This window comes from Hylobates moloch, unplaced genomic scaffold (genome assembly GCF_009828535.3).
Source record: "Hylobates moloch isolate HMO894 unplaced genomic scaffold, HMol_V3 SCAFFOLD_11, whole genome shotgun sequence".
NCBI lineage: Eukaryota > Metazoa > Chordata > Mammalia > Primates > Hylobatidae > Hylobates > Hylobates moloch.
Window position 1 is genome coordinate 90595766 of NW_026652286.1, and position 113038 is coordinate 90708803.

General features: G+C 49.2%; 3 protein-coding genes and 2 long non-coding RNA genes across 9 annotated transcripts in view; 2 read left to right on the plus strand and 3 right to left on the minus strand.

Moving 5' to 3' along the window:
• Positions 1 to 9158, minus strand: part of DSCAML1 (DS cell adhesion molecule like 1) — a 385406-nt gene extending 376248 nt beyond the window's left edge. Inside the window, exon 1 of the mRNA XM_032167536.2 lies at positions 8139 to 9158. Coding sequence (XP_032023427.1) covers positions 8139 to 8610 — 472 coding nt within the window. The 5' untranslated portion in view covers positions 8611 to 9158. The remainder of the gene's footprint in view (positions 1 to 8138) is intronic.
• Positions 9159 to 10729: 1571 nt separating this feature from the next.
• Positions 10730 to 13124, plus strand: LOC131384537 (uncharacterized). Its single transcript, XR_009215489.1, has 3 exons — positions 10730 to 10925; positions 12307 to 12425; positions 12993 to 13124. It is a non-coding gene; the product is annotated as an uncharacterized LOC131384537 (long non-coding RNA).
• Positions 13125 to 33171: 20047 nt separating this feature from the next.
• On the minus strand, positions 33172 to 41012 carry FXYD2 (FXYD domain containing ion transport regulator 2). 3 transcript variants are annotated; one of them, XM_032167542.2, is made up of 6 exons: positions 40921 to 41012; positions 35714 to 35752; positions 35441 to 35515; positions 33966 to 34002; positions 33773 to 33803; positions 33172 to 33479 (listed from the first exon to the last, which is right to left on the minus strand). In XM_032167542.2, the coding sequence occupies exons 1-5, from the start codon at positions 40934 to 40936 to the stop codon at positions 33779 to 33781; spliced, it is 192 nt and encodes a 63-aa protein (XP_032023433.1). In that variant the 5' UTR covers positions 40937 to 41012; the 3' UTR covers positions 33172 to 33479; positions 33773 to 33778. The 3 variants fall into 3 exon arrangements, with proteins under 3 accessions (XP_032023433.1, XP_032023432.1, XP_032023431.1); XM_032167541.2 differs by lacking the exon at positions 40921 to 41012 and adding an exon at positions 37686 to 37776; XM_032167540.1 differs by lacking the exons at positions 33172 to 33479; positions 33773 to 33803; positions 33966 to 34002; positions 40921 to 41012 and adding an exon at positions 37686 to 37710 and having other exon boundaries at positions 35340 to 35752.
• A 5590-nt stretch (positions 41013 to 46602) lies between these two features.
• On the plus strand, positions 46603 to 51182 carry LOC131384628 (uncharacterized). The gene is made up of 3 exons (XR_009215674.1): positions 46603 to 46943; positions 49152 to 49385; positions 50032 to 51182. It is a non-coding gene; the product is annotated as an uncharacterized LOC131384628 (long non-coding RNA).
• FXYD6 (FXYD domain containing ion transport regulator 6) lies at positions 49846 to 89686 on the minus strand. Of its 3 annotated transcripts, none has more exons than XM_032167546.2 (8): positions 89362 to 89686; positions 55561 to 55623; positions 54840 to 54875; positions 54642 to 54716; positions 54006 to 54042; positions 53198 to 53247; positions 52647 to 52696; positions 49846 to 51143 (listed from the first exon to the last, which is right to left on the minus strand). In XM_032167546.2, the coding sequence occupies exons 2-7, from the start codon at positions 55616 to 55618 to the stop codon at positions 52668 to 52670; spliced, it is 285 nt and encodes a 94-aa protein (XP_032023437.1). In that variant the 5' UTR covers positions 55619 to 55623; positions 89362 to 89686; the 3' UTR covers positions 49846 to 51143; positions 52647 to 52667. The 3 variants fall into 3 exon arrangements, with proteins under 3 accessions (XP_032023437.1, XP_032023434.1, XP_032023435.1); XM_032167543.2 differs by having other exon boundaries at positions 54840 to 54878; positions 89362 to 89685; XM_032167544.3 differs by lacking the exon at positions 89362 to 89686 and adding an exon at positions 80957 to 80976 and having other exon boundaries at positions 54840 to 54878.
• Between the last annotated feature and the right edge of the window lie 23352 nt (positions 89687 to 113038).

A 113038-nucleotide genomic window follows, 5' to 3' on the forward strand; every position in this document is an offset into this window, starting at 1 on the left:
ATTTTCTGACAAAAGAGAGCAATTGGGGTATGATAATTCAGAATTATTTGGGAATCTCCCTGTCATTAGTCATTCCATCCCTCCCCCAACTAAACACCAGCAGCTCCCCACCCTAGTCGTTGAAATGACCAAAAAACACCTCCCATTTCCAATCCCCATGCAAAGTGCAGCTCAAGTGTCCTCCCTGTGTCCATCAGAAACATGGGTGGTTTTGGCGTTTGTTTTTAAGATTCTTAGCACAAACATGGTTTCTGTGACCAGCAACCAGAAACCTGCGAAGTCCAGTGGAGACGCAGCTATCCTTCAACCTCCAAGGCCCTGTGCCATCCGCTCCAGGAGAAGTTATGAGCAACAGCTGACTGTCGGACAGACTCTTTAATCTTCCAGCCCTTTCTAGACAGGGCCTGTCAAAGGAAGGTCCCTTATGGCCAAAAGTTCTTTCCAGGGAGTCGGCTCAGACAGCACAGTTGTCCCCAGAGAATCCTAGATTTAGATTGTTAATGCTTGAGGGACTTAAGAGATTATTTTGTCCAATCTCCTCCATTCACAAGGCCTAGAGAGGCGGAGTCATTTACCCCAGGGACACAGCTCACCAGCATCCCAGCTGGGGCTACAGTGCTGTCTCCAATGTTCTCTCAGTTCTGGCCACCCTGCTGTCAGAAAACTAGCCATTGTGGAACTCAGGAGCACCATGAAGCACCGAAACGATGTCATTTGAGGGTGTATCAGAGCAACTAGGGATGCTGCGTGTCCAGAGGAGGGGACTCAGATGGGCAGGACATCTGCCTATCTTAGTCGCAGGGCTGTCAAGTGGAAGAGGGCTTTGCCTTGCTCTATGTGGCCCAAGCGGTGACGTCAGGACCAGTGAGTAGAAGGTCCAAGACCACAACAGGGTTTGACTCATTCTAAGGATGAGCTCTGTAATAGTCAGAGCTGTGTGGCCAGGAATGGGCTGCCTTGCAAGGAAGGAGTCCCTGTCGCAGGAAGTGCTAGTGCAGACAGAAAAAGATGCTGGGTGGGAACGCTGCAGAAGGAGTCAGCCTCTGATTAGGGGACAGATTCCACAGCCTTAAAGATGCCTTCCAACCCTGCAAGACTTTTACCCAAGGTGATCACCTGAATCTCCCTCTCCCACCCCCGACGCAGAGGTCCCATCCTCTCTCATACCCCACGACTGCGGGAGGGTCACCCTAGTAGCAGGGTGTCCACCAGTCTTGACTCAGCAGAGTTTTCAGAGATTCCAATGAATGCTGTGACCTTAAATGAGGTCACATAAGATGGGACTGTGCCTACTGCTCTTCCCACAAAAGACTGTGGATTCCCTGCAGGTAGAATGTCCCTTTGGGGGAGTTGGTCCAGAGGACTATGGACCACACTTGCATCTGAGAACCTTGGAGGGGAATGGGAGGAGGGAGGAGGGAGCAGAGGTAGGCTTCTTCCCACTCCCACCGCCACTGGGGCCACAAGGGATCTGCCAAGTTTGCTCCAGGAAGACTATTGCCAGCCTGGCTGTGCCTCATCAGCTGTTCCCCATGATGCTGAAAAGCAAAGCTAGGAAAATTCTCCATATGTTGGGGCCCACGGAGAGGGAGACAGCCACAAACAGCTGTGAGACCTTCATCGTTCCTGTATGATGAAATGACAGTAATTACGCCTCACATTTCAGCAGAGCATTTATAAGGCTAAAACGGGTTTGCTGTGGTGTTTACATGCGTGTGTTCACATGTTGCCTCATTCCGTATACAAAGCACTGTCACATGATGTACATTTTTATGCCTCTCATTCTTATTTATGCACATATGCAGTAACAACTGCTCCGTAGGACAGCCAGGACAGGGGTAATTTTGCCCATTTTACAGATTACGAAATAAAGGCACATGAACCATTAGGCAACTTGCCCAGGTAAGACAGGCTGAGCTTTTTCAGGTCCATGGATAATGTTCTTTCCAACACACAGACACACATACACACATGCACGTGCAAACACACATGCATCTCTTTAGAATCAGTTTAATGGATATGCAACTAACTAGCATTTGAATAATTGTTGTTAATGAAGATGGTGACCTTGGAAACTGTTAGTGCAAGCATCATGTAGAGACAGGGCACAGGGAGTGGGGCAGGGCAGCTGAACGAATGAGGGGAGTAGCAGCTGGAGTGGCATGGGTGGTCCCCAAGGCTAATGCCGTTCACGCTAAAGCAGCACAGGACAAACATCTGTTCAACAAGGCACACAGGCTGTGGAGCCCACAGCCGCCCCAACATGTAGGATCCCACAGGCCATGGCCTGCCATAGGCAGCACTTGACCTCTGGGTCACATGCTGCTTCCCTGTGACAGACTGGGTCATGGGGGGAAGAGCAGTCCCAAGGTCACAGGCTGCCAAGAGTGTTCTCTATGTGCAAAACTGCCTGAAAAACAGAGGTTCATCTCAGCACGGAGAGACACAGAAATACATCCAGTGACAGTTATGAGGGCTCCTCGCTTTGTGAGGAGTGCTTACACAGGCTTTATGGCATGAACTCCAGAATAGTTCTTACTCTGGCCAACCATGGTAGAGATTTAACAACCAACCTCAGCCTTCCCTTGGCAGATATGAGACGAGCCTTTGCCTCACCTCAAATCCAAGTCTGGAGTCAACCTCAGCCCTCTTCGTTTCCACTGATGGCCAGGGGAAGGGAATGTGCTGGGCACCCCAGGGACACTCAGGTGACCACATGGCCTCAGCTATCTTACTGAAGGAGTCCTACATGCTATGCAGCTAGGTGATGGATGGAAGGAGTTGACGTACCCTGTCCTGGCCACTACTCCATCTTTCTTATCGTTATAAAGTCTAAGCCAGCTGGCTTGGCCAAAAATGTGGCTGATTAATTCAACTGCTTAGGGAAGGATCTGATGATGCATTCTGGAGAGGGGGCAGGGAGAGGAAGGTAGAGGCAACACAGAGGAAAAAGTAGAGGTCTAATGTTTATTGAGCACTAACTATGTTCTGGCTACTTGATATGCATTATCTTCTTTAATCCCATTTCATAGCTGGAGAAAGTGGGGCTCAGAGAGGCCCAAAGTCACATGGCCAGTAAGTGCAGAGCCAGGATGTGAATGAAAGATTTGCCTTGACTCCAAATTTCTACCACACTAGTGGGTTGCAACCTTTTTTATTTTTCATTCTACTCTAATATATGAAATTGGATAATGAATAAAAGCTCTAGTTGAAGCTCTGCCCTCTGGCCCTCCCCCCGCTCTCTACCTCTATCCATCCCCTGAGGCTCCACCTCACCCCTTAGGCCTCCATACCACATCCCTTGGAAACCTCTGTGGGCTCCGGTGGGCCAGGCCCCTTCTTGATCAGTGGATGTGCAGAAAAATAATCTGAGAAGGCTTTGGAGCTGCACCTGCCATAGTAGTATCCTCTCAGGGCCCTGGAAATGCAGACAAAACCATTCCCGAGGCCACACTCCCACTGCAGCATCCCAGCTGGCTCGCTGGGAGGGACCACTCAGCTCTCCTGAAGTGCTCACTCCTCAAGCATCACTCCAGGCTCTTGACACGCCCTTCCCTCAGTGACTGTAGTGCCTGTCCTCCCTCTGCCCCGCCATAACCAACCCACATACCTGAAGCTGCCCTAGGGGAGGTGGAATGAGAAGCTGGTGCTGTATCTTTCATCTCTCTGAAGCCACAATCACCTCCCAGGCTAGGTGGTGACAAACTAGGAGGGTGAAAGAGCATTCCGCCTCACTCCATACCCCCATGCCATCAGCCACTGCCCCACCACCTGCTGATGGCAGCCCTAGGCACCCAGCTCCCTGCATTCTAGGGGTGCACCCACCAGGAAGCTAATGCAGGCCCTGGATTTCTATAGCTAGTTTGCCCCTCTCTTCACCCTCTTCTTCTTCCTGCAGCATGAGAGGAGCAACTCACATCCCAAGTTTGGTCTACCTTACGGTGTCTTGGCCCATTGCTACCCATCCTACCCCAATATCCCTAGTGCCACTGTCTGTCCTTGGATAGGGGTGGTGGGAGCTCTGGGGCTGCCTTGCCAGATGCAGCCAGTGCTGAGCACTGGAGGCACATATGGAGGCAACAAAATCTAGGAGACAGAAGCATTACCAACACCAGTCCTTCTCCCAGCTCCTGCCCCACCGCCTTCCATGCAAGGAGGAAGCCAATGACTGGCTGCTACTGAGGTTGAGATCAAGATGCTACTCACAGAGGGCACAGCTTTTGGCCTGGCTAGGTGAGCATGCAAATCTATATGCAGATTATATGCAAATCTGGGGCGTGCCCTTGGATTCCTGGCACCCTGCCATCGCTGCTGCCTGTAGCTCACCCTATTCATGCACCTGGGTACCCGCTAGAATCGACCGGGCTGGGAGCTGAGAAAGTGCTTCAGGAACTAGGGGATCTTCTCTTGACTACTTCAGAGGTCCCCCAGAAAACAAATCCTCCAACATCATGGAGGAGGGAAGAACCTCGAAGCCTGGGAAGAATCTCGAAGCCTGGAACTCGTATCCCTGCAGAAAAGCTCTCTGAGCATCTGCCCTCCCCTCTCTTCATCTACAATTAAATCATCCTTCACCAGCCAGAGCAGGGTACCAAGCAAGTGGCAAGGATGGAATTCTAAGACACAGAGAAGGTCAGGAAGGCTTGAGGTCTGCACCCCTCTATCATAGACTAACAGCCCGTGGGGTGCTCTGGACAGATCTTGGCCCTGTGTTTGGGGGCTCCCAGCCAGCCTGTTTGGGGCCTGCTTCCCTAGCAAGCTCTCCCTGGGCCAAAGCCCTGTCTGCTTGCCCACCTCTTCTCTGATCCTCATCCTAAGAAAACTAAGCCTCTCCGTCCAGTCCCCCGGGATCTGTTCAACTTAAGCGCTGCCTTTGGGTCCACTGCTTACTTGCTTTTTGTTTCTAATTAGCTCCCCATTCTACTGCAGAAATATATTAAAGGCAGCTGGCTTTGATGCCCAGAAAAACGAAGCATCGGAAAGGCTTGTCAGGCATCATGGCCCTGCCAATCTCCCTCATGTTATTCTAGCAACCGGGGTCTCTCTGCCACTCAGCCCCTCCCCAGTATTCACTGGCCCTTCACCTGCCTCCCCTAAGTTGCGTTTGCCATTTCAAGATTTTAAAAACACATTTCCCCATTGCCCCCCCTTTTTTTAATTAGACACTGAACAGAATGTTGGAGATTTTCTTAATGGCCTGATGAAGGCTTTTGATTTGGCCTTCTCAAGAGAGAAGAACCATGAGTCCCCATCGGAGAAGTTGGGGTGGGAAATGAAAAAATCAATGCAATCCATTATTTTGGCTTTTAGAAAACAGGAATTTTAGTGCCGGGGAAGCTTGTTCTTTTACACAGTAAAAATGCAAATGCAGACAACACAGATGCTGGCACGCTGGATGTAACAACGGAGAGCGCCTCGCCGGGGTTCATCCGGCTGCCTAAACCTGGATTTGTTTTGGCAATAATAAGGCAGTTATTGGAGACTCGATAACCGATGATTAAAACACCTTCCCAGTTTAGTTCTGGGGAATCGGTCTGAGCTCAGGCATCATAAAAAAAAGGTATTTTGAGAGGAATGGAAATAACAGAAGCTTAAAACACATTCAATAACTGCTTAATTCCATCCAAAGGATGCTCCATCTCATCCTGTTTTCTCCTCTCCCTCCCTGCCTCCTCCCGCTCCTCACAGATGGACGTACAAATTATCGCAAGAGGATATTGTTTTCTGTAACAGGCTCGAACATTCACATTTACATTTTCCTTGGTGCCGCGGGGGTGACTGGCAACGGGAGAGAAAATACTCCAAACCCCATCTTTCTTGCTGTCTCCGCATCACATCTTCCCCAAGCCGCCTCTGCCACCCCCTACCACGCCACCCCAAGCAGAACAGGCCCCGGGGACCAGCCTGGCACCTAAGACCCAATTAAGGCACCAAGGAAAAGAAAGGCCTGTCTGGCGAGGCGCCCTGGCGCCCAACAGACGCTGGAGCCTCTGAATCGCAGGGGCACCGGGCTCTGCAGACCCAAAGGCCACCGAGGAGCCGCCACAACTGGCACCTCCAGCCCGCCTACAGGTCCAAGGTCACTGGCAACTTCCATCTCGAGTTGGACAAGATTTTGCCCCTTGGCTGTCCTGTTGCCTTCTGGGCCTTTCTCCACCCCCACCCCCATCTGCTCCCGCCCTATCAAATAGCTCGGCTTCATTTATTAATGCCAGGCTCCTGGAAGGGGGAGGGGAGCGTCCTTCAGATATTTGCTGAGGGGCCTCCTGCACTCCCCGGGAATGGGCTGTCCTGGAAGATGTCTCCAGAGAGTGTTGTGGAGGCATGGGGGAGTTGGGGACAAAGCCGGGCTAGAGTGTGGCAGCAGCTTCGGCCTGTGCTTTCTCGCCTGACAAATTGCAAAAGGGGATGGGGGTTGGAGAGAGAACTATCGAGAGAGAAAGCCGCTCCTCACCTTATGTATTTTTAATATTAATGTAATTAAAGCTGCGAGCCGAGCCAGCCTGCGGGGGCGGAGGGAGGCAGGAAGAACCTGGGGAGAGGGAGACTGGGGTTCGGGGGTGGGGCTTGAACAGGAGGCAGGCTTCTTGCTCTGCTAAGGTAGGATGAAGGAGTGCGATGCGGGGGGCAAGGGGTTAAACAGCAGAGACCAGCCTTGGTGTGTAACCCGGGGGACCCCACTGGACCTTCTGAGAAACTCAACTACTTTGTCCACGATTTTTGAGGCCACCCTTCCTTGTCCCGCTATCCGATCGCCCAGTAAATGCCAGCAGTATCTGGGCCTTCAGTCTGGCTTTGATCCGGCGGTATCTACAAATAAGGGTTATCCTCCTTCCCGCAACCCACGATGTATCGCAGTGGGCTCCTGCAGGCTGCAGATTCCAGACCCCGGGAGCACCGGCAGGGCAGGGTTGGACCCCTCCCAGGGTGACAACCCTCCACTGGAGTGCCCTTCCTCATCGCCTTGGGGTCAAGAGTTGCCGCCCGGCCAGGGCAACAGCCAGGGCAAAGGGAGAGAGAAGCCGCCCCGGGGCGAGAAGGAGAAAAGTTAGAGGGCTGAACAGGTGACGCTGAGCTTGTTGGAGCGTGTGTGCTCCACCGCGCAAGGGCGCGGAGTTCGGCCGCCTCATCTCCCGCCATCTGCGCGCCCAGGGGCACGTCCTCTGCGATAGCCTGGAAGCCAGACTACCTGCGCCTGCCTGGTCCCGACTCAGTGCCCAGGTGGCTTCAGTCGGAAATGTCTGCCCTCTTCCAACCTCCCGGTCCCGGCTGCCTCGCGGATCAGGTACGCAGCGCCCCGGCCGCAGGTCTGGACATGCCGGACACCTGGACCCACCCCTAGCAACCCCCTCTCTCCAGGAAGAGGGACACGCCCCCCAGCCTGAAGACTTGTCCCCAGGTCCAACTGGCCAGGCGCGGAAGCGGAGAATCTCGCACCTTGGGGCGCCCTGCCCGAGGTGGCCACGGTGGCGCACCAAGCCAGGGCTAGCTAGCGCCCGGGGCAGAGGGGTGGGGTGGGACCAGGGGAGGGTGACCTCTGGGTTTGGAGAACAAACTTGCTATCCGAGGGACCTCCAGCTCTCGGGACTCACTATCCCCACCCTACCTCCAGCCAATGCGCGGATAAGCGCCATGCGGTGCGCCAACATTCGCGCCAGGGCTGGGGTCCGCGGCGGGAGAGGGGCGCACGGACACAGCGGAGGAATCAGCCGCCGAGTCCGAGGGCCGAATAAGCGAGGACTCCTAGGTCAAGAGTCACGGCCTGAGGACCCCTCGACTCGGAGGGCACTCCGGGGTCCCAGTGCCACCAAGCTGCAGGAAGAGGGCAACGGCTGGGGGAGGGGTCCAGGGCAGAACTGCCGCCGGGCAGGGAGCAGGGAGATGAGGGGCTCCTTCGCCACCACCCCTACGGGCGCGCCCCAAAACGGCAGACGCGGGTGGCTGGCGGAGCGGTCGGGGGCTGACTCTCACTCGGCCCCTGTCAGGTTGCCTGCCCCTCCCCGCTGCGCCCCACCCGGGCCTTGCATCCCGGTCGGTCCCCCCAGGCACCTGGAGCCCGCCGGGCACCCCACCTCGCCGCCAGCCGCGCCACCCTGGCCCCGCCGCCTCCGCCGCCCAGCCGCCCGCGCAGGTCTCACCTTTGTGTAAAGAGTCCAGGAGCAGGAGGAAAGTTACCAGCCACATGCCATAAAGAGGCCCTATTCTCCGGGGAGGTGGTCCTGTGGCCGGCCGTGCGGCAGCGCCTCTCCCCCGCTCAGCGCGCTCCCAGCCGCCCGCACTCCGCGCCCCTCTCTCTCTGTTCCTCAGCCCAGCGCTCGGCTGCGGCGGCGGCTCCTCCCTCCTCGGCTCCCCGGCTCCTGTCATCCGCGGGGCTGGGCTAGGCGGCCGCTCTCCCCGCCCCCCCGCGGCACCCCGGGTGGTGAGCGCCACGCGAGTCCGGAGCCCAGACGGACCCCAGCCCCACATGCCCAGGAACAGGACAGGCGGCCCGGGCCAGACGGCTCCGACCCGGCTCCGCTGTCTGAGAGGCGAGGGGTCCCTGTCACCCACCGGCTTGGAGCCTGTGGTCGCACACAGGCATGTGTCATCCATGTGCCAACAGCCTGCCATGCTTCAGCCAAGGACGCCTGGTTTCTACTGGCCTAAGTCACCTGGGACACGAGCTTCCTGCCTCTTTCGGACTCAGCTTACCCCCCCCCCCCCCCGGAAGGAGCATGGACGCTCTGGGTAGAATCCCAGGCTTTTCAGTGCTGTCTGGTGCTACTCCCCACCCCAAAGTTCCTAGCTGCCCTTCCAACCCCTCGTGACTTCCGCAAGCCTGCCCTCCGGAGAACCCCAGATGAGTCCAGTCATCCCCCCTGGCACTCTTCTAATTTTCCTCAGCACTTGGCACATTGTGACTATTTAAACGATTATTCGCAATGAGCAGTTTAATGTCAACTCTACCTGTGTATCTTCCTCCTTTATCTTTACCTACCCACCCCTATAGCTTTCCTGCCTGGCAGAAATTGGCTTATTCCTTACACTCATTTTTATGAAGTTGGCATAGAATAGGACTGGAGTGAGGGCGTCTTCTCAGTGACCAAATGAATGTTGAGCACCTGCTGTGTCAGGCACTGGCTCAGGCACTGGGTCCTCAGGCATGGCTGAGCCAGGTCTGCTGTAAAGGTCAATATGGTTGGAAAGCCCTCCTTTTGTCTTAATTCCAAAATAAGAGAACCCAGAGAAGGGATCCAGGTACGCCTGAGAATGGCCTATGAGCCAGGACTGGAACTCCCTTTGCAGGGTCATGGAAGCCGCTTTGAGTATGCCCTGACAATTTGGCTGTACCTGGGCAGTGCGGAGTGCGAAGTTTGGAGGGAGAGAAGGGTGCCGCTGGCTAGCTGCATTTACCAGAGGAAGAAAATTTACTTCTTCGAAATGTGTGGCCTAAGTTCACACGGGAGGATTGGGACTCCTCACTCCCAGGTTTTGCCAAAACATCCCTAGAAATTTTAATTAAATTTTGAAAAGTATGTGTTTTTTATATGTTAAAATATACGTAACATAAAATTTACCATTTTAACCATTTAAAGTGTACTATTCTGTGGCATTAAATACATTCACATGTGCAACCATCATCACTTACCATTTCCAAAACTTTTTCATCATCCCAAACAGAATCCTGCACCCATTAAATAATAACTCCCCCTTCCCCTCCCCCAGCTCCTGGCAACCAACATTCTACCTTCTGTCTCTATGAAGCAGCTTATTCTAGGTACCCCATAAGTGAGATCATAAAGTATGTATCCTTTTGTGCTTGGCTTACTTTACTCAGCATAATGTTTTCAAGGTTCATCCTTTAAACGGGTGAGAAAATCAGGGCTTAGCTTGTTCAAGGCCACCAAGGTTGTATCAGAAGCAAGACTAGAACCCAGGCCTCCCGACTCCAGAGCAGAACTTGCTCTATAAGCTGCTGCATCCCTCGGTGGCTCAGCTCCTCATGCGAAACCACCACCCCGAAACAATTTGCAGGAGGTGTTTTGTCATCTGGAAACACAGGCATAGAACAGAGATGGGGGACAGACTGCAGGGGGTGTTCGAGACGACCCAGACCAATCTCTTTCTTTACAGATAAGGAAACTGAGGCCCAGAATGGGGAAGCCATGAGCCTGCCCGAGGTCACGCAGGGAGTGACAGAGCCCTCACGTTTCCAATCTTCTGTCTTAGCTCCCATCTCTCACCGCCCTCAGCCCGCTGCCTCATTCTTCTACCATGCCCCTTCCCTTCAAAAGGGAACGGTCATTGAGAGGAATCCAGTTATTTAAAACTAAGCCTATTGACCCAGAGCACCTGGTCAGGCCATGCCTAAAATAAACTGCTAAGGCAGACAGGATGAAAAGGGCTGCTGTCTGTTGGGAGGGGATCTGAGTGGGCCTGGGGATATCAGCACAGCTGCTCCGTGCCCCGCAGGCTGGAAGTAGAGGTGGACCCTCCTCTTTGCATCTACCCCAAGTACCTCCTACAACCTGAGTCTAGGAGGCTTTATGCTAGTTACACGCAGGGGGCTTTAAAGAACCACAACATGTGTGTTACCTGAAGGGTGAGGTCATTCATTGTGCCGGTCACTGCAGTCTGGCTGTCCCCGGGAGGAGAAATATATGTGGAAATAAAGGGGTGGTCAAGTGGGGAGAGCAGACCTGGGGACCCCCTCTGGCAAAAAGGAAGCTTTCTAATGTCACGGTTAAGAGCCTGGCTTTGGAAACAGCAAGAGATGAGTCCTCAGCCCACCTCTGCCACTTGCCAGCTGTGTGCCTGGGAAATGTATGTGTGCCAAGCTGCAGTTTCCTTACCGGTGGAATGGGGACATCCCCAGCATCTGCCTTGGAAAGTGGTAGCGAGGATTAAATAAGACAAGCCCCATGGCTGGCACATAGTGAGCACAGGTAACTATCATGAATGGGAATGGCTTTGCTCACAAGGACCTTGACCTGTGGGAACTGGGAGGAGGGAACAGCCCACTGGGGGAATGTTGGGATGATATTGTGCATTGCATGCTGTGACAAGGCCAGAGCCAAGGAGCTGGGAATCCAGGCAAGAGGCTGCAGAAACACGGAAGGTGCACACTGAGGCTGGAAGAGCCTGGTGAGATGGCTAACAAAAGAAGGACCTGAAAAACAGGCAGGTCAGGCCTCATGCTTTTTGTGTTTCCCATTGATTTTTGTTCCTCCTCAGTATCTAGGGAAATATCTTTGAAAATGACAGGTTGGCTCAGATGTATTCAGAAGTCTCCTCTTCGACAAGAGTTGTATTAGGGGTGGGCAAACCAGCACGCCAGGAAATCCTAAGGGAAAACTGAAACGCCGGGGAAGAGTCAGGCGGCGTGTTCTACCTCACGCCCACCTTAAACCCTGACAGTCCCCTCCCCAGCTGACATTTTGGAGGGGCTATATTTTATTTTGATAGAAGGGACAGTTCCCAAAATTATATGGAAAACTTCACACCCACACACAAATATATTCACGCCAGAGTGAGAACAAACACAGTTGCCCAGGCAAACGTTCATGTGTACAGGTAAACATAAACACTTAATGACAGGCACACCTGTGCTTAAATGTGATTTGAACACAATCCAGAAATTCTGCATTGGCACCTATGCATATGCTCCATTTTTTAAAGCCTCAAATTTGTGGGATTCCTTTCTAGTAGGGACACATTATCCATTTAAAAGCAGTGATCAGTTTTAATATTTTCTTGCATCAGAATGCTAGGTGATGATCTGTCTATATTTTGGCTTTTGTGCTTTTGTTTTTGTTTTTTTTAAACAATGCCAGTTGAAGCAGCTATATGAAGTCACTGGGAGGTGAGCCCTCTCCAATTCAGGTTAATCATGGATATTTAGGGGGTATTATTTTGCCATGTTATATTAAGACTAGAGCCATCATGAGAAACATCAGATGTTTTTATTGTTTAACTCAAACAATAAGCTTATATATTTTGGATACTTTTCTTCAAAAACAAAGGCATATAATTATTCTAACAAAGGCTTCATATGCCCTCTGGAATTCTTTGACAACTTGAGTATAAATAGGGTTTTCATAAAAGGAATCAATACTGAACCAGGTCAGTGTGAAAAACTTAACTTTTGGTATTATATAGCTAATTCAAGATTGACGTTCTTCATACTTACTTATCGGTTGGGGGAGGGAAAAACAGGGATCTCCCTTCTTCCCTCCCCGCAATTTAAAATTGATTTTAATATTATAGAAAGGGTCCTAATCTACAAATCAGATATCCTAGGTTCTTGTGTCACCTCTGTCTCCATAGCCAGCTGTGTGATCTGTGATAAGTCACCTTGCCTTTCTGGACCTCGGTTCCTTCACCAGTGAGGTGAAAGAGCTGGGCTGGAATGATCACCAAGATCCCTTCCTAAGACCAAACACAAGGTAAATGCAAACAAATATGCACATTCCCCCTTCCTACCCTACATAGGTGTATAGTGTGGACCCACAAATGTGTGCAGACAGAGAAACAGAAGCTTTTATGCACAGATATTCGGAAGCTAATAGGCACAAAAAAATACACAAAATAAAGTTTTGGCTTCAAATATATACACATACATCTAAAACACCATCTTCTTGAGATGGGATGAATCGTTACAATTCATAGACTGTGATGCCTATATGTAAAAAAATAGTATGTGTCATTAAACTACCCAGGCTCTCCTTAAACCAAAATTCTGTCTGCTGGGCTCAGAAGATGTCTAGGTATGCTTGCCACTTACTCTCTCATCATTTTGGATGATCATATTATGGCTGTAAGCTCACTGGAGCAAAGGGTCTAGAGCCCTGGGGCTCCGACCCTACAGATGCAGTCTCTGCGGTCCCATTGCCCTTGTTCAGGCTGCTGTCTCAGCAGTGACACCAGGATGGCTGGTCAGGGGCTGTGGAAGCCCCCAGCAAGGCAGGAGTCCCCTGAATAACTGTGGCCCCTCTCCTGCTGTTCTTTCTCAGCTCACAACTCTGAAATCGGTTGAGAAGCCAACCCAGAGAGATCCCATGAAGCCCGGATTCGACGGAGCTGAAGCTCATTGGCACATTTCTCTCTGGGGAGTGGTGAGGCGGAAGGTATGCAAACTAAGAGAGATAGGAAAAAAAAAAGTCCAATGAGCGGAGCTCAATTTGCTGGCTTCCCAAGTCTTCCAGCATTTCTTCTGGCCCATGTGTCACTCACAAATGTGCTTATCAAATTTTATGAAAGCGTCTTCTACACTGGAAAACCTTCACCTTTCTCAAGTACCCAGTGCCCCCTTTTTCACCTGTTTAAGGCTTCCCATTCGGCAGGGCCTGGTCAGGCACCCCCAGTTATCCCTGACCAGGCCTCCTCCGGTCTCCCACTGCCTCAGACATCTACTTGGCCCATGGGTCTCATCCCTTTGTCTAGAATTGTGGCTATTTATGCACGTGTCTGACTTGTCTCCTCTTCTAGACACTGGGCTCTGACCCTTTCGATTTGTACCTGCAGGCCCTAGCCTGGTGCCTCCTGGCTCTTAGGGGTACACTCAGTAAATGTTGATTTAATGACCAGATGGGCTCATTCTTACAAGGTAGCAGATATCTGATTACAGCCTCACATGCCATGCCTTCCAGAGAGATGTCCTTTAACTAGGATCAAAGTCTTAAGCTTGAAAGTTCTAGTATTGGAGTTTCTCATCTCTAAGAGTGAGCATTTGGCAGGACATTAGACCCCGCAGGAGTGCTGACCTCTAAAACCAAAGAAGTCTCAGCAGTTCCTGCTCAGCCCGCATCACTGTGCTCTTCCCAGTCGTCATCTTGACCCTGTAGGCAGCGCCTTCAGGTTCCAGAGGCTGTATGTTTTCATCCATTTCTGATTCTCACCAAAAACGATCTGGATACATATGCCAGAATTGTTTTGATCATTATATAGATGAAGAGACTGAAAGTCAGAGGAGTCCCAGAGGCAGATTTGGGATGCTTAATACCATGACACTTACACAGCTCAAGCTTCAGGTTCCTTTAGGGCCCTAGTAATGTGTTCACATGGTCAGATATGAAAACGTTTGTAGAATAATAGAGTTTAACTACAGTCAATCACGGCTGCTACCCTTTTCCACTCTGGCTTCTCGGTGGGTCTGGTGAACACTTTGGGGGGATCTGACTCTGGCTTGGGATTGGTGGAATGTATTTATATGGTTCACAGGCCATGCATGTACTTCCAGGAACACTCCTACCACCGACTGGGCCACCGCGCTTTGTGACAGGAAGTTGCAGAGCCAGAAGTTGTATCACAGTATAACTGTGGCCTCAGGTGCCTGCACCAGAGGTGTGTGTATAGCGTAGCAAAGACAAGGTTTGAAATGCATGGAGCCAAAAGCCAGCTTTTGTAAAGCTGTGAGCAGAAGTAACGCAAAAACTAATTTTTAACTTAGAAAGCATTTTTGAGGTGTGTCATTTAGTTAATACAAATATTATGTTATCTGTCTGGATTTCATGATGGCATTTGTCAGTTTTTTCAAGATTTGTAACTTGTTGCAATTTCTTTTTATCATTCTAAACTAATAATCACATTTGATTATTAATATATTAATCACATTTGATTATTAATATATTAATCATATTTGTATCTAATTTTGTATTCAAAATTTTGTATTGTTTTACTTAGAGAGGCCTAAGCTTCCAGCCCTCAATGGTCTAAGCTTCCAGCCCTGCAAAACCTGAATCCGTCCCAGGAACTTTCCTTGGGTTACACTGTGGCTGGGGACCAGGTTCTCTGGATTCTGGTCAGGGCTCCCCCCTTGCCTCAGAGGTCTTAAGTCTGTATGTCAATCATGTATTTGCACAATGCTGTTCACACAGAAGCCCCCTTGCAGAGATTTTCCTCCCCAGAGAAGAGAAAGTCAAGGCCCAGGCCCATGGTGGTGACCTTGACTTAGATGATGATAGTTCTCTTCCTACGAAGTCTGGCCATTTTACCACAGGCTGGACTTGCCAGTCCATGCGCTGGAGGATCTCAGGATGGGAGACAACTTGGTGCTGCCGTAATGCTTTCCACAGTCTCTCTGCAGGGCAGCATCCCTCCTGTCACTGAGACTGGCCACCAGCGTTGTGGACCGAGACCCTCCTCAAAGTCCAGGAGTTGCTACAATACACTAGCAAGTCCTCCAGCCACTCTGAGCAGGAGAAATGTGCGGCCCAGAAATTCCACCTGCTGGAGGCCAAAGCCACGGCTCCTGGGGTGCCCCAGTGGTGAGCGGGCTGCAATTTGGGACAGTGAGGCTGAACAAAGACATTGCCTGGAGACCACGGGGAATGTTGGCCCCTCAGCTACAGAATCTGAGAGGGGCAGTGCCTTAGAGCTCACCTCACCTGGCCCCATCTCATACCCACTGGCTTTCTACACCGACCCAACAGGTGTCAACTCAGTCTCTCAAATGCTGCCAGGGACAAGGGGCTTGCTCCCCACACAGAAGTTTATCTAATTTCATTGTCCACAGCCATGTACACATGCTTTTCTTTATCAAGCCCAAATCTGCCTTAGCTTTCTGGAGTTCAAAGGATATGCCCAATCTCGACCAAATGACAGCTATTCAAATATTCAAGAACTGCTACCGCAGGCCCCCACACCTTCCTTTTGCCAGGCTACATATCTTTTTTCTTTTCTGACATAATTTCTAGGCCTTTCTCTATTCTGGTTTCCCTCTTTGCTTATATTCAACTTTAGCAATATCTCGTCCGGGCATGGTGGCTCACGCCTGTCATCCCAGCACTTCGAGAGGCTGAGGTGGGAGGGTCACTTGAGCCCAGGAATTCAAGACCAGCCTGGACAACATATGGAGGCCCATCTCTACAAAAAAATTTCAAAGTAGCCAGGCACGGTGGTGCATGCCTGTAGTCCCAGCTACTCGGGAGGCTGAGGTGGGAGGATCTTCCGAGCCTGGGAGGCTGAGGATGTTAGTGAGCTGTGATTGCACCACTGTACTCCAGACTGGGTGACAGACTCTGTCTCATAAAGGAAAAAACAGTCTCTCTTAAAACAGAATAGACTCATGAATCCAGATGAGGTCTGAGCAGCTCCAGTCCAGCAACATGACTCCCTCAGTAGGTAGCTGATCTTCTCTTACTGTTGTCCAATGTTTTGTTGGCTTTCCTGGGCTGACATGCCAGTCACTCTGGACCACTATCCCATGAACTTCTACTGAATTGGCCTCCTCTGCCTGTAATCCTGATGTGGATTATTTGAGAGAAAACATGATCCTACTCATCATTTGGTGAAAGTTGGGAAATGGGGTGTTGCCTGGGTCAAATGGCACTTACTTACACCATGGGTGACTCAGAATGTCATCTAAGGTCCTAGCCCAGGCCCAGTGAGGGTGGCAGAGCTCAGCTAAGAATGCAGCAATAAGGTTCCCATTTCAGGCCACAATGACATTGAAACGTAGCGTCTTTACCAAACTTGACCTTATTTTTAATAAATGCAGCAGAAAACAAAAAAAGATCTAATATAGCATTTCACAAGTGTTTCATGAGAAGGTAATAGGTAAGGTGCAAAAACTGATCTATGGTCAAATAGGTTTGGAAAACACTGGAATAATCAAAGGTATATGAGTTTTTGTGGGAGGTATTTTGTTTTTGTTTTTTACTGTAGGCTTTAACACGCTGGTGGGCATCGTCAGTCTCCAAGTGGTACAGTATGAGGTTTTTGGGGATCCATTTCCTACTTCTCCCGGTTAAAAACTCTGTTCTTTCACCGTTTCTGGTCCACACCTGGCCTAGAGGAAGTACATTTTGTTGGTTTACTCATTCTTTTGGCAAGTCTGTGCCCAGCCCCTATGCAAGGAGTTCCCTGATCCCTGAAAAGTTTAGCACAGAGTCCCTGCCCTCAGGAAGCTTGCATTCCAGTGGAGTAGAAGATGTTTAAAGAGCAACACAGGGAAGCCTACATGCTCAGTCAGCAGGTCAGAGTGTGAAAGGACCTGGGGAGCATCTCCTGCAAGTGCCTAGGAAACAGTGGCTGGCAGGTGAAGGGCGTCCCAGGTCACATGGCAGAGTCAGAGCTTAGGTCCAGCGCTCCTGACAGCCTGGCCTGCGCTCAGCTAAGTGGTGTTTACCTCCCTCCCAGGCCCTGCTGCCTTCAGTCTCTTGCCCACCTTGTTCACCACTCCATCCTCAGCACCCAAGGCAGGTCTTTGATGACTGTTTGTCGAATGAAGCTATGATGATGTGGCTGGGTTACAGACTGGTTACAGTCTCACTTAGGGCAGGGGTTCGATGAGTCTGTGAAGAGAGCTGCTTAAGCTCAGAGAAAGGAGTGGTCAGTAAAAACCAAGGTAGGATGTGAGTTGGGCTTGAGCAATTGGAAGGATATGCAGAGAGGCAGGGAAAAGGCCTCCCTACAGGGTCTCAGGAAAGTCTGACTCTATGGTGTGTCTCCCCATCTGACACACCCACACTCCCGGCACACGGTAGTTCAGAGCTGTGTCCTCAAAGACTCAGTACAAACTCTGAGCTGAACTGGCTGGCTAATTGTTTGTCTGCATCAGCCAAAGTAGCTTCTTCTTTTGGCAAATCATCATCAGAGCCCTGGACTCCTACTAATAACAATGATTATAACTGAGCACTTGCTGTGGGCCCAGCACTATGCTAATTACTCCAGATGCATAATCTCAATACAACCCTATAAGACTGGTATGATTATTATCATCCCCATTTTACAGACAGTGAAACTGAGACATAGAGAAATTAACTAAGTTGTCCGATTCACACAGCGTCAGATGCTCAAGGCAGTCTAATTTCAAAGTCACCATTCTATGCATTGACATTGGTGCTGGTGGTAGTGTTTCTGCTGTTACATTTTTTAAAGTTTGAGCATGGAAAATTTCAAGAATATACAAAAGTGGGGAGAATAGTATAATGAATTACTATGCACTCATTTCCCAGATGCTACAACAGTTGACTCATGGCCAGTTTTTTGTTTCACCCATGCTCCCCTCCCATCACCATGAATTTTTCTGAAGCAAATTTCTTGTGTTACATAATTTCATCCACTGATCATTTTGTGTGCATCTCTCAAGGATGAGGCCAAATCCTCTTTCTCAATCACAATACTTTTGGCCTCCTGACTGAGAAGTTCCTTGGCCAGGGTCACCTGCTTCCCCCAAGCCATGCGCCAGATTTCAGGCTAGCCACTTCCCCACACAGCGGGCACAGAGGCAAGAGGCTCAGCGGGTAGCTTGTCCCTAGCTCCTCATCATGCAGCCTGACCAAATGGCAGCTCTCTGCCTCCTCAGAGTGAATTTTTATCGCTGAAGCCCCTGCCATCGGTCTAGTTGCTCTGCAGATGGGGAACTTGATGTGGTGGGCTGCCTGGTGGGGCTGTTGACAGAAGGATGAGTCTTTCTTGACCAGGCCTGTCCTAGGCTCCAACCCTGGCCTTGCCCCAAATCCCACTGCCTACTTCAGAATGATTTGAGGGGTGGGAGCTCTCCTCTGCCTGGGAGGAAATGACTCCCCACTCCGCCCAGCCTAAGAGCAAGAAGTAGGGATGAGATGGAGCCAAGAACCTGGAGTCAGAGATTCACTGCACTTCTCATGAGCTGGGAGGACCAAGTCTCACCTTTTTGATCTGTGGAAGTGGGAACAGAACACCGACCCTGCAGCATGGCTGTGAATGTCTAAGGAGATGGGCAAGTTTTCTCCGCAGAGTTGTTTAGCTGGAGGAGGACACAGTACCTGCCATGGCCAGCAGGTGTCGCCCAAAGACTGAGTATGAGAAACCTTTGGGCGGGATGGGGGCTCCTCCATGGAGATTATCTTTCAATATTAGAGCTGGACTTGGAAGAAGTGGAAGAAAATTCACCCTGAAGGGTTTCTCCTTTGAAAACTCAGTCTGGTTCTGGCTTCCGGAGTTTTGCAGTTTTCACCCAGGCTAGAGTGCAAAGGCGTGGTCTCGGCTCACTGCAACCTCCGCCTCCCGGGTTCAAATGATTCTCCCGCCTCAGCCTCCCGAGTAGCTGGGACTACAGATGCATGCCACCACACTCAGCTAATTTTTGCATTTTTAGTAGGGATGGGGTTTCACTCTGTAGGCCAGGCTGATCCTGAACTCCTGACCTCGTGATCCACCCGCCTCGGCCTCCCAAAGTGGTGCGATTACAGGCGTGAGCAACCGCGCCCAGCCTGCAGTTTTCAAAATATGCTCACATGAAGATACTACAGCAAGACAGACATCAACATCCCCATGTTACAGATGAGGAAATTGAGGCTTCAGAAAGCAAGTGACTTGCTAAAAATTACGCAGGCACTAAATGACAGAGCCACTAAGTGACAAAATACAGAATTAGAAGGCCTTCAGACTCTATATTCTGGGCAATCTGCCGGCATTTCCTATGGGTCAAACCTTTAGGAGGAGTCCTGAGACCGTGACTGGGCTGTCCCTGCCCCTCTGGAAAAGTTATTAGGCGCATGCCTGAAGCCCCTGGCGTGGGACATGCTATCCGATGAGAGCATTTGCCATCTCTGGGTCTCAGTGGTTCCGAAACCACATAGCTACACATGCACACGGGCACAGGTGAGGTGAAGCAGAGAGAGATCCCACGCTACAGAATCCGGGATCTGTATTTTCTATTTCCCAGTATTTGGATGTAAGAAGCTTAGCATAGGTCTCGGGGCTGGCATTTGGGAAATCCTGGACTAGAAGATAAACTAGAAGGTTTATGTTCTGTAGTTTCATAAATACTATCCGCTTAAGCTTGTCAAAAACACTAATACAGTGTCTGGCACATACTTGACAGTCAACAAAAATTTGCTGAATAATAAATGGCTGAAAAACACGCAATCACCCAGCCCAGCAGAAGCCTTGGTGAACATTGCTTCATCCCTCACCCATTTTACATGTTCGCAGCACTTTGTGGCGTATATATCTCGTTTACACACGTGATCTCGTTCAATCTCTTTAATGAGTTGAATATCACAAACCCCATCTCACAGATGAGAAAACTGAGGCTCCGAGACACTAAAGGACTTCCCCAGGGCTGCCCAGCTGGCCAGTGACGGAGCCCAGCTCACGCCCACGCCTGTCTACCCTGCTCCAGCAGCTCCGCCACTGGTCCGCCCCTGCTTCATATCCTTTCCACCACAAAGCTTGAGAGGAGGAAAAATCCATCCAGAGAGAATGAATCTTCCAGATTGTTGGGAATGTCTCAGATTTGGGAGAGGCGACCTCGGGAGTCTGCCCTGAGACCCCAGGCTCAGGAGAAGTCTTCCCTCGTTTGGTGAAGGGGCTCAGTGCAGACCTCCAGGGTGGGGCGCATCCTGGGAGGCCAGCTGCCCCGTCTGCACTCCCGGAAAGTGCAGTGTGGGAAGGGCGGGAGCTGTGGGAAGGGAGGGGAGCCCTCCTCCCCGCTGTGCCTGGCTCCTTGGGCGTGGCTCTGATGGCTGGAGAGGACATCCCACCTCCCTGGCCCACTGCTAGATGTGTCTCTGTGGTCCTCCGCGGAAGGAAACTCCAGACCTCCGCACTGGGAACCTGGTGTCTGCCTCCCCCTAGTGCCACAGGACGGGATGGTGGCGCCGCAGGCTGCTGTGCAGTGCAACACAGACGGCGGCCACTCAAATTCTCCACTACACAGGTCCTGCCCTTCACCCCAGTCATGTCTCGCAGTGAAGCCGGAGGCTGGGCTCACTCCCTGCCCCAGCCTGTGTCCTTGCCAGCCTCTAAGAACTACTGGAGGGGACCAATGGTGCCCTCCAAAACAGACCTCTGATTCTCAGCTGAGGAGGCTGAATCGCTGCGCAGGGCTCCAGATGCTAGGTCCACCCACGCACCCTCCTGGGTTGCTCTGCTCCTCCCCAGTTCCAGCACAACTAGCAACGCACAACACACACAAACTCACACACATTCACATACACACTCACATACACACACATTCACACTCACATTCACACAATCCACATACATTCACACACATTTACATACACACATTCACACATTCACACATACACACACATCACACACGTTCACATATTCACACACATTCACTCACACATTCACATCCACATTCACTCATTCACACAATACACATTCACATACACGTTCACTCACACACATTCACACACATTCACATACATTCACACATGCAATTGCACACAGTCACACACATTCACACACTCATATACATGTGCACACACTCAGGCACACACAGTCTCATACACTCATCCACACACAATCTCACACACAACACGCACTAACACGCACACACTCACATACATTCATACTTTATATTTCCCAGTATTTGGATGTAAGACGTTTAGCTCACAAACACATTCACACTCACAGAACTCACACTCACACACAATCTCACACACAAGTATACACACACACACACGCAAAGGAGAAACCTATAATCAAGAAACTTTTTTCACAAACTATCCCTGCTTTGGGCCTGGTAGTCATAGACCACCCTCCGCTGACTTTGAAGTGGGGACTCCACGGCTGAACTGGCAGAAGGCCCAGGAGGCGGGGCATCCCTAAGGCTGGGTCAGCCAAGTCTAGGCTGTGGCCCACGTGGTGCCCGGGAGTGCGTGGGGCTGGGGCCCATGGCTGCGCCAGCCTCTCCCCAGACCTGGCCAGTCTGAGGGCGGACTCAGGGGCCTTTGTCCTCCCTGCACAGTTTGTCCTGAGAAGCAAGCATGGGACGGAGCTTCCTTAAACGCGGAAGCATTGAAGGAAGAGGCCGCAGGGCGCAAGAAAAGCCCAGCGTCGCCTTAACACTAAAAAGAGCCTCAGAGGTCATCGACCTCACGCGAAGAACGTCCACAGGGTAGAGATGGCTTCTCTATTTGGGGAAACCGAGTCTCCAGGGGAGCTTGCGCATACTTAGTTCATAATTGGCTAAGCCAGGGCTCAAATCCAGGTCTGCCGATTCCAAAGCCTGTGACCTTAACTGTGAGGCCAAGGAAGAAGGGATCACGCACACCTCTGACCACCCCAGCTGCCTACCCTGACCCCATGACTTCCTTGCTCCTGGGGACATGGAGCAGGGGCAGGGGTGGTCCACCTGGTTGGTAATCAATCACTCATTCATTCCCCTAGTCAACCAGTCATGTGTGCACTCAGTAAACATGTATGGAGGGTGTACTAAGTGCCCAAAGGGGGGTGAGGCACTGGGATCGGTGGGTGAACTTTGATGCAATCCCTCCCTCATGTAGCCTATAAGCAGCTCAGATGTGAAGGCAAGCTCAGAATTCAGGGGATTCAGGGTGCCCTGGCAGGTGCCCAGGGTGCTAGAGAGAGCAGGTCAGGAACACTGTTGGAAGAGCGGAGGCCCAGCCTGGCCCGTCCCCTTCCTGCCCCCTGGGGCAGGTGTCTGCGGCCTCCAGGCTACTCCTGGATGATTTTATTAGCTGTGTTGGGAGCATATGGTCCTCAGACATGAGACCTGAAGTAGTATTTACTGGAGAGCAGAGGACACCGGGTTCCTGTGTGGGCTGGGTTTGGCACGCACTCGGTTACTGATTGATAGGCCATTCAGGAAACAAAGACCACAAGAGAATTCAGCATGCTCCTGGGTCGGGGCCAAGCCAGCCTCATCTCCTTTGCTTTGTCAAGTGTGTCTTTTTGTCTGCCTTCATCACTTGCTGGGCGCCTCTGTGTTCACTGCCAGGAGGAAGCCAAATGTGTAATTGTAGGGGCTGTGGGGGTGTACCCAGCTTTTCTCTAAGAACAGCTATCCAAGGGGCGGGAGGGAGCAAGGGGGTCAGCCACAGCTCTCCCCTTACCCCTTCCCCTGAAAAGTCACAGCTCCTTGATGTGTGAGCTGAAGCTTGGGACTTTTGTCTTGTGTATGTTTTTTCCAAAGCCAAGTCCAGAGACAGAATAGGGCCTTCCCAAGGTCACACAGCAGGCCAAGGGCAGAGCTGGCAGTAAAGCCAATTTTCCACCTTCCACAGTGTGGTCTGCGCCGAGCTGCAGGCAGGGCTTCCGGAGCCACAAATTGCTTCCCCAGCTCAGAACGTTCCCCTCTTCTCCCCTCCCTGCTGCCCTGCTCACCAGGGGGAATTCCTCTCAGTGACACCAAAGAAGCCCTTTGGGGAAGTGACAGCGAGCATTTCTTGAAAAGGGAACCAAGTTTAGACATCTAGAGACAGTAGCAGCTGTCAGGCCTCTGAGCCCAAGCTAAGCCATCATATCCCCTGTGACCTGCACGTACACATCCAGATGGCCGGTTCCTGCCTTAACTGATGACATTCCACCACAAAAGACGTGAAAATGGCCGGTCCTTGCCTTAAGTGATGACATTACCTTGTAGAAGTCCTTTTCCTGGCTTATCCTGGCTCAAAAACACCCCCACTGAGCACCTTTCGACCCCCACTCCTGCCCACCAGAGAACAAACCCCCTTTGACTGTAATTTTCCTTTACCTACCCAAATCCTATAAAATGGCCCCACCCTTATCTCCCTTCACTGACTCTCTTTTCGGACTCAGCCCACCTGCACCCAGGTGAAATAAACAGCCATGTTGCTCACACAAAGCCTGTTTGGTGGTCTTTTCACATGGACGCACATGAAATTTGGTGCCGTGACTCGGATCGGGGGACCTCCCTTGGGAGATCAATCCCCTGTCCTCCTGTTCTTTGCTCCGTGAGAAAGATCCACCTACGACCTCAGATTCCTCAGACCGACCAGCCCAAGAAACATCTCACCAATTTCAAATCCAGTAAGTGGCCTCTTTTTACTCTCTTCTCCAACCTCCCTCACTATCCCTCAACCTCTTTCTCTTTCAATCTTGGTGCCACACTTCAATCTCTCCCTTCTTTTAATTTCAGTTCCTTTCATTTTCTGGTAGAGACAAAGGAGACACGTTTTATCCGCGGACCCAAAACTCCAGCGCCGGTCATGGACTGGGAAGGCAGCCTTCCCTTGGTGTTTCATCATTGCAGGGATGCCTCTCCGATTATTCACCGAGGTTTCAGAGGTGTCAGACCATGCACAGACGCCTGCCTTGGTCCTTCACCCTTAGCAGCAAGTCCCGCTTTTGTGGGGAAGGGGCAAGTATCCCAAACCTTTCTCTCCATGTCTCTACCCCTTCTCCGCCTTTCTGGGGGGCAAGAAACCCCCAACCCCTTCTCCTTCACCCTGAGTGGCAAGTCCCACTTTTCTAGAGGAGGGGCAAGTACCCCAACCTCATTTCTCTGCGCCCCAATCCCTTATTTCCGTGCCCCAACCTCTTATATCTCTGCGCCCCAATCCCTTGTTTCCACACCCCAACCTCTTACCTCTGTGCCCCAATCCCTTATTTCCATACCCCAACCTCTTATCTCTGCACCCCAACCCCTTATATCTGTGCCCCAACCCCTTTCCCGCTTTTCTGGAAGGTAAGAACCCCCGAACCCTCTTCCCTCCATGTCTCTACTGTCTTTTCTCTAGGCTTGCTTCCTTCACTATGGGCAACCTTCAACCCTCCATTCCCCCTTCTTCTCCCTTGGCCTGTGTTCTCAAAAACTTAAAACCTTCAACTCACACCTGACCTAAAACCTAAATGCCTTATTTTCTTCTGCAATGCCGCTTGACCCCAATACAAACTCGATAGTAGTTCCAAAGAGCCAGAAAATGGCACTTTCAATTTTTCCATCCTGCAAGATCTAAATAATTATTGTCGTAAAATGGGCAAACGGTCTGAGGTGCCTGATGTCCAGGCATTCTTTTACACATTGGTCCCTTCCTAGTCTCTGTGCCCAAAGCAACTCGTCCCAAATCCTCCCATCTGACCTCTCCCCTCCTCCCCAGGCTGCTCCTCGCCAGGCCAAGCTAGGTCCCAATTCTTCCTCAGCCTCCGCTCCTCCACCCTATAATCTTTTTATCACCTCCCCTCCTCATACCGGGTCCGGCTTACAGTTTCGTTCCGTGACTAGCCCTCCCCCACCTGCCCAGCAATTTACTCTTAAAAAGGTGGCTGAGCTAAAGGCATAGTCAAGGTTAATGCTCCTTTTTCTTTATCCCAAATCAGATAAAGTTTAGGCTCTTTTTCATCAAATATAAAAATCCAGCCCAGTTCATGGCTCGTTTGGCAGCAACCCTGAGATACTTTACAGCCCTACACCCTAACAGGTCAAAAGGCCGTCTTATTCTCAAAATACATTTTATTACCCAATCTGCTCCCAACATTAAATAAAACTCCAAAAATTAAATTCCGGCCCTCAAACCCCACAACAGGATTTAATTAACCTCACCTTCAAGGTGTACAATAACAGAAAAAAGTTGCAATTCCTTGCTTCCACTGTGAGACAAACCCCAGCCACATCTCCAGCACACAAGAACTTCCAAACGCCTCAACCGCAGCAGCCAGGCGTTCCTCCAGAACCTCCTCCCCCAGGAGCTTGCTACAAGTGCCAGAAATCTGACCACCAGGCCAAGGAATGCCTGCAGCCCAGGATTCCTCCTAAGCCGTGTCCCATCTGTGGGGGACCCCACTGGAAATCGGACTGTTCAACTCACCTGGCAGCCACTCCCAGAGCCCCTGGAACTCTGGCCCAAGGCCCTCTGACTGACTCCTTCTCGGCTTAGCGGCTGAAGACTGACGCTGCCCGATCGCCTCGGAAGCCCCGTAGACCATCACGGACGCCGAGCTTCGGGTAACTCTCACAGTGGAAGGTAAGTCCGTCCCCTTAGTCAATACAGAGGCTACCCACTCCGCATTACCTTCTTTTCAAGGGCCCGTTTCCCTTGCCTCCATAACTGTTGTGGGTAGTGACGGCCAGGCTTCTAAACCCCTGAAAACTCCCCCACTCTGGTGCCAATTTGGACAACATTCTTTTATGCACTCTTTTTTAGTTATCCCCACCTGCCCAGTTCCCTGATTAGGCCGAGATATTTTAACCAAATTATCTGCTTCCCTGACTATTCCTGGACTACAGCTGCATCTCATTGCCACCTTTCTCCCCAACCCAAAGCCTCCTTCGAGTCTTCCTCTCATATCCCCCCAACCTTAACCCACAAGTATGGGACATCTCTACTCCTTCCCTGGCAACCGATCACATGCCCGTTACCATCCCATTAAAGCCTCATCACCCTTACCCCTGCTCAACGCCAATATCCCATCCCACAGCACACTTTAAAAGGATTAAAGCCTGTTATCACTCACCCGCTACAGCATGGGCTTCTAAAACCTGTAACTCTCCTTACAATTCCCCCATTTTACCTGTCCAAAAACCGGACAAGTCTTACAGATTAGTTCAGGATCTGCGCCTTATCAACCAAATTGTTTTGCCTATCCATCCTATGGTGCCCAACCCGTACACTCTTTTGTCCTCAATACCTTCCTCCACAACTCACTATTCCGTTCTCCATCTTAAAGATGCTTTTTTCACTATTCCCCTGCACCCCTCGTCCCAGCCTCTCTTTGCTTTCACTTAGACTGACCCTGACACCCATTAAGCTCAGCAAATTACCTGGGCTGTACTGCAGCTGCAAGGTTTCACAGACAGCTCCCATTACTTCAGTCAAGCCCAAATTTCATCCTCATCTGTTACCTATCTCAGCATAATTCTCATAAAAACACACGTGCTCTCCCTGCTGATCGTGTCCAATTAATCTCCCAAACCTCAATCCCTTACAAAACAACAACTCCTTTCCTTCCTAGGCATGGTTAGTGCAGTCAAAATTCTTACACAAGAAGCCAGGACCGCACCCTGTAGCCTTTTTGTCCAAACAACTTGACCTTACTGTTTTAGCCTAGCCCTCATGTCTGCGTGCAGCAGCTGCCGCTGCTTTAATACTTTTAGAGGCCCTAAAAATCACAAACTATGCTCAACTCACTCTCTACAGCTCTCATAATTTCCAAAATTATTTTCTTACTCATACCTGATGCATATACTTTCTGCTCCCCGGCTCCTTCAGCTGTACTCACTCTTTGTTAAGTCCCACAATTACCATTGTTCCTGCCCCGGACTTCGATCTGGCCTCCCACATTATTCCAGATACCACACCTGACCCCCATGACTGTATCGCTCTGATCCACCTGACGTTCACCCCATTTCCCCACATTTCCTTCTTCCCTGTTTCTCACCCTGATCACACTTAGTTTATTGATGGCAGTTCCACCAGGCCTAATCGCCACACACCAGCAAAGGCAGGCTATGCTATAGTACAAGCCACTAGCCCGCCTCTTAGAACCTCTCATTTCCTTTCCATCGTGGAAATCTATCCTCAAGGAAATAACTTCTCAGTGTTCCATCTGCTATTCTACTGCTCCTCATGGATTATTCAGGCCCCCTCCTTTCCCTACACATCAAGCTCAAGGATTTGCCCCCACCCAGGACTGGCAAATTAGCTTTACTCAACATGCCCCGAGTCAGATAACTAAAATACCTCTTAGTCCAGGTAGACACTTTCACTGGATGGGTACAGGCCTTTCCTACAGGGTCTGAGAAGCCCATCGCAGTCATTTCTTCCCTTCTGTCAGACATAATTCCTCAGTTTAGCCTTCCCACCTCTATACAGTCTGATAACAGACCAGCCTTTATTAGTCAAATCAGCCAAGCATTTTTTCAGGCTCTTAGTATTCAGTGACAGACTAATGGCCTATTAAAAACACACCTCACTAAGCTCAGCCACCAACTTAAAAAGGACTGGACAATACTTTTACCACTTTCGCTTCTCAGAACTCAGGCCTGTCCTCGGAATGCTACAAGATACAGCCCATTTAAGCTCCTGCATAGACACTCCTTTTTATTAGGCCCCAGTCTCATTCCAGACACCAGACCAACTTAGACTGTGCCCCCAAAAACTTGTCATCCCTACTATCTTCTGTCTAGTCATACTCCTATTCACCGTTCTCAACTACTCATACATACCCTGCTCTTGTTTACACTGCCAGTTTACACTGTTTCTCTAAGCCATCACAGCTGATATCTCCTGGTGCCATCCCCAAACTGCCACTCTTAACTCTTGAAGTAAATAAATAATCTTTGCTGGCAAGGCTATGCTGAACCTCCTTAGGCATGCTCTAATTAGATGTCCTAGGTGCTCCCAATTCTTAGTCCTTTAATACCTGTTTTTCTCCTTCTCTTATTCCGTTTAGTTTTTCAATTCATACAAAACTGTATCCAGGCCATCACCAATAATTCTAAATGACAAATGTTTCTTCTAACAACCCCACAATACCACCCCTTACCACGAAATCTTCCTTCAGCTTAATCGCTCCCACTTTAGGTTCCCACGCCGCCCCTAATCCCGCTCGAAGCAACCCTGAGAAACATCGCCCATTATGTCTCCATACCATCCCCCAAAATTTTCGCCGTCCCAACACTCTACCACTCTTTCGTTTTATTTTTCTTATTAATATAAGAAGACAGGAATGTCAGGCCTCTGAGCCCAAGCTAAGCCATCATATCCCCTGTGACCTGCATGTACACATCCAGATGGCCGGTTCCTGCCTTAACTGATGACATTCCACCACAAAAGAAGTGTAAATGGCCGGTCCTTGCCTTAAGTGATGATATTACCTTGTGAAAGTCCTTTTCCTGGCTCATCCTGGCTCAAAAAGCTCCCCCACTGAGCACCTTGCGACGCCCACTCCTGCCCGCCAGAGAACAAACCCCCTTTGACTGTAATTTTCCTTTACCTACCCAAATCCTATAAAACGGCCCCACCCTTATCTCCCTTTGCTGACTCTCTTTTCGGACTCAGCCCGCCTGCACCCAGGTGATTAAAAGCTTTATTGCTCACACAAAGCCTGTTTGGTGGTCTCTTTACATGGACGCGCGTGAAAACAGCCGCGGTGACTGGCGGCCTCCTGGGGCTGAGGAACTTCGGGGTGTCACTCAGGGTGACAGCAGGTAGCCCAGCAAGCCCATAGGAGCAGGACAGGCCAGGCTGGGCCTCCACTGTTCCAGGAGTGTTCCTGACCTGGTCTCACCTGCACCCTGTGAAGGGAAGCTCAGAAATCAGGGAGACTCAGGGTCCCCTGGCAGGTGCTTTGCCCTGGTCTCCCGCCCTGCCAGGGGACCCTGAATCTCCCTAAATTCTGAGCTTCCCTTCACATCTGAGGCCCCACTGCCTACAAACTGAAAATGAAATCTGCCAAAACAGGGCTTGGGGAGCCGCCACTCCTGGACATAGCTGGTCCCAGTCCCTTCTAGGCATGAGGTCCCTCCACACCTGGGGGAGACCCCCCCCGATCTCCCAATGCCACCTTCTTTGCCCCTCCAGTGTCAGGTTGAAGCTCTGGGAATGAACGTTCGAAGTTCTAAACAGGATTTCTTCCCAAGTCCTCAGTCACTCAACGGCAAACTATGAAGTGTCCCCAGCCTATGAGGCTCCTGCAGCCAGAGCTGGGAGGAGGCACTGAGTCTGAGCCCCGGCTTTCTTCCAAGGCTAGGACACTCGGGCCCCTCCGTGGCTCCTCTCCCAGTGCAGCCCTGGGCTCGGCACTGCCCTCCCAATGTCCGGGAAGGAGGCCGCTGTGGCCCTGGCTTCGAGGCCCAGGCCCAATCCATCTTCCCAGCCAGTGACTAGCTCTGACAACAGGGCCGAGCTGCTATGGCATTTGCCTCTGATCTCCGCTGGCCAGGCATTTGTCAGGCAGCCTGCGAGGAATGAAGAATGGGCGCTTGGTGAGGCACAGATTACCCGCCCCAGAGGTCCCCGCTGAATTGCAGTTCAGAGCTCAGCTGCCTGGGGCCATGGATCAACAGGGAGGCGACTAATCTCCTCCGAAGCAGCCCTGTCGAGCAGAGCCGAGGGAGGGTTGAAGCCTGGAGAGTCTGGGAGGAGACTCTACACCACCCCCTGCCCTGGGCCTTTCTTCAGCACAACACCCCTCACTCCCTCCACTCCCACCCCTGTCTGTCCAGGGGGCCCACTTCCTTCACTAGAGGCAGTGCCAGTGGAGACGCTCAGTTCTTTGGGGCACCCCTTCCTTGCTCCTGTACAACAGAGAGTTCAGAATTGCTGGTGCGGGGTGGAGATTTCTCCTGATGTCCCAAAGCATTTAGAAAAACGAGGCCCATGCCAGGGGCACCCTCACCCTGGACAGGAGATCGGCCTGTTTGAGGCTCTTCTTCCGCTGATGGGGAAGTCCAGGCCACCCAGCCAGGGAGTGCCTGCCAGAACCCAGCAGAAGCCCTCCTGCCTCCATGCCCACATGGCTCTTTCTCTGGAGCTGTGCAGAGGCTGGATGGGTTTGGATGGTGGACACTTTAGCAAGGGATAGGGGTGGGACTAGCTGCTGGCTCACAGGCTAATTCTCCTGGCCCTCCCTGGGCTTCCTACCCAGCTCTTCCTGTTCATGGGTGCTGTGAGGAAGGCCAGGACTCAGCGGATTTAGCAGAGACCCTGCAACCCCATTGCCCAAGGCCAGCACCTCTGGGCCTGGGGGCTCTGGAAGTGCTCTCCCAGGGCTGGCAGGGCAGAGCTACCTGCCCTCTCCCCAGACGGTGAAACAAGTCCAGTTTCCCTTGGGCCCTCACCTGCTCCGCTTGCGTTCCCCTCATCCTCACCTGGCCACGCCCACCTACTAAGCCGTGACTGTCACCTTTTGCTCCACTTCGAGTTCACCTGGGGAGGCTGAACAACCACCGATGCCCCATCAGTTGAATCAGACTCACTGCAGCTGGGGTTGAGAAGAGCTACTCAGGCAAAGCCTCTTTCCCCTCCCACCCCACAAACGTCCCTGCTTGACTTCTCTGTCCCTCCCCATGTCCTACTGTCGTTGATTTGCTCAGACTACAGGGTTAGAGACGTCGCCGTTCCCCACGCGTTGGGGAAGATATGTAGATCACGTGGGGTCTCTGCCTCTGGGAAGGAATGAGCACTTAAGTAAGACCCCACAGCCAAGAATTACCCCAGAGTGGGGCAAGTGCTGTACCTGGGGGGTGAACAAGGGGAATGAGAAGAGCTGAGGGCTTTCCTAGGAAATCAGGGCACCGGGCGGACCATTCAGGAGCCAGGAGCCCCTCCTCCCGGCAAAGGCCCTTGGAAAGACTGAGTTGAAAACACGCATTTGGAGGGGATTCGGCGCAAGCCACATGCTCCCTCTGGTGGTCAGAAAGGGAATTGCGCCCTCAGACGGAGGCTGTCGTGGTCGGAGTTGTGTGATTAAGAGTAATTCACCCAATCATTTCCCAGGCTTGGTAGATCTTTGTGACTCAATGCAGGTCTGAATTGTGGAAAATCCCAAAGTGAAGTGAAAGTTCAGTAACTGCCAGCCCATGTGACCTTTCTGGAGAGAGAAGGGAAATGTTCACAAGAGTCCTGGCTAGGAAGAAGGTCCCAGGCCTCTGAATGCCACCTGGGGCCATGGGGCTCCTTAAGCCTCTGCCTGCAGAGGCCACCCCCCAAACCTCATATTCAACCGGGCTAGGGGAATCTGGGTACGTGGTGGTTTGAAAAGCCCCTCAGGTTCAGACCTGATAAAGCCTTACATTTCACAAGGAGGGAGGGCTTGAGGCAGGGTCAGCGAAGGGAAGTGACTCATCCAGAGCAGGTGGAATTTCCCTCTGAGGGTGGCAGGCTGGATTGTCCTCTGTATGGAACATTCTAGAACATTCTAGAAACGTGATTCTTCTCCAGTACTCTTCTCCTGGGGTGGGCCACAGGTCTGAATACCCCCTCTTCCTGTTTGCCTTGCTGCTGCGTCCAAGAGGTTTTAGAAGCCTCCCTCCTCCTGAAAACCCCCCTGGCTGGACCTGCTCCATTCGTGTTCATTTCTCCCACCCTCGAGGGAGAGCTCAAGTGTGTGCTCTATCTCCTGCAAAGAAAAACTGAATTCCGTTTAAGGGTTTGGCCTACACCAATGAGTCCTCCTTTGGAGTGGGGTGTCACAAGGACTTGGTGCCGAGTTGTAAGTCACCTGGCCTTCCCCTGCCTGGCTCCTGGTCTCCTCTGGAGTTTCTCCCCCCAACCCCAGCCTTCTCTGTTTCCCCTTCACTCTCCAAACCCACAGGCAGTCAGTGGGGAGTCCACCTCCCTGCCCCACCAACCGCTTCCCGTCCTTTGGATGTTCGTGTGGTGGGAAGAGCTCTGGAAGGGGAGCCAGAGACCTAATTTTACCTCTGGCTCTGACTCAGGCTGGCCATGTCACTCTGGACAAGCCACGGCCTCTCTTAGAGCCTCATTTTCCCCTTCTGTAAATTGAAGATGGTCTGTTTTGCTCTCTAAGGACCCTTCCCTGCTCAAGCCTTCTGTGTTTCTAGGAGAGTTGGTGGTTATCAGGGACTGGGGGCAGTGGATTAAGACAAAGAGCTTAATTCCCAAGTGGAGCGGGGTCCATCCTGCCTCTGGCCCTCAAACACCCCCTGTTCATTTCCTGCTCCTGTAGCTTGGTTCCCCTGCCAGTTCTCCCCTCCCCTCTCTCAAAAGCTTGCAGGCCCAGATGAGGAAGCCAGACGCTAGGTGGTGCCAGAATCCCACAATCCCTCCAGGCTTAGAGGCCTCTGAGTGAAGGGAGGGAGAGGAAAGGTGGGCTCCTTCCTGAGTGCAGAAGCTCCCAGAGGCCTCCCTGCATGGCCATGGCCTTGGACTCACAGAAAGGGGACATGGGCATTAGGAGTCGGGCACATTAGGAGTCTGCACTGGGTGGAGCGACTGGCAGCATCTCAGGCTGAGGCTGCCCTGGGTGGGTCCCGGCCTGCATGGACAGGGGCTGGAGCAAGTGTGACAGTGGTCTCACTCTCACCATCTGTTCCCTGGCCCCAGGCCCTGGAATTAGCCAAGCCTCCAAATAGGTGGCCCCAAGAGTGGAAAGAGGTGGCCCGAGCTTAGTACCAGGAGGGGGCTGGGAAGAGGGCTGGCTCCTTCAGGACACGTGCAGAGGCCCAGCACCAGGCCCCCCAGACCCACCCACCCTGGCCCAGGGGTATATATGTGGAAAATGGCAGAGCACAGGAATGTGACCACACACAGGCCCATCTTGGTAGCCTGGGGCCTCTCCGCAGCAACTCCTAGGCAGGGTCGCTTCCAGGAACCCAACAGTGGCGCCTGGGGCAGAGGCCTCATGGGTATCCAATGGGCTGTGGTTTTGACCCCCTGGGCCTTTCAGACTTCCCGGGTGTATAAAAGCCAGGCTGAGGCCTCTGTCCCCAGGGCTCCTGCCAGTTCAGGGGGTGCGAGGAGTGGCCTACAGATGACAACACTGAACTTCTTGCTTTTACAGGCAGACAGGTGCCTGAGCAATTAATTGAAAAAACAAATGAGACCTGGCTGTATTTGTACTTGAACTTGGAGAGGCTGGTGGTGACAGAGGAGGGAGACAGGCAGGCAGGCGAGGGAAGCAGAGACGCCGGCTTTATTATAAGCATGAGGTGGCATGGGGCAGGAGGTGGCGATGCCACCTGGGGGTCACATTGAGTCTGGAGCTTCCTTCAGCCCAAGTGCTGGCAGTGACGGGACAAAGGTCTACAGCCCAGGGAAGAAGGGGAGGCGCCAGAGGCAGGGCCATGCTTGGCTTCCCAGCTGGCCGCAGTGCAGTGGGTGGCACCGCCGAGGCTGAGAAGACAAAGGCAGGATGGGGTTGGGCAGGAGGCAGCAGAGGTTGGGGTTTTATTTCCCCCTTGTCCATCTCACTTTTCTCCAGGGCTCCTCTGCGATCTCCTGCGGCCCACACTCCACGCCAGGCCCTTGGCAATCATTTTAAACACACGATGGGTGACAGACCACCTGGCTGATGTGTGCACGACCCTAAAATTCTTCTTTACCCAGTCCAGGAGCCAGAATTCTTCCCTGTTGCTCCCAAGCCTGCTCTGCCCTCCCACCACCTTCCCCGGGCCCTCCTAGCATACCTGCTGTTACAGCTCATCTTCAGTGATTTGCCTGGTGGGGGAAGGAAAAGCAATAGGTGAGAGGGCAGGGGGAGGGGTAGGTCTAGGGATCCCTGAGGCTGGGGATCCTCCACTGTGTCAGAGACAAAATCCTCAGCCCGCCCCTCCTTCTCCAGCCCCGACCCCCTCATCGGTCACCCCAGGCAGCGCTCACCTGCGCTTCTTATTGCCCCCACAGCGGAATCTTCTGCCTTGAAAAGAGAAAAGTAGATTTGTTTCCATGGACTAATTTTCCAAGGAGACCCTGGAAGACTCAAAATTCTTCCAGTCTCTCCTACCTCCCTCCTGCCAGTACCACTGCAGGGTCAGGCTTGGAGGCCACGTTTGACTCTTTCATTTTATTTTATTTTATTTTATTTTATTTTATTTTATTTTATTTTATTTTATTTTTTGAGATGGGGTCTTACTCTGTCACCCAGGCTGGAGTGCAGTGGTGGGATCGTAGCTCACTGCAGCCTCAAACTCCTGGGCTCAAGTAATCCTCCTGCCTCAGCCTCCCAAGTAGCTGGGACTATAGGCACATGCCACCATGCCCAGCTGATTAAAAATTTTTTTTTTTTTTTATAGATCGGGTCTCACTGTATTGACCAGGCTGGTCTTAAACTCCTGGTCTCAAGAGATCCTCCTGCCTTGGCCTCCTAATATGCCGGCATTACAGGCATGAGCCACCACACCCAGCCTTCTCTCTCTTTATATAAAGCTGGACCATAGGCATTCAAGAGCCTAAGTCAGTCAGTCAGCAAATATTTACTGGAGCAGATCCACGGTGGGCTGTTGGCATATCGAGAGCAGCAGCAGAGACTAGGCCATCATGGTGCCCCCAGCACAGCTGCCTGATGAACACCTGGAGAAGGATGGCAGCAAGTCCAAAGTGGAGCCCCTTGCTTAGGCCACCTGCCTCCTGTGCCTATGTGCTCAGCCCTCACCCGGCACTACCCTCCAGGAGCTGCCATGGGCAACACGGGAAAATGGAGAGACCCGCAGGACTGTGGCCTGAGCCTTGGGGTGGGGTGGCAGTGGCACACATGCATTAGAATTCCAGAGCCCACAGGTGTGCTTGCTGTATCTTCTTTCCATGGGTTGTGTTTTCTGTGTATTTTTCTTTGGGTTGCACAAAACAAGTCAATGTGCAGTTATTAAGCTCCTGCTGTGTGCCCCTTGGGGCTTGAGGATACATAAGTCTCTTTGTCTCCCCTAGAACACTCCGAGTCTGCACTGGACCATTCTTAGAGCGCTGTCCTGACTGCCGTGTCTTTGGATGCTAGCCCTAATCTTGTGAGGCAGGCGGGATCATCCCTATTTAACAGATGAGTTTGGGACCATGGTTAGCAGTGGGGGGCCTAGTCCCCCTGCCTGGCCCTCCGGTTACCCAGTTACCCCGTGGGTTCGCTCTCACCTCTGCGGCTCCTCCCGGGCCCACTGGAGGGTGCACTTGAGCAAGCAGGAATCTCACACTGTGCTCCCAGAGCCTGGCACCCCACGGGGCACCCATTCCCACATCCTGCAGTGGGGGGCGTAGTGGGGAGGCTCACCCCTCCCTTGGCAAGTCCCAAAAGCCAGCCTGCTCAGCGATCTTGAGAAGAGATATGCCCTGGCCAGCAGCCCTTCCCTGGAGGCCACCCCACTTACTGAGGAGGATGAGGAGTCCCACGATGAAGGCCAGTCCAGCGAAGATCAGGCCCCCATTGCGGACAGTCTCATAGTCTCCGGAAAGAGAGGGCAAAAGGAGCGGGATGGGTGGTCCCTCCCAGTGGCTGTCTCTCCCCGCAGCCCGCCCACAGCAGCCCGCGGTAACCAGGGGAGATAAGGGGCACAGAGCATGGACCCAGGGCTGGGCGAGGCAGCTGCTTGGTGGAAGGGGTCCTGAGGGCTCAGGAAGGCTGCACAGGGGCCCAGGCTTACCATAGTAGAATGGGTCCACGTCCCCCTTGGGGCTGCCGCCTAGGAGAGAGCCAGAGGTGGGATGAGAGGAGTCACCGATGGTGAGCTAGTCACAGGAACAGCTGGAATTCCCTGTCCTTCCCTTCCCAGAGGACCCTCGAGGGTCCAAGCAGGCGAGGGGAGGCTGGGAGCGAGGGTGTTGCTAAAACCATTGCCAGAAGGCTTCTGCTCTAGGCAGCTTCAGACACAGTCAACTGAGGACAAAATATCGGGTGTCCGAGGGGGATGGATCCGTGCTGTCTGGGGGACCTCTGACCACTCCAGAAGGGTGGCTCTCTCCTGCTCCTTGATTCTTACCATGGTAGAAAAGGCCAGGAGAGGCCTCTCCCATTAGACTCCCAGCAGCCTCTCTCCACAGGACCATTTGGCTGTCAGGTGCTTAGCAGGTATTTGGGAAATGCGTGAATAAATAAAACAGAAACTTAAAGTTTATCAGACAGAAGGAGGAAGCCGAGCCCAGTGTGTAGACTTGTTCAAAGTCCTAATGAAAGCTGAGACAGACCTCCTGTCCTACGTTACCATCCTCAGGGGAAGCAGATCTAGTTAAGAAACAATATATAGTGCTGGTCAGGCACCCGGCAAAAACTAACAAAACCCTAACTCATCTAACCATTATGGCAACCTTATGAGGCGTCAATGTCATTCTGGTGTAATCCACGAGAGGGTGGAAGTACAGAGAAGTAATTCCCCCACAGTTATACAGCAAGTCAGGGGTAGAGCTGGGGTTTGAACCCAGGCAGCAGGGGGCTGAGAATGGAGGTGCATAAGCCCTTTGATCTGCCACCTCTCAATGGCAGGAGGGAAGGAGCCCGTTAGAGGCAAGGTCCTGCCCCTGCCTCCGGTGGCCTCCCCTGGATTTGGAGCTGCTCAGCAGGCAGGTCCCACAGTGGTGTCCTGCAACTGAGTACACTTGCCCCGGACAGCCAGACGGTGGCCTGGCCAGGATGTGCCACAGCTGAGGGCCACTACTCTTTCCTGCCCTGCTGGAGCCCCTTCTTGCACCAGAGAAGTAGAGCTCCAGGAGGAAGGAATGCTCAAGTCAGCACCTTCCGGGCTGTGCCAAACTGTGACCCTGGGCAGTGGTGAGACTCAGGGTCTGGCAAGCCCAGCTGTCCCGAGTGGCCAGTCCTTGGGCCAGGAAAGGACAGGCCAGGAAGAGTCAGTGCCCATCCTGACAGGCCTGAGGTGCTGGGTGCTCAGGGAGGCCATGAAGGACCCAGGTCCCACACAGAAGGCCGCCAGGGCTGTCTTCCCAGATTTGGTTCAGGCCTTGTTCAAGGTCATATGGGGATTTAAGTGTCAGAGCAACAGCTAGACCCCAGCCAAGGCTTCCCCACACACCCCAGGAAACCTCCTCCTCCGTGGCCACCTGGCCTGAGCTGCTTGCTGAGACCCTCCCTGCCCAGCACCCTCCCCTTTCTGCATCTGGCTCAAAACCCACCTCTGTCAGCAAGTGCCCCTCTTGGTTTCCAGGCCTGAGTCAGTTCCTGTGACAGGAAGCCTTTGGGGAGTGTGACTTGAACTTGGGGGGCTCTCACCCCAAATCCAGTCTAGGAAGGCTGACCAGAGGGGCCTGCTCCTTCCCCAGCCAGATGGACCCCATCTGTCTCCTGCCCAAGTTCAGATGGTCTAGCAAGATGCATTGAACTCAGGGCGGGTGTGTACCAGGAGGCCGAGGAGGGACGCTCAGCCCTCCAGCTTCTATCTGCTGCCTTTCTGCCACTCAAGCTATCTTTCTTTGGGGTTAAAGCAGGATCCTCCTTTAAGTTGCAAATTTTCTTAGAGAGGAGGCCGACAGGAAGAGGGGCTGGGTACTCTGGAAGGCTGAGGTGGCAGGAGAGGGAAGAGTAGGGTCCAGCTGACCCCACAAAGGCAGGCCAATCAGAGCCACCCAGCATCGCACATGCCCGGGCACACACACCGGCACACTCACCACCGTCCATCGACAACCCAGTCATTTCCCCAGCCGAATGGGCTGCCTCCACTCCCCTCTTCCTGCTGTCTCTGCTTTTTGGAGAGTGTCTGGCTGCCTCCACGGGGTGGCCAGGGATGAGGTGCGGGCATTAAACATTAACAGTGCCAGGTAATATTTACCCTGGTCACAAGAAAAGCTGCAGTGTGGATGGAGGGGCTCCTGCTGCAGGGTGAGGACATGCATGGGGAGGCAGGGGCAGGGAGGAGCTGGCTGAGTTTCCAAACCCTCCCAAAGGAAATTTCCAAAGAGAAGGGCTGGGATGGGTCAGCAGTCGTGCTGTTCTGCCAGCTGGGGAAGCTACAGCTGGGGCGATGGGAACAGGAAAGTGGAAGTTGCACAATCTGTTCAGCGTACACTGTACTTGGGAGCTTCTGGGGGCAGTGTCCCACGGCAGCCCCCAGCCCAGGCAGGGCCCACCGCACCAGCCACCACGGATGCCACCGCTGCAGCTGGTGCTCCTTATGTGGTACTGGAGGCTTTCCTGCAGTGGTCCCTAGGAGCCTGGCCCACTGCCCCCCCCACCACATCCCTGGAGAACCGCTGAAGCTGACCAGCAGTAGATCCTCCAGAAGGGCACTTCATCTCTCATCCTATTCACCCATCAACATGCACCCTGCAGGTTACACCTCAGTCGGAAGGGCTTCAGTCATCCCCAACTAATTTATCCTTCCCTGCCGCCCCGGCACTTCCTCCTACCACCATGTGGCCTGGCTCTCGGATTGTTTCCTGGCCAGTTTACCATGGAGCATGCAGGATCCTTAAGGACGGAGCAAGACTTTCATCGCGGGGCAAACCCCCTGCGTTTATGGTTTACCAAGCACTTTCCTCATTGTTTTCTCCTCAAGCTTTATCTTTCCCATGTTACTGATGAGGCAGGTGTCTAAGGCACAGAGAGGTAGGGGCCTTGCCCAGGGTCACACAGCCAGTGTGGGGGAAGTGGAGACTGACAATCAGGCCTCCTGCTGCAGGAGGCAGTGCTTTCCACACCTTGCAGGCAGCCTCCCCACTCCGCTGTGACCTCCTTCACCCCAGGACTCCTGTGCCGAGTAGCCACAGGTACTGTAGAATCCTCGTTGAGTCCTAGTCCATTGAATTGGCCTCCAGAAAAAGCTGAAGCCCAGTGGCCACCAAACAGCCAAGGTCAGTGGCCAGCGGCCACCAGGGGAGCTTGAGCCCTTCTGAAGGGAGCCACTGTATCCATGAATCCTCCCCACGCAGGGGCAGGGCTTGGCACTTGAGTTCACACCCTGGACCTCTCACTTGCTAATCGTATGGTCTCAGTTAATTACTTCACCCCTCTGTGCCTCAGTCTCCTCATCTGTAAAATGGGCGCAGTACCCAGCTCCTAGGGTGGTTGTGAGGGGAAGTGAGATATTGCATGCAAAGAGCGTATCCCGGTGCCTGGCGCACAGTGAGTGGCATCATTGTTACTGTTATATGTGTGTTGATTGAAGAAATAACAAGCATTAGCCTTTGGCAAATGTTTGCTGTTGGACACGGAAAAGCCAGCCACCCTCCAATGAAAATGGGCACGAATGAGTGAGATGGAGAGAATGTCATGGCCCTGCAGACCAGGCGCTGCAATACCCATTCAGCTCCCTTCTGCTTCCAGAGCCAAGAAATATATATTCATGCAAACATCACAGCAGAGCCAGCGTTTGGTGAAGATGGACCACGTGCCGGGCTCTTGGCATGCACTGCAGCACTTAATTCCTGCTAACGGCGTTTCACAGATAAAGAAACTTGAGGCTGCTCATTTGCTTTCCACAATAGCCCCCGGAGGTGGCCAGGGCGTGTCATGATCCCCACTGGGTACAACAGAAAAACCGAGGGCAGGAAGGTGAAGGAACTTGCCTGAAACACACAGTTAATGGCAAACTGGACGTAGAAAGCCCAGATCCTCCAATATGTGCTACCAAAGCTACTGCCATCTCCACACAAGACAAGGGTGCTCCCTTTATTATACAGGATTATGTTATCTTATTGCATTTTGTCTATATTTGTAAGCATGGATTCTTTCGGGAATAATAAGAGATGTAAAAATAAGTGGGAAGTTAAATGAATTCATCTGTCTATCAATCTATCTATCTATCTATCTATCTATCTATCTATCTATCTATCCATCTATCTATCTATCCTTGGTGGGATGGCTGGGGATGAGGTGGGAGCATTAAACATTAACAGTGCCAGGTAATATTTACCCTGGTTGCAAGCAAAGCTGCAGTGTGGATGGAAGGGCTCCCACTGCGGGGGGAGGAGGTGCATAGGGAGGCACCTACAGATGGATGGATGGATAGATAGATAGATAGATAGATAGATAGATAGATAGATAGATGGATATGGATGATAGATCGATCAATAGATAGATGAATAGGAAGCAATAGGGAAAGCTAGTTGATGGCTGCATTTTTAAACTCTGTGTGCAAGGCACCATTTCAAGCACTTTACAGAAATTAATTTTTTTTTTGAGACGGAGTTTCGCTCTTGTCACCCAGGCTGGAGTGCAATGGTGTGATCTCGACTCACTGCAACCTCCACCTCCCAGGTTCAAGTGACTCTTCTGCCTCGGCCTCCTGAGTAGCTGGGATTAAAGGCATGCACCACCAAGCCCGGCTAATTTTGTATTTTTAGTAGAGACGGGGTTTCACTATGTTGGTCAGGCTGGCCTCAAACTCCTGACCTCAGATGATCCGCCCGCCTTGGCCTCCCAAAGTGCTGGGATTACAGGCGTGAGCCACAGCGCCCGGCCAGAAATTAATTCTTTAGTCATCACAATGACTCTTATAAGGTAAGGAAGGCATTATTATCACCCTATTTCATAGAGGAAGAAACTGAGGCCCAGATAAGTTAAATAACTTGCCAGAGGTCAGATGGCCAGAGAGTAGGGCAACCAAGATTTGAAGCCAGCAGTCTGGCTTCTGAGTTCCTGCATCTCTAATGGACGGATGGACAGACAAGCAAATGAGGCGGTTGAACAAGCTGCCTTCCCAGCCCTCGCAGCTCAGATATGCTCTGCACACGTCACAGCAGGCCGGTGACTCCATATGGAGATGCTCTATTTTGGAAATTCTGCCTCTCTTCCTTTCTGCTTTTCCTGCATTCTGGGGAGCTTGTGGGTGCACTTGAAAGCGACGGGGCTGGCAGCTGTGTTAGAGCCTGAGCAGGGAGGAGGAATGGGGCTCAGAGGACTCACCCAGGTACCTGTCCATGGCAGGAGCTGCTGGTTGTGTCCAGGAGTGCAGGAGAGCAGGGAGGTGCTGCTTGCCTGGGGCCTGGATGGAGAGTGGCACTCCCCCTCTTCACACTTCAGGTGAGCCCACAAACAGGAAGAGACACAGGCAGGGAGGAGGGGCTGGCAAAGGAGCCCTTACCTCGTGCCCACTTGCTCGGGCGGGTCGGGGCAAGGGATCCACGTGAAAGCCAGGGGAGATTCTCTGACCTCCACCTGGCACCTGAGGATGGGGAAGCTGTCAGATGCAGCAGAGCCAACCACAGCCCCCACCCTGGCCCTCTCCCTCGAGGGGCTCCATACTGCAGCCAGCCCAGGGTGCCCAAAAAGGGTATAGGAGCCAGGAGGAATCGAGGAGCCCACTCTTCCCCAGGACCCTGGGCTGGTGGCGGCTGAGGGAGACTTTCAGGGGCATGTGTGGGTCCTCTGAGCTTTACTCTGCTGCACCTCCATCCTCCAGTCCAGCTGGGCCGTTGCCCAGAGGTATCCTTCCCAAGACCCCAGTCTGTAGCTAGGCATCCCCTGAGACTGGGAGGCACAGCTGCAGCCTCTCAGAGGGGTGGGAATGGTTTTCAGGACCCTGTCCTGGGACCTGAGGCACCGGCCCTAGCTTCCTGTGTCATTCTGGTAGTTGGCAGAGAGATGGGGAGCAGCTGCGGGGCTGGGAGCCGGAGCTGTGATGGGGGCCGCTCCTGTGGCCTGCCCTTTCCTCAGCTGGGACCCCCTCACTCAGCCCGCAGTGGCTCACCCAGGCTGTGATGTCAGGCCTGCCTGCCACACCTCAGAGGGCTCAGCTGGAGACACCAGCAGCCTAATGAGGCCTCTGGGGACTGCTGGTTGGTATCCGAGGGGAATGGCCAGAAGACAGCACTGCTAGGTCCAGGGCAGGGTCAGAGCCAGAAGCCAGCAGGGAGCCGCAGGGAGCCCCACCAGGCAGGGCAGCCCACTAGGCAGGGTGTCCTACCACACAGGGCAGCCCACTACACTGCCCAGGCAGTCTCTGTTCCTCAGCCACCAAGGCCTTGCCCACAGCAAAGCCACAGTGAGCAGTCTCTGTGTGGCTGACTTGGGACCACAGGGTCTCCCTCAGGTTCCTGTAGCCGCCCTGGCATGGCCACCCCAACGCGGACACTGAGAAGCAGAGTTGGGAGGGACTGGCTCTGGCCCCAGCCTTTGACCCAGGCTCTGGTCACTCTGACTCCCGCCTCTCTGTCCCTCCTTTGCAACACTCCCTGTCCTGAGGGGAGGACTCATGACGTCCCAGGGAGCCCTCTCAGGGCTGAAATGGAGACCAGGAGGTCTAAGAGGTGCTATTTGTTATCAGGATGGGCTGAGATCGGCGCTGGGGCCCCTGAGCACATCCCTGACTCCAGGCTGTCTGCACCTTTCCCTCCAGACCACCCTGGAGGCAGGGCCAGACCTGCCCTGGGGTGGGTAACAGCTCGGCTGGCGGGCGGGCCTGTCCCATGCTCCCAAGTGGAAACCTGCCCACTCAGCCCAGAGCGGCTGAGTGGAAATTCCCCAAGCTGGGATTAGAGAAGTTGACAAACCTCGGGGCTGGGTGAGGCTTAGAGGTACCTGGTCCAAACATATTCTAAGTGGTCCAGAAAAGTGGAGCTCTCAGCCAAATCCCCCCCACCCACCCTGCCAGTATACACACTCTGTTCCCTGCCTGCCCCCAGTGTTGTGAAGGAAGACATCTCTATCTCAGAGCCCTGTGTGATTGATGGCCCGACCAGAAAGGACACCAAAGCCATCCCATCCAAACCCCTCCCTTTAAAAGTGGCTCCCTCTCCTGCTCAAAATCCTCAGAGAGGGCTCGGATGATACATAAAATCTTTGTGTGTCCCAAAAAGAAGCCCTTTTTTTTTTTTTTTTTTTTTTGAGATGGAGTTTTGCTCTTGTTGCCCAGGCTAGAGTGCAATGGCGCGATCTCAGTTCACTGCAGCCCCTGCCTCCTGGGTTCAAGCGATTATTCTGCCTCAGCCTCCCAAGTAGCTGGGATTACAGGAGCCACCACCACACCCAGTAATTTTTGCATTTTTGTATTTTTAGTAGAGACTGGGTTTCGCCATGTTGGCCGGTCTCGAACTCCTGACCTGAGGTGATCTGCCTGCCTTGGCCTCCCAAAGTGCTGGGATTACAGGCGCGAGCCACCGCATCTAGCCAAGAAGCCCTTCTTATTCTGGCTCTAGGTCCCTCACCTCCCCGCCCTGCTTTCTGCTCCAGCCATGCTGGCCTTCTTGATGCCCCTCACCCTCCAGGACCTCCGCATGGGCTGTTTCCGCTTCCTAAATGCTCAGCCTCCACAGGGCTTCCTGCTCAGCGCACACTGCCTTCAGGGCTTTCTTCAAAGCCCCGATTCTGGGCATCCCTGTATAAAATGTTCACACCCACCGCCTCAGCCTGGCTTTTCCTCTGTGGCACTTATTCTTACCTAAGGTATGTATTTCCCTTATCTTGTTTGTCCCTCTCCCAACTAAAATTTAAGCACCAGGAGAGCAAGGATTTTTTTTTGTTTGTTCATTCCCCCGTGCCTGGAACAGCGCATCGTGGGACCCAGTTTTATTAAATGAATGAATCAGTCCCAGGCAAAAATGGGGACAGGATAGAGGGGAAATCACTTCTCCCATGCTGCAGGCAGACCCAGTACTTGCCTCAGGCAGCCTCCTTCCATGCTGTCGCCTGCCCTGTGAGGAGTCACAAGACCCGATTTGCCCTCACAGAGGCAGCAACCCTCACCTTGCTGACAGCTCCCCCAGATTCCCTCTCAGGGGGTTCTCTCTCAGTCCTCTTGCACCCCATCCCCCCCCCTCCCCTAACCTCCCATTCCTTCTCTAGCCCTGCAGTAATTTTCAGAAATTGTCCTGTTTGTTCTTTGGGGGAAGCCCAGGCATTTGTTAAGTCAAGCAGGTCCCACCCCTCTCGCTTCACTCACGTTTAAGTCCTTCTCAGACTTCCTTCCTGTCCTCCCCCAGCTAGCTCAGGTCCTAGTTAGCACTGGGGACAGGGAGCGCCTTTCTGAGACACCTGCTCTCCTGCAGAGAGGTTGCGGCCCTTCCACCTGTGGCCCATGTTCCTGAGAGCAGCTCAGTTCAGGAGGGTCTCTCCTCCTAGACCTCTCCATGCAAGGCACCCTGAGGGCTGGACACACCCATGCATAACTCCCCTTTCATCCTGAGACTTTGCTGAGGACTGCCTGACCCTGGGCAAGGGCACCCCTCTGGGTCTCCTCCCACCTGTAAAATGGGGTAATAACACCTACCTTGCAGGGTTGTTGTGGGAACAGAGACAAGGTAGGTCAAGCGTTTGGCCAGCGAAGGTCCTAAAAAATGATGGCTGTGTTTTCCTTACTCCGAGCTGGCCCCCAGGAGGCAAGAACACTCACAGTAATCCCTTCCCTTGGCTCAGTCCCCAGTTGCGGTGATCTCTAAGGCAGGCCCCTGGGAGCACGCTGCCCTGGCATGATCCTGCTGGCCACCACTCACCCTGCATCTCCAGCCTCCCTTTCTTCTCCACACAAAACCAAGAAACCTCCGTTGTCTGATGGTTCCAGGCTGGAGACAAAGGAGCATCCAGCAGTGCTCTCCTGTTCTCTCCAAGACCCAGAGCTCTGGGAGATGTTGGGAGGTAGGGAGAGGCAGCGCCCACTCTTGGGTGTGTCAGCACTGTCACAGCTGATGGGACAGTGCCCTCAGTGGCGAGGCCTCCATCTCCCCTGTCTCCCCCAAGCAGGCCTCCCTTTTGTCTCCTGACTCCGAAGTCTCAGGGTAGTCATTTGGGGTGGTCATTGCTGGGATGGTGGGGCAGGGAGGAAATAGGCTGGAATCCAGCTGACCTCTGTTTTCCTGGTGATCAAAGGCAGAGGCCCTCACCACCAGCTTCCCAAAATGAGTTCTCCAGCTGCACCGGGTCTGGCCTTTGTGGGAGTTTACAGCCTTGAACTCCAGGTCCTTAAATCAGTTCCTCCTGGTGTTGGCTTGCAGCTGGAAAGGGGCTCCAGTGAAGCAGAAGCCAGAAGCACCTAGAAAGCCATGACCCCCGGCCCAGGTCAGTCCTCAGCTGCATAACCCGTATGGCCACTGGGTAGGGAAAGTGGCAGTTCCCAAGCCCCATTTGTCCCACCCAGAGGTCTTGAATCCTGAGGAATGCTGGCTCCTGGCTCCTGCTATGGTTGCAGGTGCCAGGTCACTGGGGTCTTATAAGGCAGGGCTGGAAGGAGGTGGGCCCCAGAGGGTCCATTCCTTAAGTGTTGGCTTCAAGATGGCCTGAGCCATGGTGCACAGAGGTTCTGAGAACTGCCAAAGGGCAATGTACTCTAAGAGTCAAGGTCACCAGCTGGTGACGAGGGCAAACCCATTTGACCCACCTCCCCCACAGTGAATACCTTGGAGAGAAATGCATTCTTGACTGTTCTCAGAACTCACGTCCAGGCTTGAACCACAACAGAGCCCATTCCTCTCCAGCTTTTCTTGGTTTTCTCCTCCCAGTAACCAAACTCCCTCTCACCTCTGAAAAGCAGCTTGAGGCTCGCTGCCTCCGGGAATACCTCGCGGAGCAAGCCCACCCCTGGTTACTCTTACCTTCCCTCCACCACCTTCCGGATATCACTGACATGGCTTGAATGGCCGGCATGTGGCCGTGTCACCATTCTCTTCATTTATAGCACAGATTGCCAAGTCCCTGGCCTCCTTGAGGCCTCGGGTCGGGTAAGCTGTTCAATGTTTGTACCTGCACTGAGCCTGGTGCTCACTCTCCACACTTGGCAGCAATTGCACCCTATTCCAGGGTCTCAATGGTTCCAAAGAGCTGCTTAGAGCCTCCCAACAATTCAGCCAGGCAGGCTGTGCGATGCCCATTTTACAGAGGACACTGCAGGTGGTCTGCAAACAGGTCAGAACATGAACCCAAGTCTAACAGAGACAAGAGGAACCCGGCCATCAGAGAATGAGGAGACAAGGAAATGGATAGGAATGCCAACATTAATAGCATAATGGCTACATGGAGAACTGTCACGGTGCTTCGATGTCCATTGTATCACTTTGACCCTGTGAGATAACAGAAAAGATCTTGATGCATTTATTTCATAGGTGATGAAACTGAGGTTTAAGTGGCTTTTCCAGGGTTACACGGCGAGCAGGAGGCCCAGCTTACCCCAAAGCTAGGAAAGACTTGATTATTCAGAAAAGGAAACTGACAGAGAGGCTGGGGTCTTTCCAAGCTCACACAGTTAGAGCAGAAGGGACCTCGGGGATGTTCTGAGCCTCAGGCTCTACCAGACTGTCTCCAAGCCCAGCTCAGAGGTAGGAATCCATTCTTCTGGACTGTGCAGGGCCAGTCCCTGCCATCCAGGTCCTTCAGGACATGTGATCACAGCATCACCTGCTCTGCCATCATTGCCTTGGCAGGTGCCCCACTGTTGTGCAACCAGGCCCGGGGCTGGGCTGGCCCCATCAAATCAACAGCTGGTTGGCTTGAGCCGGCTGAGTCTGCCCCCCTGGAGCTCAGCTGTGACAGCAATGAATCACACTAATGGAGAGAGGTGGCCATTCCTTCTCTGTGGCCTGGAGACAGGTTTTCCCAAAGCTCCTCCCCTGGCTCAGGCAAACACACCTGACCTTTCTCTCGCTGGACCCAGGGTGAGGCAGAGCAGCCAGGAACAAGGTGGGGTGAACCAGACAGAGCTGGAGTGCTCTCCCACCCCTGCTTTGCCCAGCCTCCCCGCCAAGCCCATGATTCCAAGCAAGGTAAGGCCCTCCTCCCAGAGGAAGGGGCCAACAGCCCGGTGACCTTGGAGTGTGCTTCGCCTGGCACTCCCCTCACACCGCTCCCTACAGCTTGCACTCTGCCTCTTACTCTCTTCCAAGAACAATTTGGCAAGTTCTAATCTACATCTTGCAAAAAAAAAAAAGACAAAAAACAGCGAGGTAGGAGGGCCACAGCACCTGGGGTCCCAGAAGGCAGACTGACCTATTCCTACAGCGGGGGTAAGTAATGCAGAAAACCTCCAGGCAAAGAGACATGGAGATCTTCGAAATGGAATAGGGGGTGGAGGGAGTCATTGGGAGGCAAAAGGTGTGGGACACCTGAGGTTACTGAGACAGGGAACTTGGGATTCCCTTCTGGGAAATGACACAGCATGGCAGCTGTCCTTCCTATTCAGTCAAGCTACATTGCCTCATTAAACCAAATCACAGCTACAAACCAGTGCCACGTGCCTGGAGGCTGAGTAGACACTCCTGGTCCTCCTCACGGAGATATACAGTACTCTGAGCTCTGATCCAGCTGATCTGTGTGAAGTCCTCAGACAAGCACATAGTAAGTGCTCCATAAATGTCAGCTGCTCTTGTTTTTTTTAATTATTACTATTTTGACCATCATTTCTTCGATTGTTCTTCATGTGTCTTGTTTCCAGACCATTCAACTCCCGCAGGAGGTTCCTTGGAGCACAGTCCAGCTAGTTTACGTCTTGAAGGGACAGCCATGCTCCAGGTGCAGTCTTGGGAGCCATCTGGTCACTGTCCCTTCATCCGAGCATCTGCCTTCTGAAGGAGGCGAGGCCGTGTGCTGACAAGCACTATGGACAGACAGGCCGGGGTCAAGTCCTAGCTCCTCCATCCCCCAGCTGTGTAACCTGGACCAGGACGATTGCATCTCTGACCGATCTCAGAATACAGCTGGATTACCAGGAGGAAAACTAAGTGAGTGCTTAGAGGCGGGCAAAGTAAGGATAACCATTTGTAGATGATGTGCTAGAGATGCTGACCATCATTCCCTACTCTTAACGTAATTATTATGAGAAAAATTAGAACCTCCTCATTGGACTTCCTTATTTCTATGCTGAAGTATAACGTTCTGTTTTTCCTAAGGTATGGGGGGTGGCACACACAATGCTTTGCATGTCTAGGGCCTCTAGGGGTCTCAGTCTGGCCTTGCTCTGAAATTTCTGCAAAGCCTGCCAATTCCCTGATGTATCACGAGTGTTCCCGAACAATAAGCTCATTTACCAGGTCTAGCTGTGACCAGATATTTTTTAATCGCCACGATCACTGGGTTGACAGGTTGAGCTTGAGCTCCACCGTAAGCATGAGTCTTTCCAAAGGCCTGGGGGACCGAAGGCAGAAGCAAGAGCACACGTAGAGAAGGCACCGAGCAAGCGAATCTGTGCGGTTCTTCGGTTCTGAACAACTTGCGGAATCCAGGCGGACTCAGGGCCTGTGTGGCCACTGGGCAGGGAAGGTGGTGGTTCCCAGGCCCATCGAAACCCCAAGGAGCACTGGCTTCTGTCTCCTGCTATAGCTTCAGGTGCCAGGTTCAGTGGGGTCTTAGAAGGTGGGACTGGAAGGAGGCGGGCCCAGAGGGTCCCACTCCTTAAGTGCTGGCTTCAAGATGGAAGATATTAAGATGTTCCAGGGTTCGATTCTTTTTTCAAGACCCTAAGATGTTCCAGGCTTCTGCAGAGCAGGCACAGTCCTTGCCCTCCAGGAATTGTATCAATAAAGACGTAAAACACTAGAGGCAGAAGCTGCACACGGGAAACCTCCACGCAGAATCTGCCCACATCTGTGTTGGTTCGGCCAACAGTGCTTTTTAGAAAGTTGAGTCAGAGTGTCTTTGGGAGGACACTGTAGGTGACTGCAGGCACCATGCCCCATCATCACTCCAGCAGATTCACATATTGGCATTACCTGCCTGTTCTCTACAGTCTGGATGCCAAGTATGAAGTGTGAACATAAAGGCAACAAATGAGTGTGACTGGGGCACAAGAAAGGGATTCGGCTGGGCGCTGTGGCTCACGCCTCTAATCCCAACAATTTGGGAGGCTGAGGCAGGTGGACCACTTGAGGCCAAGAGTTCGAGACCAGCTTGGCCAACATGATGAAATCCCATGTCTACTAAAAATATAAAAATTAGCCGGGTGTGGTGGAGGGCACCTGTAATCTCAGCTGCTCAGGAGGCTGAGGCAGGAGAATCTCTTGAACCGAGAAGGTAGAGGTTGCAGTGAGCCAAGATAACGCCACTGCACTCCAGCCTGGGCGACAAGAGCAAAACTTCATCTCAAAAAAAAAAAAAAAAAAAAAGAGATTCGATCCTACCTAATGCCCAGGAAGGCTCCACACAGGAGGGGGTATTTCATAATCCACATCACCCACCCTGTCACTCCCTTGATCCCTTCCTTCCTTTTTTCTTTTTAGAGACAAGGTCTCATTCTGTTGCCCAGGCTGGAGTGCAGTGGTGCAATCACGGTTCACTGCAACCTGGAACTCCAGGGCTCAAGCAATCCTCCTGCCTCAGCCTGCCGAGTAGCTGTGACCACAGGTGCATGCCACCATGCCCAGCTAAGATTTCACCATGTTGCCCAACTGGTCTTGAACTCCTGGCCTCAAGCAATTCTTTTGCTTCAGGCTCCCAAGTTGCTGGAATTACAGGTGTGAGTCACCACCCTTGGCTCCCTTTTCAAGTCCTTAGGTAGTGGCCCCAGAACTGACCAAAGAGAAATGTTAGGATGTTTTACTCCAGGCCACTGAGTACTTGGAGACGCCATTGTGACTCCTTTTTTGCTCCAAGACAGTGTGCAATATACAGGTCCTGCTATGGGATGTGGCTTGAGCCCAGTGGCCTGGGAAGGCGGGAGAGAGGGAGGGAGGAATAGAAATGGCAGGAAGGTGCAGGATGAAGGGCTGAGCAGGAGAGGAGGAAAGTGAAGGAAGAAAAGGGAAGGGAGGGAAGAGAAGTGGGGAGGAGGCAACAGTGACAGCAGCTGAAGGGGCTCTGTGCCTACCTGGCTGGCTCTCCACTCCTTCCTCCTCCCTCTAGCCCTTTAAGTTCCACAGACCCTACAAACACTCAAGTTCTTTCACAGAAAGGAAAGCACCTCTGAGCCACTAGGAAACAAAGGATATTTTATTCCTTTTTTCTGTCGTTGTTGAGAGGATAGATCACGATACAGAGAACAGCAATGGGTCACAGCGCATGGTTTGGTTGGTTTCCACGGGAACACAGAGGACAGGAGGGGCAGGATCTGGGTTGAGTTCCCACTCTCGTTATGACCTTCAACCTCTCACTGTTCCCAAGGGCTGCACGGAGGCTGCTGAGTCTCTAACCCACCTCGCTCACCGCTCTGACCACCGACGACAGGCAGAGCAAAGGATGTGGGAGTTGTCTCTGCTGCCCATCCAAGGGGACGTGGGCAGAGAAGCAAAGGCCTCTACTCTCCCTCCATCTATCCCAGTGTGCTGGCCCCAGCGGAACAGGAGTCCTTCAGCTATTGCCTGCCAGAGACCCAATTGCAGGGACTGGAGTCTGTGTCTGGATGAGCTGGGCTGTAGATTGAAGTCTCAGAAGCAGGGCAGGTTGGAAGGGGTAGGGTCCCAGAGCCCACGGGGTTATTGCTGAGAAGATATGCAGGGGACACATTCCCCAGGGGCAGAGTAGAAGCCCTGGGCCTGGAATCCCCGGGCGCTCTATGAAGGGGCGGGGCAGATGGGGACTCCTCGTGGAAGCCCCCAGGAAGAAATTAACCATGGAAGGGCATAGCCTGCCTGAAGTCAACGCTGGGCTCACCAGCTCCTTGCTTTGTATCTCCAATTACTAAGAGATCTTCAGACTGCGATCAGGTGGGATAAGGAAGCAAGGTTTTTGTTAAAGGAGTGAAAGGAGTCCATAAAGAATGATGACAGAGTGCTGCAAACCTTCCCAGGTCTCAAGACGATTGAAGACCACTGCCCGTGCTCTTACCCTATGCATCCCTAAATCAGGGGAGGGGGCTGGTCTCGGGCAACAAGCAGCCTCCTAGGAGCAGAAGGTGATGGAGGGCCACGGGGGCAGGGAGGAGCAGATGGCCACATGGCTCAGCCCCTGCCTGGGAAAGCGAGTCCACAGTTCACTAACAAACACAATACCATCCACGAACAAGTAGCCACAAAGACCACAGTTAGCAAACACACACACACTCACACACACACACACACACACATCACAGGAGGTGGGCAGGACCGCAGGCTGCAGTGGGGAGGCAAGTGTTAGTTGCATCATCAGGTGGAGGAATGGTGTTAGAGGGGATAGGGTGGGGGACACACAAGTTCTTGGCTTCTCCTGGGGAAAGGGCTGTTGCTGAAGTGGCCGGTTTTCTTAAGCATCGACATTTGCAACCAAAGGTTCAAGCAGCGGCCTTCAGGTTCCAGAGGCTGAGGAGGAGGAGAATTTAAATTAAAAACACTTTAGCTAGCCTCTGGTATCCTTATCTGCTTCTCTCCCTTCCTTGAGCATCTGCCCACTGAAATTCCCGGTATGACAGCCTTGTCTGAGACGCACAGAAAGGAGACGAAGACACAGGGGAGGGGTGAACCTCAGAGGAAGCCTCTCCCAGGTGGGCTGGAGCCTGGCAGACATGGAAAGGAAATTGTGAAACCCAGGACCTCCCCAATGGTTGCTCACAGTCCTGAGCCTTAGGATAAAAGGTTTCTGAGAAAGAACTAATTTGGGAAAAAAATGAAAAGACATTTCATTTCCAGGCTGCCTCCTCTGAGCCTTCCCAGAGTCTCAGTCTGTGATGAAATAGACAGAACACCAAGCTACCAGGAAGGGCACCTGCCTCCTAGATCGGAATCTTTGTCCATTCGCACTTAGGTGATCACTTGCCTTCAAGAGCCCCATCCAGAAGATGGGAGTAATGAGCCCTGCTCTGCCCATCACGGGTTGCTATGAGGATGCAAAAGCACTTAGGAAAGAATTTAAATGCTACATAGGCACACAATATTGTCATGCATAGTCGAAGCTGGTGCATCGGGCACTTCATCATCCAGAAACCTCTATTAACTTACAATCTAAGATAAACTTACATACCTTTCTATAATGCCTTATTTGTATGGGGGGAAAAAAAAGGCAGAAGTGAGCTGACAAAAGACAAAACTTTTCCCTTAGGATATTCCAGGGCACGTCATAAAGCAAGACGCACAGGACGGAGGGGAGCAGTGGCGCTGAATCACAGCCACAAAGGCCTGAGTTCACAGTCTGGCTGTCACTCTCCACGGGGCTACTCCCTCTGACCTTGGTTTCACCTATAAAATGGGCTAAACCCCACCTGTCCCATCCTCTTTTTCTGGCAGACTCGAGTGAGTCTGTGTGTGCGGCTGCACTCTGAAAACTGTACAGCATTTGCCAGTTACTACTCTCCTGTGCCCCCTACGATGAAAAATGGAAACAGATACTAAAATCAGTGCCCCTAAATGTGGAGAGGGAAGGATCATATACTATTTGCTCTACTTTTGGGTAAGGTTGGGAAGTTTCATAATAAGGTGTTTAAAAAAAAGAAGTGGCCCTAAAGTACTTTCTGAGTCATCACGGAAAGCCATTATCTTTATGCTACTTTGAGATTAGGAGCATTTTGCTAACTCTAATTCTCCCCATGTTGCACCTGGGATGACGCCCTATGTATTCGACCAGTGGGCTGTGTGGAAGCCCCATTTCCTGGTGTTGGCATGCATGTGTGTGCGACACCTTGGGTGTTTCTTGTCCTGGTCTCTCTCACAGCCCCTTTCAGACTCCTGAAGGCTCCTCAGGGCAGGGCCCATAATAAAAGCTGTGCCCACTGCAAAAGCTAGCCCCATCCTTCCCGCCTGAACCCCTGTCCAGGGACTGATGCAGACAGTGATGGCGACAGGGGCCAATCCAGGCAGTGAGCATCTCACCTTCCACCTGATGGCTGCACTTCAGTTCTCTGCTTTCTGGGGCTCTGTTGCTGGAAAGAAAACCAGAATGGATTATAGTGTATAGACTCCTCGCCCCCGTGGGCCACCCCCAACAGCAACCGTGTCTCTGCCTGACTCTGGGGGAGCAAAGAGGTGACAGGCATGGGATTTCGAGTCAGAACGATCTGGGTTCAATCCTGGCCCTGCTACTTGCTGCTTGCAGGAACCTGGTAACCTCTCTCAGTCCCTCGGTTACAAAACGGGGACAGTGATGCCTATCTCACAGGGCTGTGTGCACATTAAATGATATGGGGTCTGTGCCTGGCACAAGCAGATGCTCTGTAAATAGCAGGTGACACTAGTAGTAGCCTGTTTGGTGGAGTGAGGGGGCAATGCTGCAGAGGCCCTGGAGACCCACTCTCCTGGCACTGCGGGAGCATGTCTGGCTGGCTGTAGCAAGGCCATGCACCTGGCAACAGTCCCTTCCTGAGCCACAGAGGGGTCTCTCTGTTCCCTCTTTTCCACTTGGGCAGGTGGTCATGGACAGTTACCATTGGCGGTGATGAGGTTCTCCACCTGGGCTTCCTCGTCTCCTGGAGCCCTGCAGGAGAAAAAGACACATAGCCCCATTGGAGATCTCCAGGGCAGACCCAGAGAACATCGCTCTGCTCCTCACTGGGGCACAGCTGCCTGCAGTCAGGCTCCTCCAGTGCCCTGAGGGGCTGGAGCTCACTCTGCTGTGGGGTGCATGGGGCAGAGGGAAGGGTCTGGACTGAAGGGTCAGACTCGGAAGGAACTTACAGGCGCCCTTCAAGGGAGGCTAGGGCCACATGGGGGCTTGGGTGTGTCCTGCCACAGGCTTTGGACTGCTGGGGTCCAAGCTACCCTTGGCTATTGTAGTAAATTAATGGGGTATGACCTCTATGTGGGAGTAGAAAGAAGGTCCAAGTGTCTATTCAGCTCAAAGAGCCTCATGAACAGGTGACAAGTGGGGACTGTGTCGCAGGTCCCCTAGAGAGGACCTGGGCATCAAGAGAGGCCAGGAAGCCCTCTGCTTCCCTTCTCCCAAGCTCAGCTGTCCCAAGGGCCTCCAGAAAACGTTCCAGTACTTTCTTGTCCACTTCCCCTCCCCCACATATATCAGAAGAGACAGGATGGGATGACCTTCAATGTTCTGACCTCTCCTTTGCCCCAGAGTCTACCTGGCAGTCCTCAAACTTCCAGCCCTATGCCCCAACACACATGTTCTGCCTCTGAGACAAGAATCCAAGAGAATGCCCATTTGGGGGTCACACACCAGGGGTCCTTTCCTGTCCCACCTAGTGTCACCCCCCATGTCCGCTGCCACAGCATCCTTACCGGGGCTTCTGATTGAAACTGCACTTGCACCTGCGACCTGAAAAGCAAAGAAACCATCCAAGGTCATGCTCCTGGCTTGGCCACAGCAGGGCCAAGGGTCTGTGCAGGTTGTGGGACTATGTAAATGGCACCCCCTAGACCTGGGACAATTTGCACAGCTGCACACAGTGGCCCTCGGATGGGGTAGCTTCTTCTGGGGCAAAGGAAATACATTCTATAGCTGGAATGGCTACAACCCCACAGCCCTCTTGATCATGTGAGTAAAGAGGGATCTGTGCAGATCAGGCTCATGTGGGAACAACAAACTCAGGGGCACATCCCTTGCACACTAGGGCAGCACCTGTCTCCTTCCTCCATGACTGCCCCACTCATGCCCTATAGACACAGTACTGGGAAGCCACCCTGCTTGTTCCTATCTACGCTCACTGTCATATGACATTTTCTTTGTTCCCGCTTCACTGTTTTACTGAGCACTTACTATGTGCCCAGCACTCTACTGGGTTGTGAAGATAACACGGAGGGCAGGCAGCCTCCTTTCCTCTCCAGAAGAGGGACCAACCAGGCTCTCAGACTGTCCCCACCTGCTTAGCAGCTTCAGTCATTGCTCTTACAGAGTGAGCAAAAGAACAAACTTACTTAGGATAAGGAGGATCCCAACCGAGAAGAGGACCACAGCGAACACCAGTCCCCCAATCCTCAGGGTCTGGTAATCTGCCAAAGGAAGCAAGGGTGAGAGAAGAAGGGGCCAGGGAGAGGGTGTCTGTTCCCCCCATCCCTCCTGCCAGGCAGGGCTGCATTCCCCCGACCCCTGCACCCAGGGTTGCCATCGCTCACCATAATGAAAAGGGTCCATTTCCTTCTCCTTCTCAGCTGCTGTAAAAACAAACAGTTGGTCAAGAGAAAGAAAGCTACACAATCTGTTCCCAAATATCTTACCTTGCCTCACAGACCTCAGTCTCCACAAAGGGATTCCGGAGGAGCCCATTAAGCAGAGATGCCTAGAGGTGCACGGTAGGGCAGGCCTGCCAGTTAGAGGGTTAGGGGAACCCTGGGGGCCGAGGTCAGTGAAGGCATCAAGCCTCAATGAGGCTCTGAGTCATGCAACACCCACATTCATTGCCCCTTTTTATTCTTACATCATCCCCAGAAGGCAGGGTCAGTTTTCCTCTTGTGACATACAGAGAAACCGGGACCAAGGAAGGACATATGACTTGCATGAGGCCAGCACTGGCTAATATGGTCTAGAGACTGACGTGCAGGTCTGACTTCCAGGGTTCAGGCCACAAGTCCAGAGGCCCAGTGAGCTTGCGGGGCTTAAAAACCACGCCTTGCCAGACCCTTAGGGGGCAAGGGGGCAGGCTGTGTTGAGGTCTGTGAATAAATAGCTGCCACCTCCACGACTTTCTCTGCTGACTGAAGGGAGAGGCCCCTGACTAGACATGAAGAACCTGAGAGTCCCCTAGCCCTAATGTCCCAAGGGGCCCAGAATCTTCCAGAAGAGAGGGCTGGACAGGGTTGCCATCTTGTCACAGCCAGGTCCCAGAGGGGTACTTACCACTGGCCAGGACCGTGGGGGCCAGCAGGCTGCAGAGGAAGACCAGCACCAACTCCATGGTGTCTGGGGACAGAGGGAGAAGAAAATGATTCTCTGGCTAAGAAGCCTCCATCCATCAGCTCCAAGCATCAGCCTGACCAGGGGCCAAGCCAAATCCCCAGCTTTACTCTGCAGTCATGACTTGGTGAGGGTTCAAACAACCTAAGCACAAGCAGTTGACTTTTTTTTTTTTTTGAGACAGAGTCTCGCTATCTTACCCAGGCTGGAGTGCAGCGGCATGATCTTGGCTCACTGCAACCTCCGCCTCCCGGGTTCAAGCGATTCTCCTGCCTCAGCCTCCTGAGTAGCTGGCATTAGAGGTGTGTGCCATCACTCCCGGCTAATTTTTGTATTTTTAGTAGAGACAGGGTTTCATCATGTTGGCCAGGCTGGCCTCGAACTCTTGACCTCAAGTGCTCCACCTGCCTCAGCCTCCCAAAGGGCTGGGATTACAGGCGTGAGCCACCACCAGTTGACATTTCTTGGACTCTTAGAGAATGCTCTGCGTGTATTAATTCAACTGGCACAATTGAGTTAGTACAATTAGCAAGCACTACAACTAACGCAGGCCGAGAACCTGAAGCTTAACAAGGCTCACATGCACCAGAGCGAGTAGATGGGCCTAGATCCTAACCCAGCATAGTAACTCTTCCACCATGCTGCCTCTGGGACGTGACTTTGGTGATCTCATCTGTGTCCTTCTCTCCAGGCCACCCTTCTGTGGCCATCTCTAGTTCATTAAGGCCTTCTGTGGCCATCTCTAGTTCATTCTGACAGCCAATACCCCTGTCAGAAATGTCTCTTAATATCAGATTAAATGGGATTAGTAAACCAATGTCCCTCTAGTCTAGCCAGCTGGGTGGGGAGGAGACTTGTGGTTTCCTGGGCCCTGAAGCACTGACAGCCCTCCTTCAGGTACCCCTCACATCCCACCTCAAAAGTCCCCAAGTCAGCTCTTCCCACAGGCTTTGGTTCAGAATCCTCCAGAAAGGTGGTTTGATTCAACAAAATGAGTTTTAAGGCTGGTTCCATGAGCCTCAGCACCCCAGCCTCTGCTACCCCAGAGGATGAGGTCTCTGCTCAGGAGCTCATCAGTCCTGGTCTCTGGGTGGATGGCCCCAGGTGGGCTATCCTGGTGGAAGCAGGAGGCAGGGCCAAGAGGTGGCACCCAGGGATAGATTTCAATGGCAGGACACACATCTCACTCCTGGGCTTAAAGGAACATGGTTAAGAGCCAGAGAGGAGACAGGCTTTTCCTGAACCAGGAAAGCCCAAGGCTGGGTGCTGTTTTCCATGTGGGGTGAAACCGGCAGTGGCCTGAACCCCTGGACATCCGTCCAGTCCGGGACCCTGATTGCCCCCAGCACGGTCACTACCTTCCCCCGGCCTTGAGCAAGCAGCCGCCACTGCACTTCACCTCTCGGCCACCAGGGGTCAGAACGACCGCATCCACAGCCACGTCAAGGCCCAAACCTTGATTCAAAAAGCCTTTATCAAAAAGCGGTAATTTGCTTTTAACGCTACCTCATTTCACACTTGTATTTTCCTTGAATGCTACACTGTATTTTATATGTATAAAAATATATGTAACATACACATATAATGAGGCATAGTAATAATAGAAACACCCATAAACCAGCAGCTTAGGAAATGGAGCTTTACAAAGACTGCGGCAGTGACCTCTATTTCCCTCCACCCCATCCCCCTGCCTCTCTCCCAGAGGTGGCCAGTATCCCAAAAATAAAAATATATATATATATATGTATTTACTTATTTATTTATTTTGAGACTGAGTCTCCCTCTGTCGCCCAGGCTAGAATGCAACGGTGCAATCTCGGCTCACTGCAACTTCCACCTCCCGGGTTCAAACGATTCTCCTGCCTCTGCCTCCCAAGGAGTTGGGATTACAGGCATGCACCACCACACCCAGCTAATTTTTTGTATTTTTAGTAGAGACGGAGTTTCACCATGTTGGTCAGGCTCAAACTCTGACCTTAGGTGATCCACCCGCCTTGGCCTCCCAAAGCGCTGGAACTAACAGGCGTGAGCCACCACGCCTGGCTGAAAATATGTATTTTTAATCATTCCCTTGCTCTTCTTTTAAAAAGCTGCCAATCAACAGACATAAAATTTCAGTTATGCAAAATGAGTAAGTGCTAGAGATCTGCTGTATAACATTGTACAGCATAATTAACAATATTGAATTGCACACTTCAAGATATGTTAAGAGGGTAGATCTCATAGTAAGTGTTCTTTCCACAATTTAAAATATACAATTCACACATCAGGAAGTTTGCCATTTTAAACTGTACAATTCAGTGGTTTTTAGAACATTCACAAAGTTGTGCATTCGTCACCACTCTCAGGTTCCAAGACATTTCATCATCCCAAGAAGAAACTTGTATCCATCGGCAGTCACCCCCGACTCCCCTTCCCTTCAACCCTGAAACCATTCATCTACTTTTTGTCTCAATGGGTTTGCCCATTCTGGACATTTCACATAAATGAAATAATAAAATACATGGACTTCTGTGTCTGGCTTTCAAGTTAGCATAATGTTGTCAGGGTTCATCTACATTGTAGCATGTATTCGTATTTTATTTCTCCTTATGGCTGAATAATATTCCACTGTATGGATACTTACCTTGCTCTTTGTTTTAAAAATATATTTAACACATACATATATCTAAATATTATGCTGTTTAGTGCAGCTTTTTTGAACTTTATAATTATGATATCATATTTATAGTCTTTTGAAACTTGCTTTTTCTGTTCAACATTATGCTTCTGTGGTTCACTGACTTATTATTACATTTAGCTATAGTGCACTCATTTTCAGCGTGGTGTAATATTCCATTGTGCAGGTAAATGATCACGTATTGCTCTAGTCTCCTGCCAATGGATGTCTGTTTTTTTCCCTCAATTTTATGCTATTAAAAACAATGGAGTTGTGGACATATTTGTGTATACTGCTCAGGGCACACATGCAAGAATTCTGAGGAAACAGTTTTTCGATTCTTTGATCACCACTCCCATAAGAAATACATTTTACATTGCAACCCAGCATAACATATATTCATGTATACCAGAAGCAATTATCACAAAATAATACTTAGTATGAATGAGATAGTTTATTTTCTATTTTATTCTGTTTCTTTACAAAAAACATTTCCAGGTTCCTTAATGGGTCACACTCGGCAGTTTGAACAGTTATGTTCTAGACATGAGCCTAGGACTGAAATCATTCATTGGGTTGTATAGTATGCAAACTGTCCACTTTACACAATGATTTAAAATTGTTTTCCACAGTGGTCATCTCCATGATAATATCTCACCAGCTGCATATCACTGTCCCCATTACTCTCCAACCTGTTGTGGATATTTTCTGTTGTCAGATATTTTCATTTTTGCCAATCTAGAGGTAAAAGATGGCTATAATGTGATTACACTGTAATAGAAATGGACTTTTTTCTCCGTGTTTGTCATTCCTGTCTCTTCATCAATGATATGTTTTTCAAGTGAGTTGACATAATTATTGCTGTTAATTTCTTATTCTGAATACTAAACCTTTGTCATTAAGTATGGCAAATATCCAGTTTGTGGCTTATTTTTTCACTTTTAAAAATCGTCTTCTTTTGAACAGAATTTCTTAATTCTAACATACTTGAATGCTGTGATTTTTGTGTCTTAAGACATCCTTTCTCACCCTGAGGTCAGAGTTTTCATCTAAAAACCCTAAAGTTTTGTCTTTTACATTTACATTTGACATCCAAAACTGATGTTTGTGTATGGTGTGAGGTAGGAGTCTAGTTTTACTTTTTCCCATACTGATAACTTGTACTGTAACCTGGTTCCAGTGGCAGACTGCCTCCCCTTTTGCTCACGATGGGCTATACCACCTTTGTCACATATCTGATTTCTATTTGGTGTGCATCAGTTTCTGGGCTATCTCTTTGGGTCTATTGGTCAATTTGTCTGTACTGCATTAAAATCGCTGTTTCAATTATGATAGCTTCATAGTAATCTTGCCACGTGGTAAGAGAAGCTCCCATCTTTTTTCTCCTCTTCCCTCTCCTCCTCTTTCTTCAGGAATGTCTTCATTATTCTTGGTTTTTTGCTCTCAAATTTCAGAATTAGCTTTTCAAATTCATCTAAAACTGTCAGGATTTTCATGGGAACTGCAATGGACCTATCTATAGAACAACCTGGGGAGAAATGACATATTTCTGGTCTTGAGTCTCCTGTCTATAAATAAATCTTTTGATTTGTTTAGGTCCTTTTCAATAAAGTCCCATAAATGCTTTCATACAGGTGTTGCACACTTTCTGTTAGATTCATTCCTAAGTGCCTTATCATTTTTATTGCTGCTTTCAATGTCACTTTGTGTGTGTTTTATAATTTTTGCCGGTAGAGAGAAAAGCAACTGATTTTTACATATTGATCTTAAATCTAATAATCTTGTTAAACTCTCAAATTATTTGTAATAACTTACCTAGAGATGCCTTTGGGTTTTCTCTGTAGATATATCATCTTTAAATGATATGTTCTTTCTTTCTAATTCTCACACTGTTTATTTCTTTTTTTTTTTTTAGAAAATTATAGTTTTTATTTTATTTTATTTTATTATACTTTTAAGTTTTAGGGTACATGTGTGCAATGTGCAGGTTTGTTACATATGTATACATGTGCCATGTTGGTGTGCTGCACCCATTAACTCGTCATTTAACATTAGATATATCTCCTAATGCTATCCCTCCCCCCTCCCCCCACCCCACAACAGGCCCCGGTGTGTGATGTTCCCCTTCCTGTGTCCATGTGTTCTCATTGTTCAATTTCCATCTATGAGTGAGAACATGTGGTGTTTGGTGTTTTGTCCTTGCAATAGTTTGCTGAGAATGATGGTTTCCAGCTTCATCCATGTTCCTACAAAGGACATGAACTCATAACATAAACAGTGTGAGAATTGGAAAGCCATTTTTATGGCTGCATAGTATTCCATGGTGTATATGTGCCACATTTTCTTAATCCAGTCTATCATTGCTGGACATCTGGGTTGGTTCCAAGTCTTTGCTATTGTGAATAGTGCCACAATAAACATACGTGTGCACGTGTCTTTATAGCAGCATGATTTATAATCCTTTGGATATATACCCAGTAATGGAGATGGCTGGGTGGGTCAAATGGTATTTCTAGTTCTAGATCCCTGAAGAATCACCACACTGACTTCCACAATGGTTGAACTAGTTTACAGTCCCACCAACAGTGTAAAAGCGTTCCTATTTCTCCACATCCTCTCCAGCACTTGTTTCCTGACTTTTTAATGACCGCCATTCTAACTGGTGTGAGATGGTATCTCATTGTGGTTATTTCTATTTCTTGTCTTAGTGTACCGGCTAGGAATTCCAGTGAAATGCAGAATAAAAACAATAGCAAACACACATGCACACAACACGTGCACACTCACACACAGTCTTACTACTGATTTTAAATGGAGTTTAATCTAATGGAGTTAGAGTTAGTTTAATCTAATGGAGTCTAATCTAATGGAGTTTAAACTCTAATCCTGGTTTCCAAGATGTTTCTGTTTCATGTTAATTATGAACGAGTGTTCTATTTCTATGGTTTTTGTCCTTAAATCTACCAGTGAAGTAAATTGTATGTATGGATTATCAAGTGTTAAATCATCCCTGCCTTTCTGAGATGAAACCAATGTTTTTTTTGTTTTAATAAACAGATGGATTTGGCTTACTGACATTTTGTTTAGGATTTTTGCATCTATGTGCATGAGTGAGTTTGGTCTGCAGTTTTTATTTTATTGTATTAACCTTGCCTGGTTTGGGGATGGCAGTACTGGCCTCACAGAACAAGTATCCACTCTCCTGCTAGTTCCCTGGAAGAGTTTGCAGATTTGAATAATCTGTTCTTTGAGTGTTTGGTGGAACTAACCTGTAAAACCATCCAGGCTTGGGACTTTCTTTGTGGGAATATCTTAAATGGCCCATTCAATTAATTAATGGTTATGGCACTCTCCAAATATCTATTTCTTCTTTAATAAATTTTGTGAGTTATAATTTTTAAAGGAATTTTCCCTTTTCTGCTTTCAAATATTTTGCCATAAAGTTATGCCCATTTTTTTCATTCCTAATGTTACTTGTGACAACTCCCTTTCTTCTTGGTCAGTTTCACCAGAGGTTTAACAATGCTAATAGTTTTTTCGAAGACACCAACTCTTGGTTTTATTAATCCTTTTTATTGTAGGTTTTAAAATTTTCTTAATTCTGCCCTATACAATCTTTGGGTTTCTTCTATTGTTCTTTTTTATGTTTATCTTGTTATGTTGGATACCTAGTTCATTAATATTTAGCTTTTCTTATTTTCCAATATAAGCATTTAAGACTGTAACGTTCCCTCTAAGTGCTTTTAAAGTATAATACTAAGAACTAAACAATAATCAAAAACCACACTTCAAAGCTTCTATAATGGGGTGAAAGTACTCCATCACAGTTGGATTGTTGTTTAGTTCTCAGTATACTTTAAACCTCCATTACAATTTCTTACTTTACCTATGCATTAAGAAATATGTGTTTTAAATATCCAAATATATAGTGATTTTTATTTGTTTTTGTTATTGACTAACTTAAGTGCACCAAGGTCAGAAAACATGGTCTGTACGATGTACAGATGGTTTGAAACGTATTGACACTTGCTTTATGACCTAGTACATGGTCAGTTATTAAAAGAATAATATTCTGTACATGCTTGGAAAATTGTTAATTACTTCATGGTTGGGAAGAAAGTTCTATATGCCTATAAATTAAGATTATCGACTGTGTTTAAATTTCTTTTTGTTTTTTTTTTGACAGTTTATCCTACCAAAAATCAAGATCGGCGCTTTAAAATCTACCACTAAGTGGAAGGATTTATAAATGTATCCCCATATTTGAAAGCGAGGGGTTAATCTGATCAGGTCTGCCTGCACTGCTTGCTTTTGGTCACTTCTTTTTTATTATTTTATTTTATTTTTCCTTTTTCCTTGAAGCTGAAGGCCGTGGTAGCTGAAGGCCTTGCCACTGCATGCTGAAACTTAACCTTCACTGGTTACTGTATAGATAACACTCACAGGCCACCCTGGTAATGGTTACTTCAGTTGTTTTTCAGGAATTTGGGCTAGCTCCTGTCCAGTTCAAACAGGATGAGACCACCCACCCTTCAACTGGGCGTGCGCAAGTGCCCCGAAGGGTAGCCTTTTGACATCAGAGAGCTAAAAACTCCACCCTTGGGTCACACTAACGCCACCATTTCCTGTATATATGTCCTATGGAATGCCACAAACCCTGACTACGCTTGCTCAGAATTGGCCATTTCATTTTTCCCCACTGCCAATCCCTTTTCCCTATGCCTCAGACCACCACACTTCCCTTAACAGTAAATATCCCTAAGCCTTATCTTTGGGGAGGTGGATTTGAGAGCTGTTCTCCTGCCTCCTTGCCTGGTGGCCTTCTGAATAATCTTTTCTCCTTTGCAAAATCTGTGTCACAGTGATTGATTTACTGAGATTTACTGAGCGTAGGCAGAACAGACCTGAAGCTGGCCGATAACATGTCTCTTAGAATATTCTAACAGATAGTTTAAAACTGTTATTGTCCTGTGAGTTGGGTCTTTTAGAATTATGTAGTGATCCTCCCTGTCTTAAATTCTATGTTACTCTCTACCTTTCTGTGTCCTTATGTGTTGTGTGTGCATCTTATAAACAGCAAAGAGCTGGATTTTTGAAAAATTCTGTATTGTCAGGCTTTCTGTATTAATTGTCAAGTTTACCCCATTTAAGTTACTTATTGTGACTATTGATATAGTTGGTCTGCTTTCTGCCATCTGTTTTTTCCCTACAGGAATGTGCTTGTTTCTTTTTCTTTCCTTGCCCTTTCTTTTTTTTGGATTAGTTATTTTTATTTTTATTTTTATTTTTTGGGGGAGCGGTCTCACTATGTTACATAGGCTGGTCTCGAACTCCTGGGCTCAGGTGATCTGCCCGCCTTGGCCTCCCAAAGTGCTGGGATTATAGGCATGAGCCACTGCCCCTAGCCTAGTTATTTTTCTTTTCTTATTCCTTTTCTCCCTCTACTGGTTTAGAAATTATAGAAACTATTTTAATCTTTTAGTGGTTATCTTTGTAATTTTTCCATGTGTATTCAATGTAAAAAAAAAACTAAAAAAATCAGAGTTAATACCTATAATAGTTATTAGGGAGAATACCCTCCTTGAAAATACAAAAATACAAATCATCCCCTTCCTGATACATATGTAATTATTGGAGAATATTTCAGTTCTTTTTAAAATTCTATAAAATAGATACTAATATTTGTACTTCATGAAAACTATGTTTGTTTGGATTCACCCATGTGGGTAGTAGCCAGCCTGCAAGACAGCTCCCAGTATCTCCTGATATTCAGATCCTTGTACAGTCCCCTCCCATACTGCGCCAGGGTTGGTCTCTATGATCAGTAAAATATGGCAGAAGTAATGGTATGTCACTTTCAATACAAGGTTATAAAAAGCAACACAGCCTCTTGCTCGCTGGCTCTCTCTCTCTCTCTCTCTCTTCCCCCCTCTCGGATTGCTTGTTCTGAGTCAAGCTAGCTGTCATGTCTTAAGGATATTCAGGCACCCCTGTGGAGAGGCCCATGTGGTGGCCTCACTCCAAAAGCCTGCTAAGAAATACAGCCTGCCATGAACCACATAAGTGAGCTTGGAAACAGATCTTCCGGCTTCATGAAAGACCTTGAGCCAGAACCACCCACTGAAGATTCTCCCTGATTCCATACCCTCAGAAACTGTGTGAAATATCAAACGTTTGCTGTTTTAGGCTGCTGAGTTTGGAAGTAATTTGCTATGCAGCAATAGATAATGAATTTACAACATATGTACTGATTTGTTCACCATTGTTTTTGAACGTTAGTCATCCTTCAAGCCATTTTCTTTATTCCTAAAGAACATCTTTCAAAATTTTCTTTAATCCTAAAGAACATCTTTCAAAATTTTCTTTAATGAAGATCTGTTAGTTAGAAACTCTGTTTCTGTTTATTTGGAAATGTTTTCATTTCACCTTTGTGGCAAGAGACCCTACGGCAATCCCCAGTCATTCCAGCCTTCTAGTGTTCAAGGCTTTGAGTAATCTCTTTCCTTTGAATACTGGCAGGAGCTGCAACATACTTCTAACCAACAGAATGTGGCAAAAGTGGCAAAAGGACAGCTCTCAGATGATGATGTTGTATCATATAAGACTCAATCTTGCAGGCTGGAGCTTGAGAATTTTCTCCCTTGCTGGCTTGAAAAAGCAAGCTGCTATGTCATGAGACAGGCTACGGAGAGGAGCACAGGAAAAGGAATTGTGGGAAGCCTCTAGCAGCTGACAGCTGCCCCTGGCCAGAAGCCAGCAAGAAGATGGGAACCTCAGTTCTTCTGCCACAAGGAGATGAACACTGCCAGCAACCTGAGGGAGTCTGGAGGCAGATCTTTCCCCAGTCAATTCTCTTATCAGACCACAACCTTAGCCAGCACCTAGACTGTAGCTCGGTATGACGCTGAAGCAGAAAATTCAGCTAAGCTGTGCTGCCAGACCTCTGAGCTAAAGAAATCATGACATAATAAATGTGTGTTGCTTTAAGCTGCTGGGTCTGTGATCATTTGTTATGCAGCAATAGAAAACTAATACAATCCTATCCTTGAAAGGTAGTTTGGCTATGTACACAATTCTAGGCTGATAATTATTTTTGCTCTGCACTTTTAAGATGTTATTCCACTGCTATCTGGCTTCCATGATTGCTGTTGAGAAGTCTGCTGCTTATATCATCATTCCTTTATAGATGCCCTATCTTTGTTCTCTGCCTCCTTTTAGTTTCTTCTTCTTGTGTTTGCTGTTGTGGGTTTCATCACAAGTCTGAAACACAACATAGAACTGATTGTTGTGGGTTTCATCAGACTTGAAAGTCCTTTACCTATAGGTTCATCCTTTTCATCATTATGAAAAACTCTAAGCCATTATCTCTTCAAATATGGCCTCTCCTCCATTCTCCCCATTTTCTCTTTCTCAGACTGTGACTAGAAGCAGGTTAGACATCCTCATTCTATTCTCCATATCACTTAACTGCTCTTTCGTATTTTCCACTTCCTTGTTTCTCTGTGCTACATCCCAGGTAATTATTTCATATTTGTTTTCCATTTTCTGACTTCCTTTTTAACTATATTTATTTGCTGCTTAACCTAGTCATTTACTTTTGTGTTTCAATGGTCATATTATTAATTTCTAAAGGTTCTATCTGGTTCTTTTTGAAATTGAAATTTTTGAAAGGCAATTTCAAATGAGTCTTTGTTGTTCACTCATTTTGTGTTCTCATCTCTTATTCTTTCAACATTTCTTACAGTTATTTTATATTCTGTATCTGATAATTCCAAACTCTTAAATCCTTGGGGGTCAAAATCTACTTTTTGTTTCTGTGCCTCTCAATCACAGTGACTTGTTTTTTCCTGTGTTTGGTAATATATTCGATTGTGAGCTCATATTTGCTAGATTTTAATCTGTGGGAAATTGGCAGTCCTAAAATGGGACACGTTCTTTCAGAGAGCATTTGCTTTGCTTTTTCATGGAGGCTGGGGGCAGCAGATACCAATCTGAGATCACTTTAGCCCCTCTCAAGGGTTCTTGGCTTCATGCAGCTAGTCTCAGGTTTGGCTTCCCAACCTTGCTGGGCTCAATGCTGATTAGCCTACAGAATGCAGTAATGTCAACGAGGGTTCATTCTAAGAGTAACTATGGCTTAAGTTCTGGCTAAGCTTCACATACTCCAGTGCTAGTTTTTGTTTTGTTTTGTTTGAGATAAAGTCTCACTGTGTCACTCAGGCTGGAGTACAGTGACACAATCTCGGCTAATTGCAACCTCCACCTCCTGAGTGATCCTCCTGCCTCAGCCTCCCTAGAAGCTGGAACTACAAGCATGCACCACCATGCCCAGCTAATTTTTGTATTTTTAGTAGAGACAGGGTTTCACCATGTTGGCCAGGCTGGGTCTCGAACTCCTGACCTCAAGTAATCCTTCTGGCTCGGCCTCCTGAAGTGTTGGGATTTCAGGCATGAGCCACCATGCCTGGCCCAGTTATCTCATGGGGTTTTTGTTTTGTTTTGTCTTTTTGGTAGTGTTTGGTGTGGGGAGAGTAATGGTGACTTAATTTTGGATGATTTTCATTCCTTCTTTAAAACAAGCTGTGTAATAATAAACCTGGGATTAATTATTTTATAGTGGAAAGTCCCCTTATGATTCAGGCAGTCATACAGTCCTAAAATATCTTCAATCAAAGTATGAAATAAGGTAAGTTTTGAGAATCTGCTATCTGTAAAACACCTCCCTCCCTCCCTCTCTCCTTCTCTCTTTCTTTCTCCAGTTTACTGCTGCTTCCTAGCCCAAGTCCCATCTCCAAATTACACCTGCTCCTTGCTTAGCCAGTGAGGAGGGAGACTGGAGTCAAGATGTGGAAGGAAGATGAAACAACACATTAAGGCCTTCAAATCTTACGGGCCATGGTGTGAATATTGGATGTGAGGTGAGAGAGGGAAGGACAAATGGACCAGGCTTCCCACAGTGGCCTCTTGACCAACTCTAGCCGGAAGAGGGATTGCAGTGTTTGCAATAGGGCTCCTCCTGCCCCTGGGAATAGGGAAAGCACATGTCAACGGCTCTGGGCCACCAGGCACAATGGGCAGCAGTTCAGGTTGCTGCTGTGCCTTCCTTTCAAACCCCAACAATCACCTCCATTGATGCTCAGGTTCAAATCCATTACACAAGCAAACACTGAACTCCTGGAAAGGGCCATACTATTCCGGGTTCTGCAAAGGATAAGTAGGTGAACAAGATACAGCCTCAGCTACCAAGGAGAGGTAGGATTTGGCGGCAAAGGGCTCTGATCCATCAGCAAATATGAATAGAACTTCCCAAGAGGTACAGACGCCATGCAACAATAGTCCAGAAAGACAGTGAGAAGGGGAGCAGAGAGCTCAACAGGGAGCTAGGGAAGTTTCCATGGAGGAGCTGACATTCCAGCTGAACCTTAAGAGCAGGGTAGGATTTTGATAGACAGGAGGAGGGAGACAGTAGAGGAAAGGCATTCTGGTAGAGAAGACAGCATGAGCAAAAGCAGTGAGAGGGGAAACAGAAAGTAGGAATAACAAATGGGATTCAAGTTCAAGTTCAAGATCAGTTCAAGTTGAGCCTTAAGGCATTTCATTCAGTAGTAGCTGTCCAAAGTGGCTTCCCCAAATGAGGTCCGACAGGAGATGGCCTTCATCCACCAGTAATGTCTGCTTAGCCTAGGAGGGAGCTGTGACAGGAACCTACAAAATAGCTGCCATTTCTAGTGTAAGATACCTCCCAAAACAGTGAACAACCCAGTTGGAGTAAAGCATGACGGGGTGGGTGGTGAGAACTCAGATAAGATGGTTGGAATCAGATTGCAGAGGCTCTTGAGTGCCAAGCTAAAGAGTTAAGACCTGCCTTTGTATTCTAAAGAAAACATTTCTGATCAAGTTACAGTGTGAAAAGAAATACTGTCACAAATTTGAAAAGTGACCAATTCTCTACTCCTGCAAGCTGCTGTCCCAGCCTGGGCTACATCAACCACACCTCAGCATCGGCCCCCTTGGTGTGGCAGGAAGGGGGAGGAGGGGGGCCTAAACCCATTTTTAAAAATCTCATCGGTGGTACTGTTGGCGCTGCCCCTGAGTCGAGTGGCCAAGTACATACACAGAACCTTTGAAGGGCCACAGAATGCCTTTGTCTCACTGCTGCACCCAGCTTGGCTTCCCTTCCATCTCATATACCACCCCTCTGCACCTCCCACCCTCCCAGTGACCACACATTCCTTTCTCCCTCCTTCTAGGGAGGAAGCTGGGCTGCTGGAGGCTGGCTGGGGTGGGGAGGGTAAGAGGCTGGGTGGTGATAAATCTCAGTTCAGGGCGAGAGAGTCTAAGGAGTGGATGGAAGAGAGGAAGGAGGAGTCACTGGGGGAAGGAGATCCAAGGCTGAAGTGAGTGGAGAGGGCACAGGAACAGGGCATGCACCGCCACATGTGCACTGGGCCCTGGACCTTTGCCTGGGGGCCTGAGGACCTGGCTTGCCAGCACAGGGGGCCTGAGAAATCATCACTGCTGGAGTGGGGGACTCCCTGGCTGCTTCACTCTCTTGCTCCCCAACTCTTCCCCTCCAGACCATTTGGACCACTCTCCCCATCTGGAGAATGGAACCAATCACACATTGCTGCCTCCTCTAGAGTGTATTATGAGAACGAATTCTGTTTCCATTCATTTTTCCTCTCCTTTCCGTGCTCTCGTTTATCTCCACATTGGCAAGCAGCTGAGGTTTTGGGTGGAAGCAGCACTTCCATGTTAATTTTCCTCTCTGATCCTCCTGCTTGGTTGCTGGCTGCATGTGCGGGAGAAAGCAATCAGAAGAGTTTCTCCGGCAATTATCTTCCCATACTGAGTCACATAATTTCACTTAATTGCTGGGTAAAAACTGCTCAGAAAGAGAAGCCACTAGTTGATGATATAGCAACATGCTCTATTATTTTTGATTCCACGCAGCAGTGAGGTAGATCAGAATACCCAGTTCCATTGTGAAAATAACTCAGAAACAACCTCTCTTGAAAATGCAGAGGCTCCAAATTACAGTGAAACTTCATTATCTCACCCTCATCCCTCCCTCCCCCTGCTCCTGAAGCTTCACTCGCCTCCCCTGGCATCCCACCTGCTTGCCTTCCTGCAGGCTCAGCCCACGGATGACAAGCCCCGAGGGGTCACCAGGCCTGGGTCTTAGCAGGATGCCCTCTAAGAAAGATGAGGTCTCACTTTAAACAGAACGCCCCGGAATGGGGCCTTTTATGGGGTCGCAGAATGCCTGGGTCCCACGGTTTAGTCTAAATGGTTACCCTGGACTATCATTATATGCAAAGGGATATGATTTAGTCTATGACGTATCTAGATCTTTGCAACCAAGAAGTCTATTAAAAAAAGATTCGACTGTGTATATATTGAGTATAACCAAGATGTGAGGTCTGCCAGATGGAGTTAGCATCACAGAATTCATCACAGTCGGTTACAGTGATTGGGCTCCTGCTTTTTATTTGTGAAAATTGGGGCCCAAAGAGAGATGAGGTACCTGATTCATCCAGTTATTTAGGGGCAGGGCAGGGCTCAGAATATACACTTCCCACTCTTGACTGCTGTTCTGATGTGCTGGGATTGGGAGGTGGGCAGGACAGGGCTGGCAGAGCAGCGGCCAGGAACAGAGGGAAGGAAGGCTGAGCAATGCCAAAGGGAAATGGGGCAGCCCGGCTGGGGCCAGAGAAGGTGAGGCCCTGCAGGAATGGGGTGGCCAGGGACATGAGAGGGCAGGAGGGAAACCAGACAGCCTCCTTGGATTGGAGATGGGAGGTGACAGTGCTGGCTTCAGGGAAGGCGAGGGATGGAATCATGTCTAGAATGGGTCTTCTGGAGGCATGGGGCCCAAATGCTCACTATCTCACACAGGGGAGTAAACAAGCGATGAGAACAGGTCTTTCCCATGATCCCTTGGTGATGTGGTGAGTTTCGTGCAGGTGGCTATTGCTGCAGCATGGATCTGCGTTGTGTAAGGTTAGACTAAGAATGAAAACAGGGAGGTCACAGACAAACTGGTCAGATGTACTGGGAAAGAAGCGGATTTTTTTTTTTTTTTTTTTTTTTTTTGAGACGGAGTCTCGCTCTGTAGCCCAGGCTGGAGTGCAGTGGTGCGATCTTGGCTCACTGCAACCTCTGCTTCCCGGGTTCAAGCGATTCTCCTGTCTCAGCCTCCCGAGTAGCTGGGATTACAGGCACGCGCCACCATGCCCAGCTAATTTTTGTATTTTTAGTAGAGACAGGGTTTCACCATGTTGGCCAAGATGGTCTCGATCTCTTGACCTCATGAGCCGCCCACCTCAGCCTCCCAAAGTGCTGGAATTACAGGCGTGAGCCACCACACCCAGCCCAGGTGGAATATTTATATTCTTAAGACCTTAGCAAGTCTTACTGTCCGGGAGGAAAATAGGGGGAGAATGGTCTGATCTATTTGTGCTAAGCAAGACCTCTTGGAGACAACGGACTGGCCCCGAAGGCTTTTTAAGGCCTCCTTAGCCCTCTGTTTCCATGAAAGGGCCATGCCTGCAGACTATCAGCTTTACCATTAGTTCTCTATTCTCCATGCTCATGAATGGGACTTGGGGGAGTGGTCAGTACAAACCAGCAAAGAATGCCCAAACCCTGGCCTTGGCTTTGGAATGTGTTTTATTTTTATGGGAATGTAAGCCTCATAATGCTTTCAGACAAAAGATAAAGAATCCCAGAGAGGCCTCAGTACTAGAGAGGCTGGATGTTCTTCTCCTTGACCTTCCTTGGCACCCCACCCCAGCCCCACTCCAGCATCCCCCTGCTTCCCATCCATGCTGGGGCATCCTGGTGCCCTTGGCATCCAACCAAAGTACCTCCCCACTCACACACAGCTGCGTTTTTCCTCTCCAAACTGTCCCTCCTTTTTCTGCTTCCTGTCTCAGATGCTTTGGCTGAAGTTCTCTTGCAGGATTAAAAGGAAAATGAAGGACAAAAGGACAGTCATCATCCACTCGGGGGATGTACGGCGAGCAGAGCTCCAGGGGGGCTTTCCCAGGGTCCCTCCTGGCTGAGCCCGGCACCCCTCACTCCTTCTCCATGTCAGGGCTGCTTTCTCCTCTCACCTTGGGTCTCATGTGACCACCAGCTTGGAAACAGGGGTAAGGACCACACTCAGCCTCACACCCCCAACTCTGTGCCCTAAACACTCTCCTGTCAAAGTTCCCAAGCCACAGGGACCCAGAGTCATGGCCCAGGTTCATCCTCTGTTTTTGTAAAACGAAGGGTTGATTCTGCTTCATTTTCTTTTTCTTTCTTTCTTTCTTTTTTTTTTTTTAAAGACAGTCTCACTCGGTCACCAGGCTGGAGTGTGCAGTGGCACGATCTTGGCTCACTGTAACCTCCTCCTCCCAGGCTCAAGCGATTCTCCTGCCTCAGCCTCCCGAGTAGCTGGGAATACAGGTGCGAGCCACCACGCCCAGCTAAGTTTTGTATTTTTAGTAGAGACGGGGTTTCACCATATTGGCCAGGGTGGTCTCCAACTCCTGACCTCCCGTGATCTGCCCAACTCAGCCTCCCAAAGTGCTGGGATTACAGATGTGAGCCACCACACCCTGCCGATTCTGCATCATTTTCAACCCCTTCTGGGAGGCTGCTCAAAAGTCCCTTTGCTTATGTGGCTATGAGATACAGCTCCTGCCTCCTAGACACTGTGCAAGACCCCCGCCCCAAGCCAGTGTGTCCCGACCCCAGGTCCAGCCACGCCCAGTTTGGCAGGACACTGTGGAGCCACTGGCGGGCGAATGTGAATCCCCTGAGGAGGGAGGTCCGGGGTTGGAGCTCCTTGTGCCTTTACAAAGCACACCCCTGACTCACACTGCACACTTCCCAGGCAGCGGCCTTGAACCAGAAGGCTGGACACAGAGTCAGCCTGCATCATAGGAGCCCTTCTATGGATGCCACAGAAGAAACTAGAGGAATTAAAAATTCTGAGATGAAAACCCACACTTGAGGCCCAGTCTGGGGGTCTGTATTAGATACAAGAGGTAATAATTATAATCACGACAAACGATACAGGCCAGGCACTATTCTTAGTGCTTTAAATATTTATTCTCACTTAATCCTTAAACATAACCTGATGGTAACACTGATAATGTGCACGTGTGGCCCTTTCATGAAATCCAAGACCTAAGGAGGCCTTAAAAAGCCTTCGGAGCCAGTCCCTTGTCTCCAAAAGCTCTTGCTTAGCACAAATAAATCAGACTGTCCTCCCCCTATTTTCCTTCCAAACAGTAAGACTTGCTAAGGTCTTAGGAATATAAAGATCCCACCTCTCTCCCAGTACATTTGACCAGTCTGTCTGTGATAATTTTTAGTCCGGAGCTTCCCTGTTTGCATCCTTAGTCTGGTCGTACACTACTCAGATCCACGCTATAGCAATAGCCACCTGCACCAAGCTCACCCTCACTGCACAGCTGGGGTCATGGGAGAGGCCTGTTTTCATCACCTGCTTGCTCCCCTGTGTCAGAGAGTGAGGAGTTGGGCTCCATGTCTGCCGAAGGCCTTCTGTTATCGTCAAAAGCATTTTACAGGGAAAGAAACTGAGGCAGGGAAAGAGAGGTGCCCTGGGGAATAAGTGCAGGATTCTGGACTTCAGCCCTGCTCTGTCTGCCTGGCTGTTGGTGGAGGGCAGGGAGTCTTCCTGCTATGAGTAGGTTTCCCTCCATCCCAGAGCCAGCCCCAAACTCCAGCCCTCAGGCCCCACCTCACAGGGAGGGATCACATCCACTTGGGGGCAAAGAGCCATGAGGGGGCCACCTGCACTGTGGCTCTTTGAAGGGCCCACCTTCTCTAGATAGCTGCCACCCTGTTTTCTCATTCCCATCCCAGTCTGGGAGGCTGAGGCCGCAAGACACAGCTACCTGAGAGAGCTCTGCGCAGAGAGCCACAATGCAGGGGCTCCCACCTCTGGATGAACATTTACTAAGCTTCCAGCAGCTCTAGCTTCATGCATATTTGCACGCTAGAGAGACAGCAGAATGTACAATCCTGCCGGCTCACCCCTGAGAAAGCACTCATACTCACTTGTTGGACACAGAGCTGTTTACTCGGGTGGGGGATTTTTAAAAACAGGCTACAGAACCCTGCAGCTGATTAGGCCGTGGGTGAGAGCATGGGGTGCGGGCAGCGCAGAATCAGTGCAGAATCTGCCAGTCCGTTCCCTTGTCCACTTTCCAAGGCTATGATCAAGGTAAAGTGAGATAATACGTGTGAAGGTTCTTTGTAAACTGTAAAACACCCTGATAACAACATGTAACATTCGTAAGGTGCTCATGCCATGCCAAATGTTGTTCAAATGGTTATATAACTCATTCTACCCTTATAATAGTCCTAAGAAGCAGCTATTATTACGATCATTCCCTTTACACAGATGGGCAGACTGAGGCCAGAAAGATTAAGTAAGCTGCCCAAAATTCCAGAACTAGAAAGTAGCAGAGCCTAGATTCAACCTCAAGCAACCTGGCTCCAGGGTCCTTGCTCTGAGCACTCAGCTCTCCCTCCTCTCTGCCACTCAGTGGCTCTGTGGCCTCAGGAGCGTTACTTGGCTTCTCAGAGTCTTGGCTTCTGCAACTGCAAGATGGGCATACCAGCATGCATCTCGGGACCAGTGAGGGTCAGATGAGGTGGTCTTTGTGCCCACATCAGTCTCCTCTTCTGTGAATGGCATCCCCTTTTGGAAGGGAGCTGCTCTGCCCCCACTCCAACCCGGCTGGTCTACGGGAGACTGCCAATCTCAGCTCCTCCCCTGTAGCTAAAAGACATGGTAGGAAAGACCTCAGTGTCCTGCCGGATGGAAGGAGGAGGAGTCTGTTGGGGGAGAAGTCAGCCAACAGCTGACAGGTTGACAGGTACAGAGCTGGCAGGGGAGAGAGGCAGGGAGGAGGGGCCCAGAGAGCTTCCTAGCTGTGCCTCAGGCTCCTGTGTTCCCAAACCAGAGGGCCACACCCTTCCTGAGTCTGGCTCTGTAAACTGATACCCCTGCTTCGACTCAACTAGATGGAGTTCTGTTGCTGTCATTTGCAATGAAAAGAGACGGCCTGTGGACGGAGCTGAGTACAGCCTGGCGAATAGTAACCGCTGGTGAAGCATCACCTGTTAGTATCATTACTGTATCACTCCCCAACTCTGTCCTTGGCTTCCTCCTTCATTTCTACCTTTTCCAGGAAAATGAAAAGATAAACAGAGATGGGGGCTAGGGAGAGGGCCCCAGTTACTTCCTCCCCCTGCCCTTCTTTTTAACATTGTCCTCTAACCACTGGAAAGCTCCAGGGTCCTTGTGTGGTCACAGGGTGTGGAGGGGCCTCGTGTGGTCACAGGGTGTGGCGGGGCCTCGGGCCCACAGCTGACACCAGCTCCCAGCCACTGCCTTTTCCTGCCTCAAGACAAACAGCCTATGTCATCCAGAGCTGCAGACACGTGGCCCACGGAGGACACATCTGGCTGGGACAGCTAAAGCAAGGGACATATCTTCCCAGGCCCAAACTGAGGGCGCCCCCACGAGAGACACAGAAGCAAGACAGGCAGAGGACATGAGGCAGCAGGAGAGGACAGAAAACCCGGAGGAGGAGAAACTGAAAAGGCGATGCCCCAGAGGAAGTGGCAGAAGCAGGCAAAGGAAAGAGAAAGAAAGAGGCTTCAAGAAGGGAGAGGCTGGCCCAGGGGCCAAGTCCCCACAGAAACTGAGCTGGAAAATGGGAAGAAGGGACACAGGTGGTGAAGCCAGGAGAGGTGGAGGCTGCTGAGAGAAGAGAATTGGCTTTGGAGGAAGCATCAAGCAAGCCCTCACGTCATCCTCCTCCTTCTGAGGCCTCGGCTGCCCTGGGTGCCTCCACCATGCCCTGCGTGCCACACTCACACAGATGCGCCAAAAAGCAGAGACAGGAAAATGCACCAGGGCAGGGTCTGAGAAGGAAAAGTCAACAGACAGCTGCTGTTCCTGGGAGAAAACATCTCACGCCCTTCCCTGGCTACAGGGCCGCTGCCCAGAAGACACAGTGTCTCTGCTGGAAAGAGACCAGAAGCCTGCGGCTATCCCAGACTGAGGCGCAGCCCACAAGGTCCTCAGCCACCTCCTCTGGTCACCATGCCCAATCTTCTTCCTTCACCAAGGTCATTCAAGGAGAAGCCACTGCCTCCCACAAAGCGCCCCTTCAGGGTATCTCTCTAGAAGGGTTGGGCCCTGAGACACACAGGCAGGGCCAAATGGACTTCTGCAAAATCAAAGTGCTGTTCCTAAGATGGCCCTGTTCCTCCAGCCTCCTTGGGTTGAGGAGGTCACGGCAAGATGTATCAAGATACGAACTCTTGTCCCTCAGCCCTGGGCCATTCAGTGTATCTGTCACTGTCAAAAGAGAAAGGGGAGCTGCTGTGTCTTACATGTTGCATAGTCCTGTTCCCTGCCCACATTGGTCAAAGGGGATGATGATGATGATGATGATGATGATGATGTGATGATGTTAATAACGCCAATCATTTATAAGACACCTTATTCACCCAACAACATTACAACCATTAGCTCAAAGAAACATCACAACTCCATGGGATGTTGGTTATTGCTGCCATTTTACAGGTTAGAAAAGGAGAGGCTCAGGCTTATACTATTGCCCAAGGCCCAACAGCTAACAAAAGCATACCTGGAACTGTCACTAATTCTGCTGGTGCCATGCACCTTCCACTCTTTCTTGCTGCCTCCCTGGCACATGTGGAAATGGGCAGGAACTACGGGAAATAAAATTGGAGGCCCCAATTTATTCCTGGAATGCAAAAATGGTTCAACATATGAAAATCAATCAATATAATATACCACATTAGCAAAACAGAGGGTAAAAAACCACATGATCATCTCAATTGATGCAGAAAAAGCATTTGACATCAACATCCTCCCATGAGGAAAACATTCAACAAATTAGGAATAGAAGGAAACTACCTCAACATAACACAAGCCATAAGTTTAAAAAAAAAAAAAACCCACAACAAACATCACACTCAATGGTGAAAGACTTAAAGCTTTTCCTCTAACATCAGGAACAAGGCAAGGATATCCCCTTTCACCATGTCTATTTAACACAGTATTGGAAGTCCTAGCCAGAGCAACTATGCAAAATAAACAAATAAGTAAAAGGCATCCAAATTGGAAAGGAAGAAGTAAAATGATCTCTGTTCACAGATGGTATCATCTTATACATAGGAAACCCTAAAGATCACACATAAAAACTGTAAGAACTAATAAATTCTGCAATGTAGCAGGACACAAGGTCAACACACTAAAAACAATTGTATTTCTATACATTAACAATTAAAAATCTGAAGAAGAAACTAAAAAAACAACTCCATATCATAATATCAAAAAGAATAAAATATTTAGAAATTAACCAAGATGATGAGAAACTCATGCAATAGAAACATTTCTCAAAAAAATTAAAGAAGATGTAAATACACGGAAAAAATAGTCCATGTTTGTAGAGTGAAAGACCTAATATTTTTAAGAAATTAATACTATCCAAAATGATCTATAGATTTAATGCAATCCCTATCAAAATCCCAATGACATTTGTTTGTAGAAACAGAAAAACATATGCTAAAATTCATATGGAATCTCAAGGGACCCTGGATAGCCAAAAAAATCCTGAAAAAGAACAAAGCTGAAGGACTCAAGCTTCCTGATTTCAAAATTTACTAGTGTGTGACATAAGAACAGACATATATACACCAATAGAGTAGGATAAAGTCCAGAAGTAACCCCCACAGATGTGGCCAAAAGATTTTTGACTTGGGTGCCAAGACCATTCAATGGGGAAAAGACAGTCTTTTAAATAAGTAAGTGCCAGGAAAACCAGATGTACACATGCAAAAGAATAAAGGTAGACCCTTACTTAACGCCATACACAAAATTTAACCTAACTGGATCCATGACCTACACGTAAAACCTAAAACTTAAAACTCTTAGAAAAAAACACAGCAAAAGCTTTATGACATTGGATATGGCAATGGTTTCTTGAATATGACAATAAAGGCACAGGCAACAAAAGAAAAAAATAGACACAGTGGACTTTTTTTTTTGAGATGGAGTCTCACCCTGTCGCCCAGGCTGGAGTGCAACTGCTCAATCTCGGCTCACTGTAACCTCCACCTCCGAGGTTCAAGTAATTCTCCTGCCTCAGCTTCCTGAGTAGCTGGGATTACAGGCGCCCACCACCAAACCCAGCCAATTTTTGTATTTTTAGTAGAGACAGGGTTTCTCCATGTGGGTCAGGCTGGTCTCGAACTCCTGACCTCGTGATCCGCCGGCCTTGGCCTCCCAAAGTGCTGGGATTACAGACATGAGTCACTGCGCCTGGCCGAAAAATTAGACTTTATAAAAATGTAAAAATGTTGTGCATCAAAAGACACAATCAACAGATCAAATATACCACAGAGTGGAAGGAAATATTTTCAAATCACACATCTGATAAGGAATTAATAGAGACCTCCTAAAACTCAACAACAAAAAAAGCAAACAATCCAATTAAAAAATGAGCAAATAACTTGAACTAACATTTCTCCAAAGAAGATATACAAATGGCCAATAAGCACATGAAAAGATGCTCAACCTCAATAATAATTAGGAAAATGCAAATCAAAACTACAATGAGTACCACCTCATATCCATTAGGATAGCTGCTATAAAAAAAAGAAAGAAAGAAAATAACAAGTGTTGATGAGGATGTGGAGAAATTGGAACCATTGTGCACTGTTGCTAGGAATGTAAAATGCACAGCTGCCATGGAAAACAGTAGAGTGGTTCCTTAAAATATCAAAAATAGAATTCCCATATGATCCAGCAATTCCACCTCTGGATATATACCCAAAAGAATTGGAAATAGAACCTTGAAGAGATATTTGTAAACCCATGTTCATAGCAGCATTATTCACAACACCTAAAACACAGAAGCAACCCAGGTGTTCATCAGCGGATTAATGGATAAGCAAAATGTGGTATATACACATAAAGGAATATTATTCAACCCTAAAAAGGAAAGAAATTCCAACACATGGATGAATCTTGTGCCCAGCAGCTGTGAGATGGACAGAGACTGAGGAGGAACATAAGAATGCTTGTGGTGAGGTTGAACATCCTGGCCAGGCACGGTGGGTCATGCCTGTAATCCCAGCACTTTGGGAGATCGAAGCGGGTGGATCACCTGAGGTCAAGAGTTTGAGACCAGTCTGGCCAAAATGGTGAAACTCCATCTCTACTAAAATACAAAAAAATTAGCCAGGCGTGGTGGTGTGTGCCTGTAGTTTCAGCTACCCAGGAGGCTGAGGCAGGAGAATTGCTTGAACCCAGGAGGTGGAGGTTGCAGTGAGATTGTGCCATTGCACTCCAGCCTGGGTGACAGAACAAGACTCCATCTCAAAAAACAAAAAAGAGTGCCTGTGGTGAGGCTGAGCATCTTTTCATGTCCTTATTGGTTCCAGGAACAACATGGATGAACCTTGAGGACGTGATGCTAAGTGAAATAAGCCAGTCACAGAAGGACAAGTACCATATGATTCCACTTATATGAGGCCCGTAGAGTAGTCAAAATCAGAGACAAAAAGGAGAATGGTGGTTGCCAGGGGCTCTGGGAAGGGGGAAATGTGGAGTGAGTGTTTAATGGGTATGGAGTTTCAGTTTCACAAGACGATGGGAGTTCTGGAGATGGATGGTGGTGATGGTTCCACAACAATATGGATATATTTACCTCGCCGCTGAAATGTACACTTAAAAATCATAGTACATTTTATGTTATGTGTATTTTACCATACTAAAAAAAACTGGGGGGAAAATGGGTATAGGTGATGGGGAAAAAAATGTTGACCCTAAGCTGGGCTCACTTGAGGGTGTTCTTACCCAGGCCAGGGAAGAATAACCCAAAATACAGCTTTTCAAACTTTGGCAAGCATTATCCCCTTTTTCCTCCTTTCACATTTTCTTGCCCAACTGTGTTCTGCTGACTATGACTGAGGTTGGGGTAAGGCTGGGACCCTGGGGCCTGTTAAGAGGAGAGGTCGTGGCATGTCTGTTACCCATTGTCGGATCCCAGCTGTTCCCAGCGATGCCCCATCAGTCCCCGCTGAGCTTTGGCGTCAGCACAGGCACTCCTGTGTCCCTCTCAGCCTCTGTGCATCTCATAGCTGCTGAATGCCCTGCTGCACTTTGCCTAGCAGAATACCAGTGCATTTATGCTGAGTACTGGATGGAGTCCCAGACCAGTTGTAGGCTATTCTGTCCACTAGAGCTCAGCTCAGGGTGGATGCCAACAGAACTACTAGCCGGCAGCCTTTCACCGTGGGCTGCAAAGCTGCAGATCACCTTTTTTTCTGGTATGGCTCAGAATTAGATGAGGGTGTAGAATCGAAATAAAGGCCACCCCTACTCAAAAATGTATCTGCCTCCACAACAATTCTTCCCAAGGAGAGACGTTTAAATGTCACGACATCACTACAAGAGAAATACTCCCAGTCCTAACAGTCATTTATATCTTGCCCTGAGTTATTTAATCAGATTGCTTTCCACAGCAGAGAAATTTGCCTGCATTTAGGTGGAGAAACTGGGGGAGAAAGAGAGTACTTTTGGAACAAGGTGTAATTTTGGAAACAATGGCACCCTTATCCTTCCAGTAACCAAGTTAACAAATATTTATTGATGGCCTAATGTTTTTCCAGGCACTTCACTCATCACTGAGGGCACTGCAGTGAGCAAGACAGACACAGTCCCTGCCTCCCTGCCTGACGGAGCTTACGGCCTCACCAAGTTTCCAGGGGTTCCTCTCTCCTTCCCCATCTCCACACTGCATCTGTGGCAAAGTCCTAGCCATGCTCGCACTTGCAGTATCTCTCTAATCAGAACGTTCTTTCCATCACTCCTCTGGGTAACTTACCTAATAATGCAGTAGCTGGACGCATCTTTAACCTCCTCCTTCCCCTCTGTCTTGGACACTGATTACTGCAGGAGTAACCTTTCTAAAGTGTATTCCCAATACCTCCCTCCCAAACTCAAAGGCATTCAGTGGTGCCTCTATGTCCTATTTAGTTTTTTAAAATCCAAACTTATTTTTGGCGTATGAAAACCTCTAAGTGTACCTCTCTTCTACCCCTCCAGTGTCTTCTCATTATTTTCCGCTAAGATGGTCTATGTTCCATCTTCTGCCACGTGTGTCTCTAACTGCGTGCCATCGTATATTCTGTTCCTTCTACTTAAAATGCCCTTCCCTTCCTTGTTTATTCCAGTTCTCAACTCTGGTTGTACCTTAAGATCACATGAACAGCTTCAGAAAAAAAAAAAAAGACAGAAAGAAAAAAGATGCCTGGATATCAACTCAGCCACATTCAGCTCTAAACCTGGGTGGTATAGCCAAGGGCGGTGTAGCCAAGACATCGGTAATTTTGAGAATCTCCCCCACTCATTCTGATGTGCAGCCAAGGTTAATAAATGCTACCTTTGTCCAGCTGCCACTCCACGTAGACCCCTTTCTCCAGACTCCAAGAGCGCCTGTTGCCTGTTGTTGGCACTAATTTGGCACATAGCACATTCTGTTTCATGCTCGCTTCATTAAGATTCTCCTATCGGAAAAGTCTCTGTGCTACCCCATGATCTGTCCTCACCTGGGATGGTGAGGACGGCCGAAACTGCTGGCTGATGGATTGGTATGTTTGTCTCGAGGAGTGGAGAGAACACAGCTCCAGTCACCAGGCCTTGAAACTGTGCTGCGTGGGGTGCATGAAAGGGATGGAAAACCCAGTCCCGTCAACGTCAACAGCAATGAATCATGCTGATTGTATCATCTTGGTGTGATGTGATGAAAACAACACTTTTCCTCTGTGATCTTCCTCCCTAAAACCCATCACTCCAGTCTAATCATGAGGAGAGCATCGGACAAATCCCAACAGGACCGCATCCTACAATACACCTGACCGGTGACCCTCAGAACTGTCAAAGTCCTGGGAAGCCTGAGAAACGGTCACCACCCAGAGGCACCTAAAGAGGCACGACTCAATGGAGTGTGGTATCCTGGATGGGATCCTAGAACAGAAAAAGGACATAAGGTACAAACGAACGACATTTTAATAAAGTGTCAATGTTAGTAAATATTATTGTACCAATATTTGTTCATTAATTGTAACAAATGTACCACCCTAATGTAAGATCGTAACAATAGCAGAAACTGCATGCCAGGGGAGAAAATTGGAACTCATACAATCTGCCCAAGTTTTCTGTAAATCTAACTGTTCTAAAAAGATAGTCTATTCGTAGAAAAATAATAAAAATTCAAAAATTCAGTTAAAAGCAATCCTCAACCCCATCCCAGCACTCTGGCTCCTGCTCACCTTCCCGGCGGTTGGTGGATCTGTAACAGGAGCTGGGCTTCTCTGGTTCAGAGCCACAGAGCAAACAAACAACCATCAAGGGCTTTTAAAGCTGCCTTTCAAAACAAGTGCTTTGGGTTGACCAGAGGCCACAGATTCATCAGTGGAAAATGCACCCAGTTCCTTCAATTTGCATTTTAAATGCCCATCAAATAAACAATTAAGCATCAATTATTGTTAAATCGCCTAACTTGAAATGATTGCCTGCCCCGCCCAGCCAGCAATGTTCCAGAGAGGAGCTGATGAGGAGACTGGACAGAGACTGGCAAAGGAAAGGACAGAGCAGAGGGTGGTGAAATTCCAGCAGTCCACAGCTCAAGGAGGCTGCAGACACTGCTGAATTCCCCAAGCTGCCAGGGAGGCAGCTGGACAGTCTAGGAGCAGGACAGGGCACCTCCGCCCAGAGCATCACTGTGGCTGACACCTCCCAGGGTGGCCTTTCCCTCTCCAGTCAGGCGCCTTCAGTAGCCCAATGGCTGGAATGCTGCCCCTCCATTCCTTATTCATGGAAGAGGGGCACTCCCACTGCTAGGGTGCCGGAGGCTGAGTTGTCAGGTCCCCCAGACTCAACCGGCCCAGACCCAACTCAGCCCAGCTGCACAGGGTAGATAGAGCAGGAGAGGCAAAACTCTCTTGTCATATAGCAGGACTTATTTTTAACCTGGAGGCACCTTTATCTTTAACATGAAAACATGAAGTTCTTTCTAGGGAAGAGAAACTTGGATAGAGGAAAAAGAAGAAGAAGAAGAAGAAGAAGAGAGACAGAGAGAGAGAGAGTGAGAAAATAACTGACTGTGAAAAGAAATAAGGCCTCTTCCTCAGAAACAGAAACGGAATTCACAAATCACAAACCCAGGCCTGTTTTCTGGAAGTCTCCCTGGAAAGATCCCAAGCTGGACCATGAGCGGAGGCATGGTGGAGAGAACTTAGCCCCCAGTCTTTCAGTGCGGGCCTGGCTTTGCCCTACAGCTGCATGCGGGTCACTGTCATTCCATCCACATCCCCTCATCCTTGGCCCTCTCTGCCTACATCAGATATTCTGAACTGGGACAGCCCCATTCTCACGGCCCGAGCCCCCTTCCCAGGTCTTGCTGTCACCTCACCGTCACTGACAGCCGTGACACTGTGGCATCCCAGCCATTACCCATGGACTTCTCACAACAGCCCTCAGAAGCAGGCACACAGAACAGTACTGCGAGGCCAACTCAGGCACAGGCCAATGCCACGCCTTGCCCAGAGGGAGTCAGAGTGGGATTCAGGCCTCCTGCCTGCCAGCACAGGGGCTGAGGCCCCTCTGGTTCCCCAGGAGATCTCGGTCTGGCTCCGGAGAGTCTCAATGGTGAGTGGTATTGCACAGAAGCCACAGGCTGGGGCCCCAGCAGGCTGCACGCCCCAGCAGGGCGTGATGGAGTCAGGCCAGGATGGGATCACCTCCCCCACACACCTGCTGACAAAGGCCCATTCAAGACAGGACAGACAGCAGTCCCAGCAGCAGACACAGAAACCCAGAGCAGCTGCCAGGGCCAGGAACCCAGAAGCCGGGCCCACGCCACCCTGCCCACAGCCAGGCCACAGCACCAGGCAGCCCCCTTTGCTCTCTCTACCCACCTCTTTAGAAGGACAGCTCTGGCCTGCATGTTTCAGCCTACAGGGCACTTTGCACAATTTCATATTGTCTCCCTTTTAGGGGTAGAAGTGGCATGAAGATGAACCCTGGCCCACGGGCCTGGATACCCAGAAATGTGCCCTGCCTTTAGAGGAGGGGGCTGTTGACCTGACTCTGTCTCTGTTTCAGGAAACACATTATCCCCTCCCTCCCCTCAATGCATCCTCATATCCACAGAGCCAAGGCCTACACCCCTTCCCACATAGGGCTGTCACCAGTGTATGTCCCCATCATACCATAGTTCCCTGGGAGCACAGGCACACCCCGGCCATCTCTGGATCCCCGGCACTGAGCACAGCAGCCGCTCAATAAACGTTGATGTGTGAATGAAAGGACACTTCAGCATCATTATCCCTTTACGTCGAATCCATTCTAAGCTCAGAACAACCAAAGGATCTGTAGGGAATTTTTCAGGCATTTAAAACTTTCTCAGCAACCTCCTTCCTCCATTGCCTCATTTCTAATCTCTGTGTCTCTGTCAAATCCCAGCTACCAAAATGCTGTGACGAATCAGCCTCTCTCCTTTGACTTCAGCTTTTAAGCATCTCTCAGACCTCAGATGAGGTCAAATTCTTAGTTTCTAGACTCTACCATAGCAAGTGGGAGACTGAGATGACGCATGGTAATAAAGGGATGTGCATCTTGGGAATGTGTGGTGTGCACCGGGGTATGGGAGACAGCCAGGAAGGGCAACGGGGTGTCCACACCTCCTGGTGGTGAGGACTCTTCCCTATGCGTGTCACAGCACACATGCTGCTCACTGGGCTTTCTCCACGTGTCTGACACCATGCCAGGCACTGTGGGGAGAACAGACCTGCCATTGAGAGGAGGTGCAGTGGAGCGGGCAGGGTGGGGGGAGGTGGGTCGTGTCCATCCGCAGCTAAAATGCAGGTGTGAGCTCTCAAGGAAGAACTGACAGGACATTCACGGTATATGAGTATGTTTATTGGGAATTTTAATACCTGTTTATTGGGAATATGGAATAATTACTTGAAAGAATAAACATGGGAGGAGCCGCAAAGGATGATATAACAATAATAATGCCGTTCTAGTAATCCTAATAATGTGTCATTACTATCATTAGTACAGCAGCTGATATCTCCTGGGTGTTTACTCCATGCTAGGCAGCATGCTGAGCCCTTTACACAGCTCACCTCATACTGTCCCCACACTCATGTGACAGGTAAGGAAACCGAGGTTTAGGAAAGTGAATAAATCTAGGAAGCATCCGAATCCAGTTTAGAATCCAAGTTTGTGTGTCTACAAAGACTGCCACCCTCTACTCAGCACATTGCAGCAAGGGCCTGAGCTCAGGCAGAGGGTGAGACAGTACCAGGCTTCGGATGACCATCTGAAGAAGGTGCCTACAGAGGTGGCTGCAGCCAGGTCACGCTAAGCCTGGAGTGCCTGCACCACGTACCTGTGCTTATTAATAGGCACTGGTGAGCCTAGGGAGGTTTTTGAGCAGAGGAGTGGCAAAGCTGGACCTGAGCTGTCACATCAATGGGTAAAATGGAGTGGGCTGAGAGGGTGGACGTTCACAGGCCATCACCATGGTCTGAGAGACTGCAGCTCTTCGGGCGAGGTGAGAGGGCGTGTGGGAATGTGTGAGCCCCTGCCTCCCTGTCGGGTGTGGGAGATGATGTATGTGTGAGGAAGGGAACGTGTGTGAGAGTGTAAGTGCACCTGTGATTGCATGGAGAGGCTCTTCCTATGGAGGAAGAAGGTCGCAGGGCCTCCTGGTAGGATGTGGACATGAGGTGGACAGTGGGGGAGAGGACGGAACAGGACAAACCCATTGATCTACCTGAGCAGGAGGGCTCCAGAGAAGGAGAAACCTCAGAAGCCCACAGGGCCTGCCTGACATATGAGGGGAACATTTATTAAAAGGGTGAACGAGGGAGTTTGAAACCTTAGCCCCTGGTCTCTCAGTGTGGGCCTGGCTTTGTCCTCCAGCTGCGTGGGGGTCACTGTCATTCTACCTACATCCCTTCATCCTTGGCCCTCTCTGCCCACATCAGATATTCTGAGCTGGGGCAGCCCCATTCCCATGGCCCCAGTCCGGTCCATGGGGCCCCAGCCCCCTTCCCAGGCTGTGTACTCCCTCCCACATCTTTGTAACAAACATGTTCCTGCGCAGCCTCCAAGCTGGCTTCATCCCTTCCCAGGTCGGGACCTCTCCCTCCCCCGATTCTGGAGCAGAGACGATGCTGCCAAATTGGTTCCATGCTTTTGTTTCGGCCGGAGATGTCCTGCCTCTCATCAGGGACAGTGTCAGAGCACTGTGTTCCCGACCGGCTCCTCTCGTTGCAACTCTCCAGCTGGCCAGGGGTTCTCCCTGCAGAAGATTTCATGGACCTCCAAAATGACAGCCCAGTCCTCTCCAGTTGTCTCCTCCACAGAACAACTCTTTAAAGACCCCTCCCCGGCTCCGCCTCCAGTGTGCAGCCTGGTAGAAAAGGCCAGGTAGACCACAGCGTCCAGGAGGAGCCGGCTCCCTCGGCCCTAAAGGAAAAACTTGGTTTCAGCTTCTTGGGCACCTTCTGCCACACTGGGTGAAAAGGAGACTTTCTCCAGGGTAACCAGAGCCCAGCCCCTTCCTGCTCAGCTCAGCTGCAGCCCTGTATTATGAAATAATGAGTACTATTTGGTACCTGGAGACACAAGGGATCTCTTTCAAGATTGTATAATCCACACAAATTTAGAGGAAGACATGCCTTGGAAATCATGAATCTAAACCCCATATTGACAGATGCGGAAACAAAGGTCTAAAATCTGAAAGGCTTTCAGTTGCTGAAGAGCTGTCTAAGCCATTTCTGGATTTCACCAGAAGCCCAGTTTGCATCCAAAGGGTTATTTGCGCAATAAACACATTTGCCTTTCTGTAGCACAGCAGCTCAGGGGCAGAGCTGGGGCTAGAACTCGGCCTTTCCACATCAGGCTCGCCTGCCTCCTTGGGGCTGTGCCTTTCGTGACTGGTTTGCTTCCTCCAGGGTGCTCAGAAGGTGATTTGTTCGAAGGGGAGTCTTGTGGGGCTACCTGGCACAGTCTGCCATCCAGATGGCAGCCGACTAAGTCCAACAAGGTTGGGAGGAAGAGAGGAGGTGCTCTTATTTAGGGGAGATCTGGGTGGGCTGACTCCCCCGAGGCTGTCAGGGAATTTCCAGGGTCTAGGAAACTGCCCCTTCTCCCCCACCTCCTTGCCACAGCTTCCAGCCTCGCCTTCCAAGAAAACATAGTGAAGCAGGCTCCCAGTTGTACCCGCCCACTAAGGGACCCTCATTTTGGAAGGGCATCCCAGTCACTAGCCGACCAAAGGCTCTCCCTCCAAAGGGTTCCATCAACCCACCATCTCTGATGGTGACTGAGAAAAGAAAGCAAGGGATGCAGGACAGGCAGTGTGAAGGCCAAAATCCTGGCTGAGGAGTTAGAAGGCCTCAGTTACTGGCCATGTGACTGCTGAGCCTCAGTTTCCCCCACTGTGTTCCGACTGGATGCTCCCTCAAGGCCTCTTCCGGCTCTGAGAAACCTAGGATTTCAATGTCAGGGACTGTGTCTCCCTCCTCACCTTCATGTCCCCAGCAATTAATACACAGTAGACACTTCAAACAGTTCTTTGAAGGATTGAATGAAACCGGTCCTCAGGTCAGTGTGAAGATCCGCTGGAAGCCAGGAAGGAAATGCTTCCCCCAGGCGCCTACCGTCTGACAACCATAGAAGCCACACGTCTTGGGAGAACCCTGGCAAGCCTAGAGCCCTTTGCACACCCGCTTCCTCTCCTAGATGCACAGATCTGTTTGGAGGAGCCAAGGGGGAAGCAGGAAAACGTGCCAGGAAGAGAGGGTGGCCTGAACCCCAGGCAAGGGCGGGTAGCCCTAACTTTCGCTTTCTTGACTCCTGTGGCCCCTCTCCTTCCCTCTTTCTGGTTTCCCTCCCCTTCCTGCCTCCCTGGCCTGGCCTCCTCGGCTTTCCTGGGACTGTAACCACTTTTCCTTCTCTCCTTTGTGGGGGCTCAGAGCCTCCGATGGTCCCAGAGCTGGCCTGATCCTCTGCTGGTGAGGATGACTCCCAGAGCCTCAGGCTTTCTCTGGGTCAGGGAGGAGAGCAGCGGCAGTGGAGAGATTGAAATTCTGGTCAGTGCCCAGCCTCTGGAGCCCAGCACCTGGGAATGGCTCTCGTTAACACCTGGAGCTCCGGACTAGGGCTTTGAGAAGAGAAAAGGGCTGCGCCCACTCTTTATCCAACCTTCCCTTCCAGGTTTAGGGAAGAGGCTCCTCTTCTGAGGGAATCTGGCAGTGCCTTTCCCTCCACCTTCCTCTGCAGGGTTCCCAGGGAAATGTTAGGGTTTTCCTTCTGGGCTTCCTGAGCCTCCATATCTTCCCCTCTACACCCCTAGGGAGGTGGCTGGATAAGGAAGGAAACTGCCCTCTCTCTCCCCTGCCTCAGCCCAGCCTGAGACTTATTTAGATGTAGTGTGTGTGTGTGTGTGTGTGTGTGTGTGTGTGCATGCACAGTGCAAGTGTAGGGTGTCAGTGTAGCATTGTAGGTGGTGTGTGGTGGTGCGGTATATATGCGGTGTGTTTGGTGTGTATGTGTGTATAGGTATGATGTATATGTATGTGTGGTGTGAGTGTGAGGGTGTGTTGATTGCATAGTGTGGTATATGTCTGTATGTGTTTGTGGTGTTGGTGATGTGCAGTGTGTGTGAAGTGGGTGGTGTGAGTAAGGGGCCACTGCAATTGGGTGTAGGAGCCAGATATCTAGGTCTCCTAGCCAGGGATAACCAGTATCTAGGCAACCATATTGGGGGGAGGGGAGGAGATATGGAGGTGAGGAATGGGCAGGAGAAAGAGGGAGGCTGAGAAATGGAGGAGTTTCCATGGCAACGACCAGGCAAGTCACGTGCAAAAGGCTAAGTTGCGGACGTAGACATACACATCCATAATATAAGGGTGGTTGGATCCCCAGAGGGGGCTCCTTTCAGAGAGGGCCTGAGATGCCCACTGATCCATCTTCAAAGCTGGAAATCTTAGCCCAGCCAGAGAGTACGAAGCCACAGAGACAAAGGAAGTAGTGGCAGAGGGCACACTGGTGGGGATAAGCCTCCAGTAGCCACGGTCCCGCGAACGTGCAGGCTTGCAGCAGGTAATGAGGCAGGCCCATGTTTCCAGCAAGGCTGCTCCCAGCTCCCACCCTCGGGTGCCTCCTCACCAGCCACCACTTGTAAGAGCCAGAAGCCAGCGCTGGGAGCCCCAGGCTGCACACCCAACTCTCCACGGAAGCCTGGGAGACACAATAGGGGAGGCTCTGCCAGGGCCAGCCCTGCTAGGGAAAGGGGGCAATGGCGGACTCCAGGGCCCCCCGGAAAGGAAACAGGATTGGATGGATAGACAAGAAGGAGGGAAGAAATGATGCACTCTCCATGAATCCCTGAGCGCTAGAATCCTTCTTTCCCTGCGCCCCCATCCTGTGCCCACTGCCCAGCCCCACCTTCCCCAAGCACCAAACCAGCAAGTTCCATTTTGTGTCGCTCATATGTCCACACTCACACCCAGCCACACGCCCTCGTCCGTAATTCCCCACGCTCCACCAAGTGTCCACAGCTTCCAAGTAACAAAGGGAAAACTCCTCATGGATAAAGGGTGGACGCAGCCCTTTCCCCTTGTCCTGAAAACCCTGACCCCAAGCTCAAGGCAGCACCGAGAGCAATTCCCAGCCACCAGCGTCACCCCCAGCGCCACAGCCTGCCTCCCCTAGAGGTTCCTCTCTCTTCCGACGCCGATCTCCTTGTTTACATCCCCAGCCCGGTTTCCCGCTGCCCAGGCGGGGACCGCGGCGCAGCTGACCGCGGAGGACCGCACACACCCACTGAACAAACAAAACCCGGCGCTCCCGGCGCTCCAGAGATGGGTCCCCACCGAGCCTCGCCCCTCCTCGGAAAAAGGAGCCAACTTTACCCACCTCCCCAGCCGCCTACCTGCACAGCCGGTCCCCTCCGAGACTTCCTGGAGGACCCGCCGAGTCCCGAGGAGCCTGGGAGTGGCGGGGCTGGGGGCAGGGCGGTGGGTGAGGCTTGAGCTGCTTTCCCGCCTCCCCTCCTCCTAGGAGTCGGGCGAGCTGGGAGGCGCGTCCTGCGGGGGCGGGGGCGGGGGCTCGCTCGGGGCTGGGCTCGGGGACAGCCCACTCCGTGCTGCCGTCCGCTGGCTTCCGGGTAGCGGCCGCGCGCAGACCCCCCTCTCCTCCTCTCCCTGCCCGTCCTCCCGCTCCGTGCTCGCGCGCGTCCTCTGCTCCTCTCTCCTCTCGAGGGGCGGAGAGATTTTTCCAAAGGGCAGTCAAGCGTCGAGAAGCAACAGGAGACTGCGGCCGAGGGGGCGTGCAAGCGCCGGAGCGGATTTGCCATCAGCTGTTGCTTTTCGGTTTCCCTCTGGTTAGGGTGGGAAGGGAGCAAGACAGACACAGTGACAGACCTGGTGTCTCTCTACAATAGTAAACCCCGAGGAACGGAAAAATAGGAGAAAATAACCCAGCACCAGACACAGCAGCCCACGTTAATTGGGAGCCTTGGTAATTAAGGGGAATGTGCACCAAAAGCATGAATGGCTGTGTCGTGGGCGCAGGAGCCGGCTCCAGTTGTAGTTGTCATTTTCAGCTAGAGCCAGGTGGGGAGCTAGGGGGGATGGTCCTCACCTGAACCATAGATCTGTTGCCATGAACCCCCTTTTCAAGCCCCATCCAACTCTGGCCCTGGCAGGAGCAGTACCACTCCCTCCTCAGCCCAGTCCCCAAGAGTCAAAATTCATGATGACGAACTTTGAATGTGAAGATGTAAATCCTGGCTCGGCAACCCTGCCTGTGACGCGACTTGGAGCATATCTCTGCACTCAGCTCCTGAGTCTATTTCCTCACGTGGGAAAATGGTGATTAGAGACTGACCCCATGGGAGGCTTAGCTCATGGTGAGTGCTCAAGAAATTGGCTCTTACTATTAGGGGCAGAGCTTGTAGGAAGGGACAGGGGCCAGGCACCGGTGGAAACCAAAGAAACACAAGTGTCAGTAGCCAGGAGCCATGCTGAGATGGAGGCTGTCCAGCCTCAGTCAAGGTGTGTGTATGGCCGAGCAGAGTGGAGGGATGGGCTACTGAGAAAGGCTGTGATTGTCCAAGCCTAGGTAGGGCCACGGAGACTTCCTTACAAACCCCAAGCCGGGGATGATGGGTACTGCTAGGAAGAAACCCAGCCCTGCCTCTGCTGCCCTCAGTTCTGGGCCTGTTTTCTCATTTGTGAAAATAGGGAGATGGACTAGATGATCCTGAGGTCTCTTCCAGCTCTGCCCTAGATGATCTAATTATTTTAATAAAAGATCGGGTCTCAAAACCCCAAGGCAGGAAATATACATGAACTCAAGAAGACTTTGGAACCAGTACAGGAACCAGAAATAGCTGCCGAGAAAGAGCACCCAAAGAGCCTCCCCTCAGGGGATAGTTCTGGCCCCTTAATCATGGGACTTGGCTGAATGGATGCCACTCTGGCCCAGTCCTGAAGTCCCTGGGGTTCCTGTGAATGCTAAAGCTCCTTCTCCAAAGCCAGACTCAAATCTTGCCCATTTGCATCCCTAACCCTTTTCCGTTCCTGTCTTTTCCTCTATAAACTGAGGACAGCATTACAACTGTCCTTTTCCCTTTTCATGTGTTCTAGGTGGCAGATTTAAAACCACACCCCTTTCTAGGCCCCTGTCCTTAGGCAGGTACATTCATCCCTCCAAATGCCCTTGAATCCTGCCTTTTGGCCACCTTTCTGTGTTGTTTTTTAGAGCACTTACTAGTGATGACACATCAAGCCCAGGCTTTGCAAGCCTGTTTGGGAAAGTTTAGTTCAGAACTCCACCTTTTGGTTCAACCCCGTTTCCAGCCAGAGAGTTCTGAAGTGTTTGGCCCAGTGACTTCCCAGGTTCCCCTACCTAATGCTGACCAACCCAGGCTGCAGAGGGATAACAGGAATTAAATGTGCATGAGAAACCGCCATGGCTTGACTCTCAAATAGTGCTTCATCACGTTCCATCCAGGGGTACTGCTGGAAGAATTTGGGGTGTTACAGCTACAAAGCAGCACGCAAGCTTGTTCGAGAGTGAGTCACATCTCCCTTCTAGCAGGAAAAGAAACACATCTACCCCCCATGAAAAATGTGGGCATTCATAAAAAGAGGTCACCAGCTGTTCCATTCTTTCAACCACGTATGGACAGGAGGAGCTACTCTTCTCTGAGACCTGGGCCAAGATCTGGGGATATACTGTGGAGAGGAAAGATGTGGTCCCTGGGTGAGACAGAGATTTAGCAAATGTTCCCATGAATAAACGTGTAATTAAAACACAGTTCAGAGCCCTGAAGATATAGCACTTGAGAAAGGTCAGGAGATGTTAAGAAGATGAAGTAAAAGAGCCAACAATTGGGATGTCAGGGTGGGAAGATGATTCTGCCTCTGGAACAAAAGCAGTATGTGCAAAGGCCCTGAGGCCAAAGGGGCATGGTGTGAAAGGAGCCAGGTTGGGACTGGCCCAACAATTCCTGGTGATTCCAGCTTTTATCCTGGGAAGCCACTGATGGGCATCAAGAAAACTGTTCTGAGCAAGAATTGGTGAGAGGCTGGGTTGAGATGTTCCTGGTGGACCCTGCAAGTCAGGGTTCAGGGGGCTGTGTGGGGGCAGCACTAACATGAAGCTGAGAAATAAGCCTGATCCCCACTAAAGAATCCTGCTTCTTTACAAGCCCAAGGAGCAAAAAAAGATCCAGGGCAGGGCTGCACAGCCATGGAGAAAGTAGGATAAGAAAGGATGGAAACCATTCCTGAAACACTCCCCACCCGCCAGAACTGGAACCATGGGAAGACCTGGAGCTGGAGAGGACAGTGTCACTGCTGGGAGCATCAGGGACTGCTCTATGCTTTGAAGCTTGCTCTGGGCTGAGTAACTCACAAATGTGCAGCTAAAATCCCATCTGGAGAGCACTTGCCCCGGTCCCCTTGTATTGCGGCAAAATAGCCCTTCCGCATGTCAGTGCTCTGGTCACACAGCCACGGACAGGTCACAGAGTGACCTCCTGTGTCCTGGTCACACAGGACACGGAAGGCCTGAAGGGGAAATTAAAGGGGAGAGACCAGGAGTCTTAGAAGAGACCCTCACCCCTCCTAGTAGGTATCCCTTCTAGATAGACACAGAAGGCAATTGGGGTGCCACTTCATCCTGGGGTGGGGCTGCAGAAGGGAGCCGATCTTGCCCAAGATCTGACTGCTACTTTGTGTCCATGCACACCCACTTGGCTTTGCACAGGTGTGAATGTGCGTCCTCCCCACTCAGCCAAATGCCAAGCCCCCAACCCCTAGGACAGAACTGTTTCCTAACTCCTTGGCTGAAACAGCTCTGCTCACTTCCAAACCACTCCTTGATCCTGGGTCCCTTCCTCTCTCTCCAACCTTTCTTTGTCAAACTCCTCCAACTTCTCCCTCAAGCAGCTGTGTTGAGTCCTTGGTCATCTTATGCAGTTGCTGGACAATCTAAATCCACAACCAGGGTTTTACCACCCACTTAGGCTTGAATGAGTCCGCAATCTCCAGCCCCGTCCTCTCCCCAGGAGACCCAGGCAAGTAATCCCAGGGAGTCAGCACTGCCCACTCCCAATCCATCCTCCCAGTCCACTCCCTATCCATCCTCTCACGGCTTGAAGCCTTTCCCTCTCATATCTTCCTTGAATTCATGAATGGCACTGCCCCCAATCCAGTTACCCTGCAAAACACATGCCACACTCAGACCTCTCTCCCAGTGCCTCCTTTCCTGCCCACCACTCCTGTTCTAGGTCAGGTCTCTGGCACCAGATTCCCACTGGTGACTCTGCCACAGTCCCCCTACCTCTAGGTAGAGTTATCTTCCACAATACCAATGCGATTCAAAACTTCAATGGCTCCGTATTTTCTTAATCAAAATTCTTAACACGACATTCAGCCTTTGCAACCTGACACCCACCTGCCTCTCCTGCTTCATCTTGTGACCCGTTCCCTGCCCTATTTCCCCTCATCACCCTTGTCACTCCAATCCTTGTAAATGCCGTGTCCCAGACCAAAAGAGCCATGCACAGTTATCCAAATATGCTGCCTGATTCCTACCCCCAAATCTTTGTTTACATGGTTTTCTCCGCTTGAAACATCCTCTGCCTATTTTCTCTACTTACAAGAATTCTACCTACGCTGCAAAGTTAAATTCAAATATTACCTTATTAAAAATGAAAGCTGTCTTATCCATGCTGTAATTTACAGCATTGTGTCTCTGCGTCTATAATTGCACTTATCATAGCCTGAACTTTGCTATGTTTACTTGCGTGTGTCTGCTGCCCTAATAGAATGAGAACTCCTTAAGGTCAGACCTGGCCTCTCACTCCACTTATAGATCCCACTATCATGTGTGGCGACCCACTTATAACTTGTTGAATTTAAGTGAATCATAGTTGTTGACTTGAAGGACTCTGCCTGGTCTTGCTCCAACCAACTTCTCCACATTCACTTTGATCTCCAGCCAGCAACCTCCTGGCTTAAACAAAGGTCTTAGCCATAAGTCTTCAGAGAGTCTTCAGAATTGTTCCCTGAGTGCTGATACCCTGTGCCTAGACCACACTTGTGAAATTCATTAGCTTTGCTTTCTCTTGCCAAGATGAAGAGAGGAAGTAGTTGGTGCTCGAGGCCACAGCCAGAGGAGAGATGGATAGTGAGCCTCACAGGGCTGTGATCATTTCCAAATGAAGGCCTTCTCCTGAATGGTGAGTCCTGGGGACCTCCCAGGCCAGACTGCCTCCAGAGGAAGAGCAGGTAACCATCGCACTGACCTGGGGGATGAAAAGCAGGTATTCCCTGACTACGCACAGAGCTGTCAGGATAGGGTGGCAGACACTGCTCGGTCCCTAGCCAGCTTCAGTTCTCTTCTTTTTCCTTTCTATCAGAACGTTTTTTCTAACTGAGCAGCAATGTACTCAAACTACTCACTTTGTCAGGCTCCTTTGCAACTCTGGGTGTCCATATGACCCAGTTCTGGCCAAGGAGATTAGAACAGAATTGCTCCAAGAAAAATACAGTGGTGTGTTTCTTTTGCCCTCCACCCTTTGTTCTTTCCTGTCTTCCTCCTCCTCATTCTTCTTCTTTGTCAGAAACATGGATGTGATGCCTGGAGATGAAGCAGCCATTTTGCAACCATGAAGAAAATAAGTATTTGAGTAAGGATGGCAGGGCAAGAAGCTGTAAGAGCCATCAACAACATCGAATGGCTTCACCCCAGATTCCTTGTTATGTGAGCAAATTCAACTCCTATTACATAAAGCGACTGTAGCTGGTTTTCTGTTCCATACAGCCAATACAAGCCTAACTGATATACGTGGGTTGGAACAGCTGGGGAGGACAGGCTTTCATCATGAGAAAGCAGAAATTCAGCACAAGTCCTTCTCCTCTAAAAGTCCTTGACCTGCCACTTGCAGCCCAGTAACACACACCTGACACGTGCCCACACATCAGAAGCATAAACACCGGCATCCCTTTTTGTAGAATGGGTCCTACACAGTCTGTTTCCTTACTTAGATACCTTTATATCAGAATCTTGATTTTGGGGAAAGGGAGAAAGCAAAGGCAGTCAGAGTGAGGGAAGTCTGAAATAAAATTTCACTCTGTCTTCCTTCAGGGAAACCATAACATATGTAAGGAAAAAGCATTATTCAAGGCATGCCAAGGCACGGATGAGATTTGTTTCTAAGTGAAAAATCCACCCCAATCCCATTAGTCTAGAGAACCAATTGCTGCCTGATTAACTTAAACTTGTCTTATAAGTGTGAAATGTCACCTCGAGGTGCGGATCTCTAATTATGAACACGCATCTTCCAGAAGCTGTTGGTGATCCAAATCAGAGCACGTGACCACTCCTCCCCCAAGCCCCTCCTCTCTGCAAATATGCACCCATTTGTCTTTTCCCAGTGAATGCAAATGGGAGAAAAACGGAGCAATGTTGCCCTTTGGAGATGATGACATTGGAAATTCAAGACATAATGGCTCCCTAGACAAGACCAGAATAGCTTCGTATTTCTGCTTTCCTGTTGCACGGAGAAGCTGACAGCCTGTTAGCATAAGCAGGCGCCTGAACTCCCCGCCCCTCCCTGAGTGCTTGGAGCCAGCGTTCGTGGGGAGAGGCACCTGTTTATCATCATATACTTTCTTCCAGCCCACTGGCTCCAGGCTCAGAACAGAGGCTGTAGCTGAGTTTTTAAGCAAGGAGGAATTGTAGGGACCCAGTAGGCACCTCCATTCAGTCTGGAGAACAGCTTTGCAACTAGACAATAACCCACTTGCCCAATCATGTTTGCTGGGCAAATAAGACTGATTTGAATCCACTTATTCTCTTTGGCATCTCCCACTCCCACCTCCACCCCAAAGCCTGAACTGGAGTTTAGAAAAACAATAAAAATGATTGGGGGCTGGTAGATCATTGAACTTGTTTATAAGGAAGTCACATGAAGCCTACAGTCTAACTGCCGGGAGGATAGAAAGGACCTTCCCTGTAGGGAAAATTCAGTGCCTGTAGACAAACTTGCATTTCTTCCAAGGAAGGTATAACAGTGGCCAGAGGCCTGGCATCCCAGGGCTGTGCCTGGCCTGTCTTGGGGAAGCAACTCATTTCTGATGACACTGGGTGCTCAAGTGGAGCTCTGGGCAGGTCGGCAGAACACTGTGGCCATAGAGGCACTGTCTCTCTTGTCTGTTTCTAATGGACTCCTAGGTCCATTGACTTCTCCACGCTCCCAACCCTCCTGTAATTTAATGATCTCTTTGATGATACTGTTAGTGTAATTGCTCCTCAGACCAGAGGCATGTTTGATGTCCACCATTTAAAACGTTATCTCTATTGATTTTTACCTTTCAGACCTTGTAAGGACCTTAGATATGGCTGGTGGGAGGTGCTGGCTGTAAAACACTGACTATTCTGGCCACTTATTATTTATTATTAAACATTTATAGAGCCCTAAAACACATCTTCCACATCTTCCCAGCACACTGTTAAAAAGAGAATGCGCAGTTATCTTCTTAAGTTTAGCTTGGAACTTTCTAATTAGGAATCAGGAGAAGGGATGTAATGACTCAGCCCCAAGAGTTGGCTAAGTTGTTTACTTTTAGATGGCAAGTAACCCGAGGATGGGAAAGCTGTCTGGCTGGTGTTTTTAACCCTCTCCCTCCCCTCCCCCCATGTCAATATAATGGGTGTATGATGCATATTTGTTGAATGCAAAAGATAGGAATGATATAGACAGAGAAAACCAAGATGCATCAATAATTAGTCCCCCATCAGCCCTGGGGGCAGCCTGGTGCTGCTCATCATCTGACAGGAAGGAGAAAAGGGGAGGTGGGACCAGACTTCCCGGGACGTGGTTCACAGACCTTGAGCACATCAGACTAATCTGGAAAGTGTTTTTAAGGTTGTGGTCAGTTATATTTCCAAAGATGTCCTCAGCAATAGGTCCTCCTCCCTTGTGTTCTTCTGCAATGAAGCTTTGCCACTGCTTCCACTGAGAGAGGGGTCTGTTTCCTCTCTCTTTCGAAAATCTGGGCTGGCTCTGTGACCTGAGCAACAGAAAGAGGCAGGCCTATCATTGTATAACTTTTAACTGGGCCTTAAGAAACCTGCAACTTCTGCCTTCACTGTTTGAATGCTGCCTCTTAAGAAGTCAGACTAGCCCGGCGCGGTGGCTCACGCCTGTAATCCTAGCACTTTGGGAGGCCAAGGCGGGAGGATTGTCTGAGCTCAGGAGTTCGAGACCAGCCTGGGCAACACGGTGAAACCCCATCTCTACTTAAATAGAAAAAAAATTATCTGGGTGTGGCTCATGCTCTTGTCCCAGCTACTCAGAAGGCTGAGGCAGGGGAATTGCTTGAACCCGAGAGGTGGAGGTTGCAGTGAGCCAAGATTGCGCCACTGCACTCCAGCCTGGATGACAGAATGAGACTCCGTCTCCAGAAAAAACAAACAAACAAACAAACAAACAAGAAGTCAGACTACCCTACTGGGGAGAGAGAGACCATGTGGGGAGAGACCTGAAGTCTTCTGGGACATTCCCAACCCAGCTCTCAGCTGAAGGCAGCCTCTCCAGCTACCTTGACCAGAGACTACACAGCCGGGCCTTGCCTAATTCCTAACCCTCAGAAATGAGCAAGTTCGTTGGCTGTTTTTTTAAATGCAAAATCGGGAGGCATTTTGTTGTGCAGCAGCAGATGACTAAAGCAAGGTGATAAGGCCCCACCTCAAGCCCATGATTCTTCAGGGATGGGACCTGGGCATCTGTATTTTAGCAGACCCTCCCTGGGACCATGAGTTGAGGCTCCCACTGAATTCTTCCCTGGGCTGCTTCATGCATGACTCGCAGACAGCACAGTGAGCGTTAGTCTTGAAACATGCAGTGAGCTTGAGCCACAGCAGCCTGGGCCAGGGACATGTGGTAAGAGAGACCAGGCAGCCTCAGAAAAGCAGAGCTTGGAAGACGTGGGGCATAACAGATTTCTGTGTGCAAAGCCCTGAACCAGACACGGCGAGGTGAGTCAAAGGAAGCCGAGCCATGGAATGTATGAGCTGGATGAGACCTTTGAGAATGTTTTACAAACTGGGAGTCCAGGGCCCAGAGAGGGGAACTGACTTGCTCAGAGTCACACAGAGCTTGTCAGTGGCTGAGTCAGGACTAGAGCAAGATCTCCTGAGTGTCGGTTCAGTCCCCCTTCCCTTGCCCCATCCATCCCTTGTGATTTCTGCATCCTAACCGAGGAGTGAGAAAACACGGAGTTTCCTAAATGTTCAAAACACTAACAAATATTAGCTAACCTATGTATTTGTGAGTGCTGATTATTAATGTCCCAATCAAGGTGAAACTACCAAAGGTATCCAGAGTAAGAGAGGGATCAGAATGGGGATGGGACCTGTCAGGGCCGTCTGCCTGAAGAGCCACCCGTGAAGGACGAGAGGAGGGTTTAGGGTGGGGGCACGCAAGCTGAGGCACAGAGGTAAGAATGACTTGCGTGGGACCTGCAGGCTGCTTACTTGGCAGGTTCAGAAAGTTCTACTGGGAAGGAACAGGGGTTTCAAAGTTTCCATCCAAATAAGACAAAGTCCATTTGTCTTATTTGGTTCCTCCACCAGCAGAGAGGGGAGAGGACTGGCTGGCGCCCAAGTGGGAGGGCCTTTAACACAGCCATCCTGGGCCCCACGTGCTGATAAGAAATCTCACCAGGGCCTTGAAGAGGACCAGATCCAGGCACTAAATCAGCGAGGCAGAGGGCTTCCAAACCTGGTGTCCAGATTCTGCTCTCTGCCTTCCCCTCCCCTCCAAGTCCAGCCTCTTTTTGTCATTGGAAGAGGCCTTGGAGACGCCACCCAACAGAGTTTATTTTTAGTTTTCCATTCTCCAAAGAACCGCTGGTCATGGAGCAAGCTGTTTAAATCTATCCAGCTGTCCTGCTGAGAACTGAACAAGAGAGAAGGGATTTTGCTTGTAGTAGGAAGGGTCGAGGTCAGGTAGCGGGAAGAATTCACCCTGTGGTCAGAGTGGGCAAAATGAGCCAGGTTGGTACATTTATTTCCTTGGCAAATAATTCTTGCTCAGCAGAGAGATCAACAATGCTGTTTGCAGTTTCCATGCCAAAGAATGAGGTTCTTTTGGAAGGCGGTAGGGCAGTAGCAGAACGAGCGCAAATAATCATTAATTGAATTCCAGGACTTGCCACTTAATTACTTTTGGTCCTGGACAAGTTACTTAACTTCTCTGAGCATCAGTTTCCTCATCTGTTAAGATTATATCAGTGATACTCATCACCTCTTTCATAGGGTAATTAGGAATACTCATTAAGATAACACAGGTAAAATACCTGCTGCAGTGCCTGGCAATGATAATTATAACAACTATATTTACTACCAAAGGTATCCAGAGTAAGAGACGGATCAGAACGGAGATGGGACCGGTCAAGGCCATCTTCCTGAAGAGCCACCCGTGAAGGAGGAGGAGGAGGGTTTGGGGCGGGGGCAGGCAAGCTGAGGCACAGAGGTAGGAATGACTTAGGTGGGACCTGCAGGCTGATAATTATAATAACTGTAACTATAATAGCTCAGTAACTATTCATCTCTTGACTTTCTTATACTAACTCAGACCACTTTGATTCATCCCAAGATAGAACTTAATCTACTTAATCTTTAACAACCTATTATGTATCTACTATGTGCCAGGCCTGGAGCCAGGCATGTCCCACACCTTATCCCTAGACAATGTAGCAGGCTGGGCATTACTTATCCCCATTTCACCCATGTCTCTCTTTATGGTGAACTTCACCCCGCAGCAGACCATTATGTTGTAAAGTCATGGTGGATGCAGGAGATGCAAGCCATCAGAAACTGGGGGGCAGAGAATATGCCTACTACTTCAGACCTTTACAGGGTGCCCAGAAACTAAGTGCCCCAGGAGGAAAGAAAGAGCCATTGGTCCATCCCCATGTCTGTGGGACCCTGGCCATACCACTTTAAATCACGGAGCTGGTTCAGGGAGTGGAGCAAGAAGACCAAATGTAACTCTCTCGGCGGGAGAGGACTCAAGAAAGCAATGCAAACACAGCAGCCAACTTTAACTGAGCATTTACTATATGTCTGGCATGGTACTGATCAGTTCACACTTGTCATCTCATTTAATCTGTACAACAGCCCTGGGATGTAGATTTTATTGTTATCCCCATTTCAGAGACAAGGAGACTGAGCCTGAAAGAGGTGAAGCAAATTTCCCAAAGTCACTCAGTTGGTAAGTGGCAGAGTCAGGACTGGAATCTGGTTGCAAAGCAGGTACTTGCTTGGGATTTTGTTTGAGGGAGATGTGACTTTTGCTCACAGCCTTCAGGCATTCTGCACTCCTGGTGCCTTCTTCCCATGAGGAGATCCCGCTCCACAGGGGGCCCCCCATGCCTGACCCTGTGACACAAGGACTGCCTCTCTCAGTCACCGGCCATCTCTGACCCCTGCCCCATGTGGGGCTGAGATCCGGACCCCTACCCCTGCCCTCTCTGTCTCTCTCTGCACACCCAGAGACGTCAGCCAGGGGTGGGCAGAAATGGTTTCCTTTGTCCCTGCAATCTGCTTAAGATGTTTTCCCACTCCTAATCGGCCATTTCTCCTGCTCTCCCAGTGCGAACCTCCTGCTTTCTGCACAGTCGAGATTAGATTTCTATAGTGATAAAAGGAGGGCAACTTGTGGCTGCTCTACCCAGGGACTGGTAAGAAACGGGGGCTCAGCTGGAGACATGTCTGGCTGCTGTCATTACCATCAACATTTAACATGTGCTAAGTGCCCCAGAGTGCCTGCCCTAACCTCAGGAGTGCTCTGAGAGGGCAAAATCAAGTCAGATAGAGTGGGCTGTCTGCCACAAGGATGCCTAGATGCAAATCTCCACCTGCAAGTCAAATATCCCCAAGCCTCTTGCACACAGGTGCGATCAGACAAACATGCCCTCCAGACCAGTGGTTCTCAAACTTGGGCATGCTTCACAGACCTTGAGAGGCTTGTTAAAACACAGATCTCTGGGTCCAGCCCAAAGGAATGTTTATACTTCTGGTCAGGGGAATGCATCTTGATAGCCAGTGACCAGTACCCCTACCAACAGCGCTTAGATGCGCACACATGCACCGTTGCATGTACACACTCAGACACGCAAGATCAGGCACGTCTTCAGTACCTGCTGGCCTCACTCTCCCGCTCTCTCTTTGGGCTCCAGCCTCTCCAGGCTTCTTTGCATTTTTTGAGTCATCAGCCTCCTGCCTTGGGAGGAAAAAGAGTTGGGAGAACAGCGAACAAAGGCGGAGAGGCAGGACTGCTCGTGTGTGTGGAATGGCAGTAGATTTGCTTGGCAAGATATTCCTGCTGAGGGTGGAACAAGAGATAAAAATTTTCTCTCTGCTTGGAACACGGTTCCTCCTACTCTTCAACTAGTGAATGCCTTCTCATGCTTCAGAGCTTAGCTCTAATATTCCCTTTTCAAGGAAGCCTTCCTTGATCTCCCCTACATCATCACCAGACTGGGGCAGACCCTTGGTCCAGGCAGTCATATCTTTACATAATTCTTCTTCATTCACTGATGGCAGTTGTTTTATTTTAAAAAGATGTATGTTTGACTCCATCAGAGCTGGAGTCATGTTGAGTTTCTCACAGTTGAATCCCTGACTCTCTGCCTCATGGTAGATACTCAAAAATGTTAAATGAATAAATGAACCCTCATACATGTGGAAAGCTGACATATACACACAGGTATCCATATAAGAACACATTCACATGCACTTTTCTGTCAGCCTTTTGGGTTCTTTGAAGCTACAGTAGACACCATTGGAGGAATAGAAGTGAATTCAACTCTTCTAAAAAACAGTTTTGCATTTGGGATAGAAATATAAGCAATCCTATTTATAGGAATTTACCTTTTGGAGATCATTGCTTCAGAATGCATGAAGAAATTTATTGCAGTATTGTTTATATTAATACTATTAGCAACTGGAAACTACCCTACTTAGATGTCCACTTATGGATTAAGTAAACTGATAGATCCATACCATGGAATATTCTGAAAGCATTACAAAGGAGAGTACAGGAGTCCCCCCAATCCACGATTTAATTTTTTTCTTTTTTTTTTTTTTTTTTTTTAGAAACAGGATCTCACTATGTTGCCTAGACTGGTCTCCTGGTCTCGAACTCCTAGGCTCAAGTGTTCCTTCCACCTCCACCTCCAAAAGTGCTAGGATTATAGCCATGAACCACTGCACCCGGCCCATGATTTCATTTCTCATGGTTTCAGTTATCTGTGTTCAACCAAGATCTGAAAATACTAAATGAAAAATTCCAGAAATAAACAATTCCTTAATTTTAAATGGTACACTATCCTGAGTAGTGTGATGAAACCTTGTGCCATCAGGCTCTGTCCCTTCTTCATCACAGCAAGAAGGGTAAGGACAGTTAAATAAGATATTCTGAGAGAGAGAGACCACATTCACATAACTTTTATTATTGTATATTATTAAATTCTTCTAGGTTATTATGTTACTGCTGTTAATATCTTACTGTGCCTAATTTATAAATTAAACTTTTTCATAAGTATATATGTATAGGAAAAAACATAGTGTGTGTATACACACACACACACACACACACACACACACACAGAGAGAGTGTATATATATATAGAGAGAGAGAGAGAAAGAGTGTGTGTAGATAGGTAGATAGATAGATGATAGATAGATGGAGATAGAGAGAGATAAGGTTTGGTACTAGCCACAGTTTCAGGCATCTACTGGGAGCTTGAAACTTATCCCTCTCAGATGAAGGAGGACTACTTGTAATATCTAACCTCATGGGGAAGGTGTTCATCTCATATAGCTGAGAAAAAAAAATCAAGATACAAAACAACCTATATAATATGATCCCATTAATATAAAACTGTAGACATCTATCTATGGATGTATAGAAAAAGTTCCAGAAAGATTTTACCAAAATGCTAACAATATTTACCTCTACATGGTGGGATTGATTACTTTCTTTTTTGTAACAGTACCTACTTCATAATGTTTGGAGAGACTGAGAGACTGAGATAAGGTATGTGACAATGTGATGAGTTTATAGCAAAATGCTTGGCACACATAAATGGCACATTTTATATTATTTTCGTAATTTTCAGGACTTTTTTTTTTTTTTGGTTTTGGTTTTGGTTTAGAGACAGGACCTCTATCGCCGAGACTGGAGGGCAGTGGTTGGATCACAGCTCATTGCAATCTTGAATTCCAGAGCTCAAGAGATCTTCCTGCCTCACCCTCCCAAGTAGCTGGGAGGCACCACCATGCCTGGCTATTTTTTAATTTTTTTGTAGATATGAGGTCTCAATATGTCCAGGCTGGTCTCAAACTCCTGACCTAAAGTGATTCTCCCGCCTTGGCCTTCCAAAGTGTTGAGATTACAGGTGTGAGCCACTGTGCCCAGCCAGTTTGGATTATTTTAAAATGCTCCTAAAATGAGAACTAAATTACAAAATTACAAACACAATCAAGCAAAAAAAAAAAAGACCGGAGTAGGAAGGGCCAGCTAAGTGAATACCGTGATGAATTACTGATAGGTGTGTGTCCTCTAACCCAACCTCAGCCTCTGTTCCCAGCGTTTCAGACAGTCCTTGGTACTAATAAGTGCCTCTGACAATTTGTTGAATTCAATTGAATTTGGGTCATCTATTAGTCCAATTAGAGGGATTATCAGAGAGGAACTGATGGATTCTGATCTCTAGTCCAAACCACAAAACTGAACCCATCCAGACATCATCGCTGATATTGACTATATCAGATATGCTTCCTGAAACCCAGAGAGAATTATTGAAGTGTTTCTAACTAGAATTTGAGTGCTCACCTGGGATGCATCAAACCCAGGAAGTTAAGAAAATGCAAATTCCCAACCACTCTTCCTTCTCCCACCCACTGTGCTCTTTATTAAACTGCAGTTAAATTTTCATCCATCTTCTTCAACAAGACCCAACATCACAGCATAAAGATGACTAGACTTAGGCCTCTTCAGACGACAGATTGTTCACTTTTCCCCGAGTAGGAAAAAGTAGTGAGGGTGAGATAAAGATATGATTCCAATAGAATTTCCAGGAAGTACAGTTCAAATCAATATCTCTGGACTTTGCTTTTTTGTCTTGTATGGTCTAATGTAGCAGTCCTCAAAGTAGGATCTGAGAACTCCTGGGGGAGCCAGAGACATTTTCAGGGAGTCAGCAGGGTCAAAACTATTTTCATAATGACGCTATGATGTCATTTGTCTTTTTCACCACGTTGACATCTGCACCAGTGGCACAGAAGCAAGGGGGAGTCTCCTCAGCAGGAATCAGACAGTGGCACCAACCTTCACGGTACTTGTAGTGACTGTTCTTCACCTCCACATACTTGCCAGTTTGACTTAAGAACATCCTTGAAGAAGCCACAAAAATTATTATTAAAAATTATTAATATGGTTAAATTTCAACCCTGAGCACATGTCTTTTTAATATTTAGTGTGACAAAATGAGAAGCATGCATAGAGGATCTCTGCTACATCCCAAAGTGCTAAGTTTCTCTCAAGGAAAAAGACTTGTATTTTTTAGCTGCATGCTAAGCTAACTGCTTTTTTCACGAAACACCATTTTTACTTGAATAAAGATCAACAGACAAATTATAATTATGCAGACTTGAGAACTGGCAATTATTTTTTAGAAATTAGTAAAATGAGCTTATCACCTCAAGGAAAACAAACAACAACATTTGTTACTAATGATAGAGTTTAAGCTTTCAATTAAAAATTAGAATCTTCAGGCTGGGCGCGGGGTCTCATGCCTGTAATCCCAGCACTTTGGGAGGCCGAGGTGGGTGGATCACCTGAGGTTAGGAGTTTGAGACCAGCCTAGCCAACATGGTGAAACCCCATCTCTACTAAAAATACAAAAATCAGCCGGACGTGGTAGCGCATGTCTGTAATCCCAGCTACTTGGGAGGCTGAGGCACAAGAATCTCTTGAACCCAGGAGGCGGAGGTTGCAGTAAGCCAAGATCGCATCATTGCACTCCAGCCTGGCGGACAAGAGAGAGATTCCATCTCAAAAAATAAATAAATAAATAGTAAATAAAAATTAGAATTTTAGAGAATCTACATTCTTTACCAAGAGCTTGACAGCTTCTCAATTTGTAAAAACTTTTCTGATGAGATCAGTGGTGATTTTTTTTTGTTAAGCATGATGAACATTTTATTTATTTTTTATATTAAATATTTTTATAATTTCAACTTTTATTTTAGATTCAGGGGGTACATGTACAGGTTTGTTATAGGCGTATGTTGTGTAATGCTGAGGTTTGGGGTACAATTGATCCTGCCACCCAGGTACTGAGCATAGTGCTCAATGGTTAGTTTTTCAAGCCTTGCCCCACTCCATCCCCCCTCTTTAGTAGTCCCCAGTGTCTATTGTTGCCATGTTTATGTTCATGGGTACCCAATGTTTAGCTCCCCCTTATAAGTGAGAACATGCTGTATTTGGTTTTCTGTTCCTGCATTAATTTGCTAAGGATAATGGCCTCCAGCTGCATCCATGTTGCTGCAGGGGACATAATTTTGTTCTTTTTTATGGCTGTGTAGTATTCCATGGTGTGTATATACCACATTTTCTTTATCCAATCCACAGTTTTGGGGCACCTAGGTTGATTTTATGTCTTTGCTGCTGTGAATAGTGCTACAATGAACATATGAGTGCATGTGTCTTTTGGTAGAACTGTTTAGTTTCTTTTGGATATATGCCCAGTGATGGTAGTTCTGTTTTTAAGTTCTTTGAGAAATCTCTAAACTTCTTTCCATAGTAGCTGAACTAATTTACATTCCCACTAACAGTGTGTAAGTGTTCCCTTTTCTCCACAGCCTCCCCAGCGTTTGTTGTTTTTTGACTTTCTAATAGTAGCCATTCTGACTGGTGTGAGGTGGTGTCTCATTGTGGTTTTGATTCACATTTCTCTGGTGATTAGTGACGTGGAGCACTTTTTCATGTTTGTTGGCTGCTTGTATGTCTTGTTTTGAGATGTGTCTGCTCATGTCTTTTGTCCATTTTTTAATAGGGGTATTTGTTTTTTGTTCGTTCAATTGTTTAAGTCCCTTATTGATTCTGGATATTAGACCTTCGTCAGATGTGTAGTCTGTGAATGTTTTCTCGCATTCTGTAGGTTGTCTGTTTACTCTGTTGATAGTTTCTTTTGCTGTACAGAAGCTCTTTAGTTAGGTAGGTCCCACTTGTCAATTTTTGCTTTTGTTGCAATTGCTTTTGAGGACTTTGTCATAAATTCTTTCCCAGGGCTGATGTCCCGAATCGTGTTTCCTAGGTTTTCTTGTAGGATTTTTATAGGTTGAGGTCTTACATTTAAATCTTTACTCTATCTTGAGTTAATTTTTGTCTATGGTGAAAGGTGGGTGTCCAGTTTCATTCTTCTGTATATGGCTAGCCAGCTATCCCAGAACCATTATTCAATAGGGAGTCTTTTCCGCATTGCTTATTTTTGTTGACTTTGTCAGAGATCAGATACCAGTAGGCATGTGGCTTTATTTCTGGGTTTTCTATTCTGTTTCATTGATCTGTGTGACAGTACCATGCTGTTTTGGTTACTATAGCCTTATAGTGGAGTTTGAAGTCCAGTAATATGAGGCCTGTTGCTTTGTTGTTTTTGCTTAGGATTACTTTGGCTGTTTGGGCTCTTCTTTGGTTCCATATGAATTTTATAATAGTTTTTTCTAGTTCTGTGAAAAATGGCATTGGTAGTTTGATAGGAATAGCATTGAATCTGTAGATTACTTTGGATGATATGGCCATTTTAACAATATTGATTCTTCTAATTCATGAGCACGAAATGTTTTTTCATTTGTTTGTGTCATCTATGATTTCATTCAGAAGTGTTTTGTACTTCTTGTAGAGATCTTTCACCTCCTTGGTAGATGTATTCCTAGATTTTGTGTGTATGTGTGGTTATTGTAGATGGGATTGCATTCTTGATTTTGCTCTCAGCTTGAAGGTTATTGGCGTATAGAAATCTACTGATTTTTGTACATTGATTTTGTATCCTGATACTTTACTGGAGTTGTTTATCAGTTCTAGGAGGCTTTTGGCAAAGTTTTCAGGGTCTTCTAGGTATAGAATCATATCATCAGGGAAGAGAGATAGTTTGAATTCTTCTTTTCCTATTTGAATATCTTTTATTTCTTTCTCCTGCCTGTTTGCTCTGGCTAGGACTTCCAGTGGTGATACTAATACACGTAGTTTTTGGTATTGTATAATGAAATGTGTTAACATTTGGAGGTCATTTATAACTTAGAGAGCCAACATTTTCCAAATGATGAATGAATGATGGTATAAAATTAGGCATGTGTAAAAGACCCATTTTGGAGTGCAAGACAGACCAATGTCTAATTAGATTTTAAATTAACCCAATACAAAAAATTAATGAATATGGTTTCTGATTCCACATTGCAACTAAACTTCAAGAAGTTGCCACTTCTCAAGATTAAGTATAATATTTAAAAAAAGGATCCAGAATTATCTGAAAAGGCCATTTAAATACCCTTCCACTTTCCAACTCTATATCTATGTGAGATTGCATTTTCTTCATTTATTTCAACAAAAACAACATGAACATCAGATTGAATATAGAAGCAAGTGTGAGAATCCAGTTATCTTTTATGAAGCCAGACATTAAAGAGATTAGAAAAATGTAAAGCAGTGTAAACAATGTAAAATTCTTTATTTGTTTTGATTTGAAAAACATAGTTATTTTAATAAAAATGTTATGTTAACCTGTAAATACTTAACTGTAAGTCTCACAAAATAGGTACAGGATTTGTATGCTGAAAACTACAAAACCTAGATGAAAGAAATCAAAGCTCTATATAAGTGGAGCAACATGCTCAATATAATTAACATGTTCATTCTCTCCAAATTGACCTATAGGTTTAACACAATCCCAATAAAAAACTGCAACAGGTTTCTTTGTAAATATAGGGAAGCTGTTTTGAAACTTACATGAAAATGTAAAAGAACCAGAATGGCTAAAGCAATTTTGGACAAGGATGGATTTGGAGGATTCACTCTACCCAATTTTGTCATACTATAAAGCTACAGTGATTAAAACAGCATGGTATAATTGTGAGAACAGACATGTAGATCAGTGGAATAGAATAGATAGTCAAGAAATACACCCACACAAACATGTTCAATTGATTTTTGAGAAATGCAAAGGCAATTGGATGGAAAAAGTACAGTCTTTTCAACAAATGGTGCTGGAACAACTAAACATCCTTTTGCAAACAAAAAAAAGTGAACCTTAATCTAGACCTCAAGAGTATTCAAAAATTAATTCAAAATGGATCACAGGCCCAAATGTAAAACATAAAACAATAAAATTCTTAAGGGAAAATATCAGAGAAAATTTTCCTGAGGTTGAATTTGGCAAAGAGTTCTTAGATACAACAGAAAAGCACAATCTAAAAAGATAAAAATTGAAAAGTTGAATTTTACCAAATGAAAAATGTTTGGTCTGCTAAGGACACAATTAAGAGAATGAAAATTCAAGCCACAAAGTGAGAAAATATTTGTAAATCACATGTCCAACATAGACTGTATCCAGAATATATAAAGAACTCTCAAAACTGAGCAATAAGAAACAACCCAATAAAGAAATGGGTAAAATATTTGAACAGACACATCACCAGAGAGGATATGCAGATGGCAAATAAACACATAAAAAAGGTTCTCAACATTATTAGTTATTAGGAAATGCAAATTAAAACCACAAAGAGATAGCATTGTATCTTGTTGCATCTATTAGAATGGCTACAAAAAAAGATACTGACAATACCAGTGAGGATGTGGAACAAACGAAATGCTTATATTGTTGGTAGGAATGAAAAATTGTATAGCCACTCTAGAAAAAGCCTGGCAGTTTTTTACAAAGTTAAACACACAATTACCAGAGGATACAACAATCCCACTGATAGTAATTTATCCTAGAGGAATGAAAACTTACGTTCACATGAAAACGTGTACACAATTACTGAATTCTATACTCATCCTGATTTCTGTCATGATCTTATCAGGAAGGAATGGCTTTGATCCCATAGAGAATTTACAAGCCTTTGTGCACTGTTCATAAAAGAGACAGGCCTGAACTACCTGCTAGGGGAAGAAGATTTGAGGGTTGAAGATAGGGGAGCAGCCTCAGTCTGACCCAGGAACAGTGAGGTCCCTCAGTGTGAGGGCATGGAGAACAGAGGTTTGGAAACTATGCCCTTTACCTGTACGGTACTCCGAGGGGTACCCACAAGGGCTGCAGATGGAGTACCCAACCTGGAGAGCAACGGGCAAGAAGTTCTTCTGGGGAAGAAGGTGACAAGGGATGTTTTTCAGCTAGGCTGCAGCAGTTCAAAGTCAGATTCATCTGATTTTAAAAAGAAAGGTGAGATTTTTTTACGCTTTAGTGACGTGGAGCAAATTCCTCCTGGCTCCATAGGGTATGTTAGAAACCCTGAGAATAGATGAGATGGCCCAGGGTGAGCATTTACCATTTACCAAAAGAAAAGAAGAGAGTTGGGGACATCTCCTGGGAACACAATTTTGGAATCTGTGGAAGACTGAGAAAGAACAGCCAGAGGGCAGGAAGGGGACCTGGGAAAGTCCATGTCCCAGAGGTCATGGCAATGTCATAAAGTAGGAAGCACTCGATGGTTAGATGCTGCAAGGGTTCCAGGAAGATGAAGACTAAGAAGGTCTCCCAGATACTGGTATGATGGGGCAGGAGATGGCTGTGGATTGAGGAGTTGTGGGGGCTGAAGATGAATGCCCCTCACAGACCTGAGTTGCCCAACTCCATTGGCTGAGCAGTCAGAGTCTGCCAGGGCAGGACATTAACATCTCCCAGAGGAGAATTCTTCCAGGGACAGGCAGCTTTCCTGGCCCTGTCAGTGATGAGAGAGAGCGGGGTGAGCTCCTCTAAGTCATGGAGCTCCACGACTTAGAGGGACCACCAGCTGGGAATATCCACCTGGCCTAGGTGGTAGCGTCACCTCTGTGGAGGATCAGGTCATTGCTAAAAGCCTAGGAACAAAGTTTATGGAGAGATACGGCAAATTTCCTAGGACTTGAAGATTTATCCAAAATTCTCTCTCCTATGTCATGTGTTTGATGAAGCGCCTGAGGGTGAAGGATCTTACCCTTTCGCTGCGAATTCGACATCTGCAGAGAGGTCATGATATGCTAATCACTTTGCCCTGCATGTTTATATGGATCCTCCCATTTAATCTCACAACAAATGTAGGCCAGATACACCCATTTTACATAAGAAGAAACAGAGAGGATGGTTTGTCTAAGACCACATAGCTAAGTAAGTAGTAGAGTTGGAATTTGTACCTCCAGGTACTTCGATTCCAACTCCAGAGCTCTCTCCACTACAACACAGTATCATTAGAAGGAATTATTCAAAGCAGATTCCCAGCTCCTTCCTTCTATGAAAAGTAGAGAACCTTTTCTGGGACTCAGGGCTTGGACAAAGAAGGCCTTCTGTTATGTCCACTTCCCATGTCCCATTGGCAGGAGTGAGCCGTGGAGGACCATAGACCAGGCTATGCCCTCACCTTTCTCAGAGGTCTCAAGACCTCCTGTCCCGGAAGGTCCAGGGCTGTTTATCTCCTGAGCACAGTCCTCCCAGTTCTCTGGGAGGACCCATTGTAAGATCGGTACAGCGCGCTTACTTACTGGACTGGGTGGCAGCCTTCCTAGGGACAGGAAGCCTGGGCCAGTGCACAGGAGACGGGGAATGAATGGCATGTTCCTTTCAGAGCCATCCACCTACATCAAGGAGACTTGGAGGTGTCCTGGGTGACAGCTTGTTGTGACTTGACAGGGCCTCCCAGAAACCATCCATTTGGGACAGGGGTGGAGGAGGGCCTCCGCCCACTCGTGATGCACTTGTCCAAGTTTTCAGAAACTGCATGGTCTAAGCCTCTGGTCATGTGACACTCGGATGGGTGTGCCCAGCCTTCTTTGGGGAGTTGTCTCACCCTGCCACTCTTGGAAAGATATGCAGAGCCAGAGAGCAGAGCCTATGAGGTCCTACTTGGGAGGACTCCACCTGACTCTGGTGCAGAGTGTAAAAAAGCAGCTGAATGTCACAGCCTGGATTCAAATCCACCTCTGCCATGCAGCAGTCATGTAGTTTGACAGGCTTATTTCCCTTCTCTTGGCCTTTGTTTCCTCATCTGTAAATTAGGAATGATGACAATGCCCACTTCACGGGATTCTTGTGCTCACAGGAGATAATACACATCAGGTGTCTAGCACAGCATGTGGCACATAGCAAACGTTTAGCAAATGCTGGCTATTATTATCATTATCCTCATCATGGCCATCACGGGGACTTCACATGCGTGTCCCCATGTCCACCCAATTGCATCAGGACCACAGCTAAGCGATTATGGGGAACAATGATCCCTGGGAATCTAACCAAAGCCCAGAGGCAGCTGGAGCACCTGCTAGGCTGTAAGTGGCTCCTTCTGTAAAGAGCCATCATCTCTCCCTGCAATAGCCTCCCCCTTCTCCTGCCCAGCACACTCACTTGGCACTCCTTTCCCAGAGAAATTCTATGGAAAATTCAGCAGTCAGTAGAGTCAACAAAGCCAGAAGGCTTGGCTGGTACTTGGAGGTGCCTAGGCTCCAGGGACATAGGACAATGTCACTGCAACCCTCTCCCTACTCAAAACATACACACAGTTCCCTGGAGATTCTGGGCCAGTTTAGAATGCCCCATCACCCCCTTCCGTCCATAATTTTGGTAGCCTCTATAGATATCCTGGGCCAAAGGAATGTATTTTCCTTTTCCCATCCAGATCCTGCTTTTTCTCTACCTTATTTCCCTGCCCCCCTCCCACACCCTTACACCCCTGCCAATCAATTTATGTCCTAGGAATCCCCTGATAGAGAAGGGAAAGTGTCTGCTTTCTAAGGGGAAAGAAACAGAAATGGCCTAAGCCCTAAGTCTCTGCCCAGGCCGGGCTTCTGAGGATGCAGCCACCTTCCTATGGTGAGTGGAGATGGCTGGTTGTCCTCTGAAATGAGTGCTGGTTCCTGCAGGGGAATCTGCCAAGGACTGCCTTTCCCAGCCCAACGTTGTCTAGGTGGTGCCACATGACACATATGACATGTCTGCACCCATAAAATGTCAGTGGAAGTGACTTCTGGGCTACAGCACTTAAGGAGTGAATGAATCTTTTTTATATTTTCTTTCTAGTTAGAAGTAGACAACAATGTGGATGACAAACTCCCAAGATGGAAAAAGCTTGTGGAAAAAAGTCTCCCTCTGATCAGAACACCCTTACCAGACTGTTACATGGATGCAAAATAAACTTCAATTAGGTTAAACCATTGAAATTGTGAGAAACTGTGGGATCTATTACAGTCAGTGTCACCCCTCCTAGGAATATAGTAAGCATGGCAGCTGCCACTTCCCCCGTACCTTTTTGTGCAGATGGAGCAAGAAAGGAATCAAAAGAAGGACTTTCCCTGGCATTGATATGAAAGACTAAAGCAATCAAGTTCAGGGTATCCAGAGGCTGGATGCATGTGGGGAAACCTGAAGAATTCTGTGCTTGCGGCTGGTGTGCTGGGGACTATGAGCCCACTGGTGAATGGGGGTACAGAGGTGGAGCTGGGGATTCACCAGTGGGCTCATAATAGTTGAGGTCAATATGGTAAACACAGGAAAAGTGCAAAGCAAGAAGAGGTAGATCATTCAGAAGAGACCAGTGGGACCACCCATCCGATTCCCTTGGAAATAGCTTAGTAAGCTTTGGGGCTTCCTTGTCAACATGTCTGTTGTTAAGCCAGCAAAGGCAGAAGCAGAGGAAGAGGAAGAGGGTAAGAACATGCCCTGGAGTGCCCTTCCCCTGCCCCCACCTGCTTTGTGAAGGTTCATTCCAAACCTGACCTCCTCTGTGAAGCTTCCTCGACATTTCTAGGTGTGGCTGGTGGTTGTTCTGTGCATGTT

Excerpts from the sequence above, each read along its gene's own strand:
- FXYD6 (XM_032167543.2), bottom strand. The coding sequence starts at position 55,618 with ATGGAGTTGGTGCTGGTCTTCCTCTGCAGCCTGCTGGCCCCCACGGTC. Across the intron at positions 54,717-54,839 it reads AATGGACCCTTTTCATTATG|ATTACCAGACCCTGAGGATT; the intron begins GTGAGCGATGGC and ends TTCCTTTGGCAG. Across the intron at positions 52,697-53,197 it reads GAACCTCATCACCGCCAATG|CAACAGAGCCCCAGAAAGCA; the intron begins GTAACTGTCCAT and ends TTTTCTTTCCAG.
- FXYD2 (XM_032167540.1), bottom strand. The coding sequence starts at position 37,710 with ATGACTGGGTTGTCGATGGACGGTG. Across the intron at positions 35,753-37,685 it reads TGGGTTGTCGATGGACGGTG|GCGGCAGCCCCAAGGGGGAC; the intron begins GTGAGTGTGCCG and ends GCTCTCTCCTAG.